Source organism: Anarhichas minor, unplaced genomic scaffold (assembly GCF_050575085.1).
Source record: "Anarhichas minor isolate MPS153535 unplaced genomic scaffold, ASM5057508v1 ptg000035l, whole genome shotgun sequence".
Taxonomy (NCBI): domain Eukaryota; kingdom Metazoa; phylum Chordata; class Actinopteri; order Perciformes; family Anarhichadidae; genus Anarhichas; species Anarhichas minor.
This window is the reverse complement of record NW_027466481.1, coordinates 1,511,409-1,617,071: the sequence shown is the minus strand read 5'-3', so window position 1 is coordinate 1,617,071 and position 105,663 is coordinate 1,511,409. Positions and strand designations below refer to the sequence as shown.

General features: G+C 41.1%; 7 protein-coding genes and 2 long non-coding RNA genes across 14 annotated transcripts; 4 read left to right on the top strand and 5 right to left on the bottom strand.

The window, feature by feature from the left end:
• Window positions 1-25,602: 25,602 nt before the first annotated feature.
• On the bottom strand, window positions 25,603-38,003 carry LOC142965709 (uncharacterized). Its single transcript, XR_012957725.1, has 2 exons — window positions 31,177-38,003; window positions 25,603-27,918 (listed from the first exon to the last, which is right to left on the bottom strand). It is a non-coding gene; the product is annotated as an uncharacterized LOC142965709 (long non-coding RNA).
• Window positions 38,004-38,073: 70 nt separating this feature from the next.
• Window positions 38,074-39,177, bottom strand: hamp (hepcidin antimicrobial peptide). Its single transcript, XM_076106769.1, has 3 exons — window positions 38,856-39,177; window positions 38,677-38,754; window positions 38,074-38,512 (listed from the first exon to the last, which is right to left on the bottom strand). The coding sequence occupies exons 1-3, from the start codon at window positions 38,940-38,942 to the stop codon at window positions 38,405-38,407; spliced, it is 273 nt and encodes a 90-aa protein (XP_075962884.1). The 5' UTR covers window positions 38,943-39,177; the 3' UTR covers window positions 38,074-38,404.
• Window positions 39,178-46,178: 7,001 nt separating this feature from the next.
• On the bottom strand, window positions 46,179-59,393 carry usf2l (upstream transcription factor 2, c-fos interacting-like). Of its 4 annotated transcripts, none has more exons than XR_012957723.1 (11): window positions 59,208-59,388; window positions 58,690-58,730; window positions 58,311-58,417; window positions 56,355-56,474; window positions 55,482-55,635; window positions 53,925-54,012; window positions 52,104-52,142; window positions 49,764-49,822; window positions 49,316-49,410; window positions 48,383-49,222; window positions 46,179-48,293 (listed from the first exon to the last, which is right to left on the bottom strand). XR_012957723.1 is itself a non-coding variant. In XM_076106761.1 (11 exons), the coding sequence occupies exons 1-11, from the start codon at window positions 59,240-59,242 to the stop codon at window positions 48,204-48,206; spliced, it is 957 nt and encodes a 318-aa protein (XP_075962876.1). In that variant the 5' UTR covers window positions 59,243-59,384; the 3' UTR covers window positions 46,179-48,203. The 4 variants fall into 4 exon arrangements, 3 of the variants coding, with proteins under 3 accessions (XP_075962876.1, XP_075962879.1, XP_075962880.1); XM_076106761.1 differs by having other exon boundaries at window positions 49,094-49,222; window positions 59,208-59,384; XM_076106764.1 differs by lacking the exon at window positions 52,104-52,142 and having other exon boundaries at window positions 49,094-49,222; window positions 59,208-59,385.
• LOC142965708 (uncharacterized) lies at window positions 47,833-55,769 on the top strand. Its single transcript, XR_012957724.1, has 2 exons — window positions 47,833-51,170; window positions 51,857-55,769. It is a non-coding gene; the product is annotated as an uncharacterized LOC142965708 (long non-coding RNA).
• etfb (electron transfer flavoprotein subunit beta) lies at window positions 59,383-67,798 on the top strand. 3 transcript variants are annotated; one of them, XM_076106767.1, is made up of 7 exons: window positions 59,383-59,463; window positions 63,343-63,501; window positions 64,405-64,563; window positions 65,188-65,250; window positions 65,860-66,018; window positions 66,197-66,412; window positions 67,204-67,798. In XM_076106767.1, the coding sequence occupies exons 2-6, from the start codon at window positions 63,397-63,399 to the stop codon at window positions 66,365-66,367; spliced, it is 657 nt and encodes a 218-aa protein (XP_075962882.1). In that variant the 5' UTR covers window positions 59,383-59,463; window positions 63,343-63,396; the 3' UTR covers window positions 66,368-66,412; window positions 67,204-67,798. The 3 variants fall into 3 exon arrangements, with proteins under 3 accessions (XP_075962882.1, XP_075962883.1, XP_075962881.1); XM_076106768.1 differs by lacking the exon at window positions 59,383-59,463 and adding an exon at window positions 59,484-60,005; XM_076106766.1 differs by lacking the exon at window positions 59,383-59,463 and adding an exon at window positions 61,350-61,807.
• A 902-nt stretch (window positions 67,799-68,700) lies between these two features.
• Window positions 68,701-74,327, top strand: vsig10l (V-set and immunoglobulin domain containing 10 like). The gene is made up of 12 exons (XM_076106858.1): window positions 68,701-68,773; window positions 69,072-69,401; window positions 69,707-69,979; window positions 70,076-70,342; window positions 70,666-70,908; window positions 71,008-71,286; window positions 72,202-72,294; window positions 72,682-72,906; window positions 73,021-73,140; window positions 73,248-73,288; window positions 73,493-73,579; window positions 73,665-74,327. Exons 1-12 carry the CDS (start codon window positions 68,701-68,703, stop codon window positions 73,737-73,739), a joined length of 2,106 nt encoding a protein of 701 aa, XP_075962973.1. The 3' UTR covers window positions 73,740-74,327.
• Window positions 74,328-80,107: 5,780 nt separating this feature from the next.
• lim2.5 (lens intrinsic membrane protein 2.5) lies at window positions 80,108-82,687 on the top strand. Its single transcript, XM_076106832.1, has 4 exons — window positions 80,108-80,285; window positions 81,700-81,849; window positions 82,110-82,244; window positions 82,626-82,687. The coding sequence occupies exons 1-4, from the start codon at window positions 80,108-80,110 to the stop codon at window positions 82,685-82,687; spliced, it is 525 nt and encodes a 174-aa protein (XP_075962947.1).
• A 331-nt stretch (window positions 82,688-83,018) lies between these two features.
• LOC142965650 (free fatty acid receptor 2-like) lies at window positions 83,019-83,933 on the bottom strand. Its single transcript, XM_076106691.1, has one exon. It carries the CDS (start codon window positions 83,931-83,933, stop codon window positions 83,019-83,021), a length of 915 nt encoding a protein of 304 aa, XP_075962806.1.
• A 5,925-nt stretch (window positions 83,934-89,858) lies between these two features.
• On the bottom strand, window positions 89,859-105,444 carry LOC142965747 (B-cell receptor CD22-like). Its single transcript, XM_076106825.1, has 10 exons — window positions 105,399-105,444; window positions 104,670-105,017; window positions 104,212-104,520; window positions 103,138-103,401; window positions 102,346-102,609; window positions 93,466-93,729; window positions 92,670-92,978; window positions 91,756-91,834; window positions 90,965-91,066; window positions 89,859-90,757 (listed from the first exon to the last, which is right to left on the bottom strand). The coding sequence occupies exons 1-10, from the start codon at window positions 105,442-105,444 to the stop codon at window positions 90,439-90,441; spliced, it is 2,304 nt and encodes a 767-aa protein (XP_075962940.1). The 3' UTR covers window positions 89,859-90,438.
• Between the last annotated feature and the right edge of the window lie 219 nt (window positions 105,445-105,663).

Sequence of the window (105,663 nt, the reverse complement as noted above, 5' to 3'; positions counted from 1 at the left end):
TGACGTGTTGGGAGTGAGAATGTGTTGTAATATTTCTTACAGTGGTTCTCTATTTCAGCAATATTCTAAAGAGGCTTTCTTATCTGAACTTTAAACGGGTGGGTGGAAAAGCACTGGGTGCAAAAAATACACTGTGTATGCCACTTTCTGACTGCTGGGGACCTGCTTTGAGCCAATGGACACAATCCCTGTTAGGGATGTGAGGAATCTTCCTTCGCTTGAAGATATAAAAGAAAATGCAATTCATTTTTATTTCCTTTTTTATTCAAGATGTGAATGGAATGTTCCCAAAACTTTGATTAGAAAGAAAAAAATCGAAAAACATCTGCCAGAAAGGCGTACAGAAAGCAGATTGTCGAGTACAATTGGGCAGATTCATCATTATCTTCAGGCTTTTATAAAGCTTTAGGGAGACTTTAGCTTCACACTATACGGCAGAGTGAAACAAAAGGTTGCTGGAGGTCAGGGTGGGGAATATGCTCATGTAGCCTAAATTAACCTTATGGACCAGGCTCGATCCATCGAAAGTTACATTTTTATCTATTTTTTTGTAATAATTTCTTTCCCTTAAATTCCACCATATTTTCCCCAAATGTTGTGGGTGGCATTTTTTTTCCAGAATAGCTATCGCAAGTGGGAGCAACCAAAACAACTATTTCTATTATCAGTGGAGAGCTGGAATGAAACTGGAATTCGACATGAACAAGTTATTATCTCTTTATATCTTCTGGCTGCTCAGTTTAGAGTCATCTTGGCTGTTAAGTCTGCTGCTGTGTTTTCAAATTGTCCTCAATTTATTGTATTCATTTATTTTTTGGATCTAAAAGCATTATTGTCTCAGATTTTTATCCCTGAAGGCAACGCTGCAGAGAGGAACATGAACAATCATATTAATCCTGCCGCCATGTGGAGGATTAATATGAGCATCCAGCTGGACTTGAGGGCTCCAAGAGACTCGGAGGGCCCGCAGAGACTCTAAAAGACAACTTACACAGACTTACAGTGGACCCTCATTTCCGACTTCATGCAGGAGGAAGACGCATATTGGTGGAAGGGGCAAATGGAAAAAGAAAAAATTCAAAGATGGTAAGTAATGTTAATTTAACAGTGGTAGGAACATGTGTTTAAGGTTAGAAATGTGTGTGCTTTCCCAGGAATTTCAAATGTTGGCTGAAGGAAGTAAGGCAAAACACATGTGGGTAATTGTGTAAACATGAGTCATTGCAATGGTCGGGACAGCTTCTCAAGTCTGGTAAAAGAAAAATGGTGCAATAATCTACTTTCAGATGAGCCAGGGAAAAGTTTGACTTCGAGCTTTTCCAACATTTCTCCCAGGCCCTCTTACTCACAGAAAAACACGAGACGTTTTCTGAAGAGGAAGACCTCATCTTCTTCAACGGCAGCGCTAATTAGAGAAGTCATCTTAGACCTCTGACCTTTTTGTCGATCTTCTGTTTTTACAGCCAGTCTTTAATTCCGTTTTGAGTGAATGTTCTCATAGCTGCCGCACAAGGTTATGATAACTACTTTTCGATTTAATAATCCCAATCAACCCTGCAAGAAATGTTACACTCTCATCATCTGCATTTTTCATGACTTCGGTGACCGACCATTTTCATGTAGTCCTACTTGTACTGAGATAACAAGCTTTGCCTCGCTGCCGTGGCTCAGTTATAGCATCGTTGAATCATTGTTTAATTCCCTTGGCTTCTTTGAGTATGAGGTGAAATCTTCGAGCCACAGTAATCGGGGTTGCTTGATGCGTGATGGGGTCACGATGCAGAGAGTGTGATTGTCTGTCCACGGTGCCGCTGAGTGCATCATAACTCATCAAGAGGGAGGAACAGTGAGGTTCGTTTGAGGGACTGTAACTTAGCCACACTTTGCCGCAAGCTATTTATAATTCTGCAAGATACATTGTAGCTTAATGTGTGCATATGTTTGCCTTCATCAGCTTATACTCAGGACTCTGAGGTCTTCACACTATAGCTTCCTGTCTGTGGAAGAATTCATTGTCAAATGTCACTGTTGGTTTCTAAAGCGCCGAGTGGTTTATTTCTGCTCTTCTGCTCCATTATGAACCATCCAGGTCATCTGAGACGGGGCTGCTCTCTGTCCCCAGAGTCAAAACTAAATAAGGAGAAGCAGCGTTCAGTTTTTATGCACCATATATCTGGAGCAAACTCCTAGAAAACTGCACGTCAGCTGCAACTCTCACTGCTTTTAAATCAAGACTTTCTGTGCAGAAATAATTTCTTACACTGTACTGTGACTTTTATTATTGTATTTTAAACATCTCTTCTATTTTACCTTGTATTTAATATTTTATCCTTTTGTGGTGTGTTTCTTCTCGTTGTTTTGCATTAAAGCAGTTTGTATCGCCTTGTTGCTGAAATGTGCTATTTAAGTAAACTCGCCTTTCCCAAAGTCTGAGCCTGAGCCTATTCACCTACCACCCACAGTCAGAGTCACTGAGACACCTTGAGAGTCTGAGCTGAAATGACCTGTCACTTCACACCCAATTAATATAGAATAAAGCAGACTCGTGCTATGATGTCAGACGTTGGCACCTTGACGGTAAGGACAAACGCAGAAGGACACTTCGCCGAGCTTGTTTGATGGTGCAGTTTATGCAAACACGTCTGACTTGGATTGCGTCTGCTTGGGGGAACATGCCCCTGAAGTGTCTGCTGTAGAGCCACCAGTTGGGCTGCGACGCCCCCATCAGCCTGTTTAGTATGCTAATGTATGGAGATACGAGCATGTGCACTTTTTCCCTCTTTCCCCTTGCTCCATCTTTAAGTCCCACACATTAATTGCCATGGCAGGGGCGGCAGTGACTTGGTTGTAATCATTGTCCCTCAGAGAACCCCAGTGAGAAGGAGGGAGAGCAAACGAGAGCCTTTGGTCTCTGAAGACTTGTTCTCTGAGTTACGTTATCCCAAGAGGTGCAAGGAAGACTGGGAGTAGGGGAGTGGAATATAAGGAGGGAAAAGAAAGGGAGAATCTGAAGAGGAAATTGTGATATAAGCTCCCCTGCTCCCGGAGAAATGGAGGACTACAGATGGGAGTAGAGGAGAATTGGATGGGAGATTCATGTAGGGGATTACGGATGGAGATTGATAGCTGGATCTGTGGGCAAAGGGGTACAGAATGTTTGAGTGACATGAAGATGATGAGAAGGAAAAAGAGGGGAGTGGTGGGTCAGAGGAAGATGACAGAGGTCGATTGACATTAAAGCTCCACCTGTTGTACTTAAATTGGTTCCCATCTTCTGTAAACGTTCCAAACTGACTGAAAAAGGAACAAGCCTCACATTTCTAATTCAAGAAAATTGATTTATTAACCATGACCTATTCATTTGGCTCATTTCCACTGCTGATACAACCCTTGCGGTTAGCGCCTCACAAGTTGTTGTTACATCCACTTTAAGCACACAATTGTTTTTCACCGATGATTGCTGCCGCCGCAACACGCCACGCTTGTAAAGTACCTTGAAATTGAGGAGCTGCATCTGAATCTGGGGAGGAGACGACAAAGAGAGCCTTGCCAACAGTTGGAAGAAGCGGAGAGAAGGAAAAATAGGAAAGGTGAAGGTTTCTCCCTTGAGGGTCAACATGTAAGCGTTGTGCTCCGTCTTGGTCGAGGCCGCTAATTACCTGAACCAAACGATGAGTGTGTGGGTAAGCATATATTGGGCCACACGCAGACATATATGCACGTGGATGTGATTCCCCAAAGGCGGACAATGATGAATAGTAAATGAACGATGAAACACAGCTCGGGGAGAGTCACCTTTTTAAGAAGCGAATGGAGCCTGGGTGCGTCAGAGAGTGCGGCCTTGAAGCCAGATCAAAGCCACGAGCCGAGCTATAATAGATGATGGAATTTAATCATGTCTGCTGCCCAACTCTCTCTTTCTCTCTCATTCTCTTTCTCTCTCGCTCTCTTTTATTTTATGGCTTTCAAAATGCAACTGCCACTTTCCATCCCTTTTAATTCGCCACTCCATCAAACTGTTTCCTTCACTGCACTCAGTCTTTCTAGATCCAAGTCACTGACATGGGTTATTGAAATACAATGATACGGGGGAAAAAAAACATCAGTGTCATAAGTTTATTTGCGTAGACTGATGTTGGATCGGCCGGCCGTGTTTCATGTCACATCAGTGCCTCAGTTAGCGGCCGCTTGTTTCCTTCTAGTCATGAGGAGGCCTTTGCTGCTGAGCTCTGTCGTTTTCCATCAGTCCGGTAATAACTGCTGCGTCTCACTATACAAACCATCCCCTACTAATTAAAAACGTCTTAATGACAGTACTTCAAGAGCATTCCTCGTGCCATTTATCATCCTGATATCTCATAGATCTTGAAACAAATGGGCAAATGGAACAAACTTTTCACTGGTAGGTGGCAGAAGAAAAACGTGCGTTTCATTATCATCAAGAGTACTTTTGCATTCATTTGTATCCATAACTGTTGCACTTAAGCAGCGACTCATTAAGCTATGATGCATTTGTGGGGATTGTTGAGCTCTGACTCAGCCAGAAGGCAGCAGAAGGGTCCAAAAGACGCCCTTTGGTTGGGATCAGCCTAGTCAGAATCCTTGCAGGAGAGGCCATGCAACACTTTGCTCCGACTCTCAATTGGTAGTCTTGCAGCCAACAGAAATGTGGCATTGATGAATAACTGGTATCTGAAGGTAGATATCTATCATGGCTAACCATGCCAAGTGCCATAGTTTTAAGCTCTGAGCATGTCTGCTTATGACTGGCTCACACATCATCTTAGCCACTCCCGAGTTCACTAATGGATTCCCTGCCCCTGTCGTCCGTCTCTTTCTGTCTCCTTTGTCTATTTTTTTCATTTAACCACACTAAAAGCGAATCACTCCTTATCTCTGCCTTTCTTTGATTTTTTTTTTTTGTTCCAAGTTGTTGTCTCTCTCCTCTTTTTTTTTTTTTGGGTGTATTATTTCCATTTGTGTTTGTCTATCCCCCGTCTTACTTTCTCTGCTTCCAAGCTTTTGCTTGCCGTCTCCCCAGCTTGATTCAGCAGTAATGAGTGCAGCTTAAGGTGGGGCTGGCCTGAGGTGAGCTGGAGAGAGGCAGGGAGGTTAATGAGGATAGCAACCTCGCTTTATGCCTGAGGTGTAAAAAGAGAGTAAATGGAGGAGAGAGAGAGAGAGAGAGAGAGAGCAAGGGCCAGGGAGACAAACGGACAGACGGTACTAACGTTTGCAATAATGAATTTAGCTGATACACACAAGCAAGTGTCTGAGTGTGACTGCCAGCCGAGGTCAAAAGGTAGGTTGGTGGGTTTGTGTCCAAAATAAGGAATATATGCTTAAATAAATAACTTGTTTTACAGAAACCTTTTTAAAAAATCATAACAATTAATAAACCAGCATTTATTATAATCAACCGTCATCTATTATTAAAAAACATATTTATAATTTCAGTATGATAAACTACTTAACCACGAGGGATCCTCAGAATGATTCGGTTAATTGCATCGCCAAGGTTCCTGCGGATAAGAAAATTAAAAATCAAACAAGGACACGCAGGGAAATACATGAAGCTGCCCACGCGGTTCAGCAGCTCTGCCAAGAAGAGGCGAGTGAATGATGCTCCTTCTCATTCATCCAAACAACCACTGGGGACAGATTTCCTTACTGCGAGTTGGTAAGTAAGAACAGATGAATGAAGAAAAAGATTGAGAGAGGAATTAACAAATGATGGCCTTGCTTCAGATCTCAAAATACAAATTAGACTTCAAAACTAAACTTAAATGGAAAATAAAAACATTGGTACACAATAAAGCTTCCTTGATTGACACATTGAATGTAAGCAGAAAAGGTGTTGCAGTTTTCTGTGCTCTTTTCCAATCACGTCCACTTCTGGCTATCTGATATCTCACTCTTTCCTTCCTCCCTCCCATACCTGCCTCTGTCACTATTTTCTTTGTTTCACTCCCAAATCAATCTCTCATTTCGTCCAGAATTGATTTCGCCACCTCTTATCGTTGACGCAATCTGCTCTCACAGCCTCATCCAGTCCTATCCAGCTCCATCTTTTGCTCTTTTTCCTCCTCCTCTATCTCGTTCTGCATCCCACTCTGGCTCATTACAAATGGGGCTCCTTTGCTCTGCACTCTTACTTTGTAACCTCTGCAGAGTTGTGGAACAATGTCTTGATTGGATGTGTCTGGCATTGCTAAGCATTCTGTGCTGCAGACTTGGTGCCATGCATAAGATATTATGTTGGCAGCCAGCACTGTATTATCACCACCACTGATACACAGGACTGGAAAGATAGATAACCAATCAATCAGGATGGTTGTGTTAAAGTATACTGATGCACTGCATTTCTCTTTATCTCCAACTTATTTCTTGTCAACACATCTATCTCAAACATTTGAATACTTTGTATTTTATCATTTCTCGTGCTGTAATTGCAAATCTAAACCGCATATGTCTGTAGAAGGCAGGAACTCTCACTGCTTCATTAACACGTGTTCAGAAGGCCCGCATCTACTACAAATTGTAATTTTAGTTGTACAAACACAGAGCTGCTCCAGCAGCAGAACAATCACATTTGTCGACTGGGCAGTGCCAAAGAGCCGTGGCCCCGGGGAGGAGTGGGCAAAATCCCACGCTGCACATGCAAGTCGTGATGCTCCGAGGTTTAAAGAGATGTGTTCCCGTAAAAACTGTTTCATAAAAAAGAAACGGCTGTGAAAATATGATGACTATATCCTGGGCATCCGTTTTTTGAGAAATATCCTGGCACTGTATTATCCTGACATTTATATTTGTTTATTTAATATATTAATTTATGAATAGGAGATTATTGATTCTTTTTTTGTGTTCTTCTGTGTGAACTCCACATTGGAAATATATACAGTAGATATACATAATATAAGATATACAGTATGTTAGCTAGTGAGACTGAACCATTGTAAGCAGTAATGGGCCTCAAAAAGTAACTGTATGGCCCCTTCCCCACTTCCTATCCCCCTGTTGCAGGCACTCTTGTTTTGACCACATCCATCTTTAAACTCTGCCTTTACATTGGTCTCAACTACACACCTGTCAGGTTTTGTGACTACATATCGGGCCAGGGGTGAAAAATGTTCCCCTTTGCCCCCTTTACTCGGGCCACACCCATCGTCGAACTCAACCTTCATTTTGACATCTGAACTATTGTAAGGTTTAGTGACTGTATGTTGCACGCTTGTAATAATACCCCCCCCCCCCCCGTGGTAGTTCCTGCTCCAGTAGGTGTCTCCAGGACCACATTTTGCCACTATGACAGAAACACAGGCTCACAAGGTGAAAGCAATACAAGCTGTCGAGGCTGGTAAAAATGTCTCTTGGCTCTGTTAATCCAACCAAAGAGATGAAGTGTGCCTCTGGAAAATGCTTGTAGTCCTGAAACTACAATCTGTAAACATCCACTGAATGATGAATAAGGCTTTCAACACTACAAAGACACGCTAAACATGCACTCACTTGTTTTGCACCATTAACTTCAGTGCTGTGTCATTGTATTACAAACAACCATACAATACGGGATAATGCAGATATTGATTCCTCAACTTAACCCTCAAACTGTGTTGGAGAAGAAACTACATGGCCTTGCACACGGATGAGTTGTGATTTCATTCTCTTCTCTTTGATAGTAAGCTGTTGAAGCAGTTGCTCGGAAATATGTTTCTCCTGGAGAGGCACTGTCTGAAAAAAATGAACGCCTAATTGATAAGCAGCTTTTGGATTGACAGCCAGAGATACAAAAGCCTGTACAAAAACATATACATCCATTATCCCCTATAAACTTCTCAGTTTGGAGATTTAAAAAAATATGTTTCATTATTTATTTCAGATTTTCACAAAAGTGCAGCAGGAAAAAAGAAAAAGCTACAGTCAGCTGTTTGTGCAGTGCAATCAGACAAGCATATACTGGTAGATTTATCCATTTCCCCTCAACACTCAGCAACATCCGCGGTCTCCAATGCATTAGTAGAGACCCATAATCAATCTGTGCCATACTATATTTCCACAGAAGAATTCTGCTGTGTTTGTAATGCTAGAAGAGAAAAGAAGTGAAGAAAATAAAGAGATGGAATTGAGAGGTGAAGGACGATGCAGAGAGGGAGTTTCAGAAATTCAATCATTTTTGTGCACAGTTGAAGTATTAAGGGTTTCAACGTGATGGTGATGGAGAGCATTAAATTTATCCCAAAACAGATTCTGCGCTCCTGAGATTTAACTTGATGGCTTTTAAAATTGATTCTTTTCAGCGACCCAGTTTCTAAGTGGAATAGAATGTACAATTAACTGTTTGATTGTTTATGGTGCTGCCATTCATTTCGCCGGCTCTCCCTTTAACCCGTTTGCCACGGTCCATCAATACTCATTTAAACAGTCGCATACCGGATGTGTTATGCTGTTAATGTCACGGTTCTGGCGCATTTGCGTTGCACTTGGAATGATTCCCGGTAAAATCATTAATCAAAGAAGGACTGTCATCAACATCGCTGTGTGAATATTACGCGCTACCGTAATGGATCTATTGATTGTAGACACTGCCAATCTCCTCTACAGTTTGTGTCACAATTCCGCTCATTCCCTCTGCGCTGCCCTTGCTCAATCCTCTTAACATGTACCCCTTGTTTTGACCGTTAATTAAACATATCCTTCCTTTCCCAAGCACGAGGGGACACTTGTCAATATACTTTGAATCGAAACTCCTCAGTGCTGATGTGGAATCTGTCCTGGCTCTATAGAGTGCCAATCAATGGCGCATCACCAGCTTCACAACTTGTCCGTCCCTGTTGCGCTGCATCTCAATCACTCAGCTGATATCATCTCTCTCTCTCTCTCTCTCTCTCTCTCTCTCTCTCTCTCTCGGTCCCTCCAGCCTTTTCTTCCATCTCTTTTGACCTCCATCAGAAGCTCTCTGCTGGATACACATTGATCATATTTAACCAGAAAGTTTTAGGTTGAAACTGTAATGTCGTTACTCATATGAAACAGTTTGGAGCTGAAATGCATGCTGGGACTGGGTGCTTTGTCTTGTTTGATAGAGTTGTCATAACAGGTCAGCAGCTGTTGCTCTAACGTAGTTCTCTGACATTTCTGAAGCAAACGGATTTGCAACTCAGTGTGAACCTCATTATCATACATTTGCAAGTGTGCGTCACCTTTAGGATTATCTATTTTGGCATCAGGACCATGTCAGCGTAGCACCTGTTTAGAGAAAAATGACGCCTTTTCCAGAAACAATGGGTTTCATTGACAAAATCAATTTGTATAAGGATAATGGAGGTTTTTGTTTATTGTCTCCAAATACCATGAAAGACCAAAAACAACAATGCATTAGTATGTCCTTCACTTCCACTTTCTCACTTCCTTGTCCCCTCAACCCTATGTTCCCTTGCCCCTGATATTCTTACCTCAACACTAACCAATTTCTCTCCTCATGCCAAAACCAACCCAACCAATAAAAGCAACAAGTACTAGCCAAACTGTCTGCTTTATCTGATATTGTTAGCACGATATCTCAAAAAGGTTATAGACAGATTTTGACATGGGTCGATGGGATGATGTTGAGGTAACGTAGGACTGACCCCGCTCTGCACTCATTCACAAGCTCGTTCATTTCTAAAAATGGTTTACAAATGTATAGTTTCATTGGTTGTATTTTGTCATGAAGTCATTTTCTAAAAAAAGCTAGGCACTTTGTTGTTTAAACAACGATTTTGCCATCAACATCTTCGATCATGGCCATCACCTCTTGACTTTTTGCAACCCGTGAGCGTAAGTTACCATATCTGGACTGCAAAGGAGTGACGTAGAGAAGCTGTTTACGGCTCTGCTAGTCGATCACAGTAAACCTGCCATAAAGCATACTCCGCTTTATAAATTACTAAATGAACATCATGCCGAATTGAAGAAGACTTGAAACTAGCGATTGAAACTCATGTTAGCAACGTTTACTGAGGAAATAAATCAAGTGAGAAGTATGGTCATTTTCTCATAGACTTCTATACAATCCAACTTCTTCGTCAGCAGATGTTACCTCGATGGGAGAAGTGTATGTGGTTGGGACTTCATCTTCAGCTGCAAATAAACAGACATTCATTTCACCAGTATGTATATGCTCTGTGTTAAGAAGATAGAATCAAACATGGAAGTGCATGATTATTTTAATAAAGTAACGTATCACCCTGTACAACAGTGTGGCTCTTTGGTTTTTGATGGAGCTCTATGCTACAGGGTAAATAGTTGTATTAGGCTTTGGCTACACAGGCAGTGCTAGGTTAGTTTTTATTATTTTATGGGATTTGTTGACAATAAGAAAAGTATAATACTAACAAGAAGAATATGATAATAAGAAGAGTATTGCCATACTTATCCTTTGACACACTATGTGGTACTGTTTGTTTTTGCATATAGCCTACAATGAACATCTAACTTTGTTGTTACGCTTTCCCCACCTGTTTTGCACAATTTTCATATTCATGGGTTTGTGTGTTTTATGTATATATTCAGCTGACTGTGGTGCACATGAAAGTCAAATATCCAGTATCCTAGGAAAACAACTGAAGGTGCACGGAGGGAAAAGGGCCACATGTGCCTCCCCAATCAAAAGAGAAGGTGAAACCTGACCGAGTCATTACAGTAATTATTCACTTTACCCCAACTAAACTAGTACACATTGATGTGTTAATTAGACAAATAGCTCCACACCGTTGAAACACCGGCTGACTGAATACATGTCAAGTAGAATTTATCCTTCTTTATATATTTTGTCAGTGCTTTCAAGTGACCGCTGGGATTCACAGCCTGATTCTTTGTGAAATGTGCCGTGCTTTGATCTACATCAAATGCAAACTAAACTCAGGGAGGGAAAACCATGCGATGTCTAACAGCACAGAGAGATATACGTCAAAAAAAAAAAAAAAAGTACTACTGCTGCAGCTTATTGATGTATTACTGCATTCGTATGAAAAAGGACTTCAAGCTTTTTCTTGATGTTGGATTCAGTCCGTGATTGATTTATGGCAGGGTTTCTGGGCAAAACTCCTGGTGCATAAGCAACTGTGCAGAGTGCTGATCAATGTAAACTGGTGTGTGAATGGGCACTGTGACCTTTGGAAAACTCCTCTCTGAGAGTGTTCACTGATCTTATTCTGTGTCCTCTTTTTTTTTTTTTTTTGTTTTTTAAACACCCAGTGCTTTCAGAAAACCCCTGCCACAGCAGAAACGCTCTCCAGCACTGTCTTTCAAGTGACTGAATAATAGCGGAGAATCAGACTTCTCTGGGCCTTTGTCTTTGACGCAACAGGACACGGGGCTTTGACACTCTTAAAACACTGCTTAGAATTTGACTCTGTAACCAAAAGAGGATGGTGAAAAGTGGCTTTGGCAGAAGGTGTCTGTGAATGATGGCCCTCATGTTCAGTCCCAAGGGCTTAACGCCGACTGTGAAAAGCTCCTCTCATTGAAAGCAGACAAGGAAAAAAACTGCCAAGGTTTCTCTGCATCTAGATATGTTCTTTTGAAGGTGTCGAGTTTATTACAATGCTCTGCTGATTGCAGTGTGATATAAATTCTAAGACTGAAAGGTTTACAGTTGCCTACCTCCAGGATATACTGAAGTGAACTGACGGCGAGAGCCGAGTTGAAAGCTTAGCTAACTGAGCTTGAATCTAAGGCTGTTCCACCACCCAATCTGCTCCTGGCAAATGCCCGGTTGCAGGAAAACTCAAGCTAACCCAGTATCGGGAGGTCGGTGATGTTGTGCCAACATCTTTACTGAGACCTGGCTCCATCGTGGCATCCCTGATCAAGCTGCACTTGACCGGTGGATCGCAGGAGAGGGTGCAGAACTCCGGTGTGGCGAGAGGAGGCGAACCCTGTTTACATCAATGATGCTTGGTGCTCAAACATAGTCCAAGTTGATGGACAGTGTTTTCGGTTAAGATGTCGGCCATATTCGGCCCAGATAATTGTTTTGTTGCTGCTGTTTGCATTCCTCCTGACGCAAGATTAAAAAGATTTGTTGTTTTTTTCTTGTGTAGCAATGGGCTACAACTGCACTTTGTTGTGCAACCCTGTGTTGCATAATGATCATACATCTTCAGTGTGTGTTGGAAAAAAAACGTTTTTTTAACATCATTATCTTTAAAAAATCTTCTATTTCTCAGCTCCTAAGGACTTATCAAAGTGTGCTGTATGACAAATGAAATTCCTAAAAACTACTAATCTCGTGGTATCTATCCTCCACTACTCACAGTTCATCAGATAACTCTTGACATCCCTTTGCTTCATCCCCGTCTCTCCCAGGCTTCTGGAAGATGGTCAGAGCTGCTAACTAATGCCCTGAAGGGACGACATGCACCTGTAACCCAAGACTGCAGCAGGTGTCGGATGCCGAGCCTGCTTAAGGAGGCCAAAAGTGCCCATTCCCCACAGTTAAAATTGACTCTGAGTGTGGAGTGGTATAATTCTAGCTTCAGGCACCACTTCTGGGTGGCTGCTTCCAAAAGCTTAGCTTTAAGATGCACTGCTGGTCTTCCATCCAAGTGGGATGCATTTCTCTGCTATGCAAAGTTCACCGGTAATGCTGTATTCTTTTCATTCATCCTTGGTACGATGAGATATGGCTGGTGGGGAGTCAGCAAGTGTTACTTATTTATTTATTTTATTATCAGTTTTAACATACAATACAAAATGGGTTATTACTGAAAACTAAATACAGCCAAACCCAATGTAACTTTGAACATTTGTAAATATTTCTGAATATGGACTGCAATCACTGACCTAAACTAGCTATATCCAAACTTAATTTAATTTACATTTCATATCAGGTGTTTTGCAGAATTTTCTATTTTGCAGCAAGAGGGTCAGACCGTTGTTTGGACGTACTTGTGAGACCATTTTCTCAGCTTCAGGCCTCAGTAAGTGTGAGCTTCCCGTGACAGCAGTTGAGCGGTTAACATTTGCTCCCTCACAACTGACTCACTCGATAGCAGGGCTGCCATTTCTCCCACAGTTGCACTTTTAACACGCTCCCACGCCACAAGTCCATTTTCTCACTCAGGTAAAAGAAATGTATATCTAATAAGTGCATGGACAGACAAGACAGAGCAGCACAGAGTCATAAAACACTGCCGTCAGGTGAGCCGTTGTTTGAGAGAACCCAGTCTCGCTAGCCACCGCTTCAATTGTGATGCACGCGTATTGTTGCTGTTACAGTAGGCTACCGGTGCTCGGAGCGGCCAAAAAGGATGAAGAAAAAGCATTTCAGCAGTAACATCTCATGTCAGCAAAGAAGTCCAGATTTGATAAAACAGTTTCCAATTAAGAGGTTTTGTTCTGTCACGGTACAAAAATGTATTAAATGTAAATTCTTTAAAATATAAGTATAGAATATACTCATTTCTTAACAAAATTTGTTATGTAATTGTATTAGACACATGTATTGGCTGTTAGACACATCCCAAGCCTAAGGAGTTTAATATTGCTATATTGTTATATATCTTTAAGCAGCGAAATTCAGAGAGCTCTGGGATCTCTGGGGAAGGTGCGAAGCAAAGCCAGTCATTTTGGAATAAGCGATCAGCTCATTTGGCTATTGGCAGACTGATAAATCTTTAAACTCGGGAGATCCCACTAAAGCTCAAAAAGTGACAAAGCAGGTGACACATATTAAAACCTGTGCGGAATAGTTTGCCATGATCTCATCTTGATAATGAATAAAAGTGACCTGCAAAGCCATTGTACATTCTCAGCTAAATGTCACACCCTGTCAGCATTACCTACTCTGCTCCATGACATCCTATGCCCTGAGGCAAGAAGAGAGGCAAAGAAGTTAAATGAAAAAAGAAAAATGGGAAGACAGACACGAGAGGCTGAAGCCTCTGTAGTCGGAAACAAAATGTCTCAGGGCGCAGTGATGGAGGTGAAAGAGAGGTCTTTAGTTTTGTAAAGACCTGGGAGATGTATCAAGTAGCATATTTGATGGACCAAACTCCCTCAGGAGTCACCCACTGTGGTTAAAAAGTGACTTATTGGACCGACACTTTACTTTTAATTATGGTTACTTTCTGTTTTGATGCATCCGAGGTTAATTCGGAATTGTGTGAAAATGGTGTCGGTATATTAAGTTATAATTTGTGTTGTAATGGAGACGCAAAACCTTTCCGTTCTTGGGTCCACCAATAAAAGCAAATGCATGGATGTATCCACAATACCGATGGCACAATAAATGTATCTTTCTATGCATGTCGGACTCACATTGAGCTGGGATTAATTTTTCTACCTTATTGCTGAGCCGTGTCCCTTTTCTCCCTTGATTACAAAAGGAAGAAAGGGAGTATTGTAGGTTGCAAGTCCCATAACATTCACTCTGCTGCTGGGTAAGAAATTGGAACTCAAGAGGTTATAAGGGGTTATGGGCTGAAAACGAATGTGTGTCATGTAAGGACCCAGCTTTGCAGCTTGTAATCAAAGAATAAAAAGAAGGAAAGGACAAATGAAATGGAAAAAAAATTGCTCGCATTACTTGAATGATAAAGCCTAGTACCGCTGTGTTCAAGTGTGTTTAGTTTCTTGAGGTTCTGCTGTGACGCATGCAGTTTTTTTTTCTTTTTATCAGCCAGCTTTATTTCCCCACCTGACGGGGAAGCTTTCACTGATGACAAAATAATGCATCCATAGTGACAATGACTTTTATAAGACTTGGAACCTATTGAACATCTCAAAAGAAAGATGTTGCTACCGAATGGATGGAAGAAATACTGAAACATATTCTTACTGTATTGAGGTCTCTCTCTGTGGCCTATGGGATCACATGCTTCTGAACGCTTCTTCAGACTGATAACTCATGAACAGTAAGACATAACAAAGACTATTTATCATGACCAATCTCATAAATAAATTGAATGCACCGATCGTGTGAAAGATCGCACGATATTGACGAATGACATCAAACTTTCGTCATCCAAATACAAATGTTGATAATTAGGATGTATGTTTATCAGTCTCACTTCCCTGTTGAATGCATCTCTACATACATTGTTGAACTATAACCAAACCTGACCCAATTTAAAAAGTAATGAATGGAAACAAGACGTGAACAAAGCACCAACATTTGAAGTTGATGTACGTGTATATATCTAAATAGTTTGTTAGCAAACAGCCTTTGGGGTTATGTTTGGCCACCTGGTGAATATAAGTCTCATTCACACTCTTTTTAGCTCTGTTTTTGGTCCCCACCAACTCCTGAGGGACATTGCTGGCTCTTTTGTCGCTTCACTTGTTACTCGTTATATTATATACACATTTGGTCGGGTCACAGTAGGCAGCACAGAGGACATTTCAAACCCTGAATGGCAATAACAATGACTCTTTTCTGTATTTGTTTTTCTGTTGATATTGTTTCAGACATGATTAAATAATTGAATACATATTTACAGCTGAACAGTTTCACTTGAAACACAACCTTTTTTTTTCCATTCCACTCTCCTTTTTCGATGCTGAGTGTCAGCTCTGGATTGTCAATTATTCCAGTCTACCTACTGTAAGCCAATACTGCGCTGTGTCTCTCTGTTCAGTCTCTGCCAGGTTTCCCTGCCCTCTACTCTGCCCTCTTCATCCTCCCATCCTCCTCTCTCTCTCCTTACCCTGCTGAGCACCTACACACACACATACACCAGCATACACATGGTGACAGATGACACTGAAGGCAGGGGGTCTCTGCCAGTCTCACCCCTCTAGCTTGGCATATGCCAGCCTCTGCGCCAGTGCAGCAATCACCTGCTCGACTCTCCATTAATGGCCCAGGCAGACAGAGAGAGATCCAGCCCCTAAGTACTTTGCACTAAACTGTTTGACTTTCACTCGGCGTCCCAGGGCTGTCCATTTCAGGGATTCAGTCTGCAGCCTCCGTCTTTGTCTCTGTCTGAGCGCATTTAGGGGAAGCAAGGAAGACACTTCCATTGATACAGCCTGCTAGCGCATCGCCAGCCGTCAGGCTATTCTGTCACACATCGGTGCCTCCTCTCTGCTCCGTATGGCATTAAGGTGCACAGGCACACACGAGTGCATATAGTCCCAGGCTTGGACCAAAGTGAGATTTTCTCTGCATTATAGACGAAGGAACATGCTAGAGGAGGAAGGAGAGATTTGCTCATGGACTGTTATGCATCTATTTCTCTCCAGTCTCTGCGATTTGTTAACTATTTTAACATTGTGAAATTAAAGCTGCACAGAACATTTTTCCGTCACTGGTGGCCAGAAAGTAGACTCCAAAACGAACTCGCAGGAACAAGCCTTAGTAGCCTATTTCATTTCTAACCTAATTCATCACAGGGCTAATGTGTTAGCAAACAATTGCCAAACATTACTCACACATCCAGAAGAAACAGAGCAACATGGGCAGTCAGTTCGAGCTCTCCTTCTCACCACCTGTTTGGAGAAGTCCAATATTCACTGGCGCTCTCTCCCCGATTTCGTCCGCCAACTCCTGAGAAAAACATCTGGCTCTCTCTGGCTTCCTGGATGTTCGACTGTGTTCACCAGCCACTCAGTTACTTTGGCTCTCCACCATTTCACGCTGGGCAGGACGCCTAATCAGTTTGTGTGTGGATGAGAGCTGAGCGCGGCTGCACACAGTTCTATGCGCAGGCGTATAGGTTGAGAGCCGGAGTGACTCAACAATGTGGACCAGGGAACCAAAACAGTGAGCTGAAAGGGGCTGAAGCTGCCCTATGGTGCAGATGTAAATGGCTACCTGTGGGATCAGAGTTACAGGGAGTCTTTTGACTTTAATACCTCGTGCTGTGAATACATCATACAGCTTCATTTGTCAGCAGAGCAAAATGTGAAGTTTCTGCTGAAAAGCTTTTTAGCTCCTTCAATTGATGCCACTATTAGCTGCCTCCAGACGGGGAAGATTACAACAGTAGACGCGTCAGATTCCCTGTGGATTAAAACCGCCATCGAGCACAGCAATTATTACAAATCACTTGATATGCCCGAGTGAAATTAGTCCCACGTGTGTGGACTTTTCCCCTCTTTCAATCTGTCTTTGTTATATATTTCAGTGTTTGTCGTTAGGCCTTCTTCATCACAATTATGTCTCAGTTTGGAACATGTGCTGCTGTTGGTTCTGCGTGACTTCCTGTTCCTTTTTTGTCTGCGTTCGAAACAGTAAGTTCTAGGAATCAATCAATCCAGGTCTTACAACAATAATCTGTTTTATCTAAATATATTTCAACAGTTTATTTCACACAGCAGTGATTCAACTTGTAACCAGCTCACACGAGGCTTTTTTTTCGTTCTTTGTCGTAGCAGCTGGTGCTGGGTGAGGTCTTTTCCTGGTCTGATGTAGTTATTTAGAATTAATAGAAGAGCAAACTAATTAATGAGGAGCTCATGCAGAAACTCAGACTTAACTAAAAGTTAAGACATCAGCACTATCCACACTGAGCAATACATGATCTTAAGCAAAATTAAAAACACAAGATTGGATTGTGCTTTTTTGTACAAATCTTTACCACAAAAAAATCCAACTGTGTGCAGTGTTTTCTGATGCAGTTAAAGGTCTATTATTATCATATGTATCTTTTGGGTTATGATTAATTATCTGTTTTTTTTCAAATCATAAAATGACCTGGGGTATGATCCCCCAGACTCCCCTACAGTCGGCTAAACCCGAATGTTTATGTCAAGTTTGTTTTTTTCACGTCTACATCCTGGCAGCGCTCCAGTAAATAGCTGCATTCCACTTCCTAGGCTGCAGTCCAGGTACGCTTCATTTCCACTGACCTGTGTTAACTGTCAATGACTTCACTGTTGTTTCCAGATCAGTGAAAAGGTGGTTTTAATTAGATAAAAGAAACAGATCGGGTCTTTAAATTTGCAGCCCTGTGTACTAAAAATGACGTTCCCAGACACCAAAAAAAACACGATGAATTATGTTTCGAGGGAAACATATTTTGTGACGGCTATGTTTGCTTTTGATGTATTACAAATACGGTTCAAATGTGTCTGCCGAAGTCTGCGTAGGGAGAAGGTTGGGGGTGGTGTTTGGGTCAAGAAACACAGGGCTTTCACCCAAACTGCTGTTCGTGTCCCGTGTGAACCATGTACGTTTGTTGAAAACAACGTAAGTCAGAGTTTTGTTGCATTTTTGTTTTCTTTCAGTTTCGTAATCATTTTAAGCCACACCATGATGTTTTTACTAAACCTAACCAAGTAGTTTTGTAGCATGTTTTGTGCTGTTTTGTTTCAATTTCTGAAACATCTGTTTCAAACTGTTCCAAAATGTATGGAAGCCCATTTCTGCAACTGTGATGAAAATATAAAGATTGTGTGAGTCATATAATAAGAAACTCTCTCAAAATAATGACTTACTATCTCATCATTGTGAGATACTAAGTCATAGGTATGAGATACTAAGTCATAGGTATGAGATGGTAAGTCATAGGTGTGAGATGGTAAGTCATGGTAAGGTACTCATCATTTTGAGAAAGGTTCTCATTATAATGACTTACAGGATCTGGTTTTTTTTGATGGCAGTGGTGGAAATAGGCTTCCATAAAAATGCGACCGTCATCCGGAAGAATCACTTTTTCCTCGAAACGTCATTGAGAGTGCATCTTAGTTGTGTGAAAAGGTAATTTTGTGAGAGACAATGTCGCTCTAAATGCAGTGCAAAACAGCACAGCTAGGAGGATTTTGCAGATTACCACTTAAAACGTTCTCTCGCCCATCAGTGCAGATGCAAACTGCAGCCCCTCCCTGGGTGCTCGTGGTACTATTGCTGGGTTAATGGGCCTTGTCCGTCTCTTCTCCTTTCCTTTAGCTAGTTCTATAGACCCTGGCTGCAACCGTCCCAGTTCCCACAGCCCACCCCTCTCCCTGACCCAGTCGCACATATCCCCACGACACACTCCACTGGGCCCCCTGGCTCTATTCATTTCATGCCCTTCACTCCTCGGGCCACAAATCTCTCTCTTTCATTCTTTTGCCATTTCTCCCTGTGTACACTATCTCGATCTGCTTGATGTATGCTGTCCCATTTGCCGTACCTGTGATGTCAATTTCCGTCTGCCTGTGCTTTGTTTGTATCTCCTCCTACTATTCCTCCTTTCATAGCAGTTTGTCTTTTCTTTCTTTCTTGTTCCTTCTGTTCCTCCCTCTCTCATCTTTCATTGCTTCCTCCCTTCTTCCCTGCGCTAACCCCCCTCTGTTTACCCTTCCTCTTTTTTCTCCAAATCCCCCAATGTGCTTTATTGGTACAGTGTGCAGCTCATTGCCAACACATTTCTCATGGTTGAGGTGTAGCACCACATTCGAATATAATATAGAATCTGTCTTGCAGAAACATTACAGGACATAAATATTTATTCTCTGCTCTTCATTGCTGCTTCCTCCATCTTCATTTGTTCCTCTCCAGGACTCCCTCTCTCTATCTCCCTCTCTCTATATTATTTCCATATTTTTGTTTGACTGCTCTCGTTCCAACATGTGCTGCGTGAGGTCAGGCCTGTGCCTGTGCTCACGCAGGGAGGAAAAGGCCCTTGTTTATCAAAGAAAAACACTTCTGAAGAAAATTGTTCCGCCATATCAAAGACCTTACACCCTTTAATGAAAAAAAAATAAATCCATTTCTGTGGTGCAAGCCAGACCAAACAACCATACAACTGATGTGTTTTTGGCAGTCTCTGTGAGACAGTACATTTAAGCAGATAAGAATAATACTGTGTAGGTAAGAATTGGGAGAATGCAATCATCTTTTTGCCCGTATTATTTCACATATCTCTCTAATAAGGATCTCAATGAAAGTATAATTTCTGCTCGCAAACAATAACACTGAATTGGTGTCCTTGATTACATTTGGCCACTTACTTCAATTTTTTATCCTAATGAAAACACTTCATCGCTCAGACTATACACTGACATTCAGTATCAAGATAATTTGCTCATTAAGCCAGAAACCCGCAAACAAAGCGACCTGAACAATTAGAACAGAGTCCCACTAGCTATAGGCTTTGTGTGGCTGGTGTAATTAGAATGCTTATACTTTATCTGGCTCTCTTTGTGTTAAAGCAATTTACTTCTTTATGCTTTACCTGTTCTTTGATCTGTTATACTTTGACAATGTTTCTTTTTCCCCCTCTCACTCTCAATTACTACATTCACAGGTTTTGACAACCGTTCTAAATTCCTCCATGTATTCCTCCTTATAATAAACACTGTAACTCTGACTCTGTCCAGGCGTCTCTCTCGCATATCTGATCAGCTGGTTGACACCGTGTGCAGTCACGACTGGGTCCTGAGTGACAGGAAGACGCACTACCTGGTAGGAATAAAAACCAGTGAAGTAGAGAGTTGGTTCCCATAGCGCCCGGAGCTCTGAATCAGCACAGGGACGAGCGAGACATGGGCATCAATCACGGTGTGTCAGCCTTTTTCCTCCTGTCCCTGTACTTCTCTGCAGGATCAGTGCAGGTCCTACAAATGAATCAGTGGAGCGATAAAACGTGAATGACAATAGGTGTTGTGGTCATACAGGACGTTGCGTTTTAAGAGAAAGATCAATAGATAATGCTGGTTCGTTTGATACGAAGTGGAAATAGGATTTATGTTGTGTCAGATGTGTTTTCATGCACATGCGTGGCTTGTATAGTATAGTATAGTATAGTATAGTACTGCATTTATGGTGTTTTTTAACACTAGTGACTGATTTCCCTCTCCTCTGCACCCAAGTTCCATTTTTTTCTACCCGGCATACACATTCGGTGCCCATCCATGTATGAGCGTGAGTAAGGCAAGGTATTTATGATATTGCTCGATGTAGGCCTATGTGTGAAAGCGAGTGCGTCTGGAGTAAGGAGGTTTCTGCTCTGATGCATCCGTGTTCGCCCGGGCGTTTCTCTTCTACCTGTCCTTGTTACATGACTGCTGCCTGTAGCTGGCACCACCTGCAAGTCTGCGGTAATTAAAGTGTTTGATCTCCTTTCCCTCCCCGCCGAGACACACATTTCCAGACCGGCAAACACTGCACTATTGCCACCGTGATCAATGACTGAGGGAGAAGCGAGAGTCACAAACTGACAGCGCAGAGATTGAACAAAGGGGGGGGGGGGGGGGGGGGGGGGTGTGGGGACGGCGAGGGAGGGCGGCAGGGTGGAGAGGCGAGGCAGAATAAGTTAGTTAAGAGGAAGAGTGAACGGGACGGGGGTGAAGTGAAGGCTGATGAGATGAGATGAGGAATGTACAGGCTTCACGTCGGGCTGCACATTTGGGAAAAACATCAAAATCTCATTGTCGCCGCAATCTTCATGTTAATAGAGGCTGCATTTTCCCCAAAAGATGTTTTACACTGCTCCCCTTACAAGAGAAAAAAATGTCCCCCGCTGTACGAACTTCTTTCCAACACAAATCAAGTGTCATGACAGAGAAAATCCCATTTTGGTTAAAGCGGATCCTGTAAGCAGTTGCTTGCTAAAAAATAAATGATGTCATTTAGAAAGAGCTGTGTCCTTTTGCAATTTTTATTTAAACTGCACGAGCAGCAAAAAGAAAAAGAGCCACATGATTTGCAGGCCAAGCTCTAAGTCTAAAGCTTAGCCAACACATTTTGAAAAAAAAACCGTTATGTGGTTTTTTGTTACTCTTATGGGGCACAAAATTGATTTTTCTGAGCTATACTTACTCAGCCCCATCCACTAAGAGATGATCTAGTGACATTTATACAGTACACTCATGAGGCCCACATACGCACACTGACACTCAAACACACACAGGCACTGAAAACACATACACACACCTAAACATGTGGGTGTAGAGAGATAACAGTGATATAGCCGGAAGCATGTTTATCACAATCCAGAAAGATACAATGTCAGTATGTTGTAACAGTTCTACAGTTTAGAAAGCTTTGGGTTTTTTCTTTATCCCCAGATCTAAGTCCTAATCTTCACCGTACTAACCCACATTTCCTTCTTAAAAAGGCTGAACACTCTCATAGTTAAGATAAACTAAAATAACCTCAAGGAGGTCAGTTTGATGGATTAACATTAAGTGTCACATCAGAGGCCAAGTTCTTTTTTCTTTTTTAAATCTATAGCTATAATATTTTCTTAACCATATATGGTTTAGGTTTCCTAATCTTAACCATACCTTGATTACACTGTTGTTGCAGTAATAATAAGAATAGATTTGGCGTGATTTTCAAGAAACTTAAAGTACTATAATACTAAGCACACAAAAGGCACATGAAAATCAAATCTGGGGTTTGCAACACTAGAGGGACCAGCAACAATAGACTTAATAGTATCCAACTGAAAAACCCAGCCCAGTGTTGCCAACTCCAATGAAAGTAGCTAACAGCACCAGCTCCAAACATTGCTAAATCTAGCAAGAAAGTCGCCAAGTCGGCAAAACACCGACAGCTTGTCCCTTCCAGCCTCCCTCTAAAGCCACTCCCCCACGTAAACGTATCATAATGAACGTGAACAACGGACACAGCTATTGTCGGTTAGTGATGCGTGTCAGCTAAGACATTGTACAAGGCACAGAGAAACACCAGATACAGCAGGAGCTCATGTTTTCATCTGAACCAGCATCAGGTTAATAAATAAAGAAGGCCATTGGGGCTACATATATTTTTTTAATAACTTTTGGGGAAAACACCAGAAACAATAGTAAAAAATGTTACCAGAGAAATGGGCTTGTGGCGTATAACAAAGGGGTGTGGTTACACACAAGTTTGTAAATATTGGTGGAATATTCCAGCGTTTTTTAAAGGGAAATAGAATTCAATGAGCTCCTCCATGGACCAGCCCTCGGTTTGTTGTATTATTTTTGATACACGGTAAATCTATAATTGCAGCCAGCATCCACTAACTACTGCCTTATGACAAGTGATGAATGTTGCACTTGCTTTACTCAGTAAAATGTTGCCAGTGAAGACGATCTTGGCAGCAGCATTTATGTTTTTCCTCAAAATGTATTTGGCAAAACAAATAAGTAGGTATAAACATAATTTATTGGAGACAGAGTTGCACTGAGCGTAATCGTGGATTATGCTGAGGCGTCCAATATCAATGCTCTGTTTTGGCATTTGAAAAAAAAGGTTATCAAGTTGAAAACCAAATCTGTTCTCACAACGATAGAATCAGAAGTACGCTTATGTACAGGCACAAAAACACACTGTAGATCTCTCCCTTTAAGTTCTCCATCAATGTCGATAATTAATTTCTTTTCTAACAGCAGAGTTGGGTAAACGTAGAAGTTGGCCCTGGTTTCATTCCGTGAGGCTTTGGAAACCAAAGCGAGACCAGCGCACTTAACTGCAGGTGAGCCAAGCAAAGCTGCATGGCGGAGGGCTCCGTGTCGTCGGCATGCCGGTGACGTTTGATGTATTTCTCACACAAAAACACAGACACATTGAAAACACACAGGACACACAGAGGGCAGACGAAGACCTGCTCAGACCCAAGTCATGTACCTTGCTTGCAGACTCCCTGACATCTGTCTTCCCCCTCTTTCTCCCTCTCTCTCACACACACACACAGAAGCATATATGCTTTCTCATCTCACCTCTGCCTCTGCCCCCGTGCACCTCTCTCTCCCCTCTCCTCCAGCCAGCCAGCCAGCCAGCCAGCCAGCCCCCCCAAACCTGCATTCCCATTCTCCACAACTCTGTGGCTGGCTGACCTTGGAGCAGCGAGGACGGATCAGAGACAGACGGGCCGGGAGAAGGAGCCGCAATTCATCTTATGTCGGCGTGCCAGCCTGGCCAAACAAGCTTGGGGAAACAATCCCTAGCAAGGGAGAGCTGCAAGCATCACCGGCCTGAGTGGCACGATCCGTCAAATTACCTGAGCTCTCTGGACTGAGGCCCGGCCACATATCGAGAGGCCGGCTGCAGGCTTATGGCCGAGCACATAAACACACACAGATGTATAACTCTCCCTCAGCAACTTGGGATCACAGTCTTTTCCCATGACATTTATTATTTGGCAGTGTTGCTCCTCTGTTGTTGATGCCTTTATGCCTCTGACCTTGTCTCATCGCAGCGTACCCATACTTCTTGTTTATGGAGTCGTCCTTCTTCGCACTACACATTTGAAAATCTCATTACATCTTAGTTAAATAGTTTTCTGGAGGGATGGGGCAGTTGAGGCTCTCTCGCTCTCGCTTCCCTCACACTTTTCTTTAAATTTTTTTAGCTTGTCTAAAAGCAGCTCACCCCGTCGTCTTCTGTCACTCCCCATTTTCTCCCCATCCGTGTGGAATGCACCATCACAATCAGCGCTATTGTAGCCTTTATTTTCCATCCTCCCTCTCTTTTTCCTCCCCCCTCCTCTGCTGGCTTCTTCCACTTTCTGCGGTAGTTGCTTCTTTTTTTTTGAAAAAACAAAAAAACCCGACACCTCTTCAGATCCACTGCTGTGTATTTTTTTTTTCTACATTGTAATCAGTTTGCAAATCAGCGCGGTGTCAGGGAGAGTGTTGCCAAGTTGTTTGGATCACTCTGCCTTAATCTGCGAGACGGCAGAATCGTTGCGGACTGCGGAGCATGCTAGTCTGGAGTGGATTTATGTTTTAAGGGGAGGCTCAGATGGCGGAGAAGAAAGAGATATTACATTTTAGAAATGTAGTGCTCTATAAAAGCACCCACAATTCGACAGAATAAAGAGGCACAGAGTCATAATGCTGTTCTTTATGATTCATTGATGAAATATGTTTCTAAAATAACCAGTAGGAGGGTTAGCATTCCATGTACTTCCTGTCCCACTCCGGCTGATGTTTCTCAGTTTTTAAAAAATGGCAAAAACTTCTTAGCGTCAAAAGAAAAAGTTTTCAAGTTTGAACAATAACCGGTGGTGTTCTCAGCATTGTAATTAAACATTTCTATGTATGAAATCATTAATACAGATTTTATTGTTGTGTTGTAGCATCCACCAGGAGTAAATAGTCACTAGTAAATTTTCAGTGGCTTTGTTTTGTCTCGCCACGATAGTCCACAGAAAACAGCTAAAGGTCATAATGGTTTACAAGCTAAGAAGTCGATACTTTATCAGTCCTGGTAGAATAATGGAGAGCATAAAACTGGAGAAGCAGGAGGTGGGTTTTTATACAAGTTCCCCCCAGGGACCTTATCTTACCACAAACTGTTAGAAGATGAGAAAATGAAAAGGCTCTCTGAGTGTGGCGGTTTCTCTTGATAGTTACTTCATTACAGCCCGATACCAATAAATACACACATTTAAAAACCTGGTTCTTGGCAATAATAAATTGTACGTGATTAACTACTTGATTACATATCAATACATGGCTGCTATTTTAAACGTCAAATAGCCCACAGCCATAGACAATAGGTCCCTGGACAAAGACCTGTAGAAGGCCCCCCACCCCATCTACATAGTGCAAAACATTAGCACTGAAAGAGACACACAACATGCTGTAGTTTTGTGTCCCTCTGTGGTAATTCTTTGTGGTCATTTTGTGTCTCTTTGGGTTTGTGTCTCTGTGTCTCTACGGCTCTGATCGACTACCATGACATCATCTTCAACAGGAAACTTGTTGAATCATTTAATTGGCAGCCAAACTGAGCAACATCTGCTCTTTCTCAATCGAATGGCATAGTGCACGTAGTACGTCATATTTTCCAGCTGCAATTTTTAAAAAACTGGGTGGAGTAAAATAAAAATTGCAGTTGCTATTTACGATAAACGGCCGGTTTGTGCATGACTCTCCGTGTTGCGCCATCGATGATTCTCTCTGACCAATAAGTGGACTTCAGTGTTTTAACTCCACCTTCCATTATCGGCTCAGCTCGCTTGGAACCCTGACCGAGGTGGTACCAAGAATGCAGTGGTTCTATCGGTACCATCCACAACTTTTGCGAATGGAAACGCAAAAAAACAAAAAAAAAACTTTGAATGTGTACCAAACCGAACTGAACTGGACTGCTTGATGGGAACATGGACTCTGTGGTCAATTGATTGCCTTTCCAACAAAGGTGGGGGGGATTCCAGCGCGGGGCCACTGGTCCCGCCTCTGCCTGTGATTGGCTGAAGGGGAGCGAAATGAGCTATGGTGGATGGGCACGGATGATAGGTGTGATGGCAGTGGATTAACAAGGTAGACTAACTCGAGCCAGGAGTGGCACAATTCCCCCGGCTGGGAGAAACAGCTGGATGCATCCGTGCTCCCCTTCCCAAAACTCTATTCCTCGCCATTTAGCACGTCACACAGTGGCAAGCACAGATGGGATGTTTTTCGAGGGAAAGTCACATTAAAGGGCCCAGGGGACCCCACCCTCCCCCCCCCCAGCTGTGCCGCTCGGTGGGCGTTTGGCTCCGGAAATGCAATTGCCTTGTAAAATCCTGGGCATGAGTGGGGCATTTGGTTGCAACAGAGGACAGGCACATACTGCACACCCTCAGAGGACCAGGAGCAGGGATGGATGGATGGATGGATGGATGTTTGGGAAACGATGTCTGGGTTTGCTGATTTATGCTCTGGAGCGCAGCTGGAGAGCTGAATCAGCAGGATGGGGAGATGCGGCGTGTGTGTGTATAAATAAATCTTCTTCAAGTCGGTGTCTTCTACCGATTTCTACCCAGACTGGAGAGGAGGAACCTGGTGGAGGTCTTTGCCCCCTGTGTGGAGTGTGCGTGATCGATTTTTGATGAGAAGCTTCCCCTCAGGACAGGGGATGACAAGACAGCTGTTCTAACAAGTTTATTGATAATTGTAATTGTCATGAAAGCGCTGAGTCATCTCTCTCTCACTCACACACACACACACACACACACACACACACACACACACACACACACACACACACACACACACACACACACACAACAAAGCTTGGATTAAGCTACAGTAGCTGCTCAGAGAACAAACACCTTTTTTGAAATCCCTCCAAGGTGACATGAAAAACAAATAATTCCGTGTTGTTATCATTAACGTGTTGCTTTCACGAGGTACTTAGAAAATCCCTCTAAGGCCTTCTCTTAGGGAATAACTTCAGAATTACATAAGAGGGTGTAAGGAATTTGGGAGGCGTATATATATATATATATGACAACCCAACGCTGCAAAGAATCCAGATGAGAGTTTACTTAATTAGGGCTGATTTTCCCCCAGCAGTTCGCTTCAAATGCACTTTACTCCTCTCCCTTAATGCTTTGGTCTGGAGCATCCTCGGAGAGTCTGCACCACAAATCAGCACATGCACTATTTACTCAAATATATTCATGCATCTTCTTCTTGTTTACTGACGTATTTTCAGATAAAACAACACTTTAACTGCTTTTGAGAGAAACTCCCCATTGTGTTTTGTTTTTCTTATTTGAGTTCTCACCCAGACTTTCTTGGCACTATCTGTATTGAACTGAAATTAAATTGCATTTTTCACCAAAAGAAAATAGTATAGGGCAGTGTATGTAACAGGGAAGCCAGCTGGAGAATAAGGAGGGCCTTGAGAGAGGACCTTGCCAGCAACGGGGGAGGGGAGAGGGAGGAGGAACGTCGGATCGATGGATGGCGCAACCCGAAGCTCATTTTTAAGTCCGGGAGGAAGTTATTTGTGCATGAGCCACGGCATTGGAGACGGGGGAGCAGTAGACACGCGCACATTTGCCTACAGATGTGATGGTGTCAGCAGGATACATAGCTCTCGTGGGACTCCGGAGGGCCTGCTAATATCCGTCCCCACAGTACCGCCACACGTGACCTTACAAATCACCAGCCTCACAGCACTCAGCTCGCCATGCCTCTGTCGAGCATGTACACAGAGGCGGCTAATCGGAACTATCCATTATATGAGGGCAGGCTTGTTTCAGGCCACCGGCCTTTCATGGTGATGGATGTGAATGAAGGCTGAGGGAGAGAAAGAGAAAGACCTTTAGAGAGTGAGAACAGATTAGGTAAGTCATCTAGGGCATTATATTATACATGAAGTGCACTGATGCATGATCTCAAAGCAATGTACATTCCATGTATCAGTTTGGGACATAAATCCAGGACTAATGTTGACTACTCAACTCTGCACACGCTCTCACAGTTTGACAATATGATTCTCCGCGACACGTATACTCTTTAAGTCGGTACAAGAGAGGATTAGCATGCACCAATTCACAAAGCTTCTCTTTGGGGTCAGGCGGAGAACCTCGTTATCTTATATATATTTTTTATCTTTCACACTAATCTGATATAGTTATATTTATGCAGCGACACTAAACGACATCCACTTTAGCGTCTCAGCGCTCATTGACCGGTAAGTGATGGAACGTGTGTGAAAGCTGGAATGACAAATCCATGCTGTATGATTTTGCTGCACGGTTACATTGACAAGAGGCACACAGGGGAGCCTATAGAGCTCCATAGTGGAGTGTGAGCCAGTAAAACAATGACAAGCCCTATCTATCCACCCCAGGGTGGCTCCCTCCGAAAGTCTGGCGTATTAAACTGAGCCCTGAGATAAAGCAGCTTCTTGCACAGTTCAGCCATGGGGGGAGAGGCTCCCACTCTCCTTATGTATTCCAATCGTGCTGCATATATTGTTTGATATAATCAACGTGGACCATGGGGGTATTGCGCAGCGCTCAAACACACAGCCCCCCCAAGGGTAATTTAAGTCTGAGTAACACTGACATGATTTATGCAGATTTCAAGACATGGCTGTGTGCAATGTTGTTTCTACAGGTTTTGGAAAGCACTGAGATATTTAAAGGACGCTGTGTGATGTAAGAATGTACAGTATGCACATGCTGGTGTGTGTGTATATGTATGTATACAGTGTGTGTATGTGGTCAAAATCTGAGAGAAGACATTGCCTTGGGGTATTTTCTGTTTTGCTGCCGCAAACTATGTCAGAAGCCGGTCAAACGGCTATATGCTTTGCCCCAGATGATATCTTTTAACCACACAAGTGGCCCCATATCCCACTGCAGGCTGAAAGTGGGAGAATACATAGTTTTGCAATGCACTTGTATACAGTTCCACAGTTTGGTTGGGACTCAAAATGCCTTGGAAAATGAAAAAAAAGTTCCACATGTCTGAACCAAGATAGGACTTTACATACCAATAGGACTGCCAGAGTGCTGCAGGTTTCCAAAACACTGGACTTATTCCCCCATCAGTTTGGCATACATGCATTTGGAAGATGAGGTTGAGCCTAAGCTATTCCAGTAGGCTGGAAGGCTGTGTTGAGTATTTGACAGCGAGGGACCGGAAGATTTGATAGGTAATGTAAATCATGGAATATGCCACAGTGGAAAGGAGGGAGGGGGGGGGGGGGGGGGGAGGGTGGTGTGGAGCGGAGCGATTCTATCAGGAACCAAATCCTCCAAATGCAGCTTTGAATAAGAATGAAATAGATAAAGCTTGGAGGAGCCATCATAGGGACTGTAATATTAGACAAACAGGAGATTTGCAAGACTGTTTTCTGAAATATCGCAAGACATTATCAGTTCCTACCGGCTAATCTCATGCTTTTGCCTGAATTTAGAGGACAGTGCACTTGCTTTTCCTCTATTTCAGCTAACATGGCGTCTGTGCAGTGTGTGGGTGGAGTGTCAGGGCAGTGTAGGTGACTACAGGTGTTATCAGTGTCGAGAGCACGGGTTAGAGAGGGGAGGCAGTGTCTACGGATGCTGGAATCTACCGCTCAACTTTCTGCAACTGTCAGGAGGTTAATCCCGTGAAATATCTGGGGAGAGCTGCCCACCTGATAAACCATAATGTCATGCTCTCTCAACTCACTTTTTTTCTCCCTTACAGCCAACACAGATTTCCTACAAAGGCCTCAGAATACAAAGTGCTGTACATTCGAAGAACTACTATTGTATCGCAGCAATTGGCACAAGAATAGAAAAAAAACAACTGCTTTAATTAACCAATTCAACCGAGCTCATCAACATTGACCTGATTATTTATTTCTCCATCCAAACAACCAATCTGTTTTGAATTAATAGAGTACTGTGGTAAAATGAGCCATTCTGGTATGTCAATTAAACCCCAATAATAAAAGAAAAGGATAAACGTGCCGCACTAGGAGGGCGCATCAGTATTCAGTTGCTCTCCACCAGAGGGGATGGGTGGGTGGGAGGGTAGAGGAGCTCCTATCACTCCCCTCCGCTAATTAAAACTAACGGCTGCAGGTGCTGCACGGCGCCGGGCAGACGAACGGCCGGGCGGCGTGTTTGTGTTGGTGGTTCGCCTTCATTACCACCACCATCCATTCTCCTTAGGTGCCCACCACAGTATCGACTCGGATCCCGACACACAATGTGCAGTGCAAGAAAAGAGGGGTGATCTAAATGCAAATGGTGCGGAGTGATGCATTACACAGGGCGTGAGGAGAACCGATAGCAGCAGGAAGAAGACCCTTCCTTTTAGTGGAGGTGGTGGAATCTCAATGACGGCCGCTGGTCAATTGTATCAGGCTTCTAAATGTTCTCCAAAAGCTTGGGAATGGGGGAAGCTGTTTCCCAGCAACTATGAAGTCGATTAACATGTTCTCTCCTCAGCCTTCAAGCAAGATCAATGCAAGGCGGGAAGAGAGTGAGAGAGCAACTGTGTCTATTCCCATCCCTGTCTTTTTAAATCACACCATGTCTCCAGAGCCCTTAGGTCATCCCAGCACTCCTCTGACACACACATACGCACACTGTGGAGTGTGGCTCTAGCCAAAGGCAGAACTGCACAGATCCATAATTATGACAAATGGTTACCTTCATGATACTGCCGCCAATATCAAGAGAGTAAAATACAACTGAATTTAATTCCGGAAAATGGATTTGACTAAAAGGGAGTTTGAAGCATACGATGACCTTTTTAAGTTCACACTGAATCCCCACTGACAGTAATTATCACATCCAGCCCAAATTTAAAAAATGACTTGATTAAGAGATTTAAAATATAACTTATGTACACATTAATTGTACAATGATCTTATTAAAATTGTGTCACTGTCTGTGTGATCGAGATGGAGAGAGAAAGATTCTGCCATCAAAGTATTGAACTTTTTCAACATCAAAGTTTTCTCTTGTGACAAAGACTGCAGACACAGTGGCCAGTGATCAGTGTAAAGCATAGACTGTATATAAGAAGAGGATGTAGTCAACGTGACGTCACCTATTGGTTTGTGGACTGCTGTGTTGAAGCCTCGAGTTCGGCCTTTTGGCCGTTGCCAACTTAGTTGTTGTCAGTGGTTTGTAGCTGCATCCCATTTCTGGGGCAGGATAGTGGTTCCTCCTTCGGAAATGAGACGGTCTATCTTCTTCTTCTTCTTCTTCTTTTGTTTTTAATGGCGGTTGGACGGTCTATCTTCACAGAGGTAAACTTGTGAAGACTCATTTTTCTGTTGCCGTCTGCAGCAAAACGGCAGCATAACTTAATGCAACAACATATTCAGGCATACTCGGAAGAAGAAAAAAAAGAGTTAATGACTAATTTCCATTTCTGCAGTGGCTTTTTCATTTTCTCAATGTGATTTGATGTATTTGTCGGTAACTGACTTCCAACTGAAGGCAATAGTAAATACAACATGATCACATTATATTTCTTAACTTTACAAGTCAGTAAAGACTGCCTGAACGCACCATGAAACAACTGACTGGTGCACAATGGATTGGATACACCGGCTATGTACACCACATTTAGGCAAACGAAGGTTGCGTGGGACAAAACTGAAGAGAGCCAGAGGGGAGATGATCTTGCATGGCAGCTTGACAAGTATCACAAAATCACATGAAAATCCATGTTGTCAGGTCTCAAGTAATGACGTTTGTGTCCAGACCAATCAGTGTCCTGGGAGGAGCTAAAGGCAGCTACAGTTTGTTTGACGGGAAACGGAGAGTTGACTGCTCAGAAGACATTTGACCTTGTCACATTAGAAGAAAGCACAGATGTAAATAATATTATTGAAGGCTTGATTCCTGTAGACTTTTCTCTCAGCAGACATTTTGACTCGTCATAGCATGACAAGCTCGGGTGAATGAAAAGTCTTTAACAATGCCTCAGTTCCATGCAGTGTCCCATTAAACCATGACAGCGTGACAGTGAGCCAGCATTACCAGGACCTCCCCTGTGTGGAATGCAGCCATCACGATTAATAAATACACCTGTGCATTTTTTTCTGCTACAAGGCATATTGTTGGGGTTTGTCAGGAACACATCAGAGAGCAAAGGTGGAACACACTCATTACTCGGGCGGTTGCTATCTGCATAATTAAAATGAATCTTCTCCCAGACTGAACCAATAGACCGTTTTCACGAAAGACATTTTGACTCGTCACAGGAGGAAATACACAGGTGTAAAGGACTGATGGCTGAATTCCTCCTTTTATTTCAGGGTCGTGCATGCTGGTTCATTGTCCCTCTCACTGGGACCCTTGAATAAAACAGAGCCATCGTTAATGTCAGCAGTAACACCTGTGCTTTTCCTATGTGACAAGTCAAAATGTCTGCTGAGAAAAAAAGACTGGTACAGAATCTGGTAGGGGGAAATGTGTCTCTACAGATGCTCTACAATAGAGAGAAAAAAGAAGAAGTTTTGACCCATTTTGACTGAACTGGGGCCCAGCATTTCTCCCTCAGTAGAGCGTTGTGCTTTACATGAGGGACTCACGTGTTCTCATTGCAAATTAATGGAAGTGGTGTCTTCACACAGCTTTCCACATTCAGTCTGGTTGTACCTGTTGTTGTTGTTTAATGTTCCTGTCTACCTGTCCACCAGACACCTTCAGGGAGTTTCACCTGACACCTGATTGGCCACCTGCCTGTGCAGCTGTTTCTCATTTGCTCATCAACTCCCCAGTAGGGAGGAAAAGTCCCCCCCCCCCCACACATCATTTGCGTGCGTTGGTTGAGACGTCTGCCTGGTTGTTTGTTTGCTTCTAGTTTCTGCCTGCGAGCCTGATGTTACTCAAAATGCTCTGTAACCTTTTGTCTGTTATCTGTTCCCAGAAGTGGAGTCTTCTCCACTTCTTCCTCCTACACATTCAATTCCACACACGCATTATCACACTTGATGAGGTAACTTTAATTTGAATGAAATCCAATAAACAAATTTGCCTGGAGTGGGAGCGCTGAGCTATCAAGGATGAGACAACACAGGGATCATTGTGCTAGTTATGCCCATGGCTTTCATTCTTGTCATTAAAAATTCTTATTGAAGTTGTATTAGCAATGTTCTTGTGATGACTCTTTTTTTTTTTTTTCTCCTCTCTGACATTTGACTATGTTGGGCATTTTAAAGGCCGGGTCCTGACTTTATTAAGTTTATTGGATGAACCGGGGCTTGGACTGAGCTCTCGCTTCTCTTCCCCTGTTGTTGAGAAGTACCCCATGATGTGCAGCTGTCTACCACTGGCAGACACTTGATTTCCAGAATAACTCGAGGTCTCGGTTGAAATAACTCTTGAGGAGGGCACAATTCTGCCAGGTTTGTGTAACTCTGAAATACAACATTTTCCCCTTTTGAGTCTTTTATTTTCCTTTCACCAGACACTTATTGAAAGGGCATTTTAAAAGCTTTTTTATTTTTTACTTGATGTATTTCCAATGGAAACTGGAGACGTGTCTGGCTATATAACAGGGTTATTTCTTCCGAGTTGGCTCCTCATTTGATGTAATAATCTGCAATTAAATTTTTATGAGAACAACCCATTTTGCTACTGAAGTGCAAGTTGATAAACTGTAATAGTGATTCATGAAAGCTTTTCAATATGTATTCAACAGGTAGAGCTTTTCTGAGAAAATTCATGATGCAGTTTGTATTTACACCACAGTGACGACCGTTTATCAGCCTGATACAAAAAGGGGGAATATTTACTGATCCTATTGATATGGATGCTCATACAAATAATCAGGCCAAAGTAAAAAGAAAGAAATGCAGTCTCCACATGAATCCATCATGTGAAAACACCAATGGCTGTTGTTGGATGATGATAAAGGTTGAAGGATGTCACTTGCAATCTCACTCTGGAGTGTGCTTGGCACACAGAAGACATGGCAATTTACAAAATGAACACCCATCATTAGGCGTTGATTATCATGATATGATGAATAGTCAAAACTGACTGATGGCAGCAAATTCTCCCCGTATGTGTTTGTAGGTAAGCGTGCGCTCAGTTTGCGAGCCAACAGGGGACATTTTGGAGGTCCAGTGTTGCATTAACTCATGCTCTCTGGTGAATTTACATTAATTGTGGCCAAAAGGGGACCTGAAAATGTGTGAGTGTTAAAGTTCAAACTCAGCACTGCCTTTGCAGGCTGAAGAAGGGACTCTTAACGACTCGCTAACACAAGTTGTTTTGTTCAGACTGCTCCATTGGGTGCATGGCCTTCAGCCCCCGGCAGGCCTTCAGACTACAGTGGGGCCATTTAACAGGCTACATTAAAAAATAATCAGTATTCTAAAACATGACGTTTTGTAAAAGAGAATGATTCGTCTCAACTTTAGTGGATGTCCCAACTAGTTTCAGACCTCACATTGTGTCAAAATAAAAGGGCAACTAAGAAGGCGGGGGAATAAATAAAATTATAAAATCTAAAAGAAAAGAGGAAATAAAAACAATCAGGATGAGAGAAATATATGAGTCTGCAGTTAGATCATCTCTTTTCATTTTAAATGAATCACTCAAAATACATCTAACATCAGACTTTTCCCTCGAGCTTAAAACATTTTAGTCTAAATAAAGTCCCAAAGCAGGGTTACTCGAATTTACTCCAATCTACTCCAACAGGAATGCAATTTCTCTGTTGATGCACATAATATAAAAAAAGGTCCACAATTTAACTGTTCAGAATAACAGTGGTCCCCTGTCTGCTAGTACATAACGACACGAGTTTCCTCTCAGACAGCCTGAAGCGACATTCACTCCATTATGGATAAATAAAAAAGGATGTAAACGGTGTGTGAGAAGGATGTAAATAGTCTGCGAGTGTGATGTTGCATTTAACAGGGTGATGGCACTCAGTAGACAAATTACTAAAAACTACCCCGTTTCCAAACACATTGCATCAGTGGCTCCATTGGCCCAACCTGCACATCCGTTAAGTTGAAGGATGGAGATCACACCGAAACAGAAAACGCATGACGAGGGGCGGAGCGGGGAGGGGGTTTCAGGTTTTTAAAATACCTTCAACTTTGTGTCATTTCCACTCAGCGTCTCTGACTGGATCAGCAAATCAATGGACCAAAAGTTATTTTACTGCCATATATGTCCACTCTAACATTGTGTACTCCAGCATACTATAACAAAAATAGGTTTCAAGATTAGTAATGTTGTTTATGCCAAATTCCTACCCTGCTTATGGAGGCCTATGATATGTAACTTAATGATAGTAACCTCAAACACGTGTTCCCTCTTTTTAGGTGGCAGGAGTGAAAATTCGTCAAACTCAACATTTGTTGTGTTAGGGTCCTCAGAATGATGAAGACAGCTGGAGAACCATTACATACAAAATAGGATGTATAGGCTCTACAGGATCCTTTTATGTTTACACCTAAATGTTGTGCAGATTTTTAGACTTTCTAGTATCAAATGGCTTGGAAAACAGTGCATATAGCTGTCGTAAATGAGGGGGGGGGGGGGGGGGGGGACATCTTGCTCCACCTCTGCACATCACATGATTCAATCTACGGTGGAGCACCTTACTGAGACACTTTGTGTTATAGTTGTTTTTTTTCAATTTGACCCCCATTGTTGTGATGCCTCTGTGGAATAAATACAAGTTTGATGGGAGTGTTCGAAGCACAAAGTGGTTATACTCATACGTCACTGCTCAATCTTGTTTGCACTCACTGTGTCTGGATTTTGGTTTTTAAACCCTGGCACACACACACACACACACACACACACACACACACACACACACACACACACACACACACACACACTCACCACACGAACATCTTTTTGGCTGTTGCAAAATATTGTCTACTGCTGCGAGGCATGAATAAACAAAGAAGAATCAGAATGGAGTCAATTGCAGACTGGTATAAAATATTTTCTTTAACAGTAAAAACACTTCATGTTTACCTCCTTTCAAGTGTCACTCAGCCTGTGAGAACTCAGCCTTTCGCATTTCTCTCAATTTTGACTGCCTGCATGCTATTTCAAGTGGGAGAAGTCTGAGTTTCTGCATGTGGTGCTCTTCCCTCTTCTTATTTTTTTATTTCAGCTATGGCGGCTGCCGCTGCCCACACATGCACACCGATCTTCTCCGTCTAACATACAAGGAGTGACATAATGACAACCAAGAGTATCTGTTTGATGATCTCGAATTCCCAACACCAACAGTACTTTATGTAGCCTGACACACCAGCGTGACATCTTAAAATAGTTTTGCCTGCAGCAGTTAGTTAATGAAAAGCAAAAGCGGGAACGTAACTCACACGATACGACACACATAACCCGAAATAATCTTTGGGGAAAAAAACACTGATCCACATCTTTTTAAAAGGCAAGTTACATGCCAGTCATTCATTGAAGCCACCCTCTTACTGTTGAACCTGATGGTTCATGCATGATGTAAATTTTGTTTGAGGGAATTCAATTTATTTTTCTTCTTTTTTTTTGTGAAAACACCAAAGATTTTTTTTACAACAGGGTTTTATTTCTTTTCTCTGGCTCTTATTTTCTTGATTTATTTGATTTGCAATGGTTCAGCAGTAGATATCACGCTCTCTGAGGTGGAATAGCGAGAGCTACACCTTTTTGAGTTAACTGATTATTGTCTCACCAGTAGCAGCTGCAATAACTAGCTGAGCAAGCAGAGGGCACACTGTCGATAATGGTAATCTGACGACTCCAGTGCTTTCATGAATTTTCCACTACATGTGTTTGACACAGATACTGAAGGAGCGTGTCTGCTCTCACAGATCAGACAGGATATATGGAAGCGCTTTCGAACACTGTCAGTACTGTGTAACTGCGTTGATACCAGAGGCCCCTGTGAATCAAGTTTAGCTGCTTTTTATGTAGATAATATGTTATGTCGTGATGGTTGATCTGCAATAAGTCACCCGTTAAGATGTTGACCCCGCCTGCCTTTCTGCTGACAATTCTTCTATTTACTGCACCCCAAATAAATTGCAGGAAACTTGAACAAGAGGAAGTGTTTTGAGAAGAACACACTCATTACACAATGCTAAGATTTAGAGAAAGTTATCCAAACAGGGAAAAAATCATTGCAATGAAAAATGTCTTTAAGAGAGTCCTTGTCATCAGTATCATTATAACATATTTGTAGTGAGTAAAAAATGTTTTTTTTTTATAGTATATGAAAGTTGTGCAACACTTGATATGTATTGTGTCAAGTGTTTCAAGTGAAGCACAGAAAACCTCATTTTTCTTCTGCCCCACGCAGTCCTGGTTCTGGTTCTCCCGTTCCCCATCTTCCTCCAGCGGGCCCAGAAGTACAGTATGGCCATGTTCTCCAGCAGCGGAGTGTCTTGTTGGACCAGCGCTCTCTTCCTCCCGCCAGAGCTCCTACTGCAGGTCGAAGGCAGCAGCAGCAAAGCAGAATCTGGGTCTGGGCTTGTCACTGGCAGAGGCCCTGCTAGAGTCTGAGCTGAAGGGGTGTTACACCTGGGTGCTACTTCAGGCCCCCTACTGTGTTGAGCTCTTAACTTGATCAAATGCCAACTGTGTGTCATTCCTTCCGGTCTGAATGCAAATGCCCTCTTCCAGCCTTTTGTTACCACTTGTAATTACATTATCTCTGCATGATTTTGTCTGATTTCGCCAAAATCGGATTCGATTGCACTGATGACAAGCATTAAGAATAAGTAGCTAATGTTCTCGCTGATGGTGTCGTTTAATTATGCAGGTCATATAGAGGTTTCCTAACCCGTTAAAAGTTCCCCATTGAAACTTAATATATCTTTATCTGACTAATAAAACATACTGGACAACATGTATTATATTTAACATATGCCCTGATGATCATGATATCTGATTCAGTAAAGACCTACTGCTGTTAAATATTTCCTTATTAATGACACAAAAAACATCTTAGCAGTTGTTTAAAATGTTCATCATTTATTCAACACCAGCTTTTAACTTGTTGGACTCAATTTCAATGAAGAAACATTCACATCTGGATTATGTTTTGGAAACAAAATGTACATATCATTGACCTTACAAAAAGACTCACAGGGTAAAAGTATTTAAACATATATAATAAATACAAAGATACATTCCCATGAATCATACACCACCTTTAACATGATATAAAGCAATGTAGCACAGGCAATGCATTGGAGAAAGAGGCCAAGAAAAGGTGATTTTCTTTTTCGGGTAAGACAAAAAAAGCGTTATAAATTAATATTGCGTGGTTGTTGCGGGAGTCCTCAGAACTTGCAGCATAAGCCGCAGCCCTTGTAGGCTCTGCAGCAGTTGCAGCACCAGCGACACAAGGAGATGTGGCTCTGGCGCTTCTGCCTGATGTGATCCGGCATCTGTGCGAAAGACAAGAGACATGAGCAAGAGCGTTCATCTCCGGCATTTCATCCCCTCCTTGTGTGGCGGGAGCACCGCGGGCACTCCGTGGAGAATACACATCCACTTAAATTTTAATTTGCTGAAGGTAATTGGCTTAATTCATTCAGTCAATTGAACATACCATCTTCGATTCCATTGACATTTCTTGATATGCCGCAACTGGAGTGTCATTGCTCCCTGCCTCCTCCAGCTCTTGCACCTGTTAATGAATTATGCACATTTAGGAAGCCACATTTTCACATCCTGACAAAACATTTATCGCTAATAAGCGCATGGAGTGAGTTTAAGTCAAAGTCTTACCCCGGTGAATGGGACGGCAGAGCTCTCCAGCATGCAAATAAAGGCGAGCACGAGTGTCACTGCAACTGCAATGCTGAATGCCTTCATTTTAGGGTGGGGGGGAGGTTAAAACGATTTAGTTATTAAATCCTTTGAAGGTTAGAGTCGATAGGTCTTCTGTCTCATGGGTGTGGGGTCACCGAAGAGCACCACAATATCTTCAATGTGTTCTCTTTAGCTTCAGTGACGGATGTTGATTGTCTGGGCAGGTGGATTTCTTCAGATATTTGGTGGCCCTTGTCAGCTCTTTAGAGTCCTTCCGCTGTCTGATGGTTGAGAATGCATTCTGGTATTTATACACACTCGGGCTCAGTGTTGCCACATCCCTCCAGGAGGCCCAGCCCATTCCTGGCAGCAGTTACCTCACTCCACTGGGGAAGTTTTGACCTCCTCCTCTCTTCTCTCCATTGTGCTGCAACACTGGGGGGGGGGGGAATCTGATCTATTTTGAGTGTGGGCCCCACTGTCCATTCAGCAATATCAAATCAAAAATGAACTTTTGAATTAAATTACTTTCCGCTGAGAGAACACGTACTGTAATTCCACACATGAACAAGCTGCTGCTGCTGCTGCTGCTGGAGACTGTCATTTTTTACAATATATGGGAGCAATATGTACTCTGTAGTGTCGCAGAGCTTCATCTAAAAATGTGTGAACAAGCTGGAAAGAGCGCTGGAGATTCCCACAGCAAAGGTCAAGACTGCACGGGTCAATGTATTGCACAGCTGACTGAGCCGCACATTTTTTTTTTTCGACCCAGGAAATCCTTCACTAAGGAGAGGGAGCCACTTTGGAATATCCATTGCTCAGTCTAAAGGATGTAATTACAACCTCTCAAATGGAATAATTAGCCCCTCATTTTCAACACATTCAGTTTTTGCATAATACACAGGAACCTGCAGTTGAACCAAATGAAATCCCTTTGAGAGCGGTCGGGAATAGTAGCCAGGATTAAAATCCTCCATTTGAGAGTCAAGGTGTTTCAATATGCATTTGTTAAAGATGAATATAATGTGATCTGATGAGGTTTATTATGTATGGAAGGCGTTAAGTTGCATTGCTCCAGGCATTTTACCCCACAACTTAACAAATCTGCTGTTTATCATGACTACGTGACACAATCTTTCTTTGGTGTTTGTATCCCAACATGCCGACAATAAATAACAAAGGACAGCTGCTTTTGTATCATTAAAACACAATTAGTAATTTCCCGACACACAGCATGCTAACAGGTTGATAGATATTTCAAACTGTGTGGATTTAATGACAATGTCATAATAATAATAACCCCGATTGTTAACAATGGCGTGGAAAAACCACAACCCTAAGAATGGTATGAATCATTTTACCCTCTTATCACTGAAGCAGCGATAAAAACCTTAAGATTAATTAGCCTGTCAGAGAGAGAGAACTATTCCACAACGGCATCAGGCTGTGAATAGTACGAAAATCAATAAATGTGGAAATGAAATAACAAAAAACAGGCAAAATAAAAGGTGCAAACTGATAAACGGGAGGCTGTGTGAGCTGATAAAATCAGGGGCCATTTGAATTCTCATTATACCTTCAAAGTGTCTCCAAATTGCCCGTGCTGACTCAATTAGTGAAACAACATGTGGCGGGACCCCTGCGTCAGTCTGTCTCGTTCACTGATAACCCCGCTGGCCCGCGTGCTTGCTTTGGGTGACCACAACATCAGTGTCAACAAATACAACCACGAATGGCTCCACATCTGTTGGAATCTACCCAGGCTTGTGTCATAAGAAGCGAGAGCATCACACTCTCTGTAGTTCACGCATTTCACCTTGTTTTGTTGTGCCTGCGTTTTTGTGTGTGACTAAAGGGACAGAAACGGGCTCTGGTCCACTACTTGAACTAGCGCACCGTGTCGAATCAAGATGAACACTTCGTCATTTTGTTTGCCATGCATCGCTAGGCATGACTCAGCTCATGAGGAATCTGAATATGACACTGGTTGACTGTACCATGCGGGAACAAACAAATCATATCCAGGTTCACTGTGAGTGTGAGAAAATGTGAGAAGATGGAAAAAAGAAACAAGTTCACTTAAAAAAACAAAAGTTAAAGGGGAAAAAAATAGATTTTTAGTTCTGGGTTTTCCAAGTACTGTAGTTTGGCCGGTGTTTTCCTGAGCATGCGTGTCACTGATCAGTCACTGAGGCTATCGGTAGGGATCTTCTGGCCAAACAAAGTCAGGCACCAGCATGGCGGACAGATTCACCTCAGCAGGCGCCACTCTACCTTTCCCTCCCGGTCGAGGGCATTGCTCCCGTCTGTCCCTGTTACATCATCGCTCTCTGTTCCTGCCCCCGTCCATTTCTCACCCCCCTCCTCTTTGTCCCTACCTGCTTTGTATGGAGCTGCGAGAGACTCCACAAATCCAGCTCATCTTCTCTCTGCTTATCTGCTATACCCACGACTCTCTTTGCCCCCAAAACACAGCCAGGGTGTCGCCCCGAGTGTTTACATCTTTCCTCAAAACTAACATAAACGACATAAACGTGTCAATTTGTAAATAAACATGGGAAGTTTCAATAGTTATGGCCTCCTGACTGTCACAGCGTTACACAAATGCAGTGTGACTTTTCAGACTCAGGGGGTGACTGTGGGGAATTCCCCATTTTGTGTGGAATTAGAAGCATGTTGCAATATATGACTGGGATTTCCAACAGTGTCAATCTTAATGGCATTCAAGAATAAGCCGAAATTCCCTTACAAATAGTATTAATAATAACAGGATTAAACCATATTTATGTGGTTATTTTTCATAAAAAGAATGTAGCTCAAAGTGCTTTCCAATAAGGAGTCAAGAAAAATGCACACAATAAATCGACTACAGAATTACATTGGAAAAAGTTATAAAATGAACATCAAGGGTCAAGGCCCTGTCCATGTTCCTGGTTCAAAGTCTGAGAGGTGACCCTTCAGTCCCCGTCTCTCTCTCTCTCTCCCCTCTCTATACTGTCAGAATCTCTGAAGCCAAAACAATTCCCCAAAACACACTGAACAGAGAGGACAAAGAAAACATCTCATGGCAAAATACTAGTAGCTTTCCACAGCAAAGTGAAAATAAAGATGGAAATAGTGTGAAAAATTGACAAAGACCAGAGAAAATCCATTCAAAGATTTTTATACAATCACAATATTTTTTTAAACAGTTACAGGGAGCTGGTGCTGTTGGTTAAAACCAGAGTGATACTACACGCTCTTTCTTTAAGCTTTAGTTAGCGGTCTAACAGCACGAATGTAACGCTTGAAGAGTAAAAAGTGAATGAAAACAGTAACTTACTTGGGCAGCTGCGGCTCAGTTGTCCTCTTAGCCACAAAGGCTGGCGGTTCGATCCTTCGCAGCGGTTCACTGCTCCTAATGCTTAGGATAGGTTAAACGCAAAGGTCAAATTTCATTCATGCACTTGTATGTTTGTGACGATTGTAATAATGTTTCAGTTTTCAAGACGGCACAAAGCATGAATTATAGCCTTTTCGGCATATATCCTCTTGATGTGGGATTTAAAGCTGAGATACGAGTCTTTTGCAACGGGGTAATAGATCGTCGTGTAAATGTAAAATCCCATATGGAGCTGTCTGCCTGTAGCTGGGAGACTTTGCTCGTCAATATCTATTCTAAACTATGAGTAAAGTGTATTTTCATTTGTTTTGAGCTGCTTTACATGATGTTTTACTGCCTGAAAAGTTGTTAAACCATGGTGATGTTTTGTCGGAACCCTTCTTTGATCATCGGGCGTGAACCATTTTATGCACTGTACAAGTCTCAAATGCATCTTCAATCCAAATATTAACCATCTCAGACACTCCTGGTTGTGGTTCGAACATTTGTTTTTAAATATATACAATAACAATCAGAAACAGCGACATCTTCAACATTATCGGTGTGTCTTCTTCATTACATGAAACGTTGTCCAGGCTCTAGCCGACCACTAAACCCTTCTGATTGGTGGGTCAGCTTGATCCAAGGCCACGGATCCTCCAGTCCAGTGTTGATTTCAGCTGCTTTACATAAATACGTTTTTTTACCGACTGAAAAGGTGTTCAGTCGTATAGTGGTATATTTACACATCACTCTTTTAGATCATTGTTTAGTGTTAATCTGGTTGTTATACAGGGAATCAACCATTCACTGTACTGAACAGGCCTCACTGACATAAATAAGAATGACAGCGAGCGTAACATCTAAGATCTGATTCTGACCTGACTCATCCGATGTTCCTATTTATGGCTCAGGAAGACTTATATAATACTTAATAACGATCACATCACACGACAGAGCTTTTATCCTCCACAATATCATATAGAGTACTGCAGGGATGACATATTTATGTAGGCCAAGTTGATGATGATGCTGACACGTTTTGTTCAGCAAGATAATCTTCACAAATGAACACCACTTTTATGATTTTTTTTGAAGCGTGAATTCAATCAGCAGACACTACAACGCTAACATTAAGCTATTTACAAACTACATTGCGTGAGTGTGAGTACACACGACGAGGCTGTGAAGGCAGACTAGTCGGGGTAATGATGCTTTGTAGTCTCATTCAGTTAAGCAACTGCCCTTTTCAAGACGCATAAAAGCTTAAACTATTCACTCTTGGGGTATTTGCTGATGTCTTTGCTATATGTCGTAGAACAAAATGTTGAAAATGTCTCAAACTTGTTTGAACTACAGACCTTGTTTTAGCCATCTAACCAAAAACCCCATTCAAAAGGCCCATTGACTTTGTGACGAGGGAACCGGAAGTGCGAAAATACTAATTTCCAGGTTTTAGGAAGTGCTGCATTCCTACATCACTCCCTGTTCACAAACATGTCTTTCAACATTATGCAAACAGAATTTTACATTTGTCAGTTGGATCAAAATGCTGTAGAATCCAACAGCATGGTTGCTCAAAAACAACTACAAAAACACATCTCAGCTGGTCCTTGTCCTGGTCCGTGTCATTACGGCAGCGACATACCTTTGTGCTGATGCTACTATGAGCGAGAGAGATGCTGTGTAGTTATTAATGTAGGAAGATGAGTCAGTGTGGCACACGAGGCATGAGGAGCATTGTATCTTTGATGAAATAAGACTATTATGTCAGCCATATATATATATTCTTTTTTTCCATCAAAAAACTACCTCCGAGAGGGGGAATGTGAAACAGGCAGTAGACAATACGTGCTCCAGACTGAGAGCTCTGTAGCTCGAAAAGCACAAAGGTAAGACGAGCCTGCAGGACAGGAAACTGTGCCAGCAGAATGTGTTGGCCAGCACGGGCTCAATGAAAACCAGTCGACCGTGTGCTGTGTGGTAGACGTGCCTTCACATCAAGGATTTTACAGTAGTTGGCTTTGTCCCACCCTCCAGAACAACGTGGCGACAGACATTTGCCCGATACTGACCAGACGTGGGCCGCTGTTTCAAATCCATTGCATATAATTACAGCAATAACAATTAACTCAAAGCGGAGGCACTTTCCTCTTCCAATTAATACATGAATTAATTGTAAGTGAATTATCCTCACTGAGAGGTAAAAGCGACACTCCCTGGCACGTTGCATTTGTCGGAGAAGAAATCTGCTGTGTGTCGTTTCCGTTGCTCTTCTCCAAACCGACTTCATTTCAGCCCCGCGCGGTCCTTCTTCAGTGAGCTTTTACAGGATTGGGGTGAAAGAGGCCGACAGACAGACCGAGCAGTATGTCCCAATCAGAGAAGTACGTGTTATCAGAGATCAGCCACTTCAAACAGAGACAGGAACACACAGACGCCTGCCTGGCTAGCTGAGTGTGTTTGAATGGCAGCTGACGAGCCTGGAGACTCCAGAGGGGGAGGGGGGGGGGGGGGGGGGGGTCAGCAAGACAAAACCGAGGCAAATGCAACACACACTTCGGCCGCCTAATGAATCCTGATAGATAATGAGTCTGAGTTATAAATAGTCTTACAGGTTTGGGCACGTGCGGCACCCCAGTCTGCACTTAAAAGATTATCCAAATCACGGCTGCTCCCTCTTTAAGAGCGGCAGAATGATGCTCCAACGCCCCGACCGGCAAAGTCAAAGTCAATCTCACTGATGCGCCTTTTATCCACCATTGATCTCTCTCGCCCCAAGGTGCCCTCTGTGAGTTCTAACTAACTGGTTTCAATTTTACCAGTGTGCTGATCAATCGATTCGGGTGAACTGAAGAGCGAGTGCACGCTTTCTCCAAGGAAGCATACTCCTCCAAATGTGTTATTTTTTAAGAGAGGACATCAATCTGGAGCTGCTTAGTGAATCAAGCCGATTGGCTGAGCAGCTTTTAGAGGATACCTGCATACAATGCGTGGTGATATTAGAGCTTCGTACGATGGTGATTTGTGGTGATTTTCAGTCGCTCTGACATCTCAATGCATCATATTTCTGAAGATGAAACCCCCATCTGTTACATTTGATCCCTCAGAGTAAATGTATGAATCTAAATTTGGTGGAGTACAAGTGTGGCAGGTAATCTCAAGTAGCCCACATCAATAGGACATTTCTTGGCTCATCTAAAAGGCTCTATTTTCTCAATCAGTTTCTAACAATGAGGGATGGAGTCCGACATGAACACGCATGTTGTTTTTTATGCCAGTTAGAACAGTTTTGGTTGCTTTGATGGACTTGTGTGTGTGTGTGTGTGTGTGTTCATCTCCATTGGGAAATGATGATTCCTCGCACTTCTGTACACCAATCAGGATTTGGCATTATTTGAATCAAACTCTAATGACAGTTGGTGGGTTGTTTGCTGCCAGCACTGCTAATCAAATCTGGTCAATAAACACCCACACAGTTGTGCTGAAGCAGTTTAGCTACATTTTTCATTATTACTTAACAATAAATAGGGGTCTTTTCCCCCTATACTCAAACTTTGATTGTTGCAAATATAGTCACAGCTATTTAAGGTTTTAGAGAAATGCCTAAGATGTTAAAGCAAGTTTTCATGGGCTTCAATATTCTATGTACTGAATTTAGTCAAGATCAAATGAGATGAGAAAATTCCAGATGGCATATTTGCTTCGATGTAAAGAGGTGAGGACGACTGAAGAGTTCATCTGAAACTACACTTTGAGTTGTGAGCCAAAATGTTCAGTGAAGCCGGCGTTTCATTTCACTCAAATCCATCAGTTATAATCTGTTCTCCTGCAAACAGACGGACAAACACCACTGAAGACCAACGTCATTTAAATGTTGACCTTTGTATATGTTCAAGACCTGCAGAAGGAAAATGAGCCACAACCAAAGTCCATGAAGGTTATTCGCTAGTGAGAGTTTTATTCTTCACCATTTTACTTAGAAAAGGTGTCTTAAAATCTAACCTGAGAAAAGTGAGGCTGCTACAGAAAGGGTTCTTTTTTTTCTTCATTCTTTTGCCATTCCTCAAAAAGAAACGCGAGAAAAATAAAATAAAAAATCAGCCACGAGTGACCTTTTCATTTGTGAACATCCGCCTTCCAAAGCATTATTCATGTCTTCACATTCACATTCTCTGCATTGCTCTCAATGAGGTGTTGGAACAAAACAAAAACAACAAATCTACCGCATAACATCTGTCATTCAACTTTGGCGAGGAGCCTCGTTTGATAGATCAGACACTCGCACTATCCACATCAGGTTTGAATCTAGCAGTAGCAGCAGAACAGCACTCCCAAAGCCCGAGCTGTTAACTTGCAGAGTCTTGAGATATTAAAATGTGATCGTCGGCCTGATTTGTGCTCTGCTGGATCCTCGGCTGTTGACACAGGGAGAAGAGAAGCAACCGTGCTCTAATAAGTAGCTCCCAAGCTCGATGTCTCTTCTTCTGCTTCCGCTCACATCGCCCAAAGCGGAACAAAAACACATCATGTATATTCATTCGCAAAAGAAATCATCAACAGTGTTAATCTTGGGGTTTTTGTACAACCAGTTTACTTATTGTTCGCCTGAGTGGGTGGAGAAATATGTGAGCTCATTTCCAGGTTTCACCACTTTCAAAGTATTCCTTCATTTCACGAAGACCGAGTTGTGCTCAACTAAGAAGCGCAACGCAGTATATTCTATAGTGAGCAGAGTGCCGCTCTCCAGGGTGCCTCCTCTCTCTCCCCCCCCACCCCCCCCACCCGTGTGCATTGAGCTGCATTTGAAGTGTTGCAATTCCAAAATAGAGCAAACAGCTTGAAATGAAACATGTGAGGATTATTCTTACGCGTATCGAGACTCCGGTAAAATCACACACGAACAGAAGATGAAAAGGAAAAACCCCGCAGTATCTAGAGATAGTTTGACAAAAGTTGGAATTTGCACCGCACCGCACCCCCCCTCTCCAGTTTGTTAATCCACACTTGTACATTTCAATTTGTAATTAAAATAGCATTTCAACGGTCGGATCTTTTAAAAATGATTTTTTTTTTTCTGGTTAAGCAAATGCCCAACAATTCAAGTCTACCACTTTCTTTTGTTTTTTTCCAAGCTTGCACACACACGTCATGGTAATTACTATGACAAAGGGCCACCATGAACTTAATGAGTTATTGATTGTTTACTCCCAGAGATAATCTGCTCTAACATTGTGTAAGATCAGTATTAAAACACAAGAAGTCTTATTTAAATAGACGAGGCCAGCGCGGCTCCTTGTTTGTCTTTGGGTCGAGGTGAGCCGCATTATTTCTGTCTGTGGTATCACAATGTTTTTCATACTTTGATGTTTTCTCACTTAAAAAAATTCAATCTGCTACTCTGGGGTGCACGAGCTGCTATGTAACCGGTCTCCATCAAGGCTTCTGCCAGCAAGCGGACTAATAAATTAAAGCAGCTAAATAAACAAACATTAAAACAGAACTGAAAAACAAACAGAATAAAAAGCATGAACTAAATCAAAATCCCTAATTGGGGAGGGGGGGGGGGGGAATACACTGACGCGGGGAACAAAAATGAAACGACAAACATCATAGTCCATGAGTGAGGCTGCATAAATACAAAACCAGGGAGGAGCAGAGGTTCTCTTTCAGAGCTGGTGGAGCACTGATAGCGGTGAGTGGGCATCTTCTCTACTGAGTCATAACAGGTGGTTATCTCAATAGGGCGGGAACAGTCAAGTACAGCCGCAATTGGCCGTGAAGGGTTTCTCAACCTGGAAACCCAGGGAAGGCTGCATTCAAAGAGAGGGATTCTTCTCAAGTCCTTTTCTTTTTTTTTTAAATTTCCCTCCATCATCATCTTCTTCTTTCCCAGCGTGTCGGTTGTATGTCTGAGTGGTGGCGCCCCTCCCTGTTCTCTTTTGTGTGTCTCTGCTTCACTACTGCGGCGGCGTCTCTCCAACCATCTCGATGCCGTGCTGCTGGAGTTGCGCTCGCAGCAAAGCGTTCTCATTCTTCAGCTCCTCAATCTGAAGAACAAAGAAGGAGAAGAAAAAAAAATCTCATTATCACCGTCTTCATCTCCGTGACAGCTAAATATAGCTCCAAGTTTACAGACCAAACTTTTTTTTCCTGTTTGAAGACAGAGAGGGCTGGCTGTGTGTAATGCACACACGCACACGCACACACACACACACACACACACAGGAACTATTCAATCCCTGGGATTATGGAGTAGTGTGTGTGCAGGCCTTTTCAAAGACACCCCTGTCCACAACCAACTGGATTATCAAATCTTGAGGTATGTCATCTCTGCTACATTTCTCTTGGGTGACTCCCGGATTTCACAATACTTTTGAGCGCATTAGCATGCAGTTAGTTCTCACACAACCCCTGTGTATATTATTCCCACAGTCTCTCAAAGCGCTGATTTCAGGTAACATTATATAAGTGCAAACTCTTCTGATCCCTTTTTGTCAGGCTGTGATGATCAGCTACAGAGGCTGAAGTCTCAGGGGGGGGTTTGTCTTGAAGAAATGAAGATGTATACGGGAAGCTAGGTGGATTTCATGCCTCTGCGGCTCGAGTGAGAGGATGTTGCAATGCACTCCGAAGCAAACTCATCTGTTCAATGCAGGGGCAATCTTCACAGGCACACATGCAGCCCCGCTGTGGCCGCCTTATTACTTATGACTCTTATTTATCCGCAACACCCGACCACCTCAAAAGGAAGATTTTCACATTATCATTCATAGACCTTCTTTACCCATTATTGAATTCCTGGAAACTTCACGTGGTGCCAATATTTGTATTTAACTGATACTCCTACCTGCTGCCTGCACAACTCATTGTCCACTTGTATCCTGTCCACTTCCTTCACACTCTCCTGCAGTCGCTGGTTGCTTTGCCTCAAGTCGCGAATGTAGTCACAGGCTTTCGACAGGATGCCCCCTTTGCTCTATGGAGGACAGAGACGAAGGGTGACCACATTAAAAACAGAAACGGCAGAGAAAGGTCGGCAGCGGTGCAGAAGAGAAGGGAGACTGCCTACTGCTCCGGTCTTGGTGCTGTCAATATTGCAGTCCGGGATGATCTTGGAAAGCGTGACAATCCAGTTGTTGATCTTGTCTCTTCTCCGCCTTTCAACTGATGGAATGTTAAATAGAAAACAGATTAAAATATGAAATATACAAAAATACAACCAGCAATTCTCCCATTTATTTGTGTTGGATTGGGAGAGCAGAGGTAGTTTGGGTTTTAATTTCTTACATTTGGTCATTTCAGCTGACGCCCTAAAGGTATGAGATACTGCCTGACTTTGACAGCTTAACAGCACCCTCTAGTGGCCAGTCCACAAACATACGTTATCTATTCCTAATAGAATATTTAGACAGGGCTTGGTGATTTTCTTTCAACAAAAAAAATGCTCCATTTAGGCGCCGCACTGCATTGTGTTACACTGATGAAATCAAAAGCCACAATCACAGCCAATTACCCACCTTCATTGTGCTGCGCTCTTCTCCTTTCATCTCTCGGTGTTCGCGGTCCGTCCATTTTCCTGCAGACAGAGAGGAAATAAAACACTTTTCACACGCTACGGTATCTCCCATCTCTGGCTGCCCTACAATCAGGCACAAGTCCAATCCAATCCCCCAAATTCGCCTAATCCTGTGCCTATTGAAAACTATTCTTCACTCTTATCTTTAAATTCAAGCCTATTGTAATCACAGCTCCTGCCACTACCAGTGTGCTATTTAAAAAAAAGGAGCCTCTGTGCCTCTGAAGTCGTGCAGTAGAAATACTGAGAGACGCACAGCCTCATATGAGGCCACATATGCAGCCCCGATGTCCTGAAGCTGGGCTGCTTTGACTGCAATAGTGAGACCCATCCAACCATCCTATTCTTAATGCTGCCCTCTTCCCAGGTGTGGCCTGAAGGGAGCTCTCCGCTTTATTATGCTGTAAAATTACACTGAACCCCCCCCCCCCCCCCCCACACAGATGCCGTCTATTGGAGTCTGGGCTTATGGCTAATGACACAAACGTCTCTTGTCCGTGTCCTCCCTCAGGTATTCTGTTAATTAAGTCCCTGAGACGTGACGGGGAGACTTATCCATCCACCCACCACAGCAGGAACAGGCCAATAACACACTCGCATGTAATCATATGTCAATTAATACTTCACTCAATCTATTTATAATGAATCAACAAGCATGCACAAAAGAACAGAAAATGATGTCTCTGTTGGGAAACTATTGTTTATTGGCTGCATTTCTGCTTCCTCTAAAGTTCTAATGTCCCGTACGGTCACACTTGTTCCTCGTCTGTCCCTCTACGACACTTCTTTATTCTACAGCAGCGAGTTTGTGACCCATCAACACAACTCGACTGCCGATATCTCTGTTTGAGATAGTCAGCCAAGCCAAACTGCAGTCTCTCTTGTATCTCAACGCATCTTAATGGGATTTCAGCTGTATAATGGATTCAGTCCAACAGTACTCTTAGGCAGAGTGTTAAAAAAAAAAATCAAAAAAATGTGGACGACTGTGTATGAATAACTAAATGTACGGGCCTAGAGGAACGTCTTTCCCTCCCCCCCACTCTTTCACAAGTCATAGAGGCACACCTCATCCGAGCGCTCCTGAGAATTATTGTTGCCGGAGAAATCCAGAAAAATGAGCAGTGCAGAATATCCCGCTGCCGGAGTGCTTTATCCACATCATTTAAAGCAAGGATGCGGACGAGGACTACATTTGTGTCGTCTTGAATTGATCCTCGAAAGGGAAATGAAATGGTTACTCCTTCTGCCCTCCCATCTCCCCAGGCTGCAGTGTTAAATGTACATTGAGATACAAGTGACTGCAGCTTGGGCTTGACATTCTCTCCATGTGTGTATGTGATTAAAGGTGAGCCTTAGTGACCAAACAATTATATAGAAGAGATATGATGAAACTGACAAAACACATCATTTGTCCCCGTGCTGCTGGAGCTGTTACTACTACTGTAACTTACTGATCGAGTGCTGAGGGAACGCGTCTTCAGACCCAGAAATGAGCATTTGGATACTTCTGGTTCCTTTTGTCTCAAAGTCGATTGTTTTTTGGTTAGATGGCTGAAATAAAGTCTTTGGTCAACACCAGCTTCAATATAACATATGTCTGTAGATACCCCTCTTGTGCATTATGAAGCTTTTACGTGTCTAAAGGCTAAATGAGACAATACGTTGTGTGTACTCAAGCTCATGTGACCGTGGTGTAGATCGATTATAGTCTACCGTTAGCTCGTCACTTATAACGTTTGCATTCACACTCAAAAATCCTAAAAGTGCTGTGGATTGTTGAGGATTATCTTGTTGAACAAAACATGTAAACATCATAGAGTGTATTTTCTGCAATAATCCAAAAAAAGGAATGGGGAAAGATCCTTTGGCATTTTGCCGAGGGAACCGGTGTGAAGCTCACTTCCGGATTTGGGTCCTAAAAGACGTCGTCCCTGCAGCACTCTATTCAAAACTAGGCTGAATAACTCAAACAACTACAACAGGGGACACTTTGAAAATGATACTAAAATAAAACAAGCCATTTGTTTCCAGATGGAGAACAACGACCTGATTTTAAGTCCTAATGGAGAAACAAGTTCGCCACGAGCACGACTAACAACAGTGGATCGGGGTCAGCAAGAAACATCTGGGTCTCACACATGAAGAGCAGCGAGAACCACCGGGGACTTATGGGAGGGCAGAGGTCTGTGTGCTTCTTCTCGCTTCTAATTTGATTGGTTCATTTGCAGTAAAAAGAAAAGAAAGAGAAGAGTAAGAGAAATGTGGAAGCTGTCCTCACCAGTTTAAACCTTCATGCTGCAGCAGCTCGTTTTCATCTCTGCGAACAGCAGATAGGGTGGGAAATGTTCATTTTACTCACATGTCAACGATAATGTCACTGTTCATTAGTTTACACCTAAATATAACTCTGGGGCGTGTGTCACAAGTCATACATTATTCATGAATGAGGAAATAAATGGAAACAAACATATTGCAGATAGGCATTTGCGAGAGATGAAAAAACATTTTCACTTTGTATTTCAACACATGGCGACGCAGACGCGCACCGCGGCGAAGCTCGTTCGTTACTCTCGACTGGAGAGAGCGGTCGGTTGTGCGCTGTGAATATCAAGCGACATCAAAGGCGACAGAGAGCGGCTGCCAAATTTAAGGCGGATCTCCCAACTCCCCGTAATGCGGCCCACAACAGAAGGAGCCGGAATCTTAAGTCCCTTGAAAATCACAGAAGCAGTCGACGTCCTCGCTGTCGAACCATACACTGTTCTATCCCCCAAAACTGACTAAAAATAAATGAAAGGCAGAGACGGTTAAAAGTGCCTGTCTTCTGTTCAATAAAACGATCAGAAAGAGGAGCAAAACAGGAGCTTATCTGCTTAATTGAACAACCAGAGTGAATGTGTTCGATCACTGGTCGGTGATCTAGCTCAATAACTATAAAGCAGGTCCACGTGTTAACGGTTAAGTAGAAGGAGGTGGAGGAATATTCACTTAGGTCAGTGCTAACTCTATTTGACTGAGGGTCATGTGTTCAATTTGGGTGACCATATGAGCTTTGGCTTTTACCAAATCAGGAAGAAAACACACACAGTTCCAGGACCTTAAAGAAACGTGCATTCCTCAGCACTGTGACTCTTGTCAATCGAACCCTGAATCTGAAATGAAGCTTGTTAGAATTAGTATCCGTGGTCGACCAGAACAGGGCTGGTATCATGCAAATGAAACGACCGCTCACTTTGTCTTTGCTCACGAGAGCCTGCTGATTATCTTAATAACAGCAATCACCAGCATGTGGCTAACAGTTGGAGAGAGTCAGAGTCTTTTGATGCATGATTATAATGATGCATGTTGTGAATTGTAGAGATAAACATCAGAAGAAGATATTGGGAAAAGGGAGAAAAGCAACAAACTACAGTATCATTTCATGTCGCATGAACTGAGCCTCGCGGTAGTTTAAATAGGCGTGGAAGTTGATTTATAGTATGTACATGTATCATACAATAATTGAGCAAACTAATTGACAGCTCGGCGGTCCATATAAACAGGATTTAGTGCTCATTCTCTCTGCTAAAGACCAAATCCTTCCACTTCCCCAGCCTTCTCCTGCATTAGCATTTAGATTCCTGGGAATTTAGCGTGCGTGTTCACTCAATATACGTTGATGTTGATTTAAGGGTTGTATATCTGAGGCTTTGCCAGACGGGCTTCCCTGCACTGAAAGAAGTCTCTGTCAAGCTCGTGGGGATTTGTGCTGAAGCGTCACAAACTCAAAATGCGTGCCGTTCTTGCAGTAAATGGTTAAAACCAGAACAAAATGTCACATCGAAAATCATATCCAATGTAATGGCTGTGAATGGCTCTGAACGCGAGACATTAAAAAGCAATTTGTCCCATTTTTTGTGTTCCCCTTCGAGCAATTCACAACTTGTCAGCTACAACCACCAAATGGCCTATTTCAAGTGGCATTTCCATTGAAGGTAACAACAGTGTTTTACAAGAACTGACCAGCGGTTAGTTTGTTTTCAGACATAGCTGCGTCTCACACTGCAATATCAATGCTGTCTCCTTCTCCCAGACAGCGACAGACAGAGTCGATACTCACGCAGGGTAAGGCTGTGTGCGAGGAGCGATGGTTCGTTGTGCGCCCGTCTGAATGACATCAGGGGGGGTCATCATCACATAAAACTGACCTGTGGAGGGCAGAGCAGTCATCGGTTAGCAAATGCGGAGAGAAACAAAAGGGCAACGCGGCACAAAAGGCCGACTGCTGTTGCTCCAATGAATCATCTCACGACAAATAAAGAGTGTGAGGGTCGAATTAACGATGCAATTCGCCCCCGGAGTGGCTTGATAAGCTCAAACATTACTGGAAAAACGTTATCTGTGCTTCTTTACGTTTTGGAGTAATTCATTATCACGCTGCTCTCTGTGTCGGGTCTGACCTCCTCCAGCTACGCTGGTTAATGAAAGTGCAATAAAAGCCAAAACTTTATCAACACACCTGTTCAACAAACGTAAAGATGTAGAAAAGTGATATTTCAATCTGCACCAGGACACTTTGATGCCGTAAAAAGGTCAAGCACTTCCCACCCCTGAACCTAGTCTTGCCAGGATGTGGTTCATTGCCAGAGCTCCATGCACTACCCTCCACTACCCCTCACCTCATAGGAGATGGCACTACCTAACCCACTACAGTGCAGGCTCGCAGAAAAGAGAGACAGCTGCCCACTTCCTCCTACAAGGCCCTGGCTCCCGTCATTACCCACAGCAAGGGAACCTCATGGTCTTCTTCCCTTTCTGTGGCATCATCAGGCAGAGCTGGTTTTGTGGTTTCATGCTGCAGGCACTAATGAGTGCATCGTAAAAGTTATAATTGAGGTGTGTCATCTGCTAAATGGCCTTAAGTAAGTACAACGTCTGATGAACGATTAAATCAAGAAAATAATCTGCAAATTAATCGATAATGAAAATAATTGTAAGTTACAGCCCTTGACTTGTAGGAATAACTCAAATACAACATCAAATCAGACTGGATTACACCTGGGTCTCTAGAAGCAGGTACAGGTCTTGTTTGGGTCTCGGTTTTTATGCTGGTGCAGAGGACTAGTCTGGGCCAACAGTGCGGTAGAACACCAGCAGAAACACAGGGTTATTAATTACACGGCCCTCTCATAAACACTGTGTAGGCGACGGTGTGCCAGAACAAGCAGATGCCGGTTGTGTATAACATGCTGCTCTCCAGGTCGACTAAGCCCTGACCACCCTCATTGACAGTCCACCAGCCTCTGCTGGATCACCACCATGAAACCGCAAGGACGCTTAAAACAGCCAGACGACATACTGCAGTAAAGAGGAAGAGAAGCAGAGTGGGTGGACATGTGCCACGGGGCACACAGTAAACATGATCAGCGTAACTAACTTCATCTGGGCCTCTGATAATATCGTATTGTTTCAGTATTCAGCAAAAGGAAACATCATTTATAATCTAAAGTACTTTGTGGGGTCCTACTTTTTGTGGGGATATTGGTTCATCCAGAACTACTTGTTCTCTCATTTTGGAACTCAGTGCACTGCTGTTTGCTTTGGGGCTAATTTAGCCGTTATTTTCAGTGACACTGTGGTGAGCTTCAACCCAAATTAAGTGTGAGAACCGACTCACCCCCCGCCTGTGTGAGTGTGGGGTCCGCGGCGGCCTGCACAGACACCGTCCCGTCGCTCACCGCGGTTGCGGGGAAGTAAGCGAAGCGCGTCTCCCCTCCCACCGTCTCTCCCGCTGGGCTTCCTCCATTACTGAAAGGGTTTTGGATCACAGCCTGTGACAGATGAGAGGGAGACAGAGGGGGAGGCTTCAGCAAGTAGCAATGGAGCGGTCACAGCAGGTAAAACGCACACCTCAGTCTCTGTCAGACTCAATATTGGCATCCCCGTCTAGACCCCCCCCCCCCCCGAGCAAGACACAGTGCAGTTTGACAGCTGGGAAGAAAAAAAAGAAGAAAAAAAATAAATAAAAAAAGACGGAGCAGGGATCTTGTTAGCGGAGATCAGCAAGGTCAGTGAAGCCATCGTAGTATTGCAAATGAAAACAAATTTGATCTGCTCTTGCAAGGATACTTGTATGTTTTTAACCAAAAACATGTTCTGAACATTGCCATGGTGCCTTGCAACATCATTTTTAATCTCCACGAGTAGCTCTGTGTCGGGCCCACGTCATGCTCACACACATGCTTCACTATTTATACTGCTTTGTACAATGGTACGTCTCATTCATGTGTTTTTAATGGTGTTTGGACAACACTGAGTTTTATGGCGTGTCTACAGAGACGATACTTGCTGGCAGGATAAATTCATTGTTGGTTTTAATATTTAATCAGGAAGACTGTTGAAATGATAAAAGCTGAGATTTTGTCAGCCTTATCCTTTAAAGGCTGTCGCATTACTTGAAGACTACAAGCCTGCAGTGAGTCTTTAAAAGCGGTCCGTATCCCCGGGTGGGTTCTCTTTGATCAATAACAAGAGTGGGAGACTTTGGTACCTGAGCCACAGCCTGAGGAGCCCCAGCGAAGGCGGCTGTAGAGACGACACTCACTGCTCCTCCCCCATCATCTCGCCCTTCAAGCTGCTGGTCAGTCACCTGAACAACACGGTACGTCACCTGCAAGGTGGAGAGAGGAACAATAGACAATGCGAGGAGAACATAACCAGAGGAACCGGTTGATTATTCATGTGGTTAACTACAGTCCCTATGACAGGCATACTGTGTCCAAATCAAAACCTTACCTGACTTGTAGATTTGTTTAGCATGTCTATTGCTTCAGTTCAGTATTTAAAACTATAGTGCTTATTCCAGTAGTGCATTGATCTCACTTCAGGAACAATCTGAAGCATGGGCATATTGTATCTCTCTCGATTTGCTTATGCTTCAGAATGTGGCTGATTCAATTTTCACGGAAATTAGCTTGTTTGTTCCAAGAATCCGTATTTGTAACCCTCCATCATGTGACTCTCCTCCTAACTGACATGTGACAGCGTTCCCATGCCAATCCCACACCAGGCTGCAATCACATGATCGCTCACGCCAGCCTGATTTACGCCAAATGAGCCACATGGATGCCTGACTTAATTCACTCGTCATCATCATCTTGTTCCCAATAATCATCATGTTCCCAATAATCATCCCAATAAGGATAAACCAACTACGAAATCCTGCATTTACTTTTTCCAATAAATTTTTTTTGCACCACCGTCCCATTGTCAATCACTGTCCACCCCTGGAGTGAATACCCCATTAGTGGATGACAAGGAGACGCTCTTGGTCACCAGCCAATCATGAGACTAGAAAAGGAAAACCCACACACTCATACCTTCGGGCAATTTAGAGCCTGCTATCCTCCTGACTTGTGTTTGGAATAGAGGACGGAGCCACAACATCCGGAAGAAAACACATGACAACATGACAACATGACAACACATGACAACATGGGTTCGTGAGACGAACCCATGTTTATCTCCCTGTGAGGTGGCGGCGCTCGGATCAACGCTCAGCATGACAGACCATGAATTACAAAGCGTGCATGCAGTACATGTGGAGTAAAGTTGTGTTTACAGACAGTCATATTATCTACCTCTGACACGTCGATCTATTCATGCAACCAAATCCATTCAACCCCATTCATCAATACGTAATGTGAAGCGCTGTCAGTTGCTAAGTATGTCTCTGCTGAGGTTTATTCCTCCTCACATCTAAAGTGATTCTCAACTCTGTTTTCTGTTGTGAGTGCTGAACCCTAAACTCTCGACTTGAGGTACCTTACTTGAATATTGATGCGGGCGATGAATTGATTTTATACATTTTTTTTTTTATTAATCTTTTATTTTTCACTTCAACTTGGACAATTACCTGCCATTAAAACTGCAGTTTGGAGGCAAATATTGTACTTTTTACTCCACTATATATATATTTGACAGTTTTAGTTAGTAGTCACTTTGCAGATTTAGGTTATTAATACAAAAATATAAATCAACAAAAAATTATGTACAATTTAAGCTACCCAGTAGTATAAAAAGTGGTAAACATTAGCTCCATCTTTACCTGTTGCAACATCAGTGATGCTTACACATTAATGCATCACTAATTATGGAAACGCAGTATAATATATTTCATTTTATTGTTTATTTTAGCAGGGACAGCGCACAATTAAAACTAATTGCACCAGAGTTAGCTAAAAGCTGATTTGCATCTGTTGTCCCTGGACTTGTAGACACAGAAAAAACCCACATAAAACAACAATGTAGCATATACAATTCTGCATAATGAGTATATTTTGATGCTTTTGTAATTTTACTTGAGTAAGGTTTTGCATACAGTACATTTACAGAGTATTTTTTTCACTCTGGCATTGCTACTACATGCACTGGGGCACTTGATGTCTTTTCTGACATTGGCAATAAGAAACAACAAGTCCCACAACTCCATCCATTAGTCACTCACCTGACCACCCTCAGTTCGGAACTGGTATTGTATGTTGTGGTCACCAAATGCTGCAGCCTGCTGAACACTGGCTATGGTGACAGCTGTCTGCTCTTCTCCCGTTCCGTCTGAGGACAGTAAAAGTGAGATGTGAGGACAGAAGAGATGGAAAACTAATAAAGAAGGCTAACAAGCCCCGAGTTGCAGAATATAATACGCACAGCTGCATGATCAACAGAATAGGCAATGCATGCTATACTTTATGACACACACCTTATGTAGCAGATAGAGCAGTTTATCATCCGTTATCTTCTTTGGGCTATTGTACAAAATATATATACATCACTGCTGTGCAGGTTTCCAGATGTTGTAACTGACAGCTTGGTGGATAAATTCTTACCTTCAGATGTCTGGACAACCTCTTCTTCTTGCTTTTCTTGGCTGCAAACCCAGATAACAATTAAGTTTAACGCAACCAGTAACGTATCCGTGATTATTCTGGATAAAGATAAATATGATTACTGATCCTCAACGTTGCTTTAGCTGATAACAAATGTGTGAAAGGCGCCAGTCGAAATTGTAAAACACAACACAGCTAAAGTTGCTGTACTCGGCTTATAACACAGTTGTTTGTGTTAAAATACCTAGGTTAAGCTAATTTAGCTATTGTGTTATTAGCTAATCATGATCATGTTTTCCACAACTGTACATGGGTATTATGGGACACAACTAGTCAGCTATCCAGCTAGCAAAGTCTTCCACTTCTCTTTCTAATTCAACTGCTGTCTTTAGATTGAATTCGTTTTGCAACAGTTCTTTAGGTTAGGCCTTAGCTAGCGTCCTAAACTAGCTATCCGAAATAGCATGTTGTAGCTAGCTTGTCCCAGTTAGCCATTTTTTTATCCGACTCTCGGTTACCTTGCGCTGTCCAGACTCTGTTCAAGCATATCCATCAGGGTTAGAGTAAAAAGTGATATTCGGTGTCACAGACGGAGATGGAAGTGCTGATCACGGGAACAAACACTCGGGTCATGTGAGAGAGAGACAGCCCAGGACACGTGAGGTATGGCTCGGTGTCGGAGTCAAAATGGAGGCCGCCGCTGCTGCTGCTGCTGCTGCTGCTGCTGCCGTTGGGTGACCCGCGCTGACTCCAGAAGATTTTCCCTCCCACACGGTTAACACGTTCAAAACAACGGTTTATAACCTATAATAATATACCGAAACAATACCAGGGGAATCAGTATCTGTTGGTAAACATGAGAGAAAGTGGGAAAGACTAAAACAGTCGAATAAAATTGAAAAAAGTATAACTTAATCAGCAATTAGTGTCCTGAGAGTAATGTTAACAAATGTCACAAAAGTATCTTCAAAGGATACAATATATGGAAGCAAAAAAAAAAGATAAAAAGTCATAATTATGAGATAGAAAGTCGAAATTATGAGATACTTAAACACAACAGTCATAGAAGCAGCTCTTTGGCAGTTACCCTATACATTTGACATAGAAATGGATTGTGAGTACATTGAAGACTACTTTAAATGTGGCTTTACAACAGATGAAATACTTCAATTGCTTGCTGTTTCACATGGGATTGTACTCAGCAAACGCACCCTTGAAAGGATTTCAAGCAAGAAGTAGCTCTGGTGTAGAAAGAATACAACTGAGGTGGCAACCTTCATTGAACAGCAACTGGAAACATCTGGTCATGGTTACAGGTAGATGCAGCAAAAGTGTTGGTGCATTTTTTTTATTGCTGCGGATATGGGCTTCCATACATACTACTCTGACCCCGAATTCAAAATTCATATGAAACGTTTATAGGCTATGACACATACACATTATTATTGATCCCCAGAGAATGAAGGCTGTCCTTGCAATTTTCTTACATTCAGCTCATTTTAATATTTGTTTTAGTAACTTTGATTCTCATTTCAGTTTAATTGTACCAGTCTTTATGGACACAATTTGGTAATCTCTGCCAAACGAATGAGAAAAATAATAAGGAACCTTATTTAATAATGAATTATCTCAAAATAATGAGTAAATATTTTTGAAATAATACAATCTAATAGATAATGACTTATTTATCTAGAAATTACTTGTAAGCTCAAAATAAATTATTAGTGGCCTGGTAGGCCCGAGTTAAAATATTGAGAAGGTTTCTCATTATTTTGAAATACTAGGCCTAAGTTATTATTTTGAGAAAGTTTCTCATTACAATGCAGGATCTTTTTTTATTTATTACAATGGCGGAAACTTTCGCCCTAGATTTTCTATCACTTTGAAGTTTACATTTACTTGGTTGTCTAAGGGATTTTGACTTTACTTTACCAAGGTTAACAACAAACATTCACGTCACCCACATCAGTTTATTAGTACACCTAGTTAATACTAATACAGTCCAATACAAACTGTCAGTTCCCCGTGTGAAACCAGATGTCAACGTTGATTTATTTCTCATGCAACTTATTTCAGTACTTATTTTAACCCAAACAACGATCTTTTCTTAAATCTAACCAAGTGGTCGCAGCGCTTGGTCATGGACGTCTTTATAATATTTGGTCCGACCTATATGTGTCAGTGAGGGACATGATATTGCTGTAATTTGAGATTAATGTTGCTCCCTTTCCCTAATTTGAAATTATATTATAGTGGAAGAAAAGTGGAATGGCTTTCTTTGAAACCATACAAAGGCAAGATAGCATATACATTAGGCAAAGTCAAATTGTATGTAATTAATAAGGTAATTCATATTTAATAACTATGTGGGCAATTAATAATTTGCCACATAGCCCAGTAATAAAATGTATACTATGACATTTTTTTCTTCTCAACTTTGCTATTAGAAGACCCTTGTCGGAAAATCCTAAAATCTGAAATTTGGCATTAGAAGACACTTTTCTAAAAATCCTAAAATCAGAAATATGTTATCAAGTCACGCTTATGTATAACTTGCAATGTATCATGTTAACTCACTCTATCGTTTGCCGTGAACTTTGTCACACATAAAGCAGAACGTTTCTTCCTCGGCTCTTGTTTACGACACAGATATGAGGAGCACCACATTATTCACAGGTGATTTGTCGTTATTCATATAGTTTGAGCTATTTAAACCATCAGACAATTGACAGTGGGCATTAAATGGATTTAACACATTTTCCCGAAACTCTTAAATAAGTATTAGTTGTCATTAACTCACTAAAACCACGACACCGACTGACTTTTTTATTTTTTTTATTGAATTTATCAACGGCTTCAAAGTGCTTCTTGGCCAATCAGTATAGAGAGCGTTCACTGTGGTCTGCTCTCATTGGCTGGAACGGGAGGCGGTCTTCTCAACTTCCTCAGCTGGAGTCACCCTAAAATAAGTCCGACCTCTCCTCCTTGGGTGAAGGTTCACTGTGGTGACACTTCTGTCTGGTTAGCTGTCTACTGTACCGCGTAGTTAAACGTTTCAGCCACAATGTCTGGCCGTGTCCTCGTTGGAGTTAAGCGTGTCATTGACTACGCAGTTAAGGTAATTATCCTTTCACCGTTCCAACGGGCGTATTCACCTTCTCAAGTACATTTGTCCTGTACTCACTCACTTGACTTTCTAGGTTCTGCTAGCTAACGTTAGCCTGCTGGCTGTGATTCAACAGCTAAGGAGCACAACTTACTGTTCACGTATTTGATAGATAAACCAGCTAAACTGATATGGTCACCTAACAGGATGCAGTATGGTGAATAATTTAGATTATTGTTAGCAATGCTGCAATGTGAGACTTGCTAGTTTCCATAACAGTTGATGTTTTCAAGTTATGTAACTTAGCTAATGTCTGTCTGTCTGATTATATGGAGGACATGTACATTTTTCAGCTTTTCCTCCATCTTAAATGAGTCAGTACGACAACGGTGCATGGTGCAGTCAAACAATTAATGTGATTTCAATATTCTTTAGCGAGGTTACAGTCTCCTATGTACACCCACAATCAATATTTGCAGCTGTTTCATGTAACAGCAAGAACAGTCCTGCTCCAGCTGCTCTCAGCAGGACACACACTTTCTTCTGCATCAGGCAGATGATCATAATATGAGTCAGCAAAAGTACCTTTTGTTTAGATTTTGTGTGTTTTGGGAGAATCTAAATTTGCCCTTGTCATGTATGCTGTAAGGCCTATGTAAGATCGAGTCCTCTAAAACATATAATTATTTATGATGTTATTCATATTCATCATCATGTTTATATACGTGATACAGGTACGGTATATGGCCAAAAAATATGGCCACCCCTGCCCACATACCCCTGTGTTCCTACCTCTGTGGCTGTTTCTTCGGGGGGTTTTGGCTCGATCCTTCACTTTTGTTTCAGGGAGATCTTAAAGCTCCAGCATGCAATGCCAATAGACGAACAATATACAAACCGTATGCATTCCAACTTTGTGGCATCAGTTTGGGGAAAACCATCTTCTTCTGTTCCAACATGACAGCGCCTTCCTACTCAAAAGCTAGTTCCTAAAATACATTTTGTTTTATCTCTTTGGTTTGGAAGAACTTATTCGGCCCGGCTCAGAGCCCTGACCTCAAACACATCAGATGCCTTTGGCATGAATTGGTATGTGAGCTGTGAGCTAAACCTTATCGCTAGACCTCACTAATGCTCTTGCTCTTCTACAGCACATCAATACAATAGGTTTTAGAATTAAATATCCAGACCCTTTTTTTTTTTACAGATTATATGTTTAATATGCTCAGAAGTTCTTCGTTATCATTTTCCAATAGTGAAGCAATGCAAAACAATAACAACAAGAGATGAGAGTATATCCAAAAGGATAGATAGATAGATAGATACTTTGTTCATCCCCAAGGGGAAATTTAGCCAGCTACAGGGCTCCAGTTTAAACCTGCATCACTACATGTCTTGTCTTCTCACCTCTAGACATTGTGCTGGCTCTCTCTCTCTCTCTCGCTCTCTCTGTGTTTGGTAGTTGGCCCTAGAATCCAGGCTACCTGGATTGTTTGTCATCTGCCGCCCCCGTAGTGACTCTGTCCTCTGGTCTTCCTCCTCCTCAGATTCGTGTGAAGCCAGACAACAGCGGCGTGGTGACGGATGGCGTTAAGCACTCGATGAACCCCTTCTGTGAGATCGCTGTGGAGGAGGCGGTCAAGCTGAAGGAGAAGAAGTTTATTAAGGAGGTTGTGGCTGTCAGCTGCGGCCCACAGCAAGCGCAGGTGGGTGAGGTTGGGCCAGACTCTGTACCTAAAATGGCCTTTTAGCAGAATCATGCTGTAATAAAGTGCTGATTGTCTGCTTATCATTGTTATTTATGAATTGCCTTCTTTTTTTACATGTCCTACTTTGCGTGACGCTGCCTTACTCCTCTACTCTCTGTTTATTCTGTTCAGCTTTTCATGTTTTGCTATCTTTTGTTCTTATTTTATATGTTGTGCATTTTATTTGTAGTTTTTAATGACCACCTCAAACATCAGGCCTAGGGAGAACAGTTGAAAATGAGCCGTTTGGGTAACACTGGCATGTTCACAGTGATGTTGATCAATGTGTATTGTTCGTGAGAATAAATGAATACATAGAACTTAGAAATTATATATATCTCTACTTGAAAATCTATTCCAGTGCAATTGGATAGAAAGCATTTTGCTTATTAAATTTGTCATTTTCCTGTGTTGCAGATGACTTAAAAATAAGTTCATAATAATTGTCATTTGTTTGTACATATCACCAAACCAGAGTGCAGGCTTAGTCTATATTTACTTATATTACAATTTGTTTTATTTAAATAAATTGTTGGAATGTACACTGTAATGTATATAAACGGAGAATAGTTGCAACACCCTGTGGCATTTAAATAGCTTTTCAGGTCCAGAATGTTGAATTATTCAGACTGTAATTAATCAGGGCAAACTTCAGAAGCAAGCCAACATGAAAAAGAAGTTTTATCAGCTATGTATTAAAAATTTAGTTATTATATTTATTAATATGGAGATAAATGTCATATACATTTGAGTCACTACCATATTGTGGTAATACAATTTAAGTTGGGGAGCAGCAGCTCCCAGTTCTTCTTCTTGACTCTCAAAAGAAGTTCCTTTGACGAGTATTTCTCCCTCCCTTAGGAGACCATCCGTACCGCCCTTGCCATGGGAGCGGATCGTGGCATTCACGTGGAAGTGACCGGGAAAGACTACGAAACGATGGGACCCCTGCAGGTCTCCAAGATCATGGCTGCTTTGGCCAAGAAGGAGGATGCTCAACTCATCATCCTCGGCAAACAGGTTGAAATCGGGATTCATTTCACTTTTAAATCAGATCGCACTTCCTGCTGTCTGAAATGAATGTCACTTTTGGGTTCTCCTCAACAACAACAAATTCTTAGTCAACAGACACAATTTGTGTCAACTAATTGATTACTTGATTTAATTGACAGATCTGTAAAACACAAAACATCCCTCACAAGCACCACTTTGTTTACCAGAGATGTTCTGAAAAGTGTCTTGGAAATAAATCAGTCGACTTGGCTTAAAAGACGAATAGTTGACTAATCGACTAATATGTATTACTTTTCATATGCACATACGTTCACTACATTCATGTTTACATTCAGCTTATTTATTTTCAATACTTCTTGCCATAAATTCACATTACTTTATTTTATATTTTATTCATGTTTATATATTGTCCCTATATTTAAACTTGCACTATTTATGTCTTCGATTCTCATTTTGAAATGTATTTGCATGATTTAAAAAAACATGTAATGAGCATTGTTGCATTGTTGGAGGAAGCCTGATATCCAATGTTTACATTGCCAACAGTTGCTTTACTGTAATTGTTGAGCATATGATCATAAAGAACCTTAAACTTCAACTTGTAACCAATGACTTGTGTTGCTTCCGTAGGCCATCGATGATGACTGCAATCAGACCGGCCAGATGACCGCAGCCTTACTGGACTGGCCTCAGGTGAGTTCTATTCATTCTTAAAAGGAGTTTGCCGACCTGTCTCAAATTATGTTATGATCTGAAAATGGCCCAACTCCTACGTGATTACTGTAAATTGGATTACCCGGTTTCTATTTTTCCACTTTGTCTTAACAAGTGTCAGATATGTGACGTTGACATAACAGTGCTGATATCAGGCTGAGCCTCTGTGCTGGTTTATCAAGGTCAGCTGAGACTAGTTTGAGTCAGTCAGTGATCAGCAGAGCAGGTCAAACACAGCTCAGACGGTTGAGGTGAAGTTCCACTAGCTGACCAGTAGGTGGAGCACTTTCGTTGACTTTGTTGACATGTAATCTCACTGTGTATAGAGACAGTGTGGGGCACTGACTATAATGTAAATCCCGACACGTTAACCAGCTAACTTCAAAGTTCCAATGTTTTAAAATGTGTTGTTTACATCTGTAACCATTAAATTAAAGTGTAGTTACTGTCGAACCAATCGGAAGCAGCACATTCATTGTGTCATGAACTCAAGTAACCTCACATCATTTTTGGCTGCCATTGCAAAGTTAGCCATGTTTTGTTTGTGGATTACATCTCATGACTTTGTACCGTATGTTAATATCGCAGGGTACCTTTGCATCAGAGGTGTCATTGGAAGGAGACAAGGTGAAAGTGGTGAGAGAAATTGATGGTGGCCTGGAAACTATTAGGATCAACACACCAGCAGTGCTCACCGCAGACCTTCGACTCAACACCCCGAGATATGCCACCCTGCCTAATATCATGGTAGGTAGCAGGGGAAAATGAAATGCTGTATTCAGAAAGCCCAGTTATGTAAATCTTTACAAAATGTTTATTCCATACAGCAATCCCTTTTAATACATGTTGGATTAACGGAGCGTGTTTTAAAACAAGTAGAACAGAATCTGTACTTTAGCCTTCTCTTGTGTTTTCTTACTTTCAGAAAGCCAAGAAGAAGAAGATCGCTAAAGTGAATCCTGCAGACTTGGGGCTGGACATGACATCCCGGTTGGTGGTGGTGAGAGTGGATGAGCCCCCACAGAGACTGGCGGGAGTGAAGGTGGAGACGGTTGAGGACCTGGTGAGCAAACTGAGGGAGCAAGGGACGCTATAGAGGCTTCAGGAGCATGAGCAGGGGAGCACAGGACTTGGCAGAAGGGTGAGTGTTTACATCTTAATTATCCTATTCTGGTCTATCAAATTATTTTCCCTAATCGGCATTTTTTAAATGTCTCTTAACGTATAAAGGTATTGTTTCTTTCCTAAATTCAATGTTGAAATTCAAAGTCTGGGCCCGGATTGCCTGCGCGCGTCTCTCACCACTGACGTCACAAGAAAACAGGTGGCTGAGTCGAAATAGCAGCTGACTGTAGGAACATTGCTAACAATGTCAACAGTGCTGACGGAGCTAACCATGTTAACGAAGGTTAGGTCACACTCAACCGGAGCGACCGGGCTTCCGCGACGATATAAGCGGTAACTGCCATACGATCACCGCTCTCCTGTGAATGCCCAGCCCGGTTAGTGCGCAGTGCAGAGCGACGGCCATTAGCCAGCCAATAGTTGTTTGCTGCTATATTATTGCTCAGAATGTCGGATATATTGCTCCTTCAAAGTATATGTTTTTGGGTGGGCAAAGGGCCAAGTTTTACTTTATATTGGTTTTCTAGGAAAGTGGGCAGTAAAGTAAATCATTGCTGAACAACTGGTAAGAAAAACATTGTATACCAAAGAAATGCATTATTGATGAATCTTTTTCAATTTTCATCTTGCGTATACGTGCAGCGAGGTTACCACTTGTGAGGACTTATCTGTTTGGAATATTAATGTTACATCCTTTAGATTCACCATCTCTGAGCATCTCGTGGTGACGGAAACAAAGCTAATTAAAGAATGTAATTGCAACTCTTGTCTTGGATTACATATCTGCATTCTCTTCTCTCCTTGCAGGACTCTCTAATGAATAACTGGACTGTGTTGCGCAAGCGCACCCGGAGGACTAGCTTATGTTTCGGTCTAATCCCTCTGTTTTTGAGACTGCGACTCCTGAGGATATGCAGGGAGGTACTGAGAAACACTGTCCTGTAGCAGACGAGCCCAAAAGGATCATCTTGTCTTTTATGTGCATTTTAACTTGCATTCATCTGTATCATAGGCTATTAATCTGACTTCAGACAAGCAGTCTTTATGCAACAATTGAAACCCAGACTTCTATCACTATCATTCATGCTGCTGTTTGTTTTACACTGTACAATACCAGGACGATGCATTTCACCAACCGTTACATGACTCTGCTGTACATGTTATGTGGTGCAGTTTTTGTAAATGATGTATGTAGATAAAGACCCGAACATGTTGAGATGATAAGTGTCATGTCCGCTGGTGATTGTATAGTTTGTGTAATTGTAACCGGGTTTCAGACGGTGTCTCTCAGTATGAGCGAGGGAACATGATCGAACTTTTACCGTAAGCGCCTCAATTCTCTGTTGATTGTACAGAACATTACCATGACAATAAAGCAGCCAGTCTTTTTCATATCTCAAAACGCCTCAGAATGTTCCTTTGGTTTGAACTTGACATTGTTAACTACTCTTAATAGGCAACATATTGTGGTGGATATTCGTCAAGAGTGGTGGTGAGACCGGGGGATTTATCGGATCAAGTGTTTCACACTGGTGGTTTTATAGTTTTATGTCTGAAGCTGTGTTCTTACCGGTTAACACGCTGTATCACCTTTGGCCAGTAACATATTTCTGCGCCATGTTATGTTGAATAAAGCAGCAATACTTATAAATATCTGCTTTATTGGGTTCACCTAGCTGAACCTAATCGAGTCTAATACAAAAATCCTGCAGTAACTCCTAATTTCATGAAGGTTGGAATGTTCAGTTTTGTAGCAGTGTTGATTCAACATGTATGATCATTTTGTATTTATATTCAATATTATAATGCAGTAATCCGGTTGTAACTAATGAACTTGCACGTGAGTGTAAAAGAACATTCGCAGGTTAAGGGCTTGTTTACTGTTAGTCAAAGGTAAGGGTACCAGCACTGTGGATCCCGGCGCATAGACCGCATTATATAATAGATACTTGAATATATAATTTAAATCAACATGTGCCTTATGTAAGCTAACGGACACGCATTCAAATGAAATAATATTGGAGTTGAAACAAATATAAAATCGGCACTGTTATGTGAAATTAGATAAGGGGCGTGGCCTCGCATGCACAATCAAGGCTTTGACTCGGCACAGGTGAGCCACTCACGCGCCCTGCTGACAAGAGGACACACAGGCGGATCCAGTCACTTCTGTCCAAGACACCAAGGACATTTCATCGCTTGGGGTTTTTTTGTGCTAGGATTTTAACTTCATACTCAGCTAAAACAAAAGTTATCTCGGGTGAATTGGTGAGCAACTCTGCTGTCGGCCCTGTTTTAACAAAAATGACCTGGCCGGATGAATTTGGGAGATTAAACGCAGTTCTTCTGGCCATTTTACTCCGCTTCACTTTTCAAGGTAAGATGTGAAGTAAATACTTGCTCTGCTTGGTTTGTTCCTTGACAATTTACAGAGAAAAGCCTGTAACAAAGTAAGAAAAGGCTTTAAATTATGTTCCTGTTGCTAATATTGTTAATTTGTCTTTCTAATTCACGTTGAACCAGTAATTCTATGTATTTGTGCTTGTATAATGGACACACAGTATATGCCTTGCATGTCCACTTCCCACCATCATGTATTGAACTGTAACAAGGATTTAGAGCGCTGAGAGATGAATATTTCCTCTGTAAACGGATGATAATTATCTCTCTGACAGGTGCATACTGTCAACTGGTGGTTTCCCCTGCTGGTCCTACGCTGGTGAACGCTTTAGCTGGCCGCAATGTGACTCTGGCTGTGTCCTTCAGCGGTGCCACTGACCCGGCGGTTACCTGGTCCATGGCAAGTTTACCTGTAGTCACGTGGGCCATTAACTCCAGCGCTGCCCCTGACATAGCCGACAACAGAGAGAAGGTGCTGAGGATCGAGACGGATGGATCCCTTAGCTTTGTAAACGTGCCGCTTGAATATACCAGTAACTACACCATTGAAATGACCAAGTCTGGACTGGGAACATCCTCCACCACTTTCACTCTGAAAGTATTTGGTGAGTCTGGTTTTGTAATGGGGTTTTAAAACATTTGATAGGCCTACATACATATAGGAAAAGTTGCTGGATTTGGCAACATTTGGATCTTCAGGAGATTCAGTAGATCTCCTGTAGAGTTGTGAGTTTGAACGATGTTTGTCTGAATTGTGTCTCTGGGCTGGATGAAACTAGGAGAGAATTGTTTATAAAGCCGCTGGCTGTGTTCACAAAAGCTCCCCAATTTCCGCAGTTGAAGGTGGACTGCCCTGAAAAATCATGCAAGATCCACCTGTTGCTCCATCCCTTCACCATGTCATCCACAGATATGATCCAGGATGTGATCCTGAAGGCACAGTCTGGTTCTGCCCAGGAGGGAAGTGACCGGTTCACCCTGCAGTACAGCGTGCCGCAAGGAGTGGTCGAGCGTCAGACGTGGTTCTTCAGTGGCATGGAGATAAAATCCAACTCGCGCTACCTGGTGGAGGAAGGGAGCCTTGTGATCCTCGGTCTAAACCGAAGCGACACAGGACAGTACACGGTGTTACTGACGAACCCCTTCAGCAGTGTGACAGCTGACACAAACGTCACCGTGCTGTGTAAGATCAATTAGTAGACGTCTTTCTACACCTCCGTCTGTTTGTGACCCCTCTTCTTCTAACTCTCCTCTCCATCCTTTGTGGTGTGTTTTGTAGACGGACCAGACGAGCCCATACTTGAGGCCCGTCCAGCTCGGCCTTTCTATGTAAAAGGGGACTCTCTGAGCGTCTCCTGCCAGGCTGATGGGTTCCCACCGCCGACTGTCGAGTGGGTCTTTGGCAGTCAGACCCTTTCTGATTTACCCGAAGGAGTCTTAAATCTAACAGATGTACAGACCAGTCAAGGAGGTGTTTATACCTGCATGCTGCTCAATGGGGAGACGAGAGAAAAGAGTCAAAAGAGCATCATTATAAACGTTTATGGTGAGTTTTACCTCTTTGGTGTGCATGTGATGGGATTTGGTGTTTTGCTAGTAATTTGTTCCTGCAGGTTTCAAAGAATATTATGATTTGGTTACTTCAGGAAAGAGAAAATTCCGTTTTGAATTTACACATTGTTACATGTAGTTTGCGGTAATGTTTTATATTCAGTATAGAGCTATGGGATTACAGCCTTCTACCATATGTACACCTACTGTTTAAAGACCTTTTTGTATTAACATACTAAAATTAGGAACCACAGACCAAAACATGAATGAATGCTTGGTTCAGTTTAATAATGTCTGATTCATTTCCTCTTTGGACAGAGAGGCCGTCGGGCGACCCGACGTGCTCTGTGCAGTCGGTGAATAACGTCGACCTGCAGTACCTCTGTCGGTGGTCTTGGGGATCCCCACAGGCCCAGCTTTCTTTCCCAGCACTGAGCAACACTAGCAGTGGAGCAGGGAACCTCAGCCTGACCGTCACCGCCTCACATAACCTCGCCGGGAAAACTGTCACGTGCATGGCGGACCATCCTGTCGAACTCAATAACTGCAGTATTACTGCAGGTAAGTTTGAGATTTCTCACAGATTATCAAGCCAACAATCTGTTGCACGCATCAGTGACTTTAGTAGTCGGCCCCAAACAAGAACCTTATCTTCCTCAGGTAGTCCAAGGATGTTCCTGCCAGCTGTGAGAACCACAGTTGACTCTGATGGCAAAATAGTGGTGACCATCCACTGCGTCAGTGAGGCCTCGCCTCAGGCCGTGGTGTCATGGTACAACGGCAGCGAGGCTGTCACCAGCACGACACCGTACCAGATCAGCAGGGACACCACACAGCTCGAGATACGGGACTACAACGTCAGCAACTTTCTCCTCCAGAACTACACTTGTATCTGTCGCAACTCACTTGGCAGCCAGAGAAGGGAAATTCAGTTGAGAGGTACAGTATTGCTGTTCTTGGTTTGTTGGTTGTAACATTATTAGGGGTGGAAAATAACCAGATACTCAAGTACCAAGTATTAATTGTTGTTTAATACAGTTTTGCAGTACTTTTACTTGTATGCATCTACTACATTTCATGTGTAAAATAGTTAAGATGACCTACGGTGAGACATTAACTAGGTTAAACTACTCAACGGTATATAAACGACAGACATTTAGCCCCACATGAACCAGCTGAAATATTGAAATGCTGCTTATAAATTAATGAATCAGTAATTTGACTCTCTGAAGAGCTATTCTACAAAAAAGGGCTGAAATAAAAAAGTAAATCTGTTTGTAGATTGACAGAAAATTAATCAACTATTCTGATAATAAAAAATATTTTTTTAAATTTAAAATAACCAAAAAATTCCCTTGTTTAAATTTCTCATTTGTAAGGCATCCCTCTCTCTTTGTATTATATGATGGTATTTTATACATGTTATAACTGAGATGGGCATTCTTCACTAGTTGACGTTTTGAAGACCAAACTTTGAATCAGAAAGATCAGCTGATTAATAGAGAATGGAAATATCTGTTTGCTGCAACTCCACTTTACTACACTTACTTTGGATATTATATAATACTTGTCATGTCGAATACAAAGCCTATTTTGATGGTATTGATGATTACAGACTAGTACAGTGATTGTGTCATTTTTACATACTTTAAGGATTCTGTTGCCTTCAGCTTCTAATTTTGACTTCTAGCATTACCAGAGTAAAAGGAAACAACGGGCCTTTTCTATAGAGAGCTAAGTAAAACCTGAGATTGCTCTTTCCCTTTTAAACAAAGCTCTCCAGTCTTGGTATCCCTCCCTCCCTCTCCTGCCCTCTCTTGAGCTCCCTCCAGCTCACCATCCCTCTCTTTCCAGGACCGTCAATCTCAGATTCCAGCTTGTTCGCCAATCACAATGGAACCATCGTCACATTGACCTGGGAGGTCCCGCCCACCTCCATCATTACAGGTAAAGCAGTAATTAACTCTAAGAGGGGAGATCTTTAAACATCACACACAAACCCAACCTTCTTGTTTTGAATTTGTACGTCTCAGCAGAACTCGCCAGTGCTGAAAACAGAAACTCCACACAGAGGATAGGGGTGTAAATATTGTGCTATGTGCTAATCCTCTAGCTGAGCAGCGCTGTGTTTTGGAAAAAGAATATACTGTATGTTAAGGACAAAAGTAGTGTGTTATGTCTTATTCTCTATGTCCATAATATAAGATGTTCCTAATCAAACAGGCCTGTAAGGCGTGTAAGTGAAATCCTGCCATGTGGTAACACTATATGCTTTTGCGATTGATCAACTTTGATGCTTTAGTATCGTACAGAACTGCATGTGCTTTTGCAAAGGGTTTGACATCCAAATGAAAGGACCGCACAGCCTGAGCAGGAATCGTAATGGTACCCAAACCAGAGGCAGCTCAAACAGATTTCACACCATCCAGCAGAAACCTGGCGCCGCCAGGAGTGCCGACATCTTTAACCTCGATCCCAAGTTGAGGTACAGTTTTCGGGTCATCCCCAAAGCTCGCATGACTGAAGGACAGCCGTCTGAGGTCCAGAAAATCGGTCCAGGTATGGCAAATTCTTAGATTGTGTGGGTCTAAAGCGTTGCATTTCTTATCACATTGTCACACCTGGTGCTACGGCAGTAAAATCGCTGCTCACTGTTTGTCCTGGTCACACTAGGTGAAGGGCTGAGTGGATCTGCCATCGCCGGCCTTGCAGCTGGAATCCCCTGCGGCCTTCTCTTCCTAGTCCTGCTGGGTGGCTTCATCTACTTCTGTGTCTACTTTAACAAGAACAAAAGTAGGTGGCTGCTTAGCAAAAACATCTGAATCAAGTCTTCAAACACGGTGACATGTTTTCTTAACATTCTGTGATTAATGTGTTTTGACTTTTTTTCTGTGTTGCAGGTCGGCAGGCAAGATATCCAAAATCCAGAGCAGTTGAGAAGGTTAGAATCACGTCGCACAACAACACATTATTTGATAGTTACAGTTTAGGAGGAGCTTGTGGATTATAACATATATATATATATATATATATACCATACTCTGCATATCATGCATCAGATACAGCGTGTTTTCATTCATGAACATGTTGCACGATGAACTCTGCGTTTCGCTGGTTGTTTCAGCTTCTTTCTTGTCGCTCACAGGCAGTAACAACCCCAACGGAAACTACTCCTCATAACCTGCTGACAGGAGGGCTGAAGTCTCCGCCTGATTACAACGGATTACTGCAGGTCCTCTTTAATAAAACGCATCTAAGTGGAACATTGTTTCTTTTGCGGATTTATAATATCTTATTTGGCTTGTTTTCTTTTTCAGACTCCCTCTGAAAGATCAGTGGCTCTTCCAGCTTTTGTCCCTCCGCCGCCTGTCAGAACTGCTACAACTGTCTGAACTCCAAACATTTGCTGTGATGTATATATTAACTTTGTATAGCATGCTATATTTTTATGTGTTTTATTTCAATATATGAGAGTTTTCTCTATTTGTATTATTTTAACTGAAATAAGGATTGTGTCATAAATGTGTTTCAGTAGAGATGGATATTTGTATCACTTTCATTTATAATCTGCACCTTAAATTTCTATCATTTTGTAACTTTATTTATTCATAATAAATCCAAATACAAGCCATGCCTGTAAAGTGTTTTTTTTTTTAAATCTAAATAAAAACAAATGAGCTTAACAGTTTCCGTCTTATTTACTGTAACTTTACAAGTTATATATCACATCTGTGACTATGCTGTTCCACTTGGTCCCTCAGTATACAATTGGAACATAATTCTCACATACACAAAAAAATCCTTATGTTCTGCGTTATGATCAATGTCGTGATCATGTAGTGATTTTATTTTTTTTTTAAAGATTTTTTGTGGCTTTATTAGACGGATGACAGTGTGGTATGTAACAAAGGTCTACACTAGCCATTTGGCTACCAAGGCACTGTTTACTCTTCATTCTTTGATCAATAAGAAAATATCTGCAGAATGCATTAAATGTTTAAAAAAAGACATCAATTCATGTTAATTATAAAGTCTAATATAAAATGGGGGGGGGGGGGGGGAACAAATCCTTTGTACATAGTTTGTTGAACTAGAATCCTCCCTGATGAAATTGCCAGTTGACATTCTTTCATAATGGGAGTGTCCATATTTACTGTAAATAGTTGTTATACTTTGCAGGTTAAATTCCACCATGCAGTAATACTTGCACTTACATGCTCTATGTAAGCATGTATGTTACAATAAAGAAATTAAGATTAGGACTATATATATATACAACCTATATACTAGTGTATATAGATTCTTTGTTTCCATAAATTGAGTTATTAAGGTAATGAGATTAATCTTTAATTCAATCCATGACAGTAAAGAGCCTTCAGTAATACACACAGCCAAGGTAATCTTGTTTTTGTGTCTCAAATTACGAGTACAACTGAATGTGAGGAACATGGAAAAGGTGTTTACACTTCAAATACATTACGAGAGAAGTTAATTATGTTTATGATTCCCTTGTGGAACAGATGAGTCACTCAAGGTTTTCCTCTCCTGGCAAAATAGTTTCTCTGTAAAGTTTATTACAAGCTTTGCTGTGTTCAACACACAATGTGACTGTGTTGTGCTACTGTATGTGGATTCAGGCCTGACGTTGAGTGGGTGGATAACGAGATAAAGCGTTTGTAAGGATGTCTGATCTGCTCCAGTGATTTCCTCCAGTGACATTATATTGTGCTCATAAGCCGCACACAGTGTGTCTCACCATCATCATTCCCTTTCATTTGCTTGTGTTTTGATCAGTTTCCTGTCAGTTTTTCAGTGAGGTGTTGGTTGGTGATAAGTGGAGGGTTACTCTGCAGAGCCTGGTACCTGACATGACAGGATCTAGCTGGATCACCCATCGTTCTCTAGTTTCTGTATTCCAAGCTACTTCACGTTACTACTTTACACAAGCACAGTCCAAAGCTAAGAAGCATTTAGAGGTAAAGCCGAGTTCCTGTATTAACTGGCCCTTGACTTTAGCACCGCACAATGCAAAGAACTGATGAACCCTGATTTACATCTTCTTTCTGAAGGGGATAGTAGGTAGCTATCAGCTTGCAAAGTAAAGCAATACAAGTGCATAGAAGAAAAGTCTCTTTTTAAATAAGTGCTCGAAATCCTTTTGGCTTTTACCTTGTGCATTTGCCTTTTTTACAGGAACAGCAGCTGAACCAGCAGCCCACAGAGGGAGGAGCTGTCAGGTTAACCGATGAGGTCAGATGCTCCTGCCCCACACCTCCTCCCCCCCCCCCGCCCCCCCTCTCCTCTGAGAGGCACAGAGTTGAAGTAGTGGTGGACGACACACTGGAGGAAGAAGATGAGTGACGCCTCCTCTCAACGTTGCTGTTGGTTGCCTAAGCGGAGGAGGAGGGTCACGGTAAGGTGGCAGGCTTTAAGGTCAGGTCGCTCACTGAGGAGAACAGTGTGCACCCAGGAGTCAGAGTTACAGTGCATATATTACCCTGATGCATCGTCTGTTGTGAGGAAACACAGTCAAATACCTCAGATGTTTCCATTGTGGTGATCTGATGTTTTTTTATGTATATGTTTGTGCAGCAGATGGTGCTATTGTGCAGTGCTAAATACATCCCATCACATAAAGATTTTCAACAGCCGTTAGTACAATGGAAATTAAAAACACTTATTATGAATATATAATATGCTGCAGTCACTGTCTTTGTTTGCCTGCATCTCTGATATCTGTTTGTTTATTCGAACCAACTGTGACGACCCCTCCCTCCCACTAGGGGTGTGTGTCCTGGTTGCTGTCTCTCAGGATGTTGATCAGTAGCTAATGAGCCACACCTGAGCCTGATGTGGTGACGGCTCTATAAATCCACAGCTGAACAAGCATCGGCCCCTCTCCTCTCTGACTCTTGTTTGGATGACACGGCTGCTTATTTGTCTGTTTGTTTAGTTTAGTTATTTGTTCTTAAATAAATGTATATTTATTACTTTTTCCAGTTGTCTTGTCTTTTGTTACAGCCTTGGGGCCGGGTTGTGACACAACTCATACTAATATTAGCTTATCACTATAATTAAATGAAAAGGAGTTAATAGCCACAGCGTGGTGGAGGCTCAATCCAATGCAAGGATGCAAAACTATCAAAAACTAAAAACACAGGACTGGAAAAACCTGCTATATCTCCTAAAGTGACTGATAACTTAATAATACAGGAATTAAACCGAACTGACAAGAACTGAATGTTAAGTTATTAATGTTTCCTGATGCTGTTAAAGATTTGTTTGCATCATTTGTAAATATTGCAGTAAAAAAAATTATATTTAAAATTGTGATGCAAAAAAATGCAGATTTAATCAATTGATGAAGTGAGGATGCGCTCATGTGAATCAGTGGCACACACGCCATATAGGCATATTTAGATTTTTATCAACAATGTGTTTGATTTTATAGTTGAAATAGTTAGCCATTGTATTAGGAAAGTAGAGAGGTCAAAGAGAACGCTAGCAGGATTAGCAAACACATATTGTATCGCCTCGTCACATGATCAAATGGAGACTTTGGCCATTGGACAACATCAACTTACATATTACCCAGAAATCATCGTCACATCTGTGTATATGACAAAGAATATCGTTTTTTTTCTTCAATTTTTAAAGTTTATGCACTGTTTAACTGTCTGCCAATTGGAATCAATCACAAGGGCCCATTCTCTTCTCAACACATTGTTTGAGGGCCCGTTCTCTCTACAGGCCCCCACCCCCGACCCACTGGCCCCAGTGCAGCCGCACTGGTCTGCTTTGTCTGTATTTAAGCCGCTGGTGCTAATTGAGGAAAGTGTGACATTGCAGATGTCAAGCCAGAAATGTTGGGCTTGGATGCCAGATCATTCACCACAGTTACACTGTTGTTATGTCCCGCAATCACATCATGTCATTTGTTTCCTTTTTTATTTTCTGCTCCATCTTTACATCTCTCTGGACAAGACAGCGGGTCAGTTTAGTTAGCATGCGCCACTGATGGTATACCTCCACCCTCCATCCACACCTCCAACTTCCTGTGGAACATGAGGGGTGGATATTTCACAGCTCTGAACCAAAGTGCACACATCATCGTATTCACTATCTGAGAACTCATTGAAAACATTTTTACACTGCACATCAGTCAACGCCCTGGGCAGGGCCAGCAGTGCAGAGTGTAAGAACTCCCTACGTGAGTTTATAAGATTATATGTAGCGCTCATCGCCTGTTTCCACATTCAAACACAGATCCAAATGATTGTAATTCACGCAATGATTCCGCATGCATAGGTGTTTTAACTCAGACAAGGACTGTAGCTCTTTCTATCCAGCTGTTCTGTAACGTAGGTCAGGTTCAATCTTTTGGTAGCTTTGTGTTGGAGATTAGATGGACAAACCTGTGTCCAAAATCCCATTACACCTAAATAAATCATGAGAAAAAAAGGAGCTGAATGTCTAAATGCATTATGGTCCCAAATCCTAATCAGTCATGAATGCTCTAAACTGAGTGATGCTCTTTTCCAAATGCCTACCGTACATTTTACAAGGTACAACACTACAGGAGGATGAGTTATAAGTTAACTAGTAACCACCTTACACCACTTTAAGAGAGACCCCATCACATTCACCACATTTGAGCTCAGCTGTGTCGTAAAATCCTTTGTCTATTACCAAAGAACACTGTGGTAAATGACATGCTTATTATCCTTTTTTTTAATCTTTGACAATATTTATGTTGCAGGCAGGTTGCACATTTTTATCTCATTGTCAAATAGATTACATGACTTACAAAAATCCCTTATGTAGACTAATTAGGCAGTTAATTACAAAAGATGGAATCGCTGCTCAGGTGTCCCTCAGGGCACAGTTCTCTGAATATTAACACTGATTATCTGACATGTAATTAGCCGTGCTCGTATCACTTAAATAACCTTCGATAACCCACCTATTGTGGCAGCTGGGACTGTTTTGACAAAGTGTGCAAGCCGTGTAAAGGATGTTGATGCGTGCCAAATAGTTTGCCAAAGTGTTAATGCTAATATTGTAAATACTATAGGTGATACATTTTTAAGTATATGTGTATTACGCAGTATTGGGCAGCTTTTTTTTACTATCAGTGTTTCTACAACGTCATTACACATTCAGAGTGCTTAGCACTAAGCAGCTCTTTGGTCATGTGTCTATTCTAAGCATGTGTGTGTGTGTGTGTGTCCATGACCCCACCCCAGCCACCCTGAAAGAAAGTGTGCGCTTCAGCATGTTCCATTGACCAAAGCAGTACTGCAAGCCTTTGCACATCCACAGTTCCAGAACGCCTAATAGAACAACAGATGCGGACTGCGGCGCAGCGGCCTCCTATCCCAGACCCTCCCCCATCTCCATCAAACACCATCACCCCTCCCCTCTCCTCTCCCCCGACCCCCAAACAAATACTCCCATGTAGTTCAGTGTGAAAGAGTCACGTGGCCTTTGGCCCAGCAGCTCCAGTGCATTTGTTCTGTGCCGATTGTTTTAAAGGTTTTTGCCTCCATCAACAGAAAAGTGGAGGGGATAACTTTTTGGAATTCAGCCTAGGGCTTCCTCTTTGACGTTTCGCTCACTCCTGGCTTGCACTCTCTCTCTCACTCTTTCCCTGAGGAAAGGTTGATACTTAAGAGGGTTGATTTATCCTGAGGAATTCAGGTAAGATGATGCCGAGTTCTTCTGTTAATTGCTGAAGCCACTTGGATGGCAAGAATGTGGAATAAATAAAATAAAGTAGAATGCGTATCATGGCATGCTATCTAATGAAGACCTTCACCATGTGATTTTGTCAGTTAGATTTGTTGTTTTGTTCAAAATCTGAAGTATTACAACATTATCCCTATAGGATTCTTTTTACTTACTTCATGATGCATTTCACAGGATCATGTGCCGAACTTGAGATTTGAGATTTTTCTGGCTCCTGTCGTATGTGATAAATGGTGTTCAGACCCTCCACTGACACAGATGTTTGACATGCCTTACTGTGAAATGCTGATTTCTTTGGCTGGGGTCATATCACTGTGTTTAGATTATGGCTATTTACAGTCAGTGCAGGGGACCGGGGTTTAACTTGTTTATATCGGGTGATCTATCAGGTGTTGGACTAATTCACCCCAAAAATGCCCCATTGTTTATTGTTTATGCTACTGTCATTATCCTCGTTTTAAAACCCTCTTCAATATTTAATTAATTTGTATCAACCGTCACCATCTTCCAAAGAATAGTGAGTTATGTGTGGGTTGACTGGTGTTCATATGGATATTTTCAGATTTCTGGTTTTATATGGTTGGACCAGGAAATGAACATACTTGGCTTGTCTAACTGCAGTATAAAAAAACATGTTCAAACAAAGAGAAAGAGAGAGCACATGTTGCTATGAGCTGATTGTATTGTGGTTGGTATGATTACTCTGCTCAGCAGCTCTCATGATCAGTTCTGTGCTTTGTTGTTACAGCTAACTGCGTAGTACAGACAAGCTAGTATGCATATATATACTTCTATACATACACATTGCTCTGGCAACCTCATGTATCTTTGAGTCTAGTCCTGGAGGGTAAATCAATCCTTCCGGCCATTCCTGTCTCCTTAATCCATTTCCTACTTACTAAACATTAAAACCAAAGCTACAATCCTTGTTTTATAAAATGACTGTATTGACTCCCATCTTCTTCTCTTTTTGCACAGTGCGTGAGCCTTAACCTCTGTCATAGTGTCACTCATGATGCACAGCTTCATGGGAGGGGGCCTATTTTGTGCCATCGTGGGGAACATCCTGTTGGTGGTCTCCACAGCCACAGACTACTGGATGCAGTACCGTCTGTCTGGCAGCTTTGCCCATCAGGGCCTTTGGAGGTACTGCATGTCTGGCAAGTGTTACATGCAGACTGACAGCATTGGTAAGTGGGAAAACATCTTATTTGGACACCTATATATTCCCTTGGGTCTCCCTGAGGCACAGCAACTCACACTATAGTCTAGGTTTACTTATCTGAATACACTGGTGATTATAATGAGTGTCCGAACTTAATGCCAAATCGAAACGTGCTTGAGGTGACGACAGCAACAATAGTGAAAGAAATATTGACAAATATCTTTCACCTAAAGGAACAGTGTGTAACATTTCTGGGGAGGTATTGATAGAAATGGAATATAATATGTTTTCTTTAGACTATAATCACCTGAAAATAAGAATAGTTGTCTTTGTGTTACTTTAGAATGAGCGGTTTATATTTACATACGGAGTGGGTCCCCTTCATGGAGCCGGCCGCCATGTTTCTACAACAGCCCAGAATGGACAAACCAAATAGAAAGCTCTAGAAAGGGAAATTTGCATTCTCCCGTCTGCCACCCTAATTCTTCTACACGTTTGGCACACGGGAGAAGTGAAAGTTGGTTGCACTATACAACCACACCAAGATTGGCACCAAATCCTAAACTCTACTAGACCTTTAACAAGCCAAGCTAGCTGCTCTGTGAGGCTGTATTTAGTCGTTATGCTTTGAGCTATATGCTAATGTTGGCACACTAACATGGTCACAATGACAATGCTAACATGGTGATGCTAACCAACCAGGTGTAATGTTTACCATGTTCACCAAGTTAGTTTAGCGTGTAGCATGCTACAATGCCAATTAGGTCTAAATACAAATTACAGATGAGGCTGATGGGAATGCCATTCGTTTTGCAGGTATTTGGTTAAAAAAACAAAATTACATTTTGGCCTGATGATGGCACTCGAGGAAAAACGAGGGGATCCCCAAAGTCATAAGGATGCACTGTCTGGAAACCATTAATTTATATGGCGAATGTTAAAGAAAACCATCCTATAGTTGCAGATATTTTATGCACCAATGTTGTGGACTGATCAATTGACAGACCCTTGATTGATACGATTAGCAAAATTGTACTTCAAATTGTTCTTGAGTAAATTCACTTCCCTGTGCAACTTGACTAGTTGACGACAGTTGACTGTAAATTTCACTTTATACGTATACCTTTACTGTTTTCTGATTGCTTGGCTTCAAACAGCATGACACTGTTAATGATGGCTGCTGTGTGTGTCCAGCAGTGCACTGAAACAATTTTCAAGTTCAAAGGCAAAAGTTATGTGGAATAAAATGTCTGAGTTCCAGTTTAAGGGGTCAATGGAAATATTAGGAAATAGATTCCTTTCCAGTCAATTTTCTATTGACATTGAGTGCTTTTTGGAATAAAAACGGTTCATATCAAAAGAAAGGTTTATATGTTTTTATTTATCTTCCTGCACATATATTTATAGTATGTTCTCTCCCTTGTTTTACTCCTCCTCAGCCTACTGGAATGCCACTCGTGCTTTCATGATCCTCTCTGCCATGTCATGCTTTGCTGGCATCATCGCAGGAATCCTCTCTTTTGCTCACTTCTCGGCCTTTGAGAGGTTCAACCGCTCATTTGCTGCTGGGATCATGTTCTTTGTTTCAAGTGAGTTCTGTATACAGTGGATTCAGATTCATTCGGACACTCTGCTATAGATGAAATGCAACCAAATGGCGTCCGTTCATTTTGTTTTTCATATCACATCTGCCATAAATTACGTTTTGTATTTGTTGAATTTTCATATCATGTAAATCCCAGACATATCAGCAGCTTTATAGCAGGTACCTTGTGACTTCCAACTAAGATGATCTTTACTATCACAAATATTTGTTTTAATATGTGTCACTCTCTGTCCACCACGCCAGCTCTCTTTGTTCTGCTTGCAATGGCCATTTACACTGGAGTGACTGTGAACTTCCTGGGCAAGCGCTTTGGTGACTGGCGCTTCTCTTGGTCCTACATACTAGGCTGGGTGGCTCTGCTCATGACCTTCTTTGCAGGTTTGCTAAATAAAAGAGTGCAGTAGAGTTCAGTGTAACTACTTCTTGCTGACAGGAAGCAAAATCAGTTGTGAATATGTGAATATTGTACACAGTTATCGCAGACCAAGGAAAAAAGTTAACATTCCAAATTCGTTCAACAGTTCTGTCAAATCTAAGAAAAACACAAATCATGATAACACCAATACAATGCTTTCACAGGAACACTTTCACACTTTTCATTTTCTTGAATTCCTCAGTTAGTACATCTCATCTCATCAGCTTTGCACTCATTAAAATGTCCACTATACATGTTCAATCTAACATTTATTCACACTATTGACTTGTACTTGATGTGTCCGTGGTAATTAAACGCCATTTGACCTGTGTTTTGTTTTGCAGGTATATTCTACATGTGTGCCTACAGAATGCATGAGTGCAGAAGAGTGGCTGGCCCACGTTAAAGTAAACAGGAGATAACGTGTCAAGGGTGCAAAGGATATCAATTCCCATTGCAAAATAGAGAATTTACTGTAAAATAATAAAATTTGGAATTTTGCAAATGCACGAAACATGTCCTATGGTTTTTACATAAAATAATCTATGATTGTTTGGTATGGAAAGCAACTCAGTCCCTTTGAGCAGGATTAGATCCCCGTTAGAATCTAAATTTTTTGTAGCCAAGTAACCAGCAAGGTTTAGATTGTCTCGTAAATGAAGTGCACTGCACAGCATTATACATTCTGGTATACATCATGATTCATTAGCTATGTACATATTGTATGGACATGTATTTTACTCTTTGTTAATGCTTGCGGGCTGAATTTCTAATCCTGAAACAGTGAGTGCATGCTGCCTGAAAATTGACTTTTTGCTTGTGCAGCGGAAAGAGGAGGAGGAAAAGTAGAAGATGATGGGATCAATACAGGTGTTGAAGGTGCTAAGCAGCAATGTGTAGTGCCTCCATTTCGGGCTCTCACCCTGGAAGTAACCCAGTACATGAGAGAAGTTGTATGGCAGCACACAAATGAGAAACACAGCTAGAGTCCCCAAGGCCATGCCAATGGCCTTCTGCTTCTGCATCCGGGATATCCTGGGGCGGCTGTACAGGATCATAATGCAGCGCAAGTAGCAGAAAACACAAATTAGAAGAGGTGCGAGGCAGAGCACAAAGAAAAACTCCAAGCGTACAGGGAGGAGGATCTCCAACTGCTTCTCAGTAAAGTTCTCATAGCAGACATTGGAGTTCTTGGCGACGGATGGGTGGTGCTGGATGATGAAAGTGATGCTGCAGTGTGCGGCCGAAATGAGCCAAATAGCAGCACTGGTGACTATCGCGTACACAGGTTTGAGCAGCCGATGATAGGAGATGGGGAAAGCTACACCGATGTAGCGAACCACGCTGACCGCCATCAGCAGCAGGGAGCTGGTGTAGATCGTGGAGAAGAACGTGAAGGAGGTGATGGAGCACAGTAAGATTGGCAAATCCCATTGCATGCCTGACGCTGCCTCGTGCATCTTGAGAGGCAGGGTGATCAAAAAGAGCAGGTCAGAGACAGTCAGATTGAGCAGCAGGATGTCTGTTGGAAGTGGCCTGGAGTGGATCTTAACGCTGAAGGCGTAGAGAGCCAGGAGGTTGGCCGGCAGGCCTATGAGGAAGGAAATGATGTAAACTGAGAGAATGATCTCACTCCACACCATTGACTCCATTGCCCTAAACCAAAGGAAGTAAAGAAACATCAATCAAAATGATAAAATAACAGAGACAGGTGGTTCAAATCTACAGATTATTTTGTACCAGTGACAATAATGGTAAATCAGTGAAGTTTTATTTGGTCCAAATAAGAACCATTCAGCTTGTTTCTGATACATAATGGACAGAGGTTATTTGGGAATATAAAACATCTTTTAACAACCTCATAATCTTAAAGTCACACAATTGGAATCTGCCATCAATTCAAAACTGATTGAGAGATATTAACTGCACATATACAGTCGGTAATAGTCACTAGACACCAACACAATGATTACATTTGGTGCAGTTGTGGGTTTATTTACATCAGCAATTTCTCCATGTGGTCCAACACTTTACTGACTTAAAAGAAGTGAAATCACCATCTTTAGGTTTCTCTCAGCAATCTTGTAGATCATTGCAGTACCTCATGTGTTTGCAGGTGACTTTTATTGTATATGAGATTTAATAAGCCGAGTTAGGAAATGGCTTTTCATGACTCCGATCACAGAACAAACAAGAACACCAGATGTGGAATTTCAAAAAGCATCTGCAATGTTAGGTTTGATAAATAAACATATTTACTTACCTACAAGTAGAAGTTTTCAAAATATTAAGGATGAAAAAGCGTTTATAACTCCTGAGTTCAAAGATGAGCTGATATAAAGTGTTATAAGACGGTTCCAGCCCCAGTACGACTCACTGCGCTCCCCTTTTTTATAATGAACATTTTGCAGACACCAATTGGTTAATATTTCCTGAAATGCAAAACTCACGCTCATGTTGACTTTCATATTGGGTATGTTGATAAAGCACTTCCTCCCACTAGGTCTCTGCAGGAATAAACTCTGACATAATTAAGTTTGGATTTCACCAAGCAATGAGCCTGCATTTATTCAAAGTTACGCCTACACCACAAACTCAGAGCATCAATTCAGATAATAAAATGATTCTTCCACACAGACATTCAATTTAGCACGTCCTTTTTTTTCCATAGTGACATCATTGCTAGAAAGAAATCGGAGAAATCTTTCAGCAACAGAACGTAGAATATTAGCCCGTGTAGTCCGACCCGACAGCAGATCTGTTTTCTGTTGCTTGGGAACAGCTTGCATGTTGATTTCCTCTTACACTATTTGCATTAGCATCAGATACCACCGCAGCGGAAACAAACATGGACCCCTTTATGTTTAAAAGTGTCACAGGCACTACTGTGTATGTACGTTTGTTTACAAGTCAATAGGAATGAAAAGTTAAAATCTGAAAATATATACTGTATATACAACTCAACTCTGACGAAACTGTTTAATAGGAAACTACGCAGCACACAAATGTGGCACCAATCAGTTGTTTTAAACAGTTGTGAACCACGGCCTAGATTTGATCATCAGTCACATTCACTGCACCTCGGCCTGTGGCTGTGTTGTGCCTTCTCTCTGGGGGGCTGCTGTGTGTATCTGCTGTAACCCTCTGTTCATTTCGTCCACAAATGCATTGTCATAAACACAGGAAAGTCTGTCCACCTCAGGGTTACTCCCGCATGGTCTCGATTGGGCGTATTCATCTTGTGATCTGATGGCAATATTATATCAGTACATACATAAAGACAAATGTGTGTGCTGATATTGAGAATAAATGAGTTTACTTACATTTGTTCTTGTCGGACATTGTCTGGTGAACTTTTTAGCCTTAAAAAGAAAAAAAGATGCCATTTGAATTCAGCAAATTTGAAATAAATCATTCTCAAGTATAAATTCCAGTTTCATCCCTGAAAAGGCCAGTGTTGCACACAAAGCCCGATGTCGGTGCTCTATGGGTAATATGATAACCATAAAAAAATATGAATCATAGCAGTGCAGGCATTATGTTTGACAGAGAGTGAATTCTACCAACCTGTTTCCAGAATGTTTTTTGTAAATGAAAATCGCACACCCAAACAGCAAACCAATCACTGGGAGCACTAAAGCTGACAGCCACAAAGAGGCTGCAAATGGAAAAGAGCTTGATTAGTACATATGTTCTAGTCTGCTTTTGAATGTATAGTTTGGGAAACGGCAAACAGTAACTTACATGTTTTGGAGAAGTGTACAGACAGCTGTTTGGTGTCGCTGCCCAGGGAGTTTGTGGCTGTGCAAGATATGTTAGATTGGCTTTGAGCTGGCCCATACATTTCCCCAGAGACGACTTTTTTTGTATTTGCGGAAGCAATGCTGAAGGAGGATGGAAGAGTGTCATTTCCATCAATGGTCCAGTGTATAGCGGCATTAGGGGAGGCCTTAGCCTGGCAGACACACTTTAGAACTTCCCCTGTCAGGTGACAGGAGGACTCGGGCAGGATTACTGGGGCATCTGGAAAGATGGAAAGTTATTCAAAGTAATCAAACCTCTCTGACATCTTGAATTTACTGCAGCGGTGGATTATAACTAATATTGGGATGTTCTTGTGCTTTACGCGAGTATTTCCATTTTATGCTATTTTCATACTTCAACCCCACTACATTTTAGAGGGAAATATTTCACTTTTTACTCCACTACATTAATCTGAAAACTGCAAATTCAGCTTGTTTATACAAAAAATGCAATCACTATTAAATGTTGATGTATTTCTATGGATTAAGCAACCCAACAGTAAATAAAGTAATTAAATTGTAAAAAAATGTATCGTCTGCATAATGAGTATACCTTTGTATAATTTGATGCAAATACTTTTGTGCTTTAAATTAAAGGAGTTTCCTCCTCTCACTTTATTTCAGCACAGAGAACCTACGCCTCACATTTTGTAAGCAGTGGCGATGGAAGGGCCTAACTTTAGTCATGTAAGATTTCATAAAGTTATTGTCCCGGCATTATGAAGTTTAGAGTTCCAAGATTAAGATTAGAGTAAAGTTTTTATCATTACCTTCTATGTATATATTATTTTTTTTTTTATTACAATTTCTGAAGCCACTACATAAATTGATGGTTCTCATTGAGACAAAAACCCTGCCCTAAAAAATAGAAAATAAACTTCAGCTAGACATAAGTGCCATCTTTGAGCAATGTTTGGCTACAGAGCATGCTTATGTAATGGCTGACCCACATGCAAGATGCTGCTGCTTGTTAAGTGTTACATTTCTCTGGTGGTGTCAATGTTTATCTCTGTATTCCCGCACTATATTAATTTCTTAGTAAATATCAGTAAATTCGGAGGAAATAGAGGATAGTTTTTTTTTTTTTTACATTGAACATCCAGATCCACCCAGTGGGACTTCCCCGTGCCGATGTCGTTGTAGGCGATGCAGGAGATAGACGTATCTCGCGTGATGTTGTTGAAGGGCCTTTTTCTCTCGGTTGAAGTTATTTCGTTGTTCTGACCCATCTGTCTTTTGAGCCATATGTACGTGTGCGGTTGTGGGTTACAGTCAGCCGCACACTCCATGGTGACGCTGCCACCCTCCACTATCGGCCCCTTTTCCAGTGTCAGGGTCACAACCACAGGTTCATCTGTGGATACAGGAAATTATAACATACAGTAAAATAGTAAACCCTGGCAAGAAAATGTAGCTTCTGTCATTCATTGTGTTTTGAACGGGTAAACAACTGTATCACTTACATAAAATGTTGAGTGCTATTTGTTGACTTTCTGTGGTGAAGGTTCTGAACTTCGCAGAACACCACATTTTGCTGTTATGCATTTCATATGTGGCGAGTCCGTGAAGGGTCTTTGTGTACGACCATTGGCCCTGCACGTTCTCACTGAAGGCCATTGAAGTGGATTTATTTAGAAATTGACTTGTGTTCCAGTGAAGGGATGGAGGTGAGAAAGGGCAGGAGTACTTAACGCTGCAGGTAGCCTGGAACATTTTCCCATCCACCATTTGCTTCTGAATGGAGATTATGGGTGCTGTTCTCTCTGGAAGTCAAAGCAAAGTGATAACGGAACGAAAATAGGAAAATATAAAAAAAATGAATTTCTAGATTAACAACCGTGTACATAAATGTGCTATGTGAAGATTACATTGACCACAGCCTGTTGAGGTGAAGTGTTCAGGATTAGTAACTGTGTAGCTCTCAAGTGTAGTCGGCATCTTAATAATGTGGAAATGCATGTTCAAGTATTAAGGGCCCATAATGGCAATACAACTGTCTTAAGATGGTTTAGCTGCAGTGAACTGAGGTGCAGTAGTGTTTCCTGGATGCTGTAATAAAATGTTAAGAGTTAGGAAGAATTGACGTTTGTTTCCATGGTACTCTTGCATCGTACAGTATATTTTGTATTAACCTGAAAACCGCTGGATTTTGAATTTTTTTGCATTCAGGCTTGGATTTCCTAAATTCAGTTCAAGTTTACAAATACTTACTTACCAACAATGATAGTTACAGTTTGGTGATAGAATTGCTGAGCTGGTTTAGAGTCTGGGTTGATCCAAACGTAAACTTTAAGGTTGTTGTCTGCTTTCTTCACATTATTAATCGTCAGGGTGCAGTTGCCCTCTGCAGCTTTACCCAGTACTGAGGTGCGTCCTCTGAACCGGTCGTCCACTTTAGTTGGGTTGCGCCCGTCATACACCACAGGATAATGTACGTTACTGTACTGGTACCAGGCGACCCGAGAATGAGATTGTGTCTGACATGGCACCACAACACAGTTCCCCTCCACAGCGGTAACTGTTGTGGGCACAGTGATGCTCCAGCTTCTCACCTGCTGGAGCATTGACAGGCCTTTGTGGGGTCAGAGGAGGGGGGGCGAGAGGGGAAGTACAGGAGACAACATTAGTTGTGGTTGTTCTGTTTTTGTGATGCTACTTTCGGAGACGAATGAGAAATTGAAATACGTGACACGACTGAATGTTCTTCTGCACAGAAAGATGTTGCTATCCGAGTCGATTAACCACAAAGCTGAGTTGGCTGCAGTGTTTAGAGCTGTTAGAACGTACCAGAGCGACTTCTCGAAAACAACGTTATTGCTTTATACCATATTGGATGCCAGACACAGGATTGTCAGTTTTCTTCTTAAAACACATTAGGACCATACATCACCTTTTTTCTTATATGCATTGCAAATATAGTGTTTATGTATGGCAGTACTTTTTACAATATCAGGAAAGCTGTAAATACTTTTTTATTGAGTATAAAATATTATCCAGCAACGTACGTTACACAACTTTTTGTTTCAGGTCGTGACAAGTAGGCTGAAGTCCACTCAAAAGAAAGGGTACTACAGTGTTCTAATAATAATCTTAGTAAAAATGAAGGGTCAGTAATTTCTATATTAATTTGTTTTATTTAGGCCAAACTCTCAGAAATTAGGTATCGTAAGATGACTCTAATATTTAAAATATTAGCTTATTGCATTATCTTCTTATGTTTACGATGTTACTCAGAAACAAAAACAGAGATACAAACACATGAAGTAAAAATATTACCAGTAAACAAGCTTAGCAGCCGAGGCAGATGAGCAGTCCCCATGAAGAGAGTAGTCGCTGTTAGTGAGTCACCTTTTGACCTCCTTGATTTCAGAAACACAGCAACTGGAACAAATGTTACTCAAATTAGGTTTTTGACATTCAAAGGCCTCAAATACTTCTTTTATTTGAGAATTTTTAAAAAAGTCGCTGGATTCATATTTTTCCTTTGAGTGATATTTATAAGAACGCTTACCTCGCCAGATGAGCTGCTGCCTGAATGTGTCTCCAATGGCCCACTAATGTGTTACTGTGCACAAGTCTACCTTTTTACCACAACCATAATCCCCTCCTCACCCCCTCTGTTCTGTTCAGTTTCAAACAGGAAACTTGCTGAACTCATTTAAAGCAGTCAGCCTGAAAGAGAGGCTTCTCTTCTCCTGTTTTCTAAAATCTGGCAAACTAGAGACTTCACACCTCTTGTTGTACAGTACAAGTTTAAAACACAGTAGCAAGGGCAAGCTTTAAAATGTGTGTTTAATACAAAATTGAAGATCGATGGAAACGTTCGGCTTACATACATGACATGGTCCTAAAGAAGAATGTAGACTGTTACTTTTGCAAAAACAAAACAAAAATACATATTCACGATTGCACTTTCTTTGTGCTCAAATAGCTACAAACACTTCAGTTTGAACAAAAAAATAAATGTTAACAATAATACAATTAAACAAAACATGCCACACTGCTAAATAAATGTGAAACAGCAGAGCTTCTCCTTCAATTTACACATGGCAACATCATTATATGAGTGGAAAATAAAGGTGAATATACAGCATTTTATATGATCAAGCATTAAGTAAAAACTGTTCATCATCAATATTATCACTGTTATTATGCACTTTAATGGGATCAAAATATCTTCAGTGACAAAAAGTCTGTCAAGATCTTAAAAACTCCATGAACTTAAAAACCAAGGAACATAATACCATAATCAAAATGTCCATATCATAGCTGACGAACAAGAAAACATACATTTAAGAGAGGAAGACATTAGAAATACTTTTCAAAACTTGACACAGCAATATAGACCTGTGATCTATTTATGCATAGCACGCTTGTCTTTAAATTTAACCTGAGCATATTCACTTTCCACCTCTTTCTGCACATATCTGGGCTCCATGTTGTCGTACAGACCTCCCATCTCCAGTGCGTTGCTCACAAACCCTCTGAGCATGCCTCCCTCCATGCACATCTCCTCCTGCAGATAGGAGCTACCAGGCTGACGCACGTCCACCGAGTCTTCTGCCTTCTTCTTCTTGCTCTTGGCCCTACAGTTCACAGTAGAGTAGATCACGTCTTTGCCTTCGTCGTTCGCCTTCTCTGAGCTTTTGCGGGCTCCTTCTGCGTTGTTTGGTCCAGAGCTCGGCAAGGTGGTTCTGTTCGGCCCGGAGATAGTTGCAGGGTGGGCGACATCTGCGCAAGTCAGTGCATCGTTGTTGACATAAATGTCCTCTTCTGCTGTGTTTGGTACCTATGCAATTAAAGAGAAAACATCAGTGGCACACATACTCCGCTAATCCGCTTTTATTACGTAAAGCAGAAAACTGCCTGGCTCTAAGAGTACCTCATTTCCTTCTCCACTTGCTAGAAGATGGCTCATAGTAACTGGGCCGGTGTCACCGGTGCACTGACTCGTCAGACGTTTATGGTGAGTCTTCTGAGCCCTGCAAAATACAGTAGAGCATTTACCTTACAGTTACATCATGTGTATATTTGATTCATCTTTGTTTTCTCATGTATTAATCAACAGGACGATACCTTTGATCACAGGGAAAGCTAAAATAAAATAGTCTCACGGGAATGGATTTAAACTCTGTTGTAACTTTCTCAACATAATGCCGTCGCAAACAGCATTTTAGTGTTTATGAAGAGAAATAAAACAACTGACAGAGCTTTCAAGAAGCAGAGTCATATGTGGTCCAATTGCATTTGGGTTAGAACAAATATTAAGGACATCCCCAATAATATGTTAGCAGAGAATAGTCTTGAAAATCAACATGTGGCAATTACAGTCAACAGGGATACAGTGGTGCTGATTGACATGAAACCCATTATATGTGTTGGCTCTGGATTTATCTAAGACAAAGGCAAAGTTCAGTATCTACACTATTTTGTCTGTAGTCAACAGATGTTCAGTGTTAATAGATAACAAATTTAATTGCAATGGCAATTTGATGACAATAATTTATTGCTTGTGGACCTCAGGACCTGGTCCACTCATACTGTAACTCAAACATGTAATGTTACATTAGTTCTGATGGATGAAGATCCAAACAAATGCTGCATAGTGTCAGTATTGTATACATGGTCCAAGTAAAAGTTACAATGACTGTATAAATAGATGTTACCCTACCTGTTAACAAACAGCAGAACACATACTAGTACAAGTAGAGCGACAACGATGGCGATGAAAACTGGCAACATCACTTGGTCTGAAACGTACAAGGGACAATGAAAGATTAGGATAAAGAAGTAACTCAGACAAGAGAGATACTTGTTGTGGTAAAACCTTGGAATGCCGTAAAAATAATTCAGCTTGATGTGTTGTAAGGCCTACTTCAGTTTATATGAAACACAAAGTAAATACCTTTCTTTTAGCACGAAAGAAGTGTGTTTTGAGTCATTTCAAAAGTTATGTAAACATACTAAATAGGAGGAAGTTGGGTGTTTTAACACCTTCAATAGTCACACCAGATATTTCCACACACACTCACCCAACACTCAATTTTGAAATGTGTGAAATTGATCAAAAAACAATCTTTTCTAGTGAGGCTCTCTCCTTCTCTCTCTGTTTGTGGTCCCGGCCCATTTGTAATAATACATAATAATAAATAGCGTCTTTATTCTGTGTGAGCGAGTAAGCCTGTCCCACTAGCTGCTGTGTTCCGCAATAAGATGACGTACTTTAAAGCCTTTGCACCTCTTGAAAAAAAGGAAGAAATGGGTGGCACCACAAACCTCGCTACTAAGTTAAGAAGGTGACATGGAAACTGATGGTAAAGTTGCAGACACGACAGCCAATAAAGAGAAGTAACGCCAGCATTAAGGCTTCTATAAGAACGCCCTGGCCCTTACCTCCTAACTGAAGACATACATGGTTTCATTTAAGAGCTTACACCAGTAAAGCATTGTTGAAAATACAGTGCACTACAGTGTGCATATATGTAGTCATTAGCTGAATTAAAACAAAGTTCACCAGAATATCTAGAAATCCTGACGGCTTCCATCTTACCAAAAACATTCACAGTCAGTGCACAGAATACAAACCTAGACTTGATGTCTGAGCTTCAAGGCTGTTGACACAAAATCTTTGAGTATCAGATCCCAGAGAGTTGGAGCTGCGGCAGAGCAAGGTGGAAAGATCCCTCTCCTGTGGTCCGTTCACAGTGATGATGCTCCACAGACCTGTGTCATTTAGAGGCTCATTGCTTATTACAAACTTGTCAGAGTGATTGACAGGTGACCCATCCAAATACCAGAGTAAAGTGGGAGAAGGATTTCCCACAGTCCTGCAGGAACAGTTGAGCTGGTCTGCAGCTTTGATGCAGTCAGATGAGGACAGGATCTGAGGTGCAACTGCAATGCATTTAGAGAAGACAGACAAGTTTAGTCTCAAGTAATTTAGGTTAGTTTTACCTGTCAGTTAACTTGTAACATTTATTCATTTGCCTATGTATTTATATAATTTTGTCACATTTTGTCTTCTATACCGATGATGGGCTCTGGTAACATTAACTAAATTTGGCAAATATATATATATATATATATATATATATATATATATATATATATATATATATATATATATAACAAATAGTAAAAAAAAACCAATTAATAAATGTAATCAATTAGAAAGAGATCACAGCATCGACTGGGAATGGGTCAGAGTCAGTGGCAGGAAGCCAAATAAATAAGTAGATTAAATTAAGAGCTTCATGAATACCTAAATAAAACATTTGATGGATAGATTCATAACTTGATAGTTGAACTTTCGAATCGATTTCAATCAATTTACTGAAATATGGCTTTAAGTAACATAAAACCTTTAAAATGTGATCCTTACATTGAACATCTATTTGACTGAGGTTGGATCGTCCAGCTCCAATATTATTTTCTGTCTTGCAGAAAAAAGGACTGTCGTCTTTAGATGCTTTAATGTTTAAAACAGCTCCGGTCCCAATAAAAGCCTCCTGACCTCCATCAGCTCTGTACCAGGTGTAGTTCTTAACTGCTGGGTTAGCAGTACTGCTGCATGTCAGAGTCACATTACTGCCCTCTGGTACTGGACCAGAGGGACGGACTGACACTGATGTGTCTTTGGGTGAATCTGAAAAATGAAGAATAAATAATTTGTATAATTTATAGATGTAATATAATCTGGTATTTGTTTTGAAACAAAGGCAGATTATGTCAAACTTTTTATTTTAAAGTTTGAGTGCTGACACATTTTTGTAAAAAATATTACATTGAAAAATTGTCTCTTCTTTTTCTTGTTCTTGGGGATCCTACCCACTGCACTTTGAGTACTCAGCACGAGATAAAGCTTGATGCAGAATCATTGGAGAGAGAGCGAGAGAGCACAGTTCTGCCTTTTGTAAACTGACTTGCTTCATCATGGAATAACCCACTGAAGGCTGCAGACAACCTTAACGTTCACTTCATTTGTGCTGCTAAAGTCTAATTTGAAGCTCTCCTACAGCTGTTTCTGCACTTCCACCCAGCTGTGTTGAAGCCTATACTAATTAATATGCAAATTGTAAAGCATAAACAAGATTTTAGAGTTCTGGAAAATATATGATGTTGGCAATAGTTTTCTCCACTGCACTTCAGAAGGAAGTATTGGGACAATTTTTCACAATTTAGTTTTGATCCTGGAGCACATTTGAATGAAGGTCATGTAATGTAAGAAAACTCTGAAAAATGCCCGTCAGAATTTTCCAGAGGCTGAGAAGAAGTCTTCAAATTAATCAATTGCATTAAAACTATTAATCCTTTATCCAAATTGTTGACAGTTATTGTTTTGTCAGTTGACTAATGGATTAACTGACTAATTATTTCAGCCCTGATTCAAACTAAGTCAAGGAAGCTAAGAGACAAGATAATTTCAATTAAAATATCTATAATTATAATGAATGAGGATAAATGAACTCACATGAGATATCAGTTGTTAAACTTGTAACAGCTGACTCAGTGCTGCCATCTTGTTTGTTGTAGGAGGCCGTACAGGAGATTGTCTTTCCATGATGGTTTTGAGAGGCAGTGAAGTTCATAACAGAGGTCTTGACTTTAGTTTTGTCCTGATTCTCCTGCAGTGTCTCCACACTCTCACCCAGGTCGGGGGTCCATGTCACAGTTGGAGGATGAGACAGACAGGGAGCTGGAGCAGAGCACGTCAACCTCACTGAGGTTCCCGCCTTCACCTTCAGTGCTGACGGAGTCAGAGTCGGTCTGGGAGGATCATCTGGTGAGAAGGTACATTTGAACCTGTCACTAAACAATCAGTTCTCCATTTTGTTTACTATTTGACAAATGCAATGAATGCAAAACAAGGTCAGAGCAGTTCTACAAGAGAAATGAATGAGTGAAATGTAAGTAGACAGACTTTAATACCTGTGAATGAAATAGAGATTTGATAAAAAATAAAATTCCACTTCAGGTCATTGTCACATTCCAGCCTGAAGAAATAGCTATTGGTGTTAGCAGGTTGCATGGTGTTCAGGGTTGTGGTGCAGTCTTTTTTTGTCAAGTTTCCTCTCAGTTCTCCATTATTTGTAATTAGTGGATTACGGCTGTCAAACACAACAGTGTTTTCATCATACATCCATTTTGCTCTACATGTGTTATCTAAGTGTGATTTGTATTGGTCCTCTATCTCAAAGGAGCAGGGGATGGTCACACAGGATCCTCTAAGAACCTCTATAGTCTGCGGCATAGACACATTAAACTCTCCACACAGGTCACCTGAAACACAAGAAACACATCTTGAATAAGAACAAATGAATAAAACGTTACAGTCATGAGGATTTTTGGTAACACTTTATAATAACTACACACTATGAAGCATTAGTTAAGTATGAGTAAACACTTAATTCATCATTTATAAAGCATTGTTCCTACATTAATAATTCATTAGTATGCAGTTCATAACAACAGTTCTAAATGTTTTATTCTTGATTAATAAGCCCGTCTATTATATGCTTCATTATTGTGTTTTCATACTTTATAAATGATGGATTCCCCATTTGTAAATGAAGTATTATATATTTTACAAACCAATTATTAAGGAGTGGTAGATGATTAATAAGATAATTTATAAAGTGTTAGTAAATGATTAATAACTTATTAAGATGTACATTATTCATGCATTTATATATATAATGGTTAGGGACTATGTTAATATATGCTTTATAAACGCATATTAATACTGAAATTCATGATTAATTCATGATTTATTAAGGTAGTTACTACTCGTTAGTGAAGTGTTTTATGTGACCTCATCTAAAGTGAGGACTATTTATGCCTTACAAAGCATTTATAAATGACATTGAAAGGCCAGCAGTGCCTCAAAACACATAGTTTTTTTAACATAACAGGCAAATAGACACAACACAAAGTGATCAAAAACATATTAATATTTATTGCAAGATGCAAACAATATACTGTTAAATACAAACCTCTCAGCCATTAATTCATGTAAGAAACAAACAAACAAAGACATTCTCCTTCAGGAGAAAGTTATGAATGTAAAGATTGTGCTTTGTTCCCACAGTGTGTATTTTTCACGATGTTTAGATTAAATAAATTTACCATCAATCACATTAAAACTATTAATCCCTGATCAAAATTGTTTTTTATTCTGACACATGATTAATGGATTAATCGACTCATTATTTCAGCCCTGATTCAAACTAAGTCAAAAAGCTAAAAGACAAGATCATTTCAATTAAAATATCTATAATTACAATGAATGAGGATAAATGAACTCACATGAGATATCAGCTGTTAAACTTGTAACAGCTGACTCAGTGCTGCTATCTTGTTTGTTGTAGGAGGCCGTACAGGAGATTGTCTTTCCATGATGGTTTTGAGAGGCAGTGAAGGTCACAACAGAGGTCTTGACTTTAGTTTTGTCCTGATTCTCCTGCAGTGTCTCCACACTCTCACCCAGGTCGGGGGTCCATGTCAGAGTTGGAGGATGAGACAGACAGAGAGCTGGAGCAGAGCACGTCAACCTCACTGAGGTTCCCTCCTTCACCTTCAGTGCTGACGGAGTCAGAGTCGGTCTGGGAGGATCATCTGGTGAGAAGGTACATTTGAACCAGTCACTAAACAATCAGTTCTCCATTTTGTTTACTATTTGCCAAATGCAATGAATGCAAAACAAGGTCAGAGCAGTTCTACAAGAGAAATGAATGAGTGAAATGTAAGTAAACAGACTTTAATACCTGTGACTGAAATAGAGATTTGATCAGCAAAAGTATATTTCAGATCTTTACATTCCAGCCTGAAGAAATAGTTATTGCTGTTATCAGGTTGCATGTTGTTCAGGGTTGTGGTGCAGTTTTTTCTTGTCAAGTCTCCTCTCAGTTCTCCATTATTTGTACTTGTTTGTGGATTACTGCTGTCAAACACAGTCCTCTGATCAATCATCCACATTACTCTACATGTGTTATCTAAGTTTGATTTGTATTGGTCCTTTATCTCAAAGGAGCAGGGGATGGTCACACAGGATCCTCTAAGAACCTCTATAGTCTGCGGCATAGACACCTTAAACTCTCCACACAGGGCACCTGAAACACAAGAAACACATCTTGAATAAGAACAAGTGAATAATACTTTACAGTCATGAGGATGTTTTACTGTTTGGTTGACTTGCTAAAATCTTACCACTATACCTTATTCTTAGAATAATTCAAAATGACGAATGTAAAGATTGTGCTTTGTTCCCACAGTGTTTATTTTTCTCGATGTTTAGATTAAATAAATGATTCAGCCATCAGATTAAAGTTTTAAGAAAAAGGAAGCAGAACAGTTTATAGCTCACTGTGTTCTTCATTTGCTGCAGCATGTATTACAGATACTGTTGTACTGTGGTGTGAATACTTGACTAACATTGTGTAGTGATAGTTTTTGATCATTTTTAATACTCAATGATTCAATTATGAATGAACTTCAGCTCACCTTGCAGCAGAGAACCAATGAGAAGGAGAGTCAGAGCTGCAGACATCTTTGTGTGTCAGGAGAGGCAGAAACTCTGGAGATTACACATGAAACAATTCACTTGTTGAAAGCATTTCATCCCTAATTAACGATTTAAAGATTATTTAAGATTATTAAAGGAAGGTTTGTTATTGAGGCAACTATTGAATGCAATATTTGCAGAGGTTGCTGATGGAGAAATGTTTTGCTGAGCCTGTATTTGTTTTAGATCTTTATCAATGTGAAGACTGTGTGATTCTGAGACAATGAAACTCAACTGAATTAAATTATTTTAGGTGTGTTAACACAATCACACAATTGAACAATTAAATTAAACATTACTAATTTAAATTTTTTTTTTTACAATTTTGCCAGACTTTTATGAAAGCTGGTGATGGAGATATTCAACAAAAGAGTAATACTGGTTTAGTGTTTCTACTGAGTGTGAGAGAAAAACACATACTTGTTTGTTATGCTTTAATATTCAGTTCATCACTGAAACAACATGCTGCTATTTATAACTTGTAAAACTTGTAAGAAGAAATGATGATGAAATGGAAAAACAGGAAGGTAATTGCTGAACGCAAAACCGACAAACAAACAGTTTATTTTATTTATTTCTTAAAATACTAACAGAGTTATTGTTTTAGGCAAATATTTTCAACAGTAACAATGTCCAAAACCACAACCAAATGACGGATTAAAAGTTTCAAAGTTTTGAATAGAAGTGTTGCCCCTTTAGACAAATTTATTTTAATTTTTACTTTTGAAATTATTCATTGTTCTAAAGTTTATTTACTTCATGTTTACGTTTTTAGTATTTAGTATTTTTATTTAAATCCGTTTTAATGATTTATATGTGTCATAAAAAGATACGATGACTTACATTGTCTTCAGGTCTTTCGTGCAGATAGATGGAAGATGTGTAGAGAAGTGAAGTTCCTTAAAAGTTGTGCTGCTTTTTCAAACAACAGAAAGACTTGAAAATGAGGAAGTCACTAAAGGGCGAATGTGTGACAATGAAATGAACTTATTTATCAGAAATGATTTTAGACAGTCCCACATTTGTTCTAAACCGAGCTTTTACTTTACCCACATATATATTCTTTTTTTTATCCAAATATTGAGTCTTTTTGCCTGAAATAAAACAAAATCTTTGCATTACCAACCTGGTAAAGGGAATTTCTGCAAATGATTGAGACACAACAAAAACCTTTAATGAGCCTTTATTGTCAAAGCAATTTGCACAGTTATTAACAAATAATAACATCTTCAAACTATATAATGAAATTACACCAATTAGACTGGATAGTATAATCTACCAGTACATCTGGATGGAGAAGGCGATGACATAATACTCAATTAACTTTCCCATGATAATTAACATAATCATAAAACAGTAGAGAGATCTTGCAGCTATGTAAGTTATTAAATTGCTTTAAAAAAATATGGTGATAGCAAATTCATCCTCAGTCAAATTCAATTCAACACTTTGGTCTCATGTGATTTCATGCAACACTTAATGAAAGCATGTAAAAAAAGTAAAGCTGCATCCAAGAGAACATCAGTAATATAAAGTTAAAGATAATACAGGACTGTTAATTATTCTCATGTATGAGAGGGAAACAGTGACACAACATGTTATGATGTGAAACAGTCAAACTCAACAGCTCTACATGAACCTCAGAATGTGAGAGAAGAGCTCACTCAGTTCAGTCGTTTGCTGTGTTGATGACATGGTCGCTATGTACTGTACCTTTAAGAGACAAAATACACCTGGAAATATAATACAGCACAATACAAAACCACCCCCAAAAACTACACCAAAAACAAAAACACCACCAACTCAAAAGTGACCACAAAGTAAACTGAATACCTCTGTGATCCAGTTTCAGTGATAATTTAACAGTATAGCCCCACAGAGCTAGTATCTCTAGTAGTTATTGCAGTGCTATGTTGCATTGCTTTGTGTATCTGCTCATGTTACTGTGTTATTGTGTACTGTGATTACACTAAAACGTAAATATATGCTATGTTGGAGTACCTGTCGAAGTGTAATACATTCCAAGAAATATTTCTGTGTCGTCGCCGAATAATCATCAAGGCACTTAGTGGACGATGTCAGCGTCATTTTGTAATGACTCTACACTACTGAGACTGGTCTGTTTGATCCAATGCTATGTAAACCGTGTTCTCTTCATTTGGCTTCACGTTCTTTCTTTATTTCCTATGAAGACAATCCTTAGAAGGAGATGTATATCTCCTCAGTCAAAATGTATTTTCTGTTCTTTATAAAACATGTACTACTCTTGATCAACAAAACCTCAAACATTTAAGAAAGTATTTAAATGACATTGTTTGAAGCCCAACCCCCCGTAGAATATTGATTTAATAGCTCTCATATCACTAATCACACGTTTGTCTCAATAAATGAAATACAGAAATCCTTCAGTAACGTTATTTGATGATTATGAAGATCAGTGGATGTTTACAGAGTCATCTTGAAGTTTGGGCAATGACATCATACTCTGGAGATCTGTCTCTGGGATCCAATGACATGTAAGTTTGGTCCACTTCTTTTGGCTTCACTCTCTTTCTGGATTTCCTTTGAGGACAACAAAGAAAAATCCATATATGTAAATAAATACATATTTTGTTTTCTAAAAGCAGCACTGCTCGTCCATCAACAGAGCTTTCATTACAAAAAGTGCAATCCAGTGAAATCACATACCAAAGGAACGCCATGCAGACTGTGTACAAGACGTTCACACTGAGAGATACACCAGCAACAGCCAAGAGAAGAACTCCACTGTACGGTCCACAATGTTGATCTGAACCTGTCATAAGAAATAACACAACACTCTACACATCATATCCCTGTTCAAGTGTTACATTCATTCAACAGTGGTTCAGTGGCTGTGTTTTAGCCTCACATCCCCATTTATGCCACAGGGCAGCTGTGAATACTTCAGCCAGGATACTTCAAAGGTTTTAATCAGGTGTTGCAACCCAAAGTTCACTTGAGTTTGGTTAATAGAAAGACACGTCATTTCTGACATAGAAACAGAGTGGTGAAAAGAAGTGAAAAATGTTATATTCTTCATTAATGAATATCATAATCATAGAATTTGTAGATCAATTTACATGATACATACCTTGAACATCTATGTGAATGATGCCGGAACGTCCATCTCCAATATTATTGTCTGCCTTGCAGAAAAAATAACTGTCGTCTTTAGATACTTTAATGTTTATAACAGCTCCGGTCCCAATAAAAGTCTCCTGTGCTCCATCAGCTCTGTACCAGGTGTAGCTCTTTACTGCTGGGTTAGCAGTACTGCTGCATGTCAGAGTCACATTACTGCCCTCTGGTACTGGACCAGAGGGACGGACTGACACTGTGGTGCGTTTGGGTGAATCTGAAAAATGAAGAATATAAATTATTGGTATATGTTATGTTGTCTCTTGTAAGTTCTAAAATATACGTATTGTAATAAAGACAGATCAAGTATGCTGACACCATTATTTTACAGTGTATCCAAAAACTATTGTTTTGTCCTGTCTGGCTTTGTAAGACTCTTGGGCAGAGAGATAGTTTGCAACTCTTCCTTTCTCAAATAGAGTTCAAAGTGCAAATACCTGTATGAATACAACATGGGAACTAGTATTTATTTTTAATTGTAACTAGTACTTAACAAGTTTCCACCAGTAAATGATTGACTGGCCAGTGGTAACGTGTGGAAAATTGAAGGCTAAAAAGGATAAACTAGTAGCGTTGAATGCAAAAGTGTCCTTCTGATAAAAACACACGGGGCGTAAAAGTTGAAAATGTTCACATCCTAAACATAGTGGCTTTAAACATCTAAATAAACCATTTAATTACTGAATATGTTAACTAAATCAGATGTTCAGGACATATAGAACAAGATCAGTTAGAAAATTTGATACATACACTGAACATCTATTTGTTTGTTGGTGGATCGTCCATCTCCAATTTTATTTAATGTCTTGCAGAAAAAATAACTGTTGACATGAGATGCTTTAATGTTTATAACAGCTCCGGTCCCAATAAAAGTCTCCTGACCTCCATCAGCTCTGTACCAGGTGTAGCTCTTTACTGCTGGGTTAGCAGTACTGCTGCATGTCAGAGTCACAGTCCGTCCCTCTGGTACTGGACCAGAGGGACGGACTGACACTGATGTGTCTTTGGGTGAATCTGAAAAATGAAGAATATAAATTATTGGTATATGTTATGTTGTCTCTTGTAAGTTCTAAAATATACGTATTGTAATAAAGACAGATCAAGTATGCTGACACCATTATTTTACAGTGTATCCAAAAAATATCGTTTTGTCCTGTCTGGCTTTGTAAGACTCTTGGGCAGAGAGATAGTTTGCAACTCTTCCTTTCTCAAATAGAGTTCAAAGTGCAAATACCTGTATGAATACAACATGGGAACTAGTATTTATTTTTAATTGTAACTAGTACTTAACAAGTTTCCACCAGTAAATGATTGACTGGCCAGTAGTAACGTGTGGAAAATTGAAGGCTAAAAAGGATAAACTAGTAGCGTTGAATGCAAAAGTGTCCTTCTGATAAAAACACACGGGGCGTAAAAGTTGAAAATGTTCACATCCTAAACATAGTGGCTTTAAACATCTAAATAAACCATTTAATTACTGAATATGTTAACTAAATCAGATGTTCAGGACATATAGAACAAGATCAGTTAGTTGATACATACACTGAACATCTATTTGTTTGTTGGTGGATCGTCCAGCTCCAATATTATTTTCTGCCTTGCAGAAAAAAGGACTGTCGTCTTTAAATGCTTTAATGTTTAAAACAGCTCCGGTCCCAATAAAAGTCTCCTGACCTCCATCAGCTCTGTACCAGGTGTAGCTCTTTACTGCTGGGTTAGCAGTACTGCTGCATGTCAGAGTCACAGTCCGTCCCTCTGGTACTGGACCAGAGGGACGGACTGACACTGATGTGTCTTTGGGTGAATCTGAAAAATGAAGAATATAAATTATTGGTATATGTTATGTTGTCTCTTGTAAGTTCTAAAATATACGTATTGTAATAAAGACAGATCAAGTATGCTGACACCATTATTTTACAGTGTATCCAAAAAATATCGTTTTGTCCTGTCTGGCTTTGTAAGACTCTTGGGCAGAGAGATAGTTTGCAACTCTTCCTTTCTCAAATAGAGTTCAAAGTGCAAATACCTGTATGAATACAACATGGGAACTAGTATTTATTTTTAATTGTAACTAGTACTTAACAAGTTTCCACCAGTAAATGATTGACTGGCCAGTAGTAACGTGTGGAAAATTGAAGGCTAAAAAGGATAAACTAGTAGCGTTGAATGCAAAAGTGTCCTTCTGATAAAAACACACGGGGCGTAAAAGTTGAAAATGTTCACATCCTAAACATAGTGGCTTTAAACATCTAAATAAACCATTTAATTACTGAATATGTTAACTAAATCAGATGTTCAGGACATATAGAACAAGATCAGTTAGTTGATACATACACTGAACATCTATTTGTTTGTTGGTGGATCGTCCAGCTCCAATATTATTTTCTGCCTTGCAGAAAAAAGGACTGTCGTCTTTAAATGCTTTAATGTTTAAAACAGCTCCGGTCCCAATAAAAGTCTCCTGACCTCCATCAGCTCTGTACCAGGTGTAGCTCTTTACTGCTGGGTTAGCAGTACTGCTGCATGTCAGAGTCACAGTCCGTCCCTCTGGTACTGGACCAGAGGGACGGACTGACACTGATGTGTCTTTGGGTGAATCTGAAAAATGAAGAATAAATAATTTGTATAATTTATAGATGTAATATAATCTGGTATTTGTTTTGAAACAAAGGCAGATTATGTCAAACTTCTTCTTGTAAAGTTTGAGTGCTGACACCTTTTTGAAAAATTGTCTCTTCTTTTTCTTGTTCTTGGGGATCCTACCCACTGCACTTTGATTACTCAGCACGAGATAAAGCTTGATGCAGAATCATTGGAGAGAGAGCGAGAGAGCACAGTTCTGCCTTTTGTAAACTGACTTGCTTCATCATGGAATAACCCACTGAAGGCTGCAGACAACCTTAACGTTCACTTCATTTGTGCTGCTCAAGTCTAATTTGAAGCTCTCCTACAGCTGTTTCTGCACTTCCACCCAGCTGTGTTGAAGCCTATACTAATTAATATGCTAATTGTAAAGCATAAACAAGATTTTAGAGTTCTGGAAAATATATGATGTTGGCAATAGTTTTCTCCACTGCACTTCAGAAGGAAGTATTGGGACAATTCTTCACAATTCAGTTTTGATCCTGGAGCACATTTGAATGAAGGTCATGTAATGTAAGAAAACTCTGAAAAATATCTGTCAGAATTTTCCAGAGGCTGAGAAGAAGTCTTCAAATTAATCAATTGCATTAAAACTATTAATCCTTTATCCAAATTGTTGACAGTTATTATTTTGTCACATGACTAATGGATTAACCGACTAATTATTTCAGCCCTGATTAAAACTAAGTCAAGGAAGCTATAAGAGACAAGATCATTTCAATTAAAATATCTATAATTACAATGAATGAGGATAAATGAACTCACATGAGATATCAGCTGTTAAATTTGTAACAGCTGACTCAGTGCTGCCATCTTGTTTGTTGTAGGAGGCCGTACAGGAGATTGTCTTTCCATGATGGTTTTGAGAGGCAGTGAAGTTCATAACAGAGGTCTTGACTTTAGTTTTGTCCTGATTCTCCTGCAGTGTCTCCACACTCTCACCCAGGTCGGGGGTCCATGTCACAGTTGGAGGATGAGACAGACAGGGAGCTGGAGCAGAGCACGTCAAACTCACTGAGGTTCCCTCCTTCACCTTCAGTGGTGACGGAGTCAGAGTCGGTCTGGGAGGATCATCTGGTGAGAAGGTACATTTGAACCAGTCACTAAACAATCAGTTCTGCATTTTGTTTACTATTTGCCAAATGCAATGAATGCAAAACAAGGTCAGAGCAGTTCTACAAGAGAAATGAATGAGTGAAATGTAAGTAGACAGACTTTAATACCTGTGAATGAAATAGAGATTTGATCATTAAATATATATCTCAGGCCATTGTCACATTCCAGCCTGAAGAAATAGTTATTGCCGTTATCAGGTTGCATGTTGTTCAGGGTTGTGGTGCAGTCTTTACTTCTCAAGTCTCCTCTCAGTTCTCTATTATTTGTACTTGTTTGTGGATTACTGCTGTCAAACACAGTCCTCTGATCAATCATCCATATTGCTCTACATGTGTTATCTAAGTGTAATTCGTATTGGTCCACTACGTCAAAGGAGCAGGGGATGGTCACACAGGATCCTCTAAGAACCTCTATAGTCTGCGGCATAGACACCTTAAACTTTCCACACAGGGCACCTGAAACACAAGAAACACATCTTGAATAAGAACAAGTGAATAATACTTTACAGTCATGAGGATGTTTTACTGTTTGGTTGCCTGTATCTTACCACTATACCTTATTCTTAGAATAATCCAAAATGATGACTGTAAAAATGTTGCTTTGTTCCCACAGTGTTTATTTTTCTCGATGTTTAGATTAAATAAATGATTCAGCCATCAGATTAAAGTTTTAAGAAAAAGGAAGCAGAACAGTTTTGTAGCTCACTGTGTTCTTCATTTGCTGCAGCATGTATTACAGATACTGTTGTACTGAATACTTGACTAACATTGTGTAGTTATAGTTTTTGATCATTTTTGATAGTCAATGATTCAATATGTGAATGAACTTCAGCTCACCTTGCAGCAGAGAACCAATGAGAAGGAGAGTCAGAGCTGCAGACATCTTTGTGTGTCAGGAGAGGCAGAAACTCTGGAGATTACACATGAAACAATTCACATGTTTACAGCATTTCATCCCTAATTAACGATTTAAAGATTATTTAAGATTTTTAAAGGAAGATTTATTAATGAGGCAACTATTGAATGCAATATTTGCAGAGGTTGCTGAAGGTGAAATGTTTTGCTGAGCCTGTATTTGTTTTAGATTTGATTTTGTATGTGA

Coding starts and splice junctions, on each gene's coding strand:
- hamp (XM_076106769.1), bottom strand. CDS start 38,942: ATGAAGGCATTCAGCATTGCAGTTGCAGTGACACTCGTGCTCGCCTTT. Junction 38,755..38,855: donor CTGCCGTCCCATTCACCGGG/GTAAGACTTTGA, acceptor ATTCATTAACAG/GTGCAAGAGCTGGAGGAGGC. Junction 38,513..38,676: donor TGTCAATGGAATCGAAGATG/GTATGTTCAATT, acceptor TCTTTCGCACAG/ATGCCGGATCACATCAGGCA.
- usf2l (XM_076106761.1), bottom strand. CDS start 59,242: ATGGATATGCTTGAACAGAGTCTGGACAGCGCAAG. Junction 49,411..49,763: donor AAGAGCGCAGCACAATGAAG/GTGGGTAATTGG, acceptor ACATTCCATCAG/TTGAAAGGCGGAGAAGAGAC. Junction 49,223..49,315: donor ACAGCACCAAGACCGGAGCA/GTAGGCAGTCTC, acceptor TGTCCTCCATAG/AGCAAAGGGGGCATCCTGTC.
- etfb (XM_076106766.1), top strand. CDS start 61,754: ATGTCTGGCCGTGTCCTCGTTGGAGTTAAGCGTGTCATTGACTACGCA. Junction 64,564..65,187: donor TCATCATCCTCGGCAAACAG/GTTGAAATCGGG, acceptor TTGCTTCCGTAG/GCCATCGATGATGACTGCAA. Junction 66,019..66,196: donor CCACCCTGCCTAATATCATG/GTAGGTAGCAGG, acceptor TCTTACTTTCAG/AAAGCCAAGAAGAAGAAGAT.
- vsig10l (XM_076106858.1), top strand. CDS start 68,701: ATGACCTGGCCGGATGAATTTGGGAGATTAAACGCAGTTCTTCTGGCC. Junction 70,909..71,007: donor TAACTGCAGTATTACTGCAG/GTAAGTTTGAGA, acceptor TATCTTCCTCAG/GTAGTCCAAGGATGTTCCTG. Junction 72,907..73,020: donor GGTCCAGAAAATCGGTCCAG/GTATGGCAAATT, acceptor TGGTCACACTAG/GTGAAGGGCTGAGTGGATCT.
- lim2.5 (XM_076106832.1), top strand. CDS start 80,108: ATGATGCACAGCTTCATGGGAGGGGGCCTATTTTGTGCCATCGTGGGG. Junction 80,286..81,699: donor CATGCAGACTGACAGCATTG/GTAAGTGGGAAA, acceptor ACTCCTCCTCAG/CCTACTGGAATGCCACTCGT. Junction 82,245..82,625: donor GCTCATGACCTTCTTTGCAG/GTTTGCTAAATA, acceptor TTTGTTTTGCAG/GTATATTCTACATGTGTGCC.
- LOC142965650 (XM_076106691.1), bottom strand. CDS start 83,933: ATGGAGTCAATGGTGTGGAGTGAGATCATTCTCTCAGTTTACATCATT.
- LOC142965747 (XM_076106825.1), bottom strand. CDS start 105,444: ATGTCTGCAGCTCTGACTCTCCTTCTCATTGGTTCTCTGCTGCAAG. Junction 104,521..104,669: donor AATCTCTATTTCATTCACAG/GTATTAAAGTCT, acceptor CCTTCTCACCAG/ATGATCCTCCCAGACCGACT. Junction 103,402..104,211: donor TTTAACAGCTGATATCTCAT/GTGAGTTCATTT, acceptor TTCATTTTTCAG/ATTCACCCAAAGACACATCA.